The following is a 122,618-nucleotide window of genomic DNA, read 5'->3' on the forward strand; positions in this document are numbered from 1 at the left end:
TAACAGCTGGCTGAAAATCTTGGGCGCATCTTGTCTTAGACAGATATGTTGATATTCCACCGGGAGCTCTGGATTTGCGCACAGGGCACCGATGTTCCTCTTCGGACGGGCATTAACGTTGGTGTCCAGACTCCAAAATGCCTTCAGCTGCTTCACATCCTCCAGTGGGAGGGAGAAATTCCCTATCTGTATAGAGAGAATCAAAGCAATGCATCAGGAAACGGGTTGTTATCACTTCGCCACAACCCAGGGGTGGCACCTGCGTGCCAAATCTTCCATATTAGCAGAAAAAGAGCATAGGAAAGGAGGGCTGGAAGGGACCTCAGGAGGTCAACAAGGATCATCCCTATCTAAACCATCCTGGACAGGTATTTGTCGAACCTGCTCTTAATACTGCACACGCACTCTTGCAAAATTGCTATCCCCAATTTCCTCAAACATAAAAAACCTCTCATTTTCCATAGGTAAAGCAGGAGAAGGAGGGCACTCTCAAAGCCGGGAAGTTTGTTACTGAACATGCCTGAGAGGTCTGAGGAGGGGGTTTGTGTCCCCTGCTACAGAGGAAGGCAAAGCCCCCCGGTCCATGCCAGTCTGACCGCTGGGTCAAATTCCTTCCTGACCTCCCCAGTGCTGAATTGCCTGATCCAGAGCACGTGGCCAGAAACCTGCAGGTGTACGTGCCGATGAGGGCACCAGCTCACCCCAGTCACAATCCTCAGCCTTTGCTGCAGTGAACCCACAAGGCTTCAGAAGAAGGTGGAAAAATCTGGGAAGGGGAAAAAAATTCCTTCCTGGCCCCATGTGGCAATGAGCAAAAGCCAGAGGCCTCTGGAAACGAAACACCTTCCTCTCTGCATTGCAACCCCAGACTGCCAACGCAGCCCCACTCATCACACGAACTGGGGAGCCCCTTTTCTGCCATCCCATGCCCTGCATAAACTGCTCCCAGCTCTTTAATCTTGTTTCACAATGAAGCAGTAAAGTCCTGCTTTATTCTGCTGCAGAGCAATGTTCATAATCTCCAAGCGGCGTGTCCCAGGATCTCTCCTGCACTCTTAGCACCTGGAGATGCAGACTATCAAACCAGCCAAGACACCCATCATCCATCAAGATTGCCAAGAAAGATTTGAAGAGAAATGGATTTGAAGTTTGATGTTAACACTTGAACCTTGAAGAGTGCTAATATGATCAGGCTGGTCAATCAGACAGAGAGAGGCCTTTCTGTGCACCCCATTAAACAGCAGTGGCTGTACAGACAGGATAGTCTTCCCTCCCAGATGCTCCAGCTAATAGTTTTATCAGCACTGCACCAGTCATGACGCATTAGGAGTGTTAACTACATCATAGAAAATGCAGGAAGCCTTTCCTTCCCTTTGCTGTGGTCCTAAAAGAGTAGAAGGGCTTGGAGACAGCACCAAGAAGATGCTACAGCCCTTCGATCCCAGTGGGAGAGGAACGGGTGTTTAGGAGAGGGGCAGCGACAGGAACCTGAGCTGGCCACCCCACAGAGACGTGCCAACTGGAGGACCATTTATAGGACATCAGGTGCCAGAACCAACAGCCTTGCTTTCTTTCCCCACAACCTCCTGCTCCAAAAGACGCTGAAACACCGGGAACAACAGGAACCGTGCCGTGAACTCAGATTTTACTGATGACGGTCATTCCACCCAAAGAAAAAAGAGAGACAGTGCTGCAGTCTGCACGTGCCCCAGATCCCAAGAGCGGAGATGGCGTTTGGTTAGGATTGCATCCAGCTCATCCTGGACCAAGGAGGAAGACATACAGAGATGACGGAGAGGGAACGTCACAATAACTGCAATCACCACCCCTCCTCCTCATCTGTGTCCATTTATGACAATTACTGTCAAAACTGGAAGCCTATAATGAGAACTTGAATTGGAGTTCAGGCACCTAAAAGGCAGCTGAATGTGCTTTGAGCACCCACAAATCTTACCTGCAGTTAGCAGGAGTTATGAAGCTCCTACAAGCTGCACTCTTCATTAGGGCTTTTGGTAGCTAATGTAAAGCACCCAAGCTTGAAAGCAAGTCACCCAGTGACCAGACCCTAACGCCGACATAAGTATTTTCAGACTGACTTTGTTCTTGCTGGTGCATTAGATACTGTAGTGTGCAAGCAGCAGCAGCAGCTCCACTTCACTTAATAACACCAAGTGCTGGGGGCTCTAGTTAGCTGAATCCTTCAAGAAAGCTGAATCCTTCAAAAAAACATTTGTTTCATGGATGCAACTGTTGGATGCAGCCTTTGAGATTCATTTCCCTTGAAATGCCACGGAGCGAAGGGGCCTAGAGCCTTTGGGCCCGGCCTTCCTGGGCGAGTGCTCTCACTGCTCAGCTCCCAGGCTTTCTTCCCCCAGTGTCAGCACTTTCCAAGACTTGTCCACATCCCCACCTAGTCTACATGCATAGGACTGCACAGCTAATTGTGTCCTGTTTCCCCGTGGTTTGGTCTAAGACCCACTGCTACTCTTCTGTAACCCTACCTAACCATTGCTTTCTTCATTCTACCTCTGGGGTGATCTTTGCGCACACAACCCAGCAGGTTATTTTCGGGGGTATGCTCCTCTGAAGTTAGGCTAATTAGTGAGGCCACATGTCCCCTTGTGCCAAAAATAAATTCAGCTTCTTTTATAAAACTGGAAAAGCCTGTAATTAATGTGATGCATGACAGCGGACCAGTAAACACTTTGCACAAATACTGTGTCTTTCATTGGAGGATTCAGAGCACTTGTGTAAGAAACGTGCGTCTCAGCGATCCCCAGTGCTCACCTATCAACAAGCACATGCTCCACTGTAAAGAGCGATCCGCCGAGGTCCAGAGACGCACGTTTCTTGCACAAAGTGTATTTGTGCAAAGTGTTTAAGCAAGGATTTGAGTCCATGAGTGTGGGGTGTGTGCGGTTTTTAATTTTATTCTAACCCTGCGCTCTGCTATCACATTACATTGTGCTGACCTTGTAGTAATAAAAAAGAAATGTCTGAGAGCCAGTGATCTCACCTGGACGTAGACAGGCTGGACGCTGTGCATAAACAACACGAGCACAAGAATCGCCAGGAAAGTGAAACCTTTCATGGCACCGCCAGGCCCCCGCGTTTTTCTTCTCAAAATATCTTATTTTTTCACTCTTGGTTTTAGTCTCTTGCTTTTCTTCTGTGTCCCTCTGGCTCTTTTTCTTTTGGCTTCTGAGCCTCGGATCTTCACGCCTCCAGGGCCATATCTTCCCAAAGCAAAGGAAGACCTTATAAAGCTTCCAGACAACATTTACTTGGTAATTCATTAATCCAGGTAAATTTATTGCCATCTGATAATCACCCTTTGAACTAACAGTTAGCTACTTATTGACAAGGGTAGATCAGCCACACCCAAGCCAATCTCAGCATTTATGAGCCTCTGGTAGCTTGGGAAAGTAGTATGAAGAGCCATACAAGTCTGGCAAAAAGTACAAGGTTTGCCCGTCTAACCCACCCCCTGAGAACGGGACATAACCATGTGTCCAGGTAGCGTGGGCCCGGGCAGAAAAGGCTTGGGAAAAGATAAGGCGTGTTTGGTCCTTGCCCCAAATGACGTTCATTTTAGAGTCTCGCTGACCTTTAGTGATGGAGATAGGGAGGGCGAGGAGTTCCTCTAGCTGCTGTTCACAAGAGGCGCACGAACGTGCCCACATGCGCTCTGCAGCTCGGGGCTGCAGAATAGCCATCGGACAGACGCCTTTCACCGGGAAGGGTCGCTGCGTTACCATCACATTTATGAACCGAGGCACGTGGAATCGGAACAGGCGTCGATGTATTTTACAGTGAGGTTCTCATTTGTTTTCTGAGCAAAGCCATCCAAATTGCTTAAACATTATGAAACAACCTGGGAACTGCCAACACAGGAGGAAGTAATGGGCAGAATATTGTTACCCAGTTGTTCATCGTTTAGGCCTAATTTCTGTCACACCCGCTTTGTCCATTAATTGCTGTTCTCCTTTCTCCCGTTGTTCACTAGCTACCATGATCTTAACACAGTCCTCAGATGCTGCGATACTGGTAGAGCTGTTCGTTGGGACTAATCTCTACAATGGTTGAGGTCATTTATAAATCCATTGCCCTCAGATGGTTACAGGGACCCGCTTTTCTTAGGTGCCTGATGGTACAGGTGCATCTTGGTTGCCATTTTGGGACTCCCAGAAGATTATCAAAGCCAGGTTGTGGCATCTGGCTGAGAAAAATGAATCCTTAAAGACCCCATGGCCATGTCCACATGAGCAGGGGCATGCCTTTGCAGCAACACAAATAGGAGCGGCACACATGTGTGCCGCTACTTTGTGCTGCGGTGCATGCCCCGCACGTGCAGTTTGGGGCTGGCTGGGGCACAAGGCGCCTCAGCGCGTGGAAACGAGGCAGCGGGCAGCCCTGGGCTGGCTGCTTCCCCATCTCCACGTTTGTCCTGGCTTGTGGCACTTTGGTGTGCTTTGCGTTGCTTTTTTTTTCTGGTTATTTTTGTTGCTGCTGGGAAATCCCAGTAGCAAATTTTGCCCCAGGGCTGCAAATTAGCAGCAGGGGACACAGTTTTAACATGCAACATGTGCAGCTTGTGGTGCTGCAAAGAGGTCTGCGGTGCCACAAACCACATGTGCCTGCACAGTTAGATCTGGCTGTGGAGTGCAATCTTAACTCAGAAAGGACTTACAGATCCAAACTGGCATTGCAGTGTGAGAGAGGACTCAGTCCAGTGAGAAAGTCCTATACTATTGAGGCAGCTGAGGTTAAACATCAACACCAAATTCTACTCAGGAGATAACAGGCCAGTGCTCCTCGACTTTTTTAGACTCCAGGCACCTCATGCTAGACACAAGGTGCCCCATGCTGGGCTCGGGGACCCCTCACTTGTTTTTTGCCTACAGAAAAACACTAGAGCAATTCCTGTGTTGCAAAAAGCTCAGAAAGACCCCAGCAGGGCAGAATGCTTGTAGCGATATGGACCCCGGTTTGAAATCTCTGGGTGTATCCTGTCTGCACCCTTAGCGGAGCTGACAAGACATAACACCCTTGAAAGGATCTCAAGGCACCCCGGTTGAGAATTGCTGTAATAAGTGAGTGAGTGGAGACCTGGCCAAATTCATGCTCTGGCTGTTGAGCTCTGTGGTGAGCAAGCATGGCATCAAACACAGATGCACGGCCTCATCATGCTACCCCACCACATGTCCGGACTCCCCGCAGTCCTGCATATAATATAGCTTTGGCAGATCAATATTTGTGAAGAACAAGGTGCCTCTTTCCCCTTCCCTCTTGCTTATTACCCACATGGGATCACTAGAGGGCAGCAATTGCTGGAAGAAATGGTTTGATCATTGCGCACTTCAGCTCAGTGTGGCCCAGACTTCTGATACTTGGGGCACACTTTTCTTCTGGATTAAAACTGGTGGCACACATCACCCTTATACCTGGGAAGGGGAGCAGGGAAGAGGCAGTGGCGGTGCAAAAGCTATTTGCAGGTTCCTGGTCCCAGCTCAACTGGAAGCAGCTGGCACCATGCAGCCAAGGCATGGGGGTGGGAGAAGTGGTGGCATCATTTGGAAAGCCCTCTTTGGAGGGAGGCCTTGTCGGGGTGAGGCAGTGAGGTGCAGCAGAGCCTGCCAACCTAACCACTGCATTGCATGCATCCTTTGCTAAAGACAAACCACAAGCGCGTTTGGCCACGCATGTCACAAAGCTTCCCCGGAAACACAAAGACTGCTCACATCGGCTAGGGACTGAGGCATCCTCACACGGCGCTGGGGCTCTTCTGTCACACGCCCTTCTCGCTGGCATGGCCTGGCCTGGCCCATAGCATTTGCACTGCCATCACTTGCAGCTGCAGAGGAGAACACTGCATAAATAGTCTGGTTGGGGCACAGGGGAGAAATTTAAGCCATACTTATATGGGGCAAAGCAAGGCTCCGGTGGTCACAGATCACCGCCACGCAGCATCACTTCTACAGGCTCCTTTCCTAGGATGCAGAACAAGTGCAGCACATACGCAACGGTGGGGGCTCTTTTTAGTGGGTGATACCCCTGACACTGAGTGTAAGTCCTAACAGAAGGTCAAAAAGTATTGGTACAGCTGTCCTGGGAAGTTGGCCCAGGAAGTGCAGGGTGGGGGGAATCATATCATTTGACACTGCAACGCTGCGAGCACGCTGCGAGCCACGAGATGGACTGCCGAGTGCCGTACAGATGCAGCTGGGTCCCTGCCCGTTGTTCTGCTTTGCAGCTTAGTGGGACCCTGTTGTGTCACGCCAGAAAGCAGCCAAGCGGACCTGCTCGTCTCAGCCCTGCTGAAGAACCTGCACCGGATGAGCGGACAGCAGTGTTCGAGGGCGCAGCAGATGCTACCCAGGAAGGAAACAGAAATGTGAACCCCACACAGTCGTCCGCACAGCACATCCTCAGTGAAGTGGTCAAGGCGATCCCCTTCCCAGTGCCACGCTGCCTCGGCTTCTCACTCGGAAAGTGGCTGCTGGAAGGTGGCTTCGGGATACACAGAAGACAGTTGAGGGGCTACTGAGAAGGACGGAGCTCCATTTATTTTACCTGAAAAGGAACCCAAGACAGCAGCTGCCTCTCCACGGCAGAGAACAAGGGGCAGGGAAATAATAGGTATGTGCTTAGGGTGTTTCCCCTACTTTGTGGGCGCATCTACATGAGATGCTTACTGTGCATTAGCCTAATAACACTGTCCAGTAGCGTAATGGTTATTAATTGTGCTAATAGCCTGCTGTGCAGTGTTGTTAGGCTAATGCACAGTAAACAGCACAAAAAAGCGTGTGCTGGCACTACTGCACATTCAGTTACTACCTCTTATTAGAGGTACTAAACTAAATGCACAGTAATTAAAGTGCATTAGCGAACGTGTAGACGCGCCCCGTGTTCAGCCCTTTGCCTACAGCTGTTTTGCTCCATTCTTTTTTATTCGGAAAGAAACCTCTAAAGGCAGCTACTTGCCAACAACGGCTGTCAGGGCCACAGATGTCTGTTGCAAAAGTGACAGCATTCGCTCCTTGGGTATCTTCAGTGTTGTGCACCCAAACCCGCTGACACCTTCAGGGACAGGGATGTCATCAGGGCATCTGCTCCACCTATGCTCCCCGGGTTCCCAATAGTAAATGGTTTTGTAGCAGTGCGTGGTATCTTCCCCGCCTAAGACATAAATCCTCGTTCCCCAGCTGACTACCCCAGCGTAGGCAATGCCTTTCGGCAGCTTGGGAACGGCAATCTCATGATTGACGCTACCGTCCTCCGCGAGGAAGAAACACTTCCTGCTGCAGTAGCGGTTCTCGGGCATGAGGCCCCCCTCATAGATCCTTTCTCCTGCTCTTTTCTCCGTGTAACCTCCAACCACATATATTCCATTATTCATGGCCACCGCTCCCGCGGAGAAGAACGCCGCGTCCAGGAGCACCTGCGTCCACGCGTCTGTGCTGATGTCGTAGATCAGAAGCCCTTTGTGGAATTGCCAATAGCTCGTCAGGCCGGTGACTCCTCCAAGCAGGTACAGTTTCTTCCTAAAGGCTGCAGCGGCACAGCGGCTCAAAACGTACGGCATTCTTGAGATGGGAGTCCACGTGCCCTCTGCTATGTCAAAGCACTCGGCAGAGCTGAGAAATTCATGAAACCTGCACCACCCTCCCATAGCATAGAGCCTCTGGTCGCAGACCAGGAACCCGTGGGTGGCACGTGGCACTAACATAGAAGGAAGCTGGGCCCAGCTGCCCTTAAGGGAGCTGAACTCATACAGAGCGTCCGAATAAGAGTTTCTGCAGATGCCTCCAGACACAAAGAGCCTGTCTCCCAGTGCCACGCAGGCTGGGTGGGTCAAGGATTTCAGGCCTGGTAGTTTTCTCCAGGTCCTGGTGCAAGGATCATAACAATCCATAAAGGAGTCTTCAGTGTCCGGCGCCTGGGTCTCCAATATCTGTGTGTTGATGCACATGATGCACTCGTCGTACATGCCTGCTCTGAGTCCTCCACTTGCACGCAGCCTTTCTTCACCATCCAGCTGTTTGCACTGAAGCTGAACATCCCCGACCTGTCCCAAATAGGCCTGAACCTCGGCAAGTTCGCCGTCAGTCAGGAGCGGCAGCCGGACGTGGCTCATCAGAGCATTGACGAGGAAATGGTAGGTACCGGGATGGGCCCGTACCCAACGCTGCGCAGCCCGGAAGACGTCTAATTCCGAAGCGGCGGCCAGGTCCCCTGAAGACAGGATGATGATTAAGCTCGTCAGGTCCAGGTACAAGAAGTCGTCGCCCTCGCAGAACCGGCTGAAGTTGAGGATTACAAACCGCACGGCGGCCTGAAGAAGAGCTTCGTCGCTGTGAGCCTGAGCCAGTCTGTAAAGCACAAAGCAGTTCTGCGGGGAGATGTTCTTCCTAAAAAACCTGAGGAACATCAAAGGCCATAATCATTAGGGGTGCATCTACACGTACATTAATGCACATTAAATCTAGTACCTCCATTGTGAAGTACTAGGAAAATGAGCATTAGCCTATCTTAATGCTCACGGTTTTTAGTGACACTTTAATGTGCATTAGCTTATTTCAATGCACATTAACTAAACAGCACGTTTTTTTTTCCAGTGATGCTTTAATGCACATTAAAATAGGCTAATGCACATTGAAGCACGCATGTAGACGTGCCCTAGGTGACTGGCACAACCCCACCACAGGTCATCCGCGTGACCAGTAACTCAGGACCAAGGAATAGACTTCTACTGCTTGAGTTAAAACAGTGTTTCTCAACCTATGGGTCGTGACCCAAAAGTGGGTTGCAAGAATATATGAAAGGGTCATGCACAAACTTTAAAAATGGATTCTCCTTTAAAGGAGAAAACCTGTGGCTTTTGCCTTGTAGGAGCCCTGCAAGGGGCTGCTTGGGGCCTCCCTTGCCCCACACACCCACCCCCTGCCCCACATGCTGGGGGTCTGGGGCCTGGGGATGGGGGCATTGGGTCGGGAGTGAGGGGCACTGGGTCAGGATTGGCCATTGTTGTTCACAAATAGGTCCTGATACAAAAAAGGCTGCAAACCACTGTGCTAAAGGACTAGTTCCAGTAGCTGGCAGTAGTAGCTTGAGCGCCGGAGTGAATGAGGGGTCAGGAGGCACGGTGTGCAGGGAACCTGCATGAACAGATCTTCCCTTCCTGGTGTTGTGAAACCTGTTGCTTCCACGCCAGGGTGGCAGCTGTGTTTTCACATGGATTCAGTTCCAGCCATGCAAGTGAATTATTCCAGGTGAATGCCAGCCGTGGCGACAGAGGCCTGGTGTATTTTCTCCAGGTTAGATACAAATATTAAACTGGAACCAAGCAGAACTCCTGAAAACTCTGGCTAGAAATCCCCTCCCTCCTTGGTGAATCCTAGCTAGCAATTACACGCTGAGATCCATCAGGTAGCCAACTCCTAACCCTTTTATGTGACCCAGGGAATTTAGGTAGTGCTGTTTCTTAATCAAACTGCTGTTTGACTCCAATTAGGGACTACAAAAACCAATCACAAACATGTCTGTTAATTCACTTTTTTTAATCTTTATCTTTTTTTATTAATGATTTGCCCTAAAGAGATATCAGGCTAAATGGCCTATCTTTATGCAGGTCATCTTTTCCATGCAAGCCATCTCCTCCAAAGCAACTGGAGAAGATGGCCTGGTAGCTATCGGTATTATTTTCATCAGTAATTCTCAGAGTTATCAGTAGCTCTGAGTCTGTGAGCTGATAACTCTGAGAGCTACTGATGAAAATAATAATGGTCTTCTCCAGCATCCATCTGCACTAGGCTGCAGAGCTCTTCTCATTAAGATGCTCCAAAACCATCCAGAGTAGTGCGAGCTTTTGCAACGTGCTGAATTTCGATGAACTATTACTGATGCTTGCCTTGACTTGCCTCTGGTTATGCCGCTGATATTCCCAGGCAACAAGTGTCTTTTGTCTTGAAGCACAGACACCGTGCTATCCATTCTTTCACGTTACCTGTAACAAATGTCCACGAGCGGAAGGATCTTTAGCTTATCAGCTGCTTCAAACAGATCCTGGGCCGTCTCTTCTGTCAGTGATACCTCTTCTGTGTAGATATATTTCAAAATGCTTTGGAAAAGAGAAGGAGCGATGTCCTGCAGCAGGACCTCGCCACTCGGGGATTCCTTCTGGGAGCTGGTGAACACATCGTGGAAGTAAGGGCTAACTGCGGCTAGCACGGCTCTGCGGGGAGTGGAGAAAGAATATGACTGGATCACATCTGTTACTGGTAGGCATGCAACCCTCGTGAGGAGAGAGATCCCGGGAGTTTTGTAACTCATGGAAGAGGTGCTATCTTTTATTAGACCAACTAGATATTTGCAAACAAATTATACATTTGTTTGCAAGCATTTGGGCCCAAAAGCTTGCAAATAAATAAAATAATTTGTTTGCAAATATCTAGTTGGTCTAATAAAAGATACCTCCGCATCCACAAGTTTTGATTCCTTTTGCCTCTAGACCAATACGGCTACAACCTGGACGCCTGGGAGTTTCAGACATGTATGCACCGCTTGTGAATCAGCTCTTGGCATGGAAGCGTGTGCATCCCCACTGAGCCTGCTCAGTCGCGCCGTGCTCTGGCTCGGCATCGACACAGCGCTGTGCTCTCATGTCCCACAAGTCCTGAAACTGTAGCTGGCAAAAACCTATGAGAGACGGGATGCTGAATTAAACCTAGCTGTGATTTATCCCACTAGCCTACTGGGCAGGTCACTTTAATCCAGTGAGCGAAAGACTCAGATCCTCGTCCTCCCTCTGTCTTCCTGGGTGGTTGCACTAACCACTCCATATTATGAAGCCGTCCTCCGTGTCGTCTGTCTAGAGTATGCACACGTGGCCATATACATGCCCTGCCAGCATGTACCTTATACACACGCACCCTGCCAGGGAAGTACAATCACTGCCTGTGCACGAATGCCCCAAATGCCACTTTGGCAGCTAGAAATCTGCCACTTAGCAGCGCTGGGGGAAGCAGTTCCACCATTAGAGATAAGGCCACCAGCCCAGTCTGCAATCCCATGAACCAGCTACTCAGAGCCCATCTCACCTGCCTGCGGAGGCGCCATCCGTAGCGCCACACAACAGCGAAGCTGAATCATGTCAGCTCTCACTTTGCTTGATCTCCCCAGCACACTGCAGCAGCCTGTGCTGCACCCTTGATCATACCAAATATAGGTCCCTGCTGTCTAGCTCTTGCTAATGGGCTAAGTGCTGATGATAAATAAGCAAAAACCCACCGATGACAGGAGAACCTCTTTCCTTCGCACACTACGGTGCTGTCACAGAGCAACTGGTGCTGGTACAGCTGCTTTAGACCTGTGGGATTTGGGGAAGGAAAAGTCAAAGCTGCAATGGTACATGGCATACAAATATCTCAAGGGAAAGAAGTGATCCCTTGTGCTGAGAACATGAAAAGGAGTTCCTCCGTGCCCCTTAATTACAACTGCATGGCACACCGCAGAAGCGGCAGGAGCCCCAGAGCTCTGCCCATCACAACCACTTTCTGGATGGCCGGCACCCACCAACCCAAGCTTGACCAGAAGATTACCGATCCGTGAAGATCAGCCAACCTACCTTTGCTCAGTCCCAGTGGCTTTGACTTCTGTTTGCCCCCTTTCTGGCTGAGGGTCATGACGAACCAAATGAAAGCACCCTGGAGAGGAGACGACGTATGAAACCACCGTGCTAATTGTCGGGAGGTTTCTGCAGCAGTGTCAGCAGGAGGGCACAATGTTTTTTAGACTCGAGGCACCACTCCACAAGACAGGGGAGGCTGAACAAATAAGCTTCCATTACTAGACTTCCAGGTTTCTTTATGGCATTTTCTTCCAGATGTTTCCATTTACACCGATTCAAATAAAACCCTAATAAAGCTGTTTGCTTACATGCATCTTCTGATAGAGTTTTGAGCCTGGAAAAGAGGAGACTGAGGAGAGGAGATTTCAAATACCAGAGCAGTCTGTCCCTTTAAGAAGGACCAGGCAGCCCTGTGGGGAGAGCCCGGCTGCATGGTATTTGGATCGGCAGGGAGGGTCCTGCTAGGAGCTAAAAAATGTTGTGTTGGGAGCCAGCCAACCCCCACCTCCTGCCTCCCCCCGCGCCCTAGTTGGAAGAACAGTCAAGCTCACGATACCTGGATGAAATTCTGTCTCTGTGATATTCTGGCATTCAAATGCATGATGTAATTATCCTTCGTGACCTTAAAATGACTTGTGCTATGGCATACCTGAGCCTGTTACGGTGCTACCCAAGCCAGGGCACGTACTTCCCCTACTGCCTCGGCCCCATCTCGGTGGAACTTGACGACGTATTATGCAAATGCCAACTGCTGCCGGAGCGCAGCATTGTGATATCATCGTCTCCGGCTTCATTTGCATCCCCTGCACAGGGTGACCCCGAAGGGAAGAATCGGACTGGCTTGTAATTTGTTCCGATCCATTAAACCGACGTGAGGGCCTGGAGTGGGGAAGGAGGAAAGGCATGGCGATATGCTGAGGACGGCCCTGGCAGGAGCAGCCACAATCCCTTGCCAGGGAAAGGACAAATGAGTCACACAAGTTGAGGTTGTCAGAGTTCCTTGTATGCCAGAAACCATCCTTTGGTGAAGGTCTGGGGAGAGCCGGCCACTGCGGAGGGTCTCCTGTGGAGCCTGACTGCGTAAGGAGAAGTGGAAATCCCAACGGGGTGCCAAGTGTGAGATACAATCAGTGAGACCTCTCAGGTCTGCGCCTGGCCTCCTGGGATGAGCAGCCCCGTCAGTCCTCCAGGCATCCCACAATGCACTGCTGTTGCCCCGATCCCAGCCCCCTTCAACTTGGGGTGGCTGCTCTGGCCCTGATGGCAGAACTCTACTGCCCAGCGGTGACAGGCCACAGTGATTTGGGATGTGCCAAAGCGAGCCAGGCATGTCCCACGCCACCCGGGAGAGCGATGCAGACTCCAGCGCCGCCGTGACTGGGGACGCACAGCCCGTGCAGGTCGCCACAGCAGTAGCCCAGGAGATGAGCCAGGTCTGGGACTCCCAGGCACTGCCCCTGGCTGCAAGCCCAGAATTTAAGACAAGTCACTAATTTCTTGCGGCTACCCAGCTTCTCAGTGCTTGGTCATTGCTACCAAGACAACTGAGGGTGTACCACCCCCCATCATGGCACACTGGGCATTTTCCAATGGACTACCACTGGCAAAACCCACCCAACCTTGACCTCTTCCCAACCATCTCTGAAAAAGTAGCTCCAACGGTCCTCGCTCCTATGCAAACAGCTCATTAGGAATAAAGGCATGCATTGCAAACGTAAGCAAGGGAAGGAAAAAAGCAAGTCGCTTTTAAATCATTGGGGCACTTGCTCAGTCACTGCAAATCTGTGTGGTAGAACATGTTCCCTGGCACACGTGGGCTATGTAACAAAACATAGGACTAATACCCACAGCAAAATGTTTACATGCATCATGAACACTTGTATTCAGGCTACAGGAAGGGGAAATACATTATCCCAGGTTGCTTTTCTCCTAAATCAAAGTTCAGCCAAGACAAGGACTTGGGGTTGAAATCTTTTGAAGGAAAATGTGATGCTACAATGGATAATGTGTGCATGCAGTTCTTTCACTAAGCTTGTTATTTGTGCTGGGTCCAAAACAAGCATTAGAGTTGTTGTACTTGGGAATCAAACGCCAGACATCTGCTAAGGTCAAATAAAGAAACTATCACTGGAACTAAAGCGAGTCTGTCTGAATCCACCGTGTCCCTGTGCAACTAAATGAACCTTAGGATGTTGCGGGAACATGCTCAAGCAGTCCTAAAGCTAATCAGTGGGAGATTGTATCCGACCATTCACCTTAATCAAGAACTTTTAAATACTTGGACAAGCATTTTTACATGTAACAAGCATAATATTGTACATGTGTTTTAAAGGGTTTAGGCAATAACTAGGTAACGTTTGTAAAATTGATTTTAAATATTATTAAAAGTTTCTTAATTAACATGAGCTAGCTATGGAAGATCACAGGATGACTGAAACAGCACCTAAAGCACTTGGGGCACTTGTACATATGATGATTTGACCGTGTACACGTGAGGAAGCACTTTTTTTTTCCCTTTTACTTATTTTTTCCACACTAGCTCTAGATATTCTGACTATCCATTCAAGTACCCCATACTATACCAAACCTTGCTGACCTTTTGGTTTCAATAGTAAGGCCAAGGGCGTGTCTAGGAGAAATGGCTGTAGACACAGTTCATAACATTTCCAGATGCTCCTAAGTGACTTAGGTGCCTGGGAGCCCAACATCCCAGCTACCCTCAGAATAGCTGTCTGGGCTTTTGGTCAAGTAAAGCAGGCCACAAGCAGTTGGAGGCTAACTCCACAACTGAGATATGATTTAATATGATCTTCAACTCTCCCTCCCACACCAAGAAGTGTGTTGTTAGGTGGTTTTAATATATTCAATATATTTTAATAGATAAAATTTGGTGGGGGAGTTTGGATCTGACAGTAATGTAGGCGCACAATGAGTAAGGGCAAAACATCGCTCCAGCAGAAGGCATCCTTCCCTTCAGCAACAGGCTGCTTGTTTTCAATGCAACACCTCCGAATTCCACGTAAATACACAGTAAAATAACGGCCCAACGATTTTCACGCAAGCAGTTTTAAGTATGGGATATGCTACGCATGAGGCAGTTGGTCGACGGGCTAAAACGCAGCTAACTCTCTGCTAACTCGACTGCTGTCAGGGCAATGGATGTCTTTCGGAAAAGAGACAGAATAGGTCTTTTAGGTACCTTCAGCGTTGAACACCCAAACCCACTGAGACCCCAGTTGGTAAAAGGGAGCCTTTCTGGGCACTGAGTCCATCGGGCTTCTTCAGGTTCCCAATAGTAAATTGTGTTATAATATTCCTCTCTGTTTTTATGATCCCAGTTTGTATATAGATTTGTTTTCTCACCGCCTAGCACGTAGATCCTCTTCTTCCAGCGTACCACACCAGCACCAGCAATCTCAACGGGCAGCTTTGGGATGGCAATATCTTTGTTCACTCGGCCATCTTCGCCCAGGAAGAAACACTTCCTCGTGCAGTAAAGGCTTCCTGAATCAGGCCATCCCTCATTGTAATGTCTTGCTCTGCTCCTGAAATACCCACCGACCACGTAGATCCCGTTGTTCATGGAGACGGCTCCAGACCAGCAGCACTCAAAGTCCAGGAGCACCTGCACCCACACATCAGAGCTCACCTTGTAGATCAAAACTTTCCTAGAAGCGGTCCAAGAGCCCCGGGCGCCTGTCACCCCGCCGACTATATACAGCTTGTTCCTGAGCACGGTGGAAGCAAAATGGCTCAGTGTGAATGGCAGCCGAGAGATGGGCGTCCAGACCTTTTTCGCTAGGTCAAAGCACTCTGCCGAGTCAAGGTAGCCCTCGTAACAGCACCAACCTCCGATGGCATAGAGCTTCTGGTTGCAACTGAGAAAGCCGTGCGAAGCGCGGGGCGTGGACATGGAAGGCAGCCGTATCCACTGGCCTCGGAAAGAGCTGTACTCGTGGAGAGTGTCTGAATAAGAGTAGTCCCTGTGGACGCCTCCCGTGACGTAGAGCTTGTCTCTCACCGCCAAGCACCGCGCGCAATACAAGCATTTCAGGGGGGGCAGCTTTTCCCACGCCCCTGACTGAGGGTTGTAGCAGCCTATCTGAGAGTCCTTGATCTTCAGCTCCGGGCCCTCCTTGTTGAACAGGTCCACGCATACAATGCACTTGTTGTACATCCCCTGCCTGAGACCGCCACACTCCTGTAGCCGCTCTTGCCGGTTGAGACGCTTCCACTGCAGCCGAATATCTCGGTAGTGCTCCGATTCGAGCTGCACTTCCCGCAGCTCTTCGTGGGTGAGGAGAGGAAGGCGGACGTGCTTCATTAGCTCGCCCAGGAACGGATGGCGTTTGGAGGGTTGAAACCTCACCCAGCGTCGGACGACCCAGTACACGACTAGTTCAGAGGAGACCAGGAGGCTGTCGGAGGAGATGATGCTGATTAGAGAGCTGAGCTGCAGCTGTCGGAAGCTGTTGGCCTTCACGAAAAGGCGCCTGAAGTTCAGGCTGATATGCCTCATGGCTGCTTGAAGCAGAGCTTGTTCATTGTGGGCATAGCCCAACTCATAAAGTTTCACGCAGTTCTTCAAGGAAACTTCCTTCAGAAGAAAACTGGGAGAAAAATTGGAATATGTGTTAACAGGAAGGTCACGAGAATGAACTGTTGTACAAGCCCTTCATCCTGACATGTTAGAATAACAGTATTACGAGACCCCAGAATTCCAAATCCCAGTCAAGAAGACGGAGGTGCCTCCGTACCAGGTACGTAGAGCTAGGATGCATCACTCCTCTTGTTGAGTCCCACGTTTGGGCCACTCGACTTCAGTCAGTGACACAACCGTCGGAGAGCTGCGCCGGGGGAGCCCTGGGACTGGCTCCAGGCAGCAGCAGACGGGTGTTGAAGTGCTTTGTTTGGCTTGACGACATCAAGACAATATATATTCAGCCTTGCTCCCATGGCTTGGCTGAGTGTCTTGGTGCTGGTGCTTGGCTGTCATGGTCGGCTCCTGCTTGGTTGATGCTCAGGTCTGCATTGCTCCTGGCTTCCCTGGCCCCTGCCTCGGTCTAGACCATGACCCCTCCTGGACTAGCATGACCCCTGCAAAGCTTTCTGCTCCTGACCTGGTCTTGTTTCCCAGCCCTGGGAGACTCTAAGTTGCCCAAGGCGTTAGCCATACCACTAGACTGAAGTGCCCATCTTCCAGTTCCTTTAGAGGTGACGGGGAACACGTCACTCGCTCAGCACAGCTCTCCCACCAGCCAAAACCATACATACGTCCAGAGTAACATAGCATGTGCATCACTATTACCTGGTGCAGATCTCCAGGAGTGGGAGGATCTGGAGCCTGCTGGCTGCTACAAACACAGCCTGGGCTGACTCCGCCGTGATGGAGACCTCCTCGGTGTACAGGTAGTTCAGGACGGTTTGCACGGTGGAGGGGTCCATGTCATGCATCAGAATTTCTCCGTCGTGGGACTCTCTGAAGGAGTTGACGAACATGGCTCGGAAGTAGGGATTGACTGCAGCCAGCAGCATCCTGCACGGAGAGGGAAGACGCTATCAATGGGCCCAGTGCTCTCTTGAGAGGAATAGAAGAATCAGGGGAAATCTTGGCTGCACGTGCACAGGCATCAGCAGGAGCAGAATTGCACCCCGAGTCATGGATGATGTAAGGAACGTGTGGAGTTTGATAAATAAATGAAAGGAAAAAATGCAGCCAAACTGGCAGGCACTGAATATTGGAGTTTCTGTCGTGCCACGTCCTTTCCCTTTCGGTTTCAAGATTGCTAAACAGAGCTGTGGTTCTTCTCCTCCCTGCCTCCACCTGTTCAGTAATCTCTCTCTTGCTACTGGCACAAAGTAAAACTCGTCTCTCTCTGAGGCCATTACCTGGTTTCTGATTTTAGGCTGGTTAAAAGGAATGAGGTGAAAAGAGGCTGAAATGCCATGCCTAATTAAAGGGATGTAGGTTAATGCCTAACTAACATATCCATTCCACCATATATAACCATTGGCATCCATAACCTTTGCTTTTCTGCAAAGAAATGGTATGGGGAAATGAAGAAACAGCCCTGACTAGACTGCTGTGAATGCACCTGCCAGAATCATAGCTCAGTGATGCCCAGAGTTGAAAGACAGGCCAAGGAATGAAATAATTTAATCAAAATGCAGATTGCAAAACCTAAAGACAAGGATTTGTTTATGCTCCTCTCAGATCAGGTCTGCTCTGGTGTAGCTCACTGATCTCTGTGGAGCTATTCTTCCCAAGCTAGCGGGCGTGAATCAGCCTTGTGAAACACCACGGGTTCGGGTGAAACAACACATTCGGAACAAGGCCATTACTCCACTGAATTGTGTGCTATTACAGCTAGTCTAAAAGAAAGCGCATATGGTAACAGCAGAAGACTCTTGGAGGAAGGTAGCTAGAAATTAATTTTAATTTCAAAAGAATTCTTGATTCTGGGATCAAGTCAAACAGAAATCTGAAATTGGGGCACGGCCTACAAAAAAATAAAAGGCCTGCAGAAAAAAAAGTCAGAGACAAAACCAGAGAATTGCCTTTGCTAAGAGACATACTAAAAAGATTTCTCAGATGATTCAAACTTCACTTTCTGGGAGAACATGAGACAAATTAAAGCAACTAGAAACCCGACTGAAGATAAGTGAGATTTGTAAAGTTATCCTGTGATGAGAGGTCAGTGTATTATTGTCTTTATAGACAAATCTTCCATTGAAGCACCATGAGAGGTGAAGACGTACACCCAGCCGAAACCATCCTACCTGTGACACGGGAACCGCTGTCCCTCGGTCACGATGGTGGCATCACAGAGCTGCTGGTTTTGGTACAACTTCTTGAAACCTGCCAAGACAAAGATACGGCGAGGCTTCAAATGTGAATTATCCAGGGGGAGAGAAGAAACCTCCAGGGCAGTGACTGATCTCAGGGAAAGTTGTACCTAAACCATGTTAAATAGTTGGCAGCTCAGCAATATGGTTTGGTGACCCGCCCTTTCCATGGGACATCGCCCGAAGGGACCCGTTCTTAGGGACCCTCATGCCAAAAGCAGCCCGCCTACCCTCACGGATGCAGTGGTCCAGTGGTTGAAGTGCCGCTCTCTCTTCTCCCCTGTCCATTTGGGAGTTGATCCTGCTGGCCCGGAGATAGGGCTGGAATCTCTGACCGGGAAGTCAGACTTCGAGGGTGCCCATATTACACGGCAGGCCTGCTGGAAGAAAGGAAATCAAGCTAGCGACACTTGATTGCCATCAGAGGGACGCAGTCCTTTTGATGTCTCACCTCTGGAGTGAAATCTCAGCAGATGTCCTGTCTTCCCCCAGTATCTTACCTGTGGGTCAAGATTGTCCCTCATTTCCCGCATTGTTTTCAGACAGGTATCTGTACAAGGTTCAAAGATAACTGTTTAAACACACCTGTGCACCCTGAAGCTGTTGGCTGCTTCATTTTTCCTCCTTTTTGCTTTATCCCCTTCCACTGCAGCCATGTACTCCTTGCTGTTCTTTACCTTCAGAAGCAGAGACACGGTCTTAGTCCCTAGTTTTATGTACAAGGCACTAGGAGAACATCCCCAAAGCCACAGCCGGTCTTTGGTGAAATGACAGATGCTCACATGCTCGAGGGCTACGACGGGCAGGAGAAAGGAAACCCAGAAATGCTCTGGTGTGGCCTTAAGGGTATGACATCCCCACAAAAGCCACGTAAGCCCAATTCAAGGTGAGAGCTTGTTCACTATTCCCTTTGCACCCCACAAGCCTCTTGCTTCTGCATAGAAAGGTTCCCTTCAAGATGCTGAGAGAGATTAAGTCAAGGAGAAATGAGTACTTAAGGGACAGACTTTCAGAAGGGCAGAACATCTGTAACTGGGGTCAGACTTTGGAAAGCTCCCGTGCCCCATTTAAACCTCTCTGCAAGACGGATAGATCTTCTCAAAGGGATATTCTGGGGACTTGGACGTTTTTAAAATGCAAGCCTAGGAGCAATGTCTTCTGCAGGTGGGAAGCCAGGCAGGTATCTACCAGGTACCAACTGGGGCTTCATTGTATAACTGGTAGGCAATTTTCTCGGTTACAGAAGGGCAGCATTTGGGGAAAATAAAATAAATGTTCCCTTGAAAGGGAAGTAATAGCCCTGGCTAGAGACTAACCTGAGACACTGCCACAAGCTGTTTAGATGAATCATGCCACGCAAGATCCTTCCAGCCCAGGGAAATCCAGATTATCCTACACAACACCTCCCAACTCCTCTCAGACCCACTTCCTCCCTAAACTCGGTGGGCTTCCCTAATCCCTCCAGTTTATAGGATCATTGAAAAATCAGGCTGGAAAGGACCTCACGAGGCAGGATCATCTCCAACCAAACCGTCCCAGCCACGGGCCTGCCTGACCTGCTTTTGAAAGTGTCCTAGCCTGGAAGCTGTGCACGGGTAGCTCTGCACAGACCTTACAGCCTGCAACACCGGAGACACGAGTGACGAGAGTCCAGGAGTAATGATATTGCCCCGATCTATATATTGTCTCCTAATTGGTGGAGCTGGGACTTGTGTCACAGTTTGTTTTACATATTGTGTTGTGACCCATGGGCCTGGGCTTTGGCAATGCTGCAGTGAAACAAAGTACCGGTACCGGTGTAGATGCAGCAGCAAGGAGATCCGCACAGGCCAGCCGCCTGGATATCTATTCACGCATCGTTTTGGGAGGGAGCTGCTATGGCTGCACTGCTGACAATACCTGAGCTAGCCCGGGCCCATCTCGCCGGGGGTCGGCTACTTGGGAAGAGGGAATGAAGGTGTGCTGCCACAAGTGCCTCCTCCCCACCTCTGTCTCATCTGGTGCCCCAGACTTCCTACCACTGAGGCCAGCAGATGCAGGGGAGGGGGCTACAGAGGGTCCCCCGACCCCGGAGCCTCAGTGGAGAGCTTCGTGCAGGGCGCTGAGGCCCGCTCCTGCTCAGAGACAAGGTGCCGCTGCTCCGCTCTGGCTGTCCTCAACGCTTGCATCCGGTCCCTTTACGACAACGCCTCAAGTTGAAGAATCAAGCTCGGGGTTTCTTCAGCTTTGATGGACAGCTCGGTTGGTTTATTTTACTGATTTTGCAGGCGAGGATTGTTAGCTTTTCTTACGGATTGTCCATAGATTTACCAATAGTTGGAAACCCTCCACTTCGGCCAGGAGGCAGCTGGAGTAGAGGCCATGTGCCGAGAGGCTAGTCTGGGGCCGGGGACCCGTGGAGCACCCTGGCTCAGCAGCCGTGGGTCTGGGTGGGCTGCATGCCACTAACATGGATCCAGCTCGTAGCCCCCCTGGTTTCCCAAGGCGCAGAGCACCGAAGAGCGGGGACGATGCAGCAGTCCCTGCCCTTCCCCTTCCCCTGCACCGGCACCGGCACCGGGCCTCAACCAGCCCTGGAAGGGGCCGTGACTGAGTGTTTTTCCACAGAGCTGTATTTGTTCCCCATTATCTCCCTGCACAACGCCCAGGGCTGGGGCCCCTGTCTGCACGGAGACAGGGGAGGGAGCGGAAGCCTGGGGCCCGTTCCCGCGAGGCAGGCCAGGCACTGCCTCACCTCCAGCGCTGTCTGGGAAAGCCGGATGGAGCGGTGGAGTCAGCAGAGGAACAAACAAGCCTGGGCTATTCCTGACACTTGCCCAAACATTTCCTGTTACTCAGCTCCAGGCCCGCTCCCACATCGAGCACGGGAACTTGCAGCCCCAGCCCTGCAAGCGCGGGGCCCCTGGAGCCCCCACACCGCCCAGGGGCAACAGGCAGGTAAGCAAGCACCCCTCCATCCTCAGCAGGGAGGGAGCCAGCGGCACTGAGGGACCCTTGCAGGTTGTGCTACGGGTGGAGCTCCACTAGCCACGCGCTTCACTAGAGCGCCGCGTGGGCTTGGAAGGGCCCGGCCCCAGCTGATCCACGTCCCTCCACGTCGATGCTCCCTGTTCAGCGTGCACCCCGCACAGCATGCAGCGCGTTCCCGGGAGCACGCACAGGCCGGTGGTGCAGGTACCGGGATCCTGCCTCCCAGCCCATCTGCCCGCTCCCAGCTGTGGGATCACAGCCGCCTGGGACCTCGTTGTCTGCAGCTCGGGATGCTGGGCCTTCGCTCTCATTGCTTCCTCCTGTGCCGAGAAACCCCCTTCACTGCACCCCACCAAAAACCCGGCTTTGGATGCCTCCCCAGGGGCACCAACTTCTGGTCAGCCCCCTTCCTGGAGCACGCCCGCAAGCCTGGGGTACCGCTGCCACCCCCCGGACTCAGGCCTTTGCCTGGGCCCTGTGCCACCCAGGATGCACAGGCCCTGTAGACCACTGATTCCCAGCCTCGGGGTGTGACCCAAGTCAGGGTCCTCCTGAGGGGCACGGCAGTTAATGGTGCAGTGTTTAGGGTCACAGCAAAAAAACGTTGGGACCCTGAAGTGCTTCTATTAACCTGAAGCACAGGAAGTCGCCTCCCTTAGTCAGCCGAGCCAAGGGGATAGAAAACTTGTGCCCAATCCCTCTCACGCAGGTACCGCCGAGCTCGTTATAGCGGATAGCTTTATTGGGTAGAGAGGGCAGGCATGGGGAGGGATGCAAGTCGGGGAAGTATTCAAGACTGACCCAGAGCCACTGTGCGGCCTGGTCGCCTTCTGGCATGCTTCTACGTTACGCTAAGCTATATTTCTAGTTTCAGGTGGGTCACAAGCATCGTCCAGAGGCCGACCGAGCTTGCCCTGGAGGCGGGCAGTTCACGGTGCGTCCGAGAGTATCAAGATGCCTCTCTTCCCACCCCCGAGATGGAGGGGCCCTTAAATAACCTCGCTGACCTCACCTTCCGGACCCGATCGGGGCAAGTGTCGGAGGCCGACCAACCGATTTAAAAAGCGTCCCGGTCACCTAAGGGTGTGACGCGGCTCAAGCCCCCCGCCCCCATGCCAAGAGGTCAGGGCTTGAAGCGATGGAGCGGGTGATCCCCGCCATCTTACCTGCGGTCAGACAGGTAGGCCGCGAGCTGGTTGCTTAGCAACCAGAGGGCTGGACACATGGGGGGGCGGAGCAGGATTCCTTCACACCTGGGCCTGTCGGGGCTGCAACCCCCGCTTGCGAGAGGAGAGCGGTGCAGAGGACCCGCACTCCTCCCTGTGCAATGCAGATCCCGCCCCTGCGTTAATCAGGGCTCCTCGCGCCCAGGTCCCTGCCCTTTCCAGGGCGGGCTCTTCATTCCTGAGTCTCAGAGGCTGGGGCCTTCCCGCGTGCTACATCCAGCCCTCGCTGCCCGCCAAGACCAGGCACGACCCTTCCTGCCAGCTCGCCTCGCCCTGCCGCGGCCCCTCTTACCAGAGCCGCAGCGCTGCTCTCGGGCGGCGCCGAGCGCCGGTAAGTGCCACTTGAAGCTGAGCGCTCAGGCCTGGAGCAGTGCTGCGGGGATCCTGCCTGCCCCGTGTTTGCTCAGGAGGGGCCCGTGTGTGTCCGCTCGCCTCCCACTGGCCTCCAGATGCCCCGGAGGCCCGGCTCCAAAAGAAAACCAAGAAAAAGGCAAGAAAGGATCTTGCAGAGAGAAGCCAAGTGGCTGTTCCAGGCTGCAGGAAACGTCTTCCTAGTTTCAGGCAAAACCCCCCAGCCCTGCAGACTTTGTTTGTCCCGGCCCTCTGTTAGCAAGCCGGAGCCTGCCAGTGCCCAGCGAGGAGCTGGACCGGGCATAGCTGCCCATCTATGCCCCTTCAGGGCAGCCTGGGTGACCCTAGCCAGTCTCTAGCTGCAAGGTACAGGGGTCAAAGGTTGCCTGTGTGTCCTTCGGGGTGCTTGTACCAGGGACATTTCATGCCACCCTAACCTGCAAAGCCAGGGGGGACTGGTCGCAGCTGCCGGTCTGTCCTTCCACCCGGTGCAGGACAAAGCCCTGAGCCGTGGACGGAAACCGGGTCCCTCGTGGGTGGGTGCAAGCAGCTCCCGTAGGCACCCACTCTCGAAGGCTGATTCCCCATGGCACCGGGCGGCCAGCTGTCACCATGGCTCAGTACCCACGCTGAGGCAGCTCCCTTCCAGCTCCCGGGACCTTTTGGAGGGTGAGGAAACATTTTATCCTGGGTTATGCACTTCAGAGAAATCCCCCATCTGCTATGTCACCATGCCAAGGAGCCCTGGTCACAGGCCAGGACCCCAGGGTGCCAGGCACTGGTCAAACCCAGGACAAGGAAAGCCATCCCTGCCCTGCACAAAGGAGCAAACAATCCCTCCCGTGTCCAGGGGACGTTCGCTGCAACGTGCCCAGGCAGAGCCAGAGGCAAGTGCCATGCTCTGGACTCACAATACAAGGGGCAGCAGGGATGGCAAAGCTGGCTGGCAGCTTATTCACTACCAAGGAGCAATATCATGTATATATTATGGTTGGAAAGTTTTCCAGCTCTTTGTTGCTCACAGGAAAAAGATGAACTTGGACATATTTTTTATGCACTATTATTCACTGAAGACCATGTAATGTTAAGTAGCCTACACGAGGTGCAGAGGGATGGATGGATGTGCAGATACATGACAGACAGACAGAGAGAGAGAGGTGATGTGCTCTTGGTACTGCAGAGCCCTCACGGTGGCACTGGCCTGGAGAGAGCCGCAGGGCTGGATGGTTTTAGCTGCCCCTTGAGTTGACAGCAGTGATTTCTTCCCGGTTAAAACAACGTGCTTTCCCTCTTTGGGAGTGATGACTCTGAAACTCCAGCTAAGCTTGGGCCTACTCACAAAAATTAAAATACAGAATAATACTGTTAACTGCATATTGCAAGAGGATACGAGTTCATGGCTAGGCCAGCTGAGAAGGAAGAATGAAGTATCTCTTCCACCTTATTTTGCTATATTCAGAATGATTTCAAGCAGACTCTTAGTTGTCTGGTGTGTAACGGTATGAAATGTCTATCCTGGGTTAATTAGCCTAGTAAATATTTCTTTTGCGATTAACTCGTGTTTATGTTCAGGAAGAGACATTCTCCACATGTGCTAGATGTCTCCTCCTGATTTACTGCGTTTGTCCTGGCTGTTAATCAGTCTCTTGATATGTCCCAAACTGGATCACCTCTTGTCACTGAAGAAGGTAACTCATTCAAATGAGAAATTTCTGATAACCAGTGATGAGCAGGTTTTTCCCATCAAGTACTGCTTGGGACTCTCTCTTGATTTACACAACTACAAGAATGCTTTGAAGATGCTAAACTAAAGGTATAAAAAGGCAGTAAAACAGCAAACAGCACATGCTTCAAGAGTGAGAAATCTCTCTGACACCAGTTGCTGATGCACCCGACTTACTCGAGAAGTTGAAGAGAAACAGATTGCCTCTTCATCACCTGTTTGGTAAGAAATCATCACCTTATAGCTAATTGCTGGACTTTGATTGGGTCTGGGCTTACTTGACTTCATTTTAAATACTTGTAGTACATAAAGCCTTTCTGTCAGTCATCGAATGAGGTGTCGTGTCAATCCCTGGGCTATTTGCTAGGAGGAAGCAATAGGCGCCGCAGAGGCAGGGCCCCTGGGGACCCAGGCTTGCAGGCAGTCTCAGCGGGCAGCTCGGTGCTGGCTGCAGCCTAGGAGCAGCACGGTGGCAGGAGGGCTGCGGGCACAGTCACAGCCGGCTGGGCCATGCTGCCCAGTGTAGATGTCCCGAGAAACAGCCCCTCAGTAGCAGCAGGGCACAGACCCTTGCAGATCTGGATGCATCTCCTTGGCCAGTCCTGGACACCCTGTGTCTGTTGAGCCAGGCAGGGAGGGGAACAGCCTCCCGGGCACACGTGTGGGTCACTGCAGGACAAAGCCGCACAGGCACTGTGCTGTCATCACGGGGAGACTCTGCAATCTCACCGTAACCCTCAATCACCCTGCCTGGACCTGTGTTTACCTCCTGCCTGCTGGCTCGCAGCCTGGGATCACTGCAGCGATCACAGATCATTAAACACCAGGCTGTCCCGGCTGGTGCCTCTGCCCGGAGCCGGCCCTGCTGCCCACCCCCACGCTGGAGAGCAGCTCATGATGGTCCCCGGGACCCCCTGCTTCCACCCGCTATCTGGGCCGGTGGCACCCTCCCTCCCCGCATGCACATGAACCGGCCTTGAAGCCCATCTGCCAGGCTGCTTTTCTTGCAAGCCGGGAAGGAACAACTGACTCACCCACTTGGCATCCTCTGGAGCAGTCAACCCAGTGCTATTTAAAACCCCGGGATATAGCCTGCTTTCCTGTCCCTAGCTGTCATCCCAGGGCTGCCCTCCCCTCCCCTCCCCTCCACAGACAGGCACAGGGGCAACGATGCAGGCTGGGCTGGAGACCCCACGGACACGCCAGCCGGGTGCACGGCACCTGGCAGCTGGTGCTGCATGGCAGGCAACTCAGCTCAGGCTTGCCCTGAGGGACTAAGGCAGCACCAGAGGAGCGACACAACGGGCAGCATATCAGCTTATAGCAATAAACCGGCAGTGGGCATCCTCTCTTCCCCGTTGCTGCAGCCTCTGACTGGGGCCACCACCTTAACAGGCTCCATCTGCTTGGAGCTCGGTGCATGAGGTCCCAACGACGCGACTGGGAGCTGGGGGCTCAGCACCTCTGGAGGCTTCCCGGGGGCTGTCACGAGGCTCCAGCAGGGGCTTGGGCTGCCCAGAAGCCAGATCGGGGCTCTCTATCCCCCCTGTTCCCGCTCGTCCTGGTCCCTGCAGCTCCTGTGGGCACGACCTGGGGACAGGACTCCCGGGTTCTGCTCCTGCTTCTGCCTCCATGGAGCCGTGGTGGGGAACCCCTGCCCTCCTCCTCCCCGGGGGGCTTGGGAAAGGCTTGGGATGAGCCACCGTGCTTGGGCAGCCGGCCAAGAGGGACATCCCTTCCCCTCCCAGCGCAGGGAGCCGAAGCAAGGGATGCTTCTGCCCGAAGGCCACTTGCTCTCCATTCCCAGCCAGGCTGCCCTCCCCATGACAGGCCTGGAGAGAGGGGCTTTGTGTGCTGCTGAAAGCAGGGAGGGAGCTGGCACGAGCGGCCCTATTGATCCCCAGCATCAGAGCCGGGAGTGCCGGACATCAAAGCAGCGCGGAGGGGCGAAGGGGCCTCCTCTGCAGCTTCTCTCTCGGGCCCAGGATGCACCGCAGCTGCCCACGTCTTGGGGACAAACCGCTCCCTTCACAGCTGGGCGTGGGATAGCAGGGGCCTGGGCGAGGCCTCCTCCTCTTCCTCCCGGGTGCCAGGGGACCTGCAGCAGGAGGGCACGGGGGGCTGCATCCGCGCTGGCCTGCCTCGACACCACGCTGAGCTGTTCCCACCACGGCTGGGTGTGGGCGTGGGCGTGGGTGCAGCTCGGTGCTCCTGGCCATCACCAGATCCCCCGGAGACCCTGCGGCCTGGGGTCAGAGCGGCCAAAGGGTCAAGCACAGCTCGAGGCTTCCTCGGTTGCAATGAAGAGCCCCGAACATCACAGCCTGGTCCCGTCTCCCTGGGAATGGCAAAGGAGCGGAGGAGAATGGCAGCCCAGTTCAGCAGGAAGCGACTGACCCGACCTCTGTGTTTTTCAACAATTACAAACACGGCAGCAGAACAAAAAGCAACAGCTCCCCCGGGACCGCCCCAGCTGGGTCCCTTCTCCCCGGGGACATGGGCAGAGAGCAGGCTCTGCACAGCTCTGCAGCCAGACCTGCAGTCCTAGGGCCAGCAGAGACCCCAGCCCCAGTTATCCAGCCCCCCCAGGGAGCCTCACGAGAGTAGGTGGGCTCAATGCATGGAAACAGGCCTCTAAACCTGCAGCTCATCCTCCTGGGCCCTAGTTAGGTGCATTGGCTTTTATCTCCAGGTCACCGGCTTAGACCAGGCCTGGGAGAGCAGCACCTTTGCACAGGGGCAGGGCGGTCCCTGCAGCGCACGCCAGCAGCAGGGCACCCCTGGGCAGGCTGCCCCCAGCGATGGGGGTCTCCCTGCCGGGTGGGTGTTCCTGGGTGGCCTGTGTCAGACAGCGCCCGCATGACCGAGCCGCTGGGTGCCTGGGCTGGGGCTCCAGCCACTCTGCATTAGCTGGGATCGAGGAGCTGCTCATCCATGGGGGGATGTGGTCTAGAGAGGCCTCCCAAGAACAGGTTTGAGGCCCAGGCTGCAGGAAATGGGTTAATTATTAATGGCACCTGGAGCCCTGTGGCTGGGAAGCTGTTTGCAGAGCAGGAGGGGGAGACTCCTCCGCGCCCCCACGGAGATGCCGGAGGGCTGGAGCGCAACGGGCACTTCCCTGGGCTGCACCTGCTCGGAGCTGGCTCGCTGTCCACCTTGCGCCCATCACCGCCCCGTCTGGTCCTTTCGTGCATCCGGTGCATAAGGGGCACCGCCTATGACTTGGCAGTGGTTAGGAGCAGAGCCGTGGCACCGTGCTGTAGCAGAGGAGGTGCTGGCTGGGCTCTTTGGGGCATGCTGCATGGTGTAAATCCAGCTGGGCTCTCCGGATTTTCTTCCCCATTTTTCTTCCAAGGCAGCGATGACCGGGCCCTGGGAATCCAGGCCGAGTTTTCTGCAGAGCCCAGCCCGTGCCTGCCTGGGATTTTGGGAATCTGATCAGGGCTGGGAATGCTCCTGCCCTGCAGATGTGCTCAGTGCATCTCGCTGCTGGGCCTCACCGCCCTGGGGCACGCCAGGGTCTCGCTTCTCCTCCGCAGCTGGTATGGGGGAGCAGCCTGGCAAAGCTGGGCTCCTCTGCAAACCCGCTTGGGACCACTCTGAGGCAGCACAGAGGGCAGGAAAAGCCCCTCTGATGTCTGTGGGCAAGCCTGGTGGGCTTTAGCAAGTCACAGGGTGCAGCAGCATCCATGATCTCCTCCAGCAATTGGGCTGCCAGCTCTGGGAGCCCATCACACACTGAGACTCAAGGTGTAAAGTGTGACAAACCAGGGTGGCGAATTCTGGCCCTGGCATGAATTGCAAGAGACCCTCTGCCCACACAAGGAGGTGTTTGGTCTGCAAAAGGCAGGGACGTAGTTGCATGTAGTCAGCAGTTAAGAGCTTGCCAGGTTGGGAGCCCAGGGATCAGTGCCTGAGGGTGGAGGGCAAGGGGCAGAGAAGAGAGGAGGCCAGTGGGCTGAGGGAGAAGCCCAGAGCCTGGGTGCCCTCTCGAGGCCTGAAGAACGAGCACGGGGCTTAGCTCGGTCCGGGAGTTGCTTATTTTATTGTTTGCTTTGCTTGGCACAGGGACGAGCTTGCCCCAGGCACGGTAAACTGGTTGGCACCTGAACTCAGAGCTGCCTGGCCTTGATGAGGAAGCAGGGGAGTGGCCTGCCTACGCTTGGCCAGGGAGCTGAAAACTGGGGGTGAAGGCGAGTTTATCATGGTCGGCCACGGCTGTCACATGGGGTTGGCTTCAGCCACAGATAGGTGGCTGTGAACTATCTGCTCATCACTGAGCAAGAAGGCCAAAAGCTTTAATTAAAGGCGGTCATTAAAGACAGCTGGTGGGGCAGGGAAGGGATGTCCCAGGCCTCCGCTGGAATGCAGCCACTTCTGGGGAGAGATGCAGCAGCCTGTTAACAGCAGCCAGAGACCCGGGTGGCCACAGCCCTGGAGCTGCCTGTGCTGCTCCCTGCACCAGCCTGGGGGCCCCAGCCCCACACAGCTTCCCCTGGGCCGTGGTGGGGTGCTGGAGGGGAGATTTGCCTTGCTGACGGGCAGATCCAGTGGGATTTCCCTCTCCTCCAGGGTGGGGGGAATCGGCGGCAGGCAGGAGACTGAACCCCCATGGCATGGCCTGGCATGTGGGAGGCACTGGGTTGTGCAGGGCTGGGCTGGGCTGGGCTGTGCTGCCTGGTGGGGAGGGGACATGGTCTCACCCCTTCCCTCCTCCTCTGCCCCAGGGCCTGGAAGTGCCCTATAAGCGCTGCAAGAGCCATGTTGTAGCTGTGAAATGAAGCAAGCCGCGAGGAATTGCCTGTGGGTGGTGGATCCTCTCTCTCTACGGGCAAACCCAGCCTCCACCTTGCCACGGTGCTGTCTGATGGGCAGGGATTCAACCAGGGACCCCCTGGCTCTGCCCCACGGATGGTGGCAGGCACGAAGGGACGGGAGGGCATATCTCCCCGTTGCGTGCTGCCTCTGCCTCCTGCGTGGCCTGTGGCAGTGGCTCTGCATCGACGAGCACCACCGGTCCACGGGGTCAGTGACCCGGCGCGGTCACCGGGCCCTTATTCAAAGGCAGCCTGGGGTGGGGTAGGGGGACAGGGCTGCCCTGGACCTCGTGTGCTCAGGTGCATGGGCCGGAAGCCAAGGACCTGCCTGCTCTCTGGCCTCCCTGGCCGCTCGCTCCCGGGACAAAGGTCCCGAGCCGCGCTCTCGGCACACTGCCTGAGTGTGCACGACCCATTCACTGAGTCCTTGCCTGCTGGATGCCATCACGTGGCTGCTCTCACGCACCTGCTGTGTCACCGGGTCAGCGCTGGGCAGTGGAGGGCCAGGTACGCCCAGGCACACTGCCCAGATCCAGGGATTTCCCCTGGCAAGATCCTGTGCCACCCGCCAGTGATGATGGGTGGCTCAGCGCTGGGACCCGGCAAGGGTGGCAGTGGGTGCTCGGGGTGTGAGCAAAGGTTGCTCAGTGGCCGCTTGCTTGTGTGCATCAGCTGCAAGCTGGCTGCGCGCCTGCACGGCCTGTGCGAGGGACCCCAGGAACCGAGCTGCTGGCCACCACGAGGGCTCCCTTCTGCCCTGCCCTAGCCCCACGGCAGCCCAGCTTCACGTGGCCCCGCAAGGCAGCGCAGTGCCAGGTGTGCTGTGCAGCAGGGCTGGGGGCTCGTGCACCCGCGGGGGAGCTGTGCACTGTAGCACCCGTGTCACCCGGGGAGGGACACGGCGCTTGGCCCCCACTGCCAGTGCTTACCCAGGCTGCTGCAGAAGAGCAGGGAAGCTGGCCATGAGCCCCAGGAGAGCAGAGCAGCAGCCACCGTGGCCCAGGCTGCTCGCCCTGCTCCGCCGGCCAGGGCAAACCGGGACCAGGGAGCGGCACTGCTCCCAGCTCCTGGGGCAGATCCAGGCCTGGCACGGGAGCCTGCCTGCGGCGGCCCGGGCCCGAGCCCGGGGGCGGGCGCGCTGGCGCTTCCCGGGGCGCTTCGGGCCGCGGGCCGGGGCCGTCGCTTTCCTCTCCCTCCCGAGGCGGGCTGGCCCGGCCGAGAACCGGGGGCTTTCGCTTTCGCTCCGGGCGCACGTGCTGCCGCCGCGGCGGTGCCCGCTCCGCTCCGCGCTCCAGGCCGGGATGGCGGCGGGGGGCGGGGCGGGGCGGGGCGGGGCGCCCGGCGCCGGGGCCGGGAAAGTTAGTTAGTTGCGGGCTGGATCCGGAGCCGCCCGGGGCCGGACAAAAGGAGGAGGAGGAGGAGGAGGAGGAGGAGGAGGAGGGGGCGGCGGCCCGGACAGCCCCAGCCCCAGCCCCAGCCCCGGGACGCCGCGAGGCTCCGGCTCCGGCTCCCTGCGAGGATGCGGCCCCGGCTGCTGCTGCTGCTGCTGCTGCTGCTCGGCGTGAGTGCGGGGGGCGCGACGCGGGGCGGGCGCGGGGGGCGCTGCCCGCGCGGCCCCGGGGTGACAGCCGCGGGGACGGGCGCGCCGGGGCGGAGGAGCGGGGCCGGGGGAGCCGTGCCCGGCCGGCCCCGGGGCCGCGGCGGGGTGGCCCGAGCCTCTCCCCGCCCCCGCGGCCTGCGCCGGTAACAATGGGCGGCTTTGTAGCGCGTCCCTCGGGCCCCGCAGGAGCGCAGGCTGCCGGGCGGCTCCTGGCCCGCGGCGTGGGGCGCCCGCCGCTGGCTCCGAGCAGGGCAGCGGCGCGGAGCTCCTGGGCCGTGGCGGGCGCTGAGAGCCGGAGAGATGGGCAGCGCTTGCCTCCCTTGAGCTGTGGCAGGCTGGGTCCCCGCTGCCCCCGGCCCGGCTGGCTGTCTCCCTGCCCCGTGGCATGCACCCTCTCCTGGCCGCACGCGCCCAGTTTGTGGGGAGTCACCCCTGCCACCCCCCAGTGCTATCGGGAGAGCCTGGTCCCTTGCTGGTGCCCTGCTCTGCCCCTCCATCCGCTCGTAGAGCCCAGGTCTGCGGCCCTGCCTGCGGCTGCCGGGCGCTCGGGACCGTTGGCACGGAGCTCGCTGCTTCCCTGCCTGCGGCTCCGCGGGGAGCATGGGGTGGTACGAGGTGGGGGTGGTAGCGGGGTATGTATGCACCGGGATTGCACCTGTGGCGCACGCAGCCACCTCCAACCCCTTCGAGCTCCCTTCCTAGGCTTTCCCTCCAGGCTCGCCGACCTGCCCGGACAGGGCCTGCCCAGCGCTGCCTGGACCTGTTCTGCGGCCGCGGCCAGAGGCCCACGTAGCCGGCGGTGGCCACGTCCATCCGTCTGACTGTGGCGCGAGGGGCTGGGCATAGAGGTGCGGCTTGGGCGGACAGGGCAGAGGAAATGAGGTGGGGGAGGCCGCATTGTAAACACGGCTCTAAATATACCGCAGGATCGAGTGACTCCGCTGTAGTATTTATACAATATAGGAATCTCCTTGCAGCTGGCTGGGCCGGGGCAGGGCAGGGCCTGTGCAAGGCTGTGCGGGCGGGTTGCAGTGCCGCACACATGCCCAGCGCCTCTCTGCTCCCACCGGCGCCGCCGAGTCCCCGCGACGAGGAGGGGCTCTGGATGTGGGGGCTTCTGGGTGCCTGGCCCAGCTCAGACCAGCCCACCCCTCTGCCCTGGGCCCGGGCCATCCCCTGGGGCAGGCACCAGTTCCTCCAAAGCCACCCCTGGCTTTGCTAGCTGTGTCCCCCTCCAGGCAGCCGTTTGCCAAGGGCCAGGGCTGTGCAGCCGGGCAGCTCCAAGCCTGCGTCCCCCCCCATGTTGCCTCCCATCCCGGGTCTCTTGTGGAGGTCCCGTCAGTGTGGGCCTCTCTGCCCCGCTGGTGTTGCTCCATCTGCAGCTGAGATCAGAGCCCACGAGTCCTTCCTGCCATGCCAGGCAGCCTCGGGAGACCAGGGCAGCCCCATCCACACCTCCGGCATTGCAGCAAGGGGGTTGAGGCTCAGGCCTCTTATCCTTTGGGGACAGCCCCTCCCCAGAGGCACCTTCATCCCTGAGCCCTGCCCCTCGCGCTCATCGATGACCCATCAGAGGGGAACCATGCACGGCGCGGCCCCAGCGACCTGGTCACCTGGTGCCTCCCCGGGCGGGAAGGGGGGGGGGCAAGTTCTGCACTGGTGGCTGTCGGGGACTGGCAGTCCCGGCTGTAGCTCTGAGTGACTTTTTGTGAGCCACCGCCCAGGGCAATGCTGAGGGTGGGCGTTCTCCACCTCATTAGACCCGAAGCCCCCATGGGAAGATGCCAGCTCTCTGCTTTCACTTGTTTCATGGCTACCGAAAAGCAACAGCAATTCTCCTGTTGCAAAGAGCTCCGCAAGACCCCAGCGGCCCAGGCTGTCTTGGACCCTCTGGATCCCTACGTGGGGTTTATCTTGCGGTTTGCGCGCCTAACTGCAAATCCTCGTGCAGTCAGGCTGGAAGGGACCTCCACAGGTCCTCTTGTCCAGCCCCTGGTATGGCGTGGCACCCTGAAAAGCATCTCGTACCACCCTGGTTGAGAAACTCTGGTCTAAGGGTCCCACGGCCGGGAGTCAGCACTGGTGAGCCTTGGCTTCGGTGCCAGCCGGTCCCGGTTCAGGAAAGAAGCAGGGGAGCGAGGGCATCTGCCGGTGGCTGCAGCTCTTTGCTAAGTGCCAAGGTCAGGATCGTGGCACTCGCTCTTGCATGTGCTTTTGCCCTGGGTCTGCGATCTGCAGGAGGGCACGGAGCTGAGCCACCGACGGTGGTGATGTCACTGCGGGGACTGTGTGACACGGTGATGTCATGGCTGCAGCTGATGTCACGCTGGGTGAGCAGAGGGGCTGTTGCCTGGGGAGCGATCGTAGCGCTGTTCGGACGAGAGCTGTGTTACGCTGCCCCTGGGACGTCCCGCTGGGATGTCCTGACACAGTCCAGGGTCTGCACGGCTCCAGCCTCTTTGCCTTGCTTTGGTCGCTCCTTCGCCCCATCCAGCCCCGATCCCAACCTTTTTCCATGCTGCTGTTCCCTGGATGCGGTGCCTGGGAGCCTCCCACTGGGCCCTTGGCCCAGACCCGCACCAAAGCAGAGCGCTCCCTGCCTGGAGCTGGCCTGCGGCTTTTCCATGGGCCTGGGATGTGGTCACGGGTCCTGCTCTGTCCGGGTAGCTGTACCCTGTGCCTGCCCCGTGATATCCCCTGGCACGGCAGTCGGGCCTGGTACAAAGCAGTCCAAGGCTTCCCTGCCTGCTTGGGAAAGGAGCGGAGCAGCCGTCTGGAGGTTGCTTTTCCCCTGGCCGTGACAGCAGGGGCCAGCGGGTGCTCCTCTCCACCAGCCGTTCCCATCGCTCAGCCCCCGGGATCCCAGCTCCATCCCTGACCAAACTCTTCCACGCAGCCTTCGAGCCCCTTCCCAGGGAAAAGAGTAGCAGAAAATGCTAATCCTGCCATAAAAGCAAGGTAAAAGGTGAGCCGAGCAAACAAATGAAGGTAGCATTTTGGAAGGCTGGCGGGGACCTGCATAAACACAGGTGCTATTCCCAAACCCTCCCGGAGAGATGCCCGTCCACCCGCCTCTGGAAAACCTCCAGAGAAGGAGAGTCCGCAGCTTCCCTAGGCAGCTTGTCCTGTCGTCACCTGCTCTGGCAGCCGGGACGTTTTTCCTGAAGCTCAGTCTAAATCATCTCTGCTGCAGTGCAAGTCCAGTGCTTTGTGCCCTGGGCTCTGTGGAAAGGAGAGCCGGGTCCTCCTCATCCTTGATGTGAATTGTACTGGCAATGCAAAGGATGGGGGAAACAGTTTTGAAGTGAACAAGGTGTTTTAGGGGCAGGCTGATGGGGTTTGTTTTTAGGGTGTGTTGGTTGGCTCCTGACCTTGAAAGTGGGAATGGGGATAAATTTCTACGTGCAGAATCACTGCAGAAGGGACACGGGAGACGTTACCTTGCAACATGTTCAGTGCAAATTCCCAATTTGCTGCAGCGACCCGAAGGGATGTTTGTCGGGATAGAAGTTTAGCCTGAAAATGCTGCCGCCATCCTGCCGCGTGGGCGCGGTGGTGCAAACAGGTGAATTTTGCAGCCTCTGCTGAGACCGATGGGGCGTTGAATCCGAGAGTCCTAGAAAATGCTGGTGGGAAGGGACCTCAGGAGGTCGCATCTAGTCCAACCCCCTGCTCCAAGCAGGGCCAGCCCCAACTCCAGCATCCCAGCCAGGGCTTTGTCTACCCGGGTCTTCAAAACCTCCAAGGATGAAGACTGCACCACTTCGGAGAGCAAAGGAGAGGAGCAGAGCCGTTGTCCCCAGCTGCTGCCACACAGGGCTGGTCCTTGCTGACAACTACCCTGAGCTCGTGGAAGAAAGGCATGCTTTGTGGTGGGGCCACGAGTGCTTTGGGATGTAGCATGAGCTTAGACCTGTGTCCGGGCCCCTGTGTTTCGAGAGCTGCTGCTTCGTGCCTCTCTCGCGTCTCGCAGCGATAGGGCCAGGTGCTGGAGCAGCAGGGATGGAGCGTGAAGAACCTGATCTGGATTGTGGTGTTAGCGTGAACCAGAGCAACTCCTCTGAAGTCTCCCCGTGCCTCTGCCCCGGGTCATCCCCGCGGACGCTGAGCACTTTGGAAGCACGGCCCGGCTTGGGCCCTTGGCACGGCGCTGCTAGGACCCCAGAGGCAGAAGGCCCATTACCCAGCTTCCCCGTGGAGAAGCGATTAGTACAATTAATACATTAATCCCCTTGAACAGCTGCTTCACATTGCACAGGAGCTCGCGCCCGGATTCTGCCACCTGCCGCCTCCATTGGGTGTAAACGCGCTGCGGCCTGCAGGGGAGTCACTCCGGACTTGACACCCGTGCCGGGGGGAGCAGCATCTGCCCTGAATGGGCAGTAAAGCCTCGTATCTGCGGGCCGGTGCCAGGAGCTTGCAGGGTTCAGCTGTAGCGGCCCCGGTGCTGGGGGGATGCGTGGGAGCTGGCCCGGCAACCACCGGCCTGCTCTCGCATTGCGTTTCCTCTTGCCTTCCGACCCCCGCTCTTCCCTGCATGGCCCCCGATGGCTTGCGCTGGAAAGGGTTAAGCGGCCAAGCCCGGCGCGCCTTCCTTCCTGGCTGGTGGGGCCGGGGAAGGGTCCTGAAGAGGAATGCCTGATAAGGTGGTTGGGATGTGGGGCCTGAGCGCGGGGCCGGGAATCGGGTCAAGCCGCAGGACTGCGGGAGCCGGCGGGGCTGGCTTTCCTGGCTAGGATCTGCACCGTGACTGGAGGCGTCCGTCGCTCCTGCTGACGGCGCCTGAGCGTGGGCCGAGGCCCCCGACGCCCCGTGAATCCCGACTGCGCTGCTGCAGGGGATTTTGTGCCCGGGCCACAAATCCTTGATCCCACCAGTGACCACTTGGCACTGACCACCCCGCCCCTCCTCTGCCCGCAGCCCCAGCGCCCCTCGCACGTGCGGGCCAGGTGTGTGGTGCCCAGAGCTTGTCTTCAGCGTCTCCCTGGTGTAAAGCAGGGCTGCCACAGGGTACCAGCGAGCACGTCTCGCTTCCTGCCTTTTCCGTGGCCTGTCGGGCGCTTTCGTGTCTTCCCGGCTGCAGACGGCGGGGCGTCCTTGCTTGGTCTGTGGGTCCCTCTCTCTGCTGAGGGAAGGCGGAGCTGACTTAGGCTCTTGCTGACTGCCGGTCTTTGACCACTACCCCCAAAGCACACCTGTGTGGCCTTACGAGGACCGATGCTCTGATGACAGCCCCCTAATGCTAATGAGCATGGCATCCTGCTAATGAGCTTCCTCCGCACTCTTCTTTGGACGGGAAGGAGGTCCGTGTATAGCCACAGACTCCAGGGGACCAGTGACAGACAGCGCTCAATGGAAAAAAATAGGCAAAGGTACTTCCCCCAGCTCCGGAGCCCGTTCTGATTTCAAAGGAATTGGTTTTGGCCATCCCAGCGGTTTAAGATGGACTGTAGCACGTTTATGATGCTGCACAGATATATGAATTTAAGGAGCTTTAATGTTAGCAATATTAGTACTTCTGAGCTTACACTTTATTGGCTCTAGCTGTGTCTGTAGTGGCACTTTATATGTGTGGCCTGTATATTCACGTGAACATTTTTCTGCCCAGGCAGTCAGGATGGATGCCCTCCCGCAGCAAGGATAGTGGAGTGGCGGGGGCAGGATGGGGCTGGGGTGGCACGAGGCAGAGACTTGCCCTCACGAGTGAGTAGCAATGTAGGGAGACAGCCCGGGCGCCAGGGCTCTGGGGCTCCCGTTTGGGCCCGACCCCAAGTGCTGCCGGGGACCCTGGCTGGCTTTTCCGGGGACAGTCTGACAGGTCAGAGCACCGGGAATGGTGCTGGGCAGGGCAGGAGGTCCTGGGCAGGACAAGCTGTGACCTGAGCAGTGTTCAGGGTTGCTGCTGAGTCCTGCCACCCTCCAACCTCCCCTTCAGAGCCAGCACACGGTCACAGTCATGGTCACGGTCACGGTCACGCTGTCCGTGGGGCGTGCATCTGGACTGCAAGCAACCAAGCAGCAGGGCCTGGTCCTTTTCGAGCTCCCCTGGCTGGATCCAACCTTATGAGCACCTTCTTCCACCGGGATCCTGTTGTCCCGGATGTTGCCTAAACCTTCCCATTGCTGAGGGTAGGTCAAGTCGAGGCCTGGGCATGTGGGCTCCGGGGTCCTGGTCCCAGCTCTAGACTGGAAGTGTTATCTAGTGGTGAGAGCAGGTGGGCTGGGAGTCGGGGCATCCTACTCCTGCTGCTGAAGAGAAACGTTTGCAGAAGTGGGAGGGTTGGCCCTGCCAGGTGTCATGCAGCCTCCCTCGAGCGTCCCTCCCACGGCCCCACTTTGCATCTCCCTCCGAGCCTGGGCACAGTGTGAGCCCCTTTCCTGTCGCCGGAGCGCCCGGGGAGCGCAGGCTGTTTATTTTGATCGCATTGGAGGTTTTTTCCCTTCTCCGAGCTTGCTCAAAATAGCGGAGAGAGAAGGGAGCCATGGATAAATTAGGTAATGTTGCTCCGGGAGGAATGCACTCAGCTTTGGGCCAAAGCCTGAGGCAGAGAATAGCCGTGGTGACGGGCTGAGGAAACCGCCCTGGAGCAGTGGGGAGCATGGCTGGGGGTGGCCTGGGGCCGCGGGCAGGTCCCATCCTGCTCGCTGCAGCCCGGCAGAGCCTGCGTGGAGGTCGCGGGTCCCGCCACCAGGCTGCCGTGAGTGGCTCGAGGGTTGAGGTCTGCTCCCAGCCTCCAGCTCAGCCCAGGCCATTAGGAGCTTGCTTCAAATGTGTGAGGAGTCGGGTGTGAGGCCGTGCTGCTGGGAGAAGGGTTAGGGTTAGGCCTTTTTCCATGTCAGTCTCCTGCTGGATGGAGCCCGGGGGCCGTCTGTGCAGGGCCTGTTCCTGCCCAGCGAGGCCGAGTCACCTTGAAATCATCTCCCACTTACATGCCCCCAGCTGCACGGGCAGCCCGGGAAATGTTGCACGGGCACCATCAGCCCACAGGACTGCCCTCCATGCCAGGGTGGCTCACGTTGCCCTTTCACACCTGTTTTGCCCGTGTGGGTGCATTGTACAGATGCTTTCTCCAGGCGCCAGGCAGGGTTCGTTCCACTCGGCGGGTGAGTGCATGCCAAGCTGCACCTGTCCTGGTCAGCGGCTCCCGGCCCAGGCCTCGTGTCCAGAGCCGCTGAGTCACGCCGCGCCGAAAAACATCCCTTTCAGCTGCAAAGCAGTTTCCAGGTCAGAGGCTTCTGCCTTTCTCGCCCTATTGTTTCTCTGCCACTAAGGAGACTGGGCTGACACGAGCAGCACGGTCCCGTGGCACTCCGGGCTCGCAGGGCTGAATGAAACCCCAGGAGCGGCTCGGGCACCGCGCACATACATGCTAGGTAACCTCCGGAGTGGATGGCAGCTGGTTACCAGCTACTGCAGGATTGGGGCCCCGGTCAGCACAGATGCTGTGAAGGGATGTAGCACCGGGGACCTCAGCGGAGTCGCTAACCTTGCGCTGCCAATGGCTCTTGGGGGATTTGTTTGCTGAATGCAACTTTCGCAGCTCCCGGGAGCCCGGGTTATGTGCTGAGGGCAGTGTCACTTGGCCGATGGCTCGTGATCGATAAGAAGGGGCCGTTTCCCTTTTCCGGCGTTTCTCAGTGAGTTGGGTATCGTAGCCAACATGCAGCCGGCATGAGCGGCGCGCTCCGTTCCTCCACGTGGCTTCTTGTTTTCAGTAATGAAGTTGTTCGTTTCTGCGTGCGCTGGGACATGCGATGGAAACACCTGGCTTGTTGCACTGGGTAAATCTCTGCTCATTAGCTAAACCCTCTGGCTGGATGGTGGGGCAGGGTAGGACGGGACCAAGGCAGTGCGATCTGCTGGCGCTGTGGGCTGTATGGCCCGGGTTGATTTCCCATCTGCAGTGGGCCCTTGGCTTTCGTTGTCTGCTCGTTAGCATTTCAAGCCAGCGCCGTGGCACTTTCTCTGTGGTTCTTTGCCTGCGTAGGGTGAGCTTCCCATCAGCATCTACAAGGCTACTTCATTGTAAACCTTGGTTTCAAACTCCCCTTGAGACCCACCGGGGTCTGTCCTGGGGTGGAGACCACTGCCCATCACTTTGGGCAGGGAGATCTGTTGGATGGCGGTGGGGAGACCGTGACACTGCCAAGTTTCTCCCATGTGCCAAGGGATTGCTAACATGCTATAAATATTGACATGCTATATATAAGGCCGTGGCAGCATGAACCACGCAGACAATGCCAGACGGACCTCGCCCTGCTGATGTTAAGTGCCGTTTTGAGATTATAAGGGCTGAGCAAACACTGCAAAGCCCATTTCGGCCAAGCACTGAAGCGCACTGAAATCCAGCCCTGCCCAGCAAAGCTTCAAAGTGCTTGCTCAAGGCCTCTCCCAAATAGGGGCCGAGTGCTGCATGGGACCTGCACGGTGGCTGTTCCTGGCAAAATAAACCGCGCGGCTGCTTGGCTTGGGAGGCAGCCGAGAGCTCGCAGGGCAGAGCCGTGGCTGGTGCCGGGAGATGAGACCGAGCGCCTCGGACAGGGTGCCATGCACAAACACGATTCAGAAGCTGTACCCGGAGATTTTAAATCAAAACCCATAGCTGTGGTCTTCCTGAGCTCTTTGCAACAGAAAACCGGCCGTATTATTTTTCTATCAGCATGAAAAGAGTGCAAGCTCAAGAGCTGGGATTTTCCAAGGGGTGCCGTGGGTCTGAAAGGATGGAGAGCCACCAGGAAAAGCAGGGTGCCCGTGCAGCTTTCGGCATATGCATTTTGCTTTGCTCGGGGGCCCTTAGGCAGTGCCTCGGGCCTGTCTTTTGAACAGTCTTTCTGTCGCGTTGACCTCGGGGCCATTCAATAGCCATGGGTCTGTATCGCGGCACTGACACTTGAGCTGGGAATTGGGTTGTCTAGACGTATCTACTCATGCCAGGGTTGCTAACCCCTTCCTTTGTATTGCGAGCCTCCCAACAGTTGGCTTTCTTCATGAAGCCCCAACTGCTGGAGTCACGTGAAGAAGTCCCGTTTGCTGGCACCTCCCAAGCACTGCGGTGCAGGAGGCAAGTCTGCTCCAGACCCCAGCCTGCCACACTGAACGTCCCTAAATCATCCGCAGAGCAAGTGCACGCTTTGGGGTGGATGAGGCAAGGACTTGGCAGGAAGAGCCGGGTAAAAATGGTCTGTGATCCTATGAGACCAGGCCGTAGTGCATATGCACGAGGGACCCAATTAAGGTGGCATTTCTGACCTCTGAGATCATAACCTGCCTATTCTTCCCCAGTTGCTTTTCTTTCTTTGGACGCAATGAATCTATAGAGTTTGCTTAATAAATAGGGAGTTTTTCAGGAGCATGGAAATGACCTAGATTAAGCCCTGCACAGCCGTTGGAGGCCTGTTGTTTCCTCCCTAGCCAGTCATTTGGTACAGGAAAAATAAATACTTTTAATGAAAAACAAGAACAACAGAAAATCTGCAAACTGGAGGATTTTTGAGTCTGTTCCAAAGTGAGCTTTAAAGTGCAGATGTTTCCCCCTCCCTTCCCCCCTCCCAACTCCCAGCCCTACAAAGTCACCCTGGAATGAGATTATCAAGCAGGACTTTTTCCAGCTCATTCATCACCAGAACGGTGATGGGGCCAAAGTCGAGTTAGCGGCTCTGGTGCCAGAGCGCAGTGTAGCTTCCTTGAGCCTTCCCGGAGCTGGACCGGCTCCGCGGGCTGCGGAGGCCAAGAGCGGTTGAAAGCCTCGGTGCTGCAGAGTCGGCGCAGAGGGGAGGCCCGCGCCACGAGCAGCTCCGCTGGCTGCAGCAGGGCACGTTTCGCCACGTCCCAGCGCCCGGCCGGAGCTAGACTGACCCGAGGATGCCCCAGCTGGCGGCAGCTGCGCAAGGGGGCTGGGGGCCGTGCGGGGGCCGGATGAAGTCATCTTTTCCCCCAGAACCGCGGTTACGGATGTCAGTCCCTTGCCTCCCACTACAGCGCAGCAGTTGCCCGTTCCCACCCGTGGGCTAGATCCTGTTGGCAGGAGCAGGCCAGAGTTGTGGCAGTCCTGGGGGCACCGGTGCCATCCTTGGTGCCCGCTGCGTCCCGGGCATGGCTTCCCCTTTGCTTGGGTTTTCCAGTGCTCGCCCACCCGCTTGGGGTGCTGCTTGCTATGGGGCTGCAGAGGGCTGAGCTGGAGGTCTTTTACCAGGGCCAAGTAGTTTTCCTCTCCGGGCACTCCTGGGTGCCATTCCCACACCCGTGGCATCAGAGCAGCCTGCTTTCTTTTTCCTTGTTTTCTTCGGTGAAAGGCAGATTAGTGGTTGTTGTGACTGGGGTCAGTGGGCGCTCTGCCATGCTCTGGGAGCTGGTATCTGGGTGTCAAGCATTTTGCTGTCTGCACTTGGCTACACCCGTGGCCCTGGCACCCTGCCTGACAGCCCAGGCCATGTCTGGCAGCCCCTGATAACAAAGGAGATGATATCGCACCTTCGCCGCCTGTCGCGGCTGTGCTAAGTGCTTGGTGGGGACCCAATCCTGATGCCTCTTGTTGGATGCTCAGCCCCACTGCCAGGATGGGGCCTGCTGCACAGCACTGTATCAGCGTGTGCGAAGGGTCCTTTCCATTCTTGCTACTGTAGGAAACACCTTTCGTGCAATGGAAATCCGCTGGCCTTGGAGGACAATGCTGCAGCTGGGGGCGGTTGGCTCACGGGTGGGGACACTATTAATAACCCGGGATATTATTTCTGGCTGATCGGGCTGGCGGCAATGGAGAGGTGCCGCTGGTTTTTTTCCCGTGCATTGAATAGTGTCAGCATCTTCTAGTCCCTGCAGAGACGCTCTTCCTTCCTCCTGGGAAATAACCTTAAAGGGCTTGGAAAGGTTCAGTCTCTGATGGATGGGGTGGGTTTTCTGTGCAGGTTTACCGCAAATGCTTAGTAAGGCAGTGGACTGAAGGAAACCGATCCCCTGTGTCATAGCCCATAGCATACCTTGGAGGCTCCCCCTCACCATTTCCGCATGGCAAGGAGAGCAGATCTTCACTAGGCACAAATCCAGAAGGGCGTTGTCTGAGTGCGCTGGGTTTCCCCAGAACCGGGATGCACCGGGCACGCACGTGCTCGGTGGAGGGACCGACTCTCTCGGGGCCGCGCTTCCCCCATGTCATTGGCAGCTATTGAAAAAAGCCTTCCTCGAAACGAAGGCTGGCAAGACCAGCGCAGCGGCGCTCGGGTGTCGCCTTGTCCCACGTGGGATAATACCCCCTGGGTGAAGGGGAGCGTGCCGCGTCTCGCGTAAACCGCCACCACGGTGCCAGCGGCAGAGAGACGCGAGTGCCGGTCATCTTGAGCAAATTTGAGACGAAGATCGTGTCATTAGGAGCTTGAGCAATAGGAGGCTGCTTCCTTGGCCAAGCGAGGAGAGGTCGCGGCTCTGGGGACTGCCGTTATGCTGCCAGCGGTCAGCCTCGCCAAGCACGCAGCCCTGCCTAACCGCCCCGCGCCCTTTCCTCCCAGGCTGGGATTTCTGGGGTCAGCCCAGACGCCTGGGGGTCCGGTCCCGGCAACACGCACAGGGCTAGGGGCTAGCCTCTGCGACCACAGGCCTTCCTCAGGCTCTGGCGCGTCGGAAGGGGCCGGGTCGGCAGATGGAAAGAGCTGAAAGCGGCGGAGAGCAACAGAAGCAAAGCCCAGCCCCTTCTCCGCGCTCTCTGCAATTGCTTGCAGCTTCGTTTCCGCACGTAGCAGCAACTTTCTTCCGATGCCTCGATGCTGCCCGTCCTTGAGAGGGGGGTTAGAGCTTTCACGGGCAGACGTGAAAAATAAATACAGATCTGGGCCACAAACAGACAGGGCTGGGACTTCCTGCTTGCACCATGCAAGGATGGGCCCTAGCATGAAGGGAGCAATCCAAACCTGGGGGAAGGCGAAGGGACGGGGTGAGCTCAGAGGGCCGCAGGGGGATGCAGCTGCAGCCCCCCGGATCCGTCCGTGCCCAGCGGTGCCCACCCGAGCTGGTCTGCCAGCCCCTGTGCCCACTGTCGCTGCCCCATGTCCGGTTTGGGGATGCAGGGCTTGCTCTGCCCCAGGTGCTTTGGTGCGGTGCTGGCCCCGAAAACCCCCTAGTGCCAGCTCCTTTGCAACCCGCCTTTGTCTGAGCCCGAAGTCAGCGGTGCAGACGCCATTCTGGAGAGGGGGCTGGGATGGGGTCAGCCCCAGACCCCTGCAAGGGGCAGTAGGATCTGGCCCTCCAGAGGCAGGCAGGCCAGAAATGCAGAGGGGGCTGCCACTTGTGTCTCCGAGCCCCGCAGCCCCTTCCCAGGGTTGGCATCCTCCTGCGGGCTGCGCTGACGGCTGGGTCGGGTGCCCGAGGCCGCAGCTGTGAAGGCGGAGGGCAGGCCGGGTTCTCGGGGTCGACAAGCCCTGCCTGAGCGGCCCCGGCCCCGGCCCCGGCGAGGCCCTGCGGCCGCAGCCGGGGCGCAGCCAGCCTGGAGCGGACAGGATGTCCCGGGTCCGGATTCCGCGGTGACCGGTGCAATGCACCGCTTCCGGTAACCTGAGTCCGCATGAGGCAGCTATTTTCCCTCGGTGCCTGTCCCTTCGGCTGTGCCGGCTCTGCCCGGGCCGGCTCCTTCCCACCCCCACCCCCACCCCCGGTGACAGGTGTGCAAGCGCTGTACGAAGCCGGCAGCTCGTGACGCCCACGGCGCCGGCCTCCGCGGCCCGCCATGCATGCTGCAGATTCCTGGCAGAGGGCAGATGGATTCCCCGTTGAGGCCCGAGGGCTTCGGTCCTGGGAGGCACTGTTCCCAGTGGCCTGAGGGCCAGCAGCTGTGGTCTCGGTAGCAGCTGCCGGGCACCCGGCAGGGTCAGGCCCGGTTGCATCTTCTCTCGTGCTAGGGAGAGGCGTGAGCAGGCCTGGTGGCCGACACGCGGGGTGCAGCCGGAGGCCTTGCCTGGAGCGGAGAGGTCCCGCAACTCGGAGGCGAGCATCCTGTCCGCGTCCTACCCCTTCCGCGCCGGGGGTGACGCAGCAGGCAGGGCGCTTCAGGGGTTAACCCCCATGCTGCCAGAGCAGGGACTGAGACCCCAGGGTGTTGCACAGCCGCCCAGACCTGCTTGCAAGTGTGGGAGCGTGTGGGGCGAGCCAAGGGTCCCCCCTGCTGCATGACCTCTTTGGCCGAGGCTGATGGGGGAGCCCCTTCGCGGGGGGGGGGATCTCTGGGGGCGCCTAAGGACACGGCTCCTGGAGAGCTGCGCTCGCCCTGGCCCGGGCTTTGGCACGGGGCATGGTGTGGCGATCCGGTGTGCCAAGCAGCGTGGCACAGGGACGGGGGGGAGCGTCTCCGTCTCACGCCGGTCTCGTCGTGCACGCACACCGGAGCCCCGCACACGCCTCCCCCCCCCGCCCCCGCGCCTCCGGGGAAGCGGTGACTCACCCGCACAAAGAGGCGTGTGTGTGTCTGCAGCCAGGCCTCGCCAGGGCTTCCCCCAGCCCGGGGGGATGGGAGCGGGCAGGCCCCGGGACCACCCCCGCCTTCACATGCCCCCCCGGACCCCGGCCCAGCTGGCCACACGCGTGGATTTGGCTGCGAGGTCTGGCTGGGGGGGCGAGAGCGCCGTGGGTTCAGCCCCTTCCCCTAGCCCCGGGGAGGAGCCGCGACCCCCGTGCGTTGTGTGGGGGTACTTGGGGGGCATCGTGCGGCAGGGAGTGGTGCACGGGCTTTCCCGGGAGTCGGGGCCGCCCCCCAGTATTGCCCCTGGGGGCAACGGGGTGGGGAGAGGCAGGAGCTGCTGTTCCCGGAGTGACAGATGAGCCGTGAAACTGAGCCCTGACAGAAATGGAAGCAGGTCGTCCTCCCGGCCCAGGCGGGGACGGCTAAATGGGGAACGGCTCCGCTGTCCCTGCGGATGGCACCGCGGGACACAGCAGGCCCACGCCTGCCCTCTCCTCCCCAGGCTGGTGCTGCGTGGGCAAGGGTCTCCCTGCCCCGCGGGGCACGGACCCCGCTGCCGGAGGGTCACAGCCTCCAGGTGCTGCCTGCTAGCAATGCTGTCCCGGAGCAGGGGCCCCTGCGCGCTGGAGGGCCGTCTTTCCCGTGGCAGCGGGGCTCTGGCCTCACGGCTGGCTTGTAATGTCTGGTGCAGGGAGGCAGAGACCTGGCTTTCTGTCTGTGCCCCTAGCCGGCACGGTGACTTGAGGGGCGGATCCTGCTCTGTGCCTCAGTTGGCCCCTCTGTGTATGGGGCTGGTGGACTCGCACCCGAGGCACGGGGAACCGCCTGCGTGTATGCAAATGGATCCTGCTTGCTTCGGTACGGGGCGCCCCCGCCAAGCCTGGGAGCCGCACAGCCCCGTGGCCCAGATCCTCCGAGCCCCGGGCAGGGGGCAGGGCTGGGACCTGGGGGCCTGGGCTTCTCGCAGCAGTGCCAGGGCTCGAGAGCTGGAGGCTGGGCAGCCCAGCCCAGTCCCTTTCCCCACCGCACTGGGTGAGCCTGGCCCCAGCAGGCAGGCAGGGATCTGCAGCGCAGGGCTGCTACCCTGGCAGGCAGGCAGGCAGGCGTGCTGGGAGGGAGAGGCAGCGGGTTTCGGAGGCTGGGTTTACCCCAAAGCCTGGATCTGGACGCACTCAGGCTCCGGGATCTGGATGCAGCAAAGCCGCAGCTCCAAGCACAGGCACAGTCCCTGCCCTCCCGACCCGGGGAAGGGGAATCGCCTCCAAATCGGCCCTACCATCGTCTCCAAATTTGCCCTATCATTGCCTGCTTTCAGCTGCCCACAATGTGGGGGCAGGAACTTTCCTCCCCTTCGCCCCGTTGCTCGTGGCTAGCCTGGCCCGGCAGGCTGGAGGGGTCCGGGAGGCGCCCGCCACATGCTGGCTGGGTATTTTTGGCCGGGGCCAGCAGGGAGCCGAGTTATTTTGAGGAAAGCTCGGGCCGATCCGTTTTCATCGGCGCTGACCTGTGACCCCAACCCCCCGCTCCCAAAACGGCAGCGTGCGTGACTCAGAGGAGCAGAATAGGCCCGTGCCGAATACCCCCCCATATGGGCAGAGCTGTGCCGCCTGGCGTGCCCGCCCTCGTGGGCCTCTCCCGCCCAGCGGCTGGCACGGACCAGAGCCCACCGTGAAGGTGGCCGTGCCCATGGCACAGGGTCTGGAGCATCATCTCCTGGCAGGATAGCAGCATCCCCATCCCGTTCCCCTTCCCCCCGGGCAGTTGATCCCATCGGTCCAGGCTGGATTAGCAAAGGGCTGTTGGGCAGGAGAGAGGCTGGGGGCAGACCCCAGGTCTGCAGCTTGAGGAGTCATGTCCCTTGGCACAGCTAGTATCAATAACCCAGAGCACATCCTGCATGGGGGTCTTCCGTGACCCCCTCCCCCCCAGATGAGCCTAAACATCCCAGGAACAACAGCTAATGAAACACGTGGACGATGCTGGCACCGAGGCAAGCGTGCAGAAGCGCGTGGCAAGTGCATTGAAGCCAGAAATTACAAGAAGGTCCCTGCAGCAGTGGGCGGGGGAGGTCCTGGAACAGCCTCCCAGCGTCTGACTGGGTTTGGGATGGAGCGGGAGGACTCTGAATAGGGGCTTGTGCACGGGGCTGGGCACCGTGAATGGACTGCCAGAATCCCCCGTCTCCTGGCCCCGTGGCTGGATTTACGTGGTGGAGCCAATCCTCCCGTTTCCGTCTGTCCAGGCCTCGTTGCTGCCTGAATTGCTGTAGCCCCTAAGTGCATCAGTCCTGGCCTGGACCCTATGGTGCCAGTGCTGTTGCAAGGGGATGCCCTCCCTTCAGCAAGTCGGGTTCGCGGGGGACAGGCATGTGCCCCAGCCTGGCAGCTGGTCTCCCAGCTCTGGGGAAGCTGGTGAGAGAGAGCCCATTGAGGCAGGGGACACGAGTCACGGGGGCACGAGAAGGCCACCCGTGGTGGTAAAGCGGTCTGATGCGCCAGCAGAGCTTGGGGTGCAGGGGGCAGGTGCAGCGTGGCACGCAGCTGCAGGCCCGGACTGAGGGGCACTGTCGGGCCGTGCCTAGGCCACCTCAGCCTGGAGCTGCAGGCAGGGAACGAGTCCCTCCAGCGAAGCTAGGGCATGGGCATCCCAGGTCTGGAGTATCAGGGACGGGCTGCAGACCGAGACCGGGGCACCGGCAGAGATGGGCAGCCCAGGACTGCATTAGTAAGAGTGGGTTGCAGATTGGCACTGGTGGAGATAGCACGGGGTGGCCTGTCGCTGCGCGGGGGAGCTCTGTAACAGCAGCCCTCGGCGCTTGGCTGGGACGTGCGTTTGGGCTGATGGATGGTGGGAGCGAAGGGCGGGCGTCCTGGGCCCGCACAGGCTGGAGGAGAGTGTGAGCTGCAGGCTGTTAACGTGAAGTCGTTTGTAGCTGGCTGCCTGTTGTCGGCTGTTGCTCCCAGGGAGAGGTAGTTGGGTGCGTTAGCTCAAGTCAGTCAGAAGACGGGGTAGAGATGCACCTTACAGACTAACTGAATCAGATATAAAGAGAGCGCAAGCTTTGGTGGCCCCGAGCTCACTTCAGCAGGTGCTGTCCGGCAGCATTAGTCGTGGTCTTCATTGGGGAATGTTTGCAATCTGCTCCACCATTGCCAAGGAGGAGCGGTGCCACAGACTTCGGTTCAAGCCAGCTGGGACAGTCGTGCATGAAACACACCCTGCTCACGGCTTGGGGAGCACAGAAAGATCCTTCTCAAAGGGCAGCTTGGATGGGCTTAAGAGCTGGGGGTACAGAGCTGTTGCATGGCTGCCTCCAGTGCGGGAATCTCCTCCAAGCTAAAGGGACAGGCGGGGCTGAAATACACCTTGTTTCTGCTCCATAAGAATCGCGTGTTGCATGGACAGCACGAGATTTATGGTGCCCCAAGCAATGCATTTCCCTGCTTTCCTGCGCTCCGGGTGTGTGCAGGGCAGATAAGGAGGCTCGCTGCCACGCGGCAGCAGTAACGAGGCTCCGCTCGAGTCTCTGGAGCGGTCGGGCAGCGGGACGCTCTCCCAGCCGATGGGCGGCTTGGCCAGAGCGGGCTGCCCTTGCAAGGCAGAGGCATCGCAGGGTTGGCGTGTGCCGCCACGCGTGGCCAGGAAGGATAGAGGTGGACCGTGGGCTGCTGTGTCTGCTGATCCTTGCTGGTCCTGTGCAAAAGTGCAAGGTGGCTGAACTGCCAGTGCAAATCGAGCCCCAGCCCCGTAGGGTGACGGCATCCTCCCCTGGCCTGTGAGGAGGTGCCAGGGGGCGACCGCAGGGCAGGGGGCCTGGCTGACCAGCTGGGCACAGGGGCTGAGGTCCCACTGACCGGGGAGACCCTCTGGGAATCCTGCCCAGGCTCAGGTCACAGCTGAGGGTAGCACATAGGGGTGCTGAGCCTCACGCCCAGGTACGGGGCCTTCTGGGGTGAGGGGAAGGGGGCATTTTGCAGAAGAAATGTGTGTGATGAGGGATGGGTCTGATCTGGGGACGTGTGCACGGTGGGGGTGTGCTCTGGGCCTGCGTGTACTAGGGGGTGTGCATCGGTGTGCCTAGCAGGGTGTTCTCCGGGGCTGCACGTACCGGGGTCTGTGCATGTAGCCGCACGTAGCGGGGCGTGCTCCAAGGCTGTGTGCCCGTGCGAGGCTGTGCCTGGGCTGCCTCTGGGGCAGTCTGGAGCCAATGTCTCGTTCTTGCCCCGGCTGGGAGCTCCCAGGGGCCTGGCCCTGCCCTGAGCTCTGAATAGCCCCAGCAGCCTCCTTGGGTTGGGAGGAGCTGCCGCTGTTCCCCCTGATTGCTGGGGGGGTCTCCCCAGGGAGCAGCCCATCCTCTCTACCCCACCGCAGGGAGGTCAGGCTGGAAGGCGCTTGCATAGGTCATCCAGCAATACTCTGCCCTGGGCTGACCCAGCGGCCTGGCTACCTCTGCTCCAGTCTCGCCCCAGGCTGGGGCTCCAGAGCCGGCTCTTTCATCCGCCCCCCACCAGCCGGTTAAACACAGCCCAGGAATGTCCCGTGCCGTAAATATTTCCTGGCTGCAGGGCAGGACCGAGCCGCACACTGGGGCGTGTGTGTGCACGCGCGCCGCCAGCAACGTGGGCTCCCGCGGGCGTGCTGTACCTGTGCGTGTCTGCCCGTGGCTGCGGGCCAGCCCACGCCCCAGCCCGTACAGCTCCTTTGGCTGCTGCTGCCCGGGGAGCGGCGTAGCGCCGGGGCAGGAGGGTCCAGCTCGTGCTGGGAGGCGTTTTGCAGCCATGAGCTGCCTGCGTTTAGGCCCTTCTGTGGGCTCCGTATCGCTATTAGCTGTCCCTTCTGCAGGGCCCTGTTGCTATCAACCCTCTTGCCCCCCGCTGCATCTCGGCCCCGTGGCACGCCAGGCTCCGCACCGGGGCTCCCTGGCCATCAGTACCATCGCTCCCATCAGCCCTGACGTACCAGATCCCCCCAGCCCAAACCGCAGCAGGAGAAGCAAGAGGCCTCTGTTATTTTGCTGCTCTTTGAAGCCTGGGAGGAATGACGTCCACCCAGCCAGGCCCTGCCGTGGTGGAGGGGGTGCTAGGCAGACGGCATCCCTGGTTGCAATCTCAGCCGGGCTCATTAGCGTGTGAGTCAGCGCCCGGTGCAGACAGGGGAAGGAGCCGGGACTGATAGGGCCCCTGGGGTGGGAGCGCGGCCCGGCCCAGCCCGGCTGGCTGGTACCTCCGGACGGCTCGAGCGGAGCTGTATTTTCCGGCCGCCGGCGGCTGCATGATCTCACTCTTTGTCTCGAGCAGCTCCTGGTTTTTCCCCCACGCAGGTGCAAGGCGCTGTGGGGAGAGGGGCCGCCGGCTGCCCATGCGGGGCCAGGAGATGGAGCCCCTTCCCTCCGCCCCACATCTCCTCGCTGTCGGGGGCCTGACCCTAGTTGCATCCCAGCCGGGCTGCGCGGCGCCTCGGCTCCTAACCGTCTGGGAAAGGGCAGGCGGGGGCACGGGCAGACGAGGCGTGCTGCCACCCCGGGCGCTGCACGGTGCCTGAGAGGCCGCGGCCCCAGCCCACAGCACGGCATCTTGCATCTCACCGTGCTCTGGGGGCCTTGCCCAAGCCAGTAACACTAAGGGGGTATCCAGCCCGTGGCACCCAAGGGGCCTTCACCGACCGCAGCGTGCAGGGGACCCACAACCCCAACCAATAGCACCCAAGAGTTTGTAACCGACCAATAACATTTGAGGGACCTATACCCCCAACCAATAGCACCCTAGAGGTTGTCCCAGCCAATAGCATCTAAGGAACCTGCACCACCAACCAATAGCACCGTAGAGGTAACAGCACCAACCAATAGTGTCTGAGGGACCCACACCCCCAGCCCATGGCACCTCAAACACCCCTCTCCCAGCCACCAGCTCCTCGGGGGCTACTCCGAGACGAAGCCAGACCCCAGCCCGCAGTGTCAGAGGGGTCACAGTGTCCCCGCTGATCATGCCCGAAGACCCGAGCCGGCCCGGGGTAGCTACTTAGCCCTCTCCTTCCTGTGCCCTCGCTGCTCATCAGCTTGACGGGTTATGTCAGTGGTGAGCTGCCGTAGCCAAGCTGCGTCGCTCGCCCTGGGCCTGCGGTGGAGCAGGATTCGAATCCAGCTCTCCCGGGCCCCGAGTAGCGCCCGACCCCTGGGACCCATACCCGAGCCCCTAGGAAGCGTGGGGTGACCAGGCGGGGCCAGGTGCCAGCACTGGGATCTCTCTACTGGGGGTCACTGCTGCTGCCAGCCTCTTACCTGGGGCCTGCTGCAATGGGGCGGATGCCCCGTTCGGTGGGAGGTGTGGCTGGACCCGACCCCTTGCCTCACCCTTGCCTCATCGCTTGAAATGCCAGGCCTCGCTGGGCACGTGTTGGGCTGGCCGGGGTCAAATGCCTCAAAGCGCCGGGCGGTGACATAGCCGGCAGGGCAGGGCCGCTATTCAGATGCTCCCCCTCGGGGCAGCGGGCCGGGGTCTCCAGAGCAGGCTGTGCCAGGGCTCGGGGCTCCAGCTGCTTTCCCACAGATCGCACGAGGGGGAGGAGAGGCCGGGGCTGGAGGCGCTGCTGGCTGCAGCTGGCGGGGAAGGCTCCGCGGCCCCGGGAGGAAGCCGAAGCCTTGGACGCGTTCCCTCCGTGCGGCTCCGTCACCTCCGGCGGGCGAGGTCACGAGGACTTTTGCTCTTTCTGCTCTTCGGGGATGAATGCGCCTGTGTCTGGCGCCAGCGGGGGGCTGGGAGCGAGGTCTCGTGTCACAAGCCCTCTGTCCCGCGTGGACCAGCTCAAGCGCATCCCTGCCACCCAGCCAAACAGGGGCCCTTGGGGAGGGGTGTGGAGCAACCCAGCTCGGGGAAACCTGGTCTCGTGGGGGTTATTGGTGGCTGGCTCTGGACAGCCAGCCCGTACGACCATCCTGCTCGGCTCTGGGGCTTGGTGGTGCCTCGTGGCAGAGCTGTGTCCCTGACTGCCCCCTCAATGACCAGGCTGCGAGTATGGCCGGCGTGAGCCGTGCGGCCCTCCACTTCATGCTGCGCTTAGCTCTGGAGGTGTGAAACATGCTCTTGGCCCTCGCAGCCGTGACGCCTGCTTGATGCAGAGGGCAGCATTATGCCTGTGGCTGATTCAAGGCCACAGCCTTCACCCTGGACCAGTCTGCAGGAGGGAGCGGGGTGTCCTGGCTGGGCAGTGCCGGGCAGCCCTGCCTAGCTGAGGACATTCGGCCTGCACCCAGCAGAGCTGGCTGTGCCCAGACCCCGCAGGGATGCTGCGGTGCTCAGGACTACTCGGGTGTGAGGCACCCTAGCACAGACTTGGGGACTCTGGCAGCCCCCGATAGACGTTTAACTAGAGAGGAGCTGCCAGTGCCCTGCAGCACAGTTGCTTTGGCACGGTCAGGGCTGTGGTCCCTCGCGAACTACCGTACAGGTATCATACCGCATGCCCACTGCCTGGTTGGGGTCCACGAGCCCTATCCTGACCTGCCTGGGGACTGTGAGCCCCAGAGCTTTGGCTGGGGCCCTGGAGCCTGGGCCAGGCCCAGGCAGAGCATCCCCCTCGCTCCGATGCTGTCTCCAGACCAGCTCCCTGGCCGTGGCTGCGCTTGTGCCTGCGTGCTATCTGCGGCAGGCTGGTGGCTGGGCTCGCCGGTGCCTTTCCATGGGCAGCATCGTTTCGCCCCAGGAGCGGTGCCCAGCTGACGGTGGGCAGCCTCAGGGGTGGATCTGGGCCCCTGGCTCCCGGCGTGTGCGCAGCGTAGCCGTGCCGGGGGCCGAGGGTGCGTGGAGCCTGGCACGGTGCCACGCTGGCATTTGCAGACTGCAAAGCTTGCCAGCTCCGGTTTCCCCTTGGGCTTTTCACGCCCATTCAGGCAGCCCGGGTTGATTAAATACCTTTTATGTTTCTGTCCTCTCCCTTTGTCCCGGCGCTGATCACCCTGCCATAATAAGCTCGATGTGTTTGCACAGGAAAGTGCTGCTCTGACGAATTCCTGCCTTGTCGCGGTCTGATGCACCAGCCCCTGCGCCGCCCGTGGGGACGGGGCGCGGGGCCAGCTCCCAGCCAGGGCCGGGAGGGGAGAACCACACGGGCCCCCAGGCGGCTGGGTGGGAATAGGGTGCAGGGAGGCTCTAACTGAGGGAAAGCAGGAAAGGAAGGGGGCCATGGGCCCTGGGGAGAGGACAGGAGGCACCCCTTCCTTGCCCCTCGGAGCAGAAGAGCCGGAGGGGCATGACCCTGTCTGTGCATGGGGGCCAGACCCCTTTGCCTTTCCCCACTAATACCTTCTGGATCTCCCCCGCAGCCAGAAAAGGGAGCAGCACTGAGGCTGTCCAGATCGGGCCATTGCCATCCGTCCCCCGGGGCCAGCGGAGATGCTCTGTGCATGGATGCACACCTGGAAATGCAGCCACCTCTGGGGTGGAGCTGGCACCCAGGGGCCACTTGGGAGCCCAGGCAGGCGCAGGAGCCTGGCTTGTTGCAGTGCAGGGAATGCAGAGTGTCAGGGCACACCTGGATGGCTGGGGGAAGCCCTGCTGGGGTCTGGATAGATGCAGATACCTTGGAGCTCGGGGCAAAGTTTATCTTGCGAAGTGGCCAGAGATGGGTACCCTGCGCAGACGGGGCTGGTCGCATGCCCTGGAGGCCAGAGGCCCGATGCACGATGCTCTCGGTGCATTGACACGGAAGGGTCCAAAGGGGGAAAAGTAGCTGACTCGCGCCCTTTCCCCCAGCCCGTGGCTGCCTGTGTGGCAGAGGGGCGTGGGCTCTTAACCCGACTGCGTAACTCCCGTGTCCAATGAACACTTGGGAGAAAAGCAGTCTCTGTGAAAGGCGGAGGCGCAAAGTAGCCCCTCCATCACTGGCCAGGGAAACAAGCGGGAAAGTGGACCAGCTCCGAGGCCTCCTGCATGCAACCCCCTGATGGGGTGGGAAGCGACTGGGTTTCCTCTGAGCTGGGGGTAGGGGTGGGAACGGAGAGAGCCCTGTGTCCTCTCCGAGCAGCTTGGGAGAGGGAGGCTGTGCCAGCACCAGGAACTGTGCAGCATGTCTGTGTGTTTGCATGCATGTGTGTATGTGTGCACATGTATGTGCACATGTATGTGCACGTGCATCCACGCCCAGCCACTCCCTCTGGGCTCAGTGCAGCCATCCGCATGGGTCGTCCGGCTCCCAAAGGGCTGGGAACAAACCCTGCATCGGGAAGGGATTTGCCCCCTGCTGCCCGCCTCAATGCCCAGCCCAGCAGCTGCCCCAGGCCGGGGAGCTCAGAGGCGCTGGGGCGCCCGCGGCTGGGGCTGAAGATGCTCCATTCCTGGGTATGACCAGCTGTGCATCGTCCAGCTGTGGCTGGGGGGGTTGGTCCCCTTGTCCTTGGCTTGCTCCACGAGCTGGCCCCGGTGCACGGGTCAGCTGCGAGCGTGCAGCTCCGGCCCCGGAGGATTGCAGGGAAGCTACCTCCTCCTTCCTGTCTGTGCTGGCGGCTCATGGCCGCACTGACCCCGTCTCCCCGGTTCCCAAGAATGCGAGGTGGGCGGCTGCGGGGAGATGAGCTCACTGCCGCTGCCCGTCTCCCCCAGGCCAGCCCAGCCAGGGATGACTTGACGGCTGAGTTATGCGGGGCAGGCCCTGGCCGGGAGCCGTGCTGCGAGCGCCAGGCTGTGCTGGCAGGAGGGAGGCAGGCCAGGGAGGGGACGGGACCAGCTCTGGTGTCGCCAGCCGGGCAGGCGGCACGCAGAGACCGATGCTAAGCACCATGGATGTGGTGGAGCTGGTCACATCGCAGCACCAAGGAAGCTCTGTTGTCCCCGGCTCTCCTCTTGCTCCATCCAGCCTGGCTGGAAGAGACCCCCGTCCCCATCCTCCCCTGCCATGAGTTGTTTCCCCCTCTCCTCTGTGGTGTCCCATTGCAGCCATGCCCTGTCCCAGCAGCTGGAGCTCCAGCCCTGGGGCAGGGGGCCGTGGGTGTGACGGCTGGGCCCAGTCCCCTAGCCAGCCTGCGCCCATGCAGCAAGCAGCGCACCCAGTGCCAGACCCCCAGGCTGGCGGGACAGTCTCAGCCGGGCTCGCACGCTCGCCCCCTGAGCCCAGCCACACAGCAGCTGTGCTTTTGTGCAACACCGGGCCCAGGCTAGCTGCCCCCAGCCCCATGCAACCACTCCTGTCTTTCTCTGGCTGCTTTCCCCACTGGATGCCTCTTAGCACCGGTGCCCCCATCACATGCAAGGAAGAGGTGGGCGATTCCTGCCGCCTCCTGCTTGCCATGCCCTGCTCCAAAGACATAGGGCCCAACGTCGGGGCTCTCCCCACACGGAGCCAGGCTATAAAAGGGCAGCTGCTGCCCTGGAGCCAGACACACGCATGCTTCATTGCAAGGGGCCACGCGTCCGCTGTGCTTCAGGGCTGAGACCAGCTTAGCAGCTGCTACCGCTGACCCTGGCCCCAACCTGCCCCTGCGCTGCAGGGTTATAGGGCCAGTGCAGCCGGTGCCCGGTGCAGAGGCACTGACCGGTGCAGGAAGGGGAGGCCTCACTGCGGCTTGAGGGAGGGTTTCCCTTGTCCGGACGTGCTGGGGTCACGGCGGCCGAGTTGCCCCTTGAGGCTGCTCTGACCTGGGTGGCGAGGAGAAAGGTTGACCCTCTCCGGACGTCTCTCCGGCAGGTGGCCCACACGGCCAGGACACCGGACGATGCCTCCTTCCCCGAGGACACAGAGTCCGACCACGCGGGCAGGCGCAGGTGGAGCTACACCGACCTCTCCGACGATGAGGACCTGCTGGCGGACGAGGCCTCGGGAGGTAATGTCTCCGTGGGGATGCTGGGCAGTGGAGAGCCATCTACACCAGGGCACCGCCTGCCCGGTTGCGGTTGCTGATGGAGATAGCAGCGGGAGCGTGGGATGCATTTGCCACCCAGCTCCGGGCAGAGACGTTCCCCGAGGCCTCCAGGAACCTGGGCCAGCCCGTCAGCAAGCGGGAACAGCAGCACACATCCCAGTCCCAGGAAGCATCATTGTGCCCCTTTATACATCCATGGCACATCCGCACCTTGAGCACCATGCCCAGCTCCGGTCCCCGCACGTCCCAAAGGGAGTAGGGGAACTAGAGACGATCCAGAGACAGGCACCAAGGCATGGGGGAGGCCTCCACGCGAGGAGACATGGAAGGGGCCTGTTCAGGAGGGACAGGATCAGGGTTTAGGATGTAGTAAATGGCAAAGAGAAGCCCCTCGGGGTTTATGATGAGCTCTCTGTCCCCAGACCAGGACAAGGGGTCAGTGTGTGGAACCAGCAGGCGGGCACTTTAAACTAAGCACAAGGAAATTCATTTGTCGCCCAGGAGGGAGTTGGATTCAAGGGTGGAGCTCGTGGGCACCAGGCGCGCAGGAAGCTGAGCGTGCCACCCGAATCACCAGGGGCTTGGACACGGGCTTGGAGGAAAGGGGCGTCGGGAGCCATGGAGTAGGGCAGTGAGGGGCACGGCCTCTGCATCAGACCTTGAATGCTCGAGGCTGCAAGGGAGAGAGGAAAAAACCCTGGTCGGACCCAGTCCCGCTCCCTCGCAGCCCCCACTGTGTGATACCAGAGACCGGTCTGTGCTTTGACCCACTCCACGGCGGCTCTCATACTCGCAAGGCACCCGGCTGGCCCCAGCCCCTGCTCACGCGGCCCATCTGCTTCCCTTTCAGACGGCAATGGTAGCGGGGAGAACGGCAGCGGGACTCCCTTGCTGGGCGTGCTGCCCCACGCCACCACGCAGCCCGAAGTCATGTTCTTCCCCACAGGTAAGGGGCCAGCTGTGAACGTGAGCCCAGAGGCACTTACGGAGGCAATGGGGCAGACGGTGAGAGTATGGGGGCTGGTTCTGACTTCCCAAAGCGTGCCCAGCCTGAGCCACGGCCTCCACCGAGTGTGCTGGGTCCTGGCGAGGCCAAGCCCCTCCGGTCTGGCCACGGCAAGAGGCAGCATTGCTGTGGCCAGCATTCCTGAGGCTCCCGGCGGGGCCCTGCCAGCCTGGGACCAGTGCCCGGTGCCTGCGGCCGTCTGCAGAAACCATCTCGGACTGGGCGGGAGCAGCCGGGTCCTCTGGAGAGCTGGCTGGGCGTGCACACCTGCCCGGGCACACACCAGCTTCGGGGAATGCCTCTTGTGCGCCGGGGCTGCGCCTAAGTAGCACTGCAGATGCTCGTGGCTGCACCCGGGGCCGGGCCATGGGGCGGGCGTCTCTGCCCTACTCAGCACCCAGCAGAGTAGGTCTTAGACGCCGGCTGCTGGGATGATGTCTGGAAGTGCATTGCCTGGCCTTGAACTTGAGCGTTCAGCATGTCCTAGCCCCGTCCATGGGAGCGAGCCAGGGCAGCAGTTTGGGAAAGGCGGTGGGTGAGGCTGTGCCAGGGACAGATTCCCATGCCAGCTGCCCCCACGCAGTGCAGGCAGCAGGAGCTGCTCCAGCCGCCAACGCTTCCTGCAAGCCATGGAGCTGGACCAGGGCAAGAGGCTGCACGCATTAGAGTCCCCAGCCGTGTCCGCGTCTTCTCCAGGGCCTGGGAGCAGCGGGGAGGTGGGGTCAGGGTGCAGCAGCAGCGGGGAGGTGGGGTGCAGGGGACGCTGTGGGCAGCGGGGCAGGTGTGTGAGACTCTGGGCGTGGGGTCAGGGGACCTTGCTGCACGCATCCCTGCACCAAGCCTGTCCCCAGGCTAGCTCTGTGCCCATGTTTCCGATGGCCGACATGCCGCCCCGTCCGGGGGGGCTCAGCTTTGTGCAGGGCAGTCAGGGCAGCTACTGCCGTGGTGTGGGGGGCGGTGTGGCACTGCCTGGGGGGTGCTTTTGTGGGGTCGGGACCCCTTTCCTCTTAGCTGTCTCCTCTCTTTCTGCATGCCGCCTTTGTGGGGCCGACAACTCCAGCTCTGAGCTCCCGTGGCCGTTGCTGCTGTTTCTCTCTTGGTAACTGCAAACCTTTCTCTTTCCTTTCCTGTCCTGTCCCTCTCTGTCCCCTCGTCTTCCTCCCCATCAGCGGCGGTCCCCCATCCCGCGGGGCTGCCCCGCCTAGCAGGGATAACCGTGTCTGAACCGGACGACGATGCCCCGCTCAGTAAGTGAAGGGAGAAGCTCTGCAGTGCCTGTGGCAGTGGTGTGGGCACGGAGGCTACGGGCAGGGGCAGAAGTGGGCTGTCCTGGAGCAGGTGGGGGTAGACGTGGGCTGTGCTGCAGCTGGGTGGAAGACGTGGTTCTTTTCCATGCAAAACTTCCACTTTTTGGACAAAAGTTTGCTTGCTAACATCACCCACTTGTCAAAGGCGCCGCATGGGTTCGGGGAGTCACCGTGTGGCGCCTCGTGCACCCCTTCTCCTCTCCTTCGCAATCCACTGCACAAAGCAACTGGTACACCGCGGGGGGCTGGCTGTGGTGCATCATGGGATATGCAGTCCTCCAGGGGAGCCCAGCCCCACAGAAGAGCAGGGCGGGAGGGACAAGGCGGGGAGCGTCCCTCGCTGCAACCCTGGTGCTGCACCGGTGCCATCGTGGCCCCGGGCAGCCCGGCTGGCGCGGGGGCTCCCTGAGCACGGGCGGGCTCCGCTCCGCTCCTCTCCTCTCTCCTTATAAGTCGATGCCTCCAGCGCCTTCCTCGGTTTTATGGCTCATCCCTGAACTCCCTCCAGCTCACTGATGTCAGCCCGGGCCCGGGGCCATGTGCAGAGGAGCCCTACACCCCCGTGCTGCTGCCTCAGTGCCCCCAGGGCGTCTTCGGGGGGTTGCAGCCCCTGTCATGATCCCCCATCCTGGCAGTGCCCTCCTCCCTGTCACAGGCTCCCTGCAGGTGCAGGGCAGGCAGCTCTGGAAGAGAGTCAGATTTGCAAGGTCTGGCACCACGCAGGGAAGGGGGGAGCGCTTGGCGGGCTCCGCGGATGCTGCGCGAGGCCCCAGGACGCGCTGAGACCTGACGCGGGCAGAGGCAGCGCCATCGCCCAGGGACGGCAGCCAAGCCAGGCCCATAAAAGTCCCCTTCTTAGGCTCGCGTCTTCCCGTGCTTGTCCAGGCAGGAAGGAAACGGGCGCTGGGCACCGGGCCGCAGCCACGTCTCGTGACTCGGAAAGGCACGCGTGGACCGCACGGGGCTGTCCCGCGGCTGCAGCACGGCTCGGGGTGGTCTCCTGCAGGGCTGCGAGGCAGCCAGACCCTCCCGCTCTCCGGCCCCTGGTGCTCCTCCTGGAAGAGCGGGTTTGGGAACCAGCTGGGGAAGGGACCTTTGAGTCCAGGGAGCTAGAGAGCTAGGCGCTCGCTGTTGTGCCTCGTGGGCCTTCGCGCCTCTGCTGTGAACCGGGCTGTCTCTGGAGCAGCCATCCTCACCCAGGGACTCATGAGGTGTGCAACGTTAGGCAATTTCCATGGGAAATGCAGGGATTTCAACCAGGCATCCAGAGCATCACCACCGCAGGGGCTCCCTGAGTCCTTTGCAACCAGAGCCATTGCAGAAGCCTTTATGCATAGTCCAAACGCGAGCGAAAGCCAAGCGCTGGCCCTTTCCGAGGAGGACGAGAGTCTAGCCGGGTCGAGCGCTGCTGAGCCTGTCGCGGCCCCGATCAGCGAGCAGGTCTGGAGCTGTGGCAGGTGTACTTTTGCTGAGGGGCCCGTGCTCAGGTGCTGCGTTCAGGGTGATTCCCAGGGGTGTTTGCCAGGTGACCGGGATCCAGGGGCTCTCTGGCCTGTCCTGCAGCGAGCGTGCCGGAGAGGTGACTCAGCTGGCCGGATGCGTGGCGGAAAGTCCAGCGCTCTGTGCAATTGTTCTGCAGCCTGGAGTGTTTTTCCATCTCCTTCCCCAGCCAGTTGCAAACAAAACAAGACCGAGCCCCAAGGGCTCCTTAAAAGGAGGCAGAGTGGCTGCTTGGGACGTCCTGGAACAGGCTGGGCTTCCTGCAGCCGGGCCCAGCTCTGAGCAGGGACGGAGCTCAGGGCCACGGCTTGCAACCATGGCAGGCACGGGACATTGCATGTGCAATGCGGGGAACGTGGCACGGGGCAGGCACAAGCTGTGTTGCATCATTACCTTGCACACGAATGCACACACCCACTTCGGCGCATGAACCCTCATCCCATGTGTGCACGTATGCACGGGGTGGGGGCCAGGCCGTGGCAGGTACAAGCAGCCTTCTGCAGGTCCCTTGGGCCTGCGTGCTGGTGAGCTGGGACGAGGGATGTGTGTGCGCAGAGGGCAAGGTCTGGGCGACCAGCTCCTGCTGGCACCCAAGCAGGGCAGAGTGTCCCAGTGCCCCGGTGCCACCTTCTCTCCATCCGCCAGCCCCGGGACCTGCAGGGGACTTGCTCCCCAGCGGGAGCGGTCATGCTGGCCCAAGTCCAGAGTGAGGGGCTGGAGGGCAGAGCTCTGGCTTGGGGGTCACCACTTCCAAGCGGCCACCCCCATCCGGGCGCACCGCAGCTCGGGCCCAAGAAAGAGGCTTTGTAGCAGGAGCTGGTGTCTAAAAGAGCCCGTTTCACGGGGCCGCATTCTTCGGGGGTGAGCCGCGCAGCCTGCCCCGAGGTCGCAGGGCCCAGCCCTGGGATGCTGCTCTCAAGGGGCCCTTTGTCCAGCCTCACAAGCGCCCCTGTGTTCCCCGGGCCCCCGGAGCGGGGGCGCCGCCAGGGCACCCCGGGACGCGAGCCTGGCACCGCCCCGGCCCCCTGCGAGCGGCTCGCTGCGCCCGCCCGGGAAGGGCCCGGCTGCGAGCGGGGAGGAATGCCGGGAATGCGCGAGGCGGGGGCCACGTGCCAGCGGCCGCGTGAGGCCCCGGGCATCCGTGCGGGCCGGCGGGGTCTGCTCCCAGCCCAGGTGCCGGCTCCGCCCGCCGGGAGACGGGGGGCGCGGAGCCAAGCGCTGTCCGCGCCGCTCCTCCCTCGCAGCGCAGCAGCTGCTGGAGGGGGCCGTCCTGGCACTGGGCGCGTGTGAAAGTCGGGGGCGGGGTCCGCCGGCTGCCCCCGGGCTGCTCCCAGCTGCGGGCTGCCCCTCCAGCCTGGTGAGACCTGAACTGGGCATTGCCTCCGGGGGCAGGGAACGGCCCCTCTCATCCCCTCGCATTGGCCGTGGGTGGGCAGCGGGCACGCCACGCCACCGCTGCTGGGCCTCACAGCCACGATCCCCGCGGGCGCTGATCTGTGGGGGATGCCCGCGAACACCCCGCATGTCCCTGGGTCGTTACAGACTATAATAGCGGCTGTTGTCTCAGCCGGCACTAACCAGCTTCCCATCGGCCCAGTGGGCTCCTGCCCCGAACGGCTGCAGTGGGGCAGCCACGCCGTGTCGGGGCTGGCGGGTGTGAGCCCCAGACATGGGCACCCGGTGCCCTGCGCTTGCACTGACGGCATCTCTCCCCCTCCTCGCCAGTCTACTACCGCGCGCTGGTGAACTTCACCCGCAGCATCGACTACAGCCCGGCGCTGGAGGATGCCAACTCAAGCACCTTCCGGGAGGTCTCGGAGGCGGTGGTGGACACGGTGAGCCCTGGCGCCCCACCGGGTTTGTCTGCCCTCTTGCTTGGGAGCCGCGGGGTGCCCGCCCCGGGCTGCCCTTGCTGGCGGGGCTTGTGGCCGCCTTTCCCGGAGCCCCCAGCCCTGCAGCGGGAGCCCGTCGGGGCGTGCAGGGCTCAGCTTTCTGTGGCCGGGTGGGACGGGGGGGGCCATGGCTGCACTTAATGGCCTTGGGGCCATCTGGGGCATGGTGGGCGCAGAGCCCTGACGCTGCCTCCCTCTCTCCCAGCTGGAGTCCGAGTACTACAAGATCTCCGGGGAGCAGGTGGTCAGCGTGGTGTTCATCAAGTGAGTCGGGGCTGGGGCTGGGGACTGGGGAAGCCCCCTGCTTCTCCCTGGATGGGGGGCATGCATCTCCGACAGCCTCTGGGTGCAGAGAAGCCCCCGCAACCCCTCCAGCAAGCCCCAGCACCAGTCATGGGCCCTGCCCCAGAGCTGGGACAGGCCCACTGCCCAGAGGGCATCCAGCCCCGGCAGGAATCGGGCGTTTGAGCTCCAGGATGGGGCAGGGCATGTACGTGGGTACGTGCACACCCCTTCACTCCCACCCTTCTCGGCCAGGGAGCTGGACGGCTACATCTTCGTGGAGCTGGACGTGGGCTCAGAGGGCAACATGGACGACGGGGAGATCCGCCAGGTGCTCTACTCGGTCATCCAGGCCGGCTCCATCGCCTCCTACGTCACCTCCACCGAGGGCTTCCAGTTTCGGCGCCTCGGGGCAGGTGAGCGGAGGGTGCCCAGGGTAGCGGCCCTGTCAGGATACCCGGAGGGCACCGAGCTGAGTCGGCTCCTGGCGGCGTGCGGGCCTGTCCCTAGCAGCTGCGTCGCAGCGTCAGGCTCTCAGCAGGGTGGAGATGCAGTGCAGGACGGCATCGCTGCAGCAGCCCGGCTGGTAGTCGGGCACAGAGCGAAGGGCACGTGTTGTTCTGGGGAGCTGCTTTCTGGGCTGAGCCAGGGAGTCCCGCTGGCCTGAGCCCCCTCTGTTCACTTGCAGCCGAAAGGCCTCCTCCCCCCCTCTCCGTGGAGCCCCCGGGTGAGTCGGGGTGAGAGCGGACCACGCGCGGGGGAAGCTGGAGCCTGGGCTTGGCCGGGACCCTGCTCCCTCCAGGCTGGCGCTCGGGGCGTGCCCCTGCCAGCCTGAGAGCGCCTCAGGCCCCGATCCTGGTACAAGCCGCCGGAGACAGCGGTGTCTGCAGAGTGACATTTCCCTGGGCCCTGCCCGTGCCAGCTGTGCTGCCAGCTGCTCTCGGCCAGCTCCAGATGTGCAGGCCAGCTCCCCTCTGTCCCGGCCCCCGCAGGCGAGCAGCAGGCTCCAGGTTCCCCCCGGTCCGCCTGTGCCATGCTGTGCCGTGAGCGTACGCGGGTGGTTGCCTTGCACCGTGAAGATCTTGGCCCTGCAGCCAGAGAGTGCTTGGCACCAGGGTCCTTTGTGCTGGACTCTGGCCGCGGCAGACGGACGGCCTCCCTGCCGCCTGGCATGTGTGCTGTGCATGTGCGCCCACACGCGTGTGCCTCATGCTGTCTGCTGCATGCCCCGGCAAGTCCCGTGGCATGCGTGTGGCCAGGCTGGCGTGCCGTGTCACATGTCCCTGCTGCCTGAGTGTGTGCAGTGTGCGTTTTCTGGCCGCGCTGTGACTTGGGACCGAGGGGCAGGGCACGGGGCACGCACAGCCCTGGGGGTGGGCTGCAGCCACAGGTGAGGGGTGTGCAGCAGGCTCCGGGAGCCGGGCAGGAAGGGCCAGGCCTGGCTCTGACTCGGGCCCTGTTGCAGTGATGCCGCCGGCCGTGCGAGCCTGCACGAGCGAGGAGTTCACCTGCCGCAGCGGGGAGTGTGTGGACCGCGACTTCCGCTGCGACCGCCGCCCCGACTGCCGCGACATGTCGGACGAGGAGGACTGCGGTGAGCGCCCTGGGGGTGCACCTTCCCGCCCCGAGACCACAGCTCCCACGGGAGCCACGGGTGGCTCCCGCACCCCACCGAGATGGGGAAACAGGCAGGGGGAGGCCCAGGCAATAGCTGGCGGCAGAACCCACCAAGGCCCATCTCTGGGAGGTCTTGGGGGCTCCCAGCTGGGCACATGCTGGACTGGGGGCTCCAGGGTGGGGGTCCCTGCGGGAACAGAGCGCATGCACCCTGGTGCTAGCAAAGTCCCCCAGATCCCTTTGCCAGGGCACCATGCCCCCAGGGCCCGGAGGCTGAGCTGGTGCCCTGTGTGCCCGAGCTCTTGGCATGCCCAGCGATGCTGCTTGGGTTTCCGGGGCTGGGCCGCGGCTCCTAATGCTCCTGGGGCCCGTCTGCCCACAGAGTGGGAGCCCGTGACGCTGCCCCTGCCGATCACCACCATGGCCCGGCCTGTCACCACTCGGATGCCAGCCACCACCGCCACCCCCACCACACCCACAGTCACCACGCGGCGGCCACTGACCCCCTTTCCTGCCCACTTGCGCCCCACCGCTCCCTCGGGGCAGCACCCCCCGGAGCAACGCCCCTGCCGCCGGGACGAGGCCATGTGCGCCAACAAGCAGTGCATCCCCCACGACTACCTGTGCGATGGCGAAAAGGATTGCGCCGACGGGAGCGACGAGCAGAAATGCGGTGAGGCCGCGTGGCACGGGGCGGGAAGCACAGACCACGGGGCAGGCGGGAATGGGGTCTGGGGGTCCTGGCAGGAGGGGCAGCTGGAAATAGCGGAGAGAAGCAGGGCTGGAAGGAGCTGCAGAGGGCACGTCTAGTGCAACCCCTGCCTGAAGCAGGATCAAACCCTAAAGCCATCATCGAAACTCTTTGTCAACCCCCTCGCGTCTCGTGCGCAGGCACCCCCAGCCCGTGCGAGCCCAACGAGTTCAAGTGCCGGAACGGGTACTGCGCCCTCCAGCTGTGGCTGTGCGATGGCGACAACGACTGCGGGGACGGCTCTGACGAGATGGGCTGCCGTGAGTGCGCCTGCCCATTGGCCCCGGGCAGCGGGGTGGGTCACGGGATGCCCAAGGGAGAGCCATGACCCGAGGGTGCCACCCTGCTGCAATGCAGAGCCCGTTCCACGCTGCAACCCACTGTACTACAGCCCTGCTGCAGAGCTGCTCCAGGACTGCAGCCCCGCTGCACTGCAACCACGGAGCCCCTTCCACACTGCAGCCCCGCTGCACAGCTGGTCTCAGACCTGTGCTGGCCAGACTGGCCTCTTTCCAGCCAACACTGGAGGAGGTGGCACTGTGCTGCTGCGTGCGCAAGGGCAGGGGGTGTTGGGGACCTGGGGGCAATGCTGCGTGGTGCCGCCCCTACCCGCTAACGCTTCTGTCCCTGCAGCCACCAAGGCCCCCGGTGACACCTGCGGCCCCAACCAGTTCACTTGCGTGTCCAACCGCACGTGCATCCCTGCCAGCTACCACTGCGACGAGGAGGTCGACTGCCCCGATCGCTCCGACGAGTTTGGCTGCAGTGAGTGGGGGTCCTGGCTGTGGGGTCTGTGTGGAGGGTGGCAGACCCTTGCCCTCCGTGAGGGGCTGGGGGAAGCCATGTCTGCTTCCCTGGTTTGGGGGTACCATAGGGGAGCCCTCCTCACCCCTCGGTCCACCCCCAGCACCCCCCCAGGTGATCACGCCCCCTGAGGAGTCCATCCAGGCCTTCCCCGGCCAGACGGTGCGCTTCACCTGCGTGGCCATCGGCGTCCCCACGCCCATCATCACCTGGAGGCTCAACTGGGGGCACATCCCCGCCGGCAGGAGGTGGGTCCAGTGCTCCCAGCCAGCGGGGTAGGATGGGAAGCTGTGCAGCATGCGGAGGTGGGGCACCTTCCCCGTCGCCGGCAGGGGCTCTGCAGTGACGTTTCCGTGCTAGGGAGTGTTGCAGTGCAGGAGGGGCTCTGTGGTGGGTTTGCAGTGTGGGAGCAGATCTGCAGCAGGCTTGCAGTGCGGTGGCCGGGCTGGGCCCATGCCCGGAGCCGTCGGCAGGACCCCCCGGCACTCAGACCGCCCTCCAACCTCCCCAGAGTGTCCATCTCGAGCGAGAAGGGGCGCGGGACACTGATCATCCGGGATGTGAAGGAGGCTGACCAGGGCGCCTACACCTGCGAGGCCATCAACGCCCGCGGCATGGTGTTCGGCATCCCTGACGGCGTGCTCAGCCTCACGCCCCAGCGCGGTGAGTCCGGCGCGGCTCCGAGCCCAAGGGTGGTGTTCCCAGCCCATGGCGGGTTCCCTGCTTGCGCCCACCCGGGCCACCCCCCTGCCCGGCTGGGACGGTCCGGCGCTGCCCACGGCTGACGTCTCCACTCCACCCGCAGGCCCCTGCTCCGAGGGCCACTTCCACATCGAGGGCACATCCAGGTGCCTGCCCTGCTTCTGCTTCGGCATCACCAAGGCGTGCCGGAGCACCGGGCGCTACCGCCACCAGATCCGCCTCCGCTTCGACAGGCCCGAGGACTTCAAGGGTGAGCGGGGATAGGTGGCATGGGGTCCAGCCCTGGCAGGTGGGGCTGGGCAGCTCCCCGAGCCCTGGGAGAGGCCGGCGTGCAAGGGCCAGGCAAGCCAGATGCAGCCGGGACGCACCTCCGGCTCCGCTCGGAGTCTGAACCCCTGGGGCAGGGCTGGAGGGAGGGGCAGGAGACCTGACGGGAGCTGAGCCTCTCCTCCCACACGGCTTCCCCGGCCAGGCGTGAACGTGACGACCCCGGCGCTGCCCGGGACGCTGCCCCTGTCCTCCACGCAGCTGCAGATCGACCCCGCGCTGCAGGAGTTCCAGCTGGTCGACCTGTCCCGCCGGTTCCTGGCGCACGAATCCTTCTGGGCGCTGCCTGCCCAGTTCCTGGGCAACAAGGTGATGGGCCAGGCGGGGCGGGGGGCCGCCGGCGTGGAGCCTGGGTTGGAACAGACAAGAATGGAAGAGCTGCCCTGGACTGGGTCAGACCCGGTCCGTCTTGTCCGGGCTCTGGTGTCATGCAGCACGTCTGGGTCTGGCCAGGGTTTTCCCTCCTGCTCCAGTATTTAAGGTCTGGGAAACCCTAATTCAGAAGCCATGCTTCTCTCTCCCGTGCTTAACAGCAGCCTTCCTCCACGCACGGCTCCGGTCCCTGGGTGGATCTGGCTGAGCTCCCAGCGTCTCTGGTGGCCACAGGTGCCAGCTTTTAATGACATGCTGCACCAGGCTGAGGAGCCTGGTTTCCAGAGTGCCCGGCAGCGAGGCGTGTGGGGGGGAAGGATGCCCCAGGCTGCGTGCGGTGCTCTGATCTCAGCCGGTGCCGTGGCAGGTGGACTCCTATGGTGGCTTCCTGACCTTCAAAGTGCGCTACGGGGTGTCACGCGGGCAGCCAGAGCCCGTGCAGAAACCCGACGTGATCATCGTGGGCAATGGGCAGAAGCTCATCTACCGGGCGCGAGTGCCCACCCAGCCATCCGCCATCAACCAGCGCCGCGTGCAGTTCACGGAGGTGGGTTCAGCAGTGCCCTGCGCCTGCGAAAGCCTGCCCAGGGGGGCATCATCTCCCCTTCCTCCCTGGGGCACCGGGGGGTTGGGGAGCGTGGGTGCCCTGCTGTTGCTCGCCCAACGCTGCTGTCGCCTCCCCTGCAGCTTGCTCTGCTGCTGGGGGTGAAAGTGCATCTGCCCTGATGAGCTCCTTAGCATGGCAGCTGCCCCCAGCACCCTTGCAGGACAGGCTGGCGCTGCCTCGGTGCTCTCTGCGCCATGCCGAGTGCCCGAGGGGAGCATCCCAGCCTGTGCCGGGGTCTGCAGAGCCGATGACCCCCGGCCCGGCCGGCCCTTTGCAGGAGAACTGGGTGCGTGAGTCGGGGGCACCGGTGAGCCGGGAAGAGCTGCTGCTCGTCCTGCAGCGCCTGGAGAGCGTGCTGCTGCAGACCGTCTACGACAACCGGATGGCCAGCGTGGGGCTGAGTGACATAGTCATGGACACCACCACGACCGAGGTCACCAGCCTGGGCCTGGCGCGCAGTGTCGAGGAGTGCAGGTGCCTCCCGGGATGGGAGCTGCATTGGGGGCACCAGGGAGGGTGCTCTGGGGGGATCCTATAGAGAGGAGCCCACTCCCCTGCCATTCACTGCTCCCATCCGGGGTGGATTTGTGCGGCACCTGGATGGCAGGATCAGGGCCAGCCGTGCGCTGACCCTGGAGCCGGCCCCGGTGCCCCCTGCACCGCTGTCAGCTGCCCATGCTCTCCCGCAGGTGCCCCACCGGCTACTTGGGCCTGTCCTGCGAGCGGTGCGATGCCCAGTTCAAGCGGGTGGCCGAGGGCCCCTACCTGGGCACCTGCTCTGGCTGCAGCTGCCACGGGCACTCCAGCTCCTGCGACCAGGTCTTCGGCTACTGCCTGGTAAGGACCCCGTGGCTTCGGACCCCAGTGGGGTTGGCGGGGGGCAGGGTGGTGCTGGGAGGAGCTGTACAAGAGCTCGGGCATTGCTTCGGCCTTCGGACTGGGCGGGTGCTGCACCCCAGCCTTGCTCTCCCCCCGCGCGGCACCTGCTGGGATGTCTTAATGCCCCATCCTGCTGGGCTGGGGCCGTGCCTCTCTGCCACGGCCATGCCAGTGCCTCTGCTCGTGCCCAGAACTGCCAGCACAACACGGAGGGGCCCCAGTGCAACAAGTGCAAACCTGGCTTCTTCGGAGATGCCACCCGGGGCACATCCACGGCCTGCCGGCCCTGCCCCTGCCCCTACACGGAGCCTGGACGCAGGTGAGCCCCTTCCCTGGCATCCTCTTGGCACCAGGCGTCCCCTTGGCACGGCTAGGGCTGGGGTGACCGTGTCCGCCACGTGCTCTGCAGGTTCTCGGACTCGTGCTTCCTGGACACGGACGGGCAAGCCACCTGCGACGCCTGCGCCCCCGGCTACACGGGGCGGCGCTGCGAGAGGTGAGTGCTGGGGGCGCCGGCCGTGGGTGGGTCAGTCCGGCGCCGGGCAGGGGAGCTCACGGGGGTGCATCTGACCCGTCTGCGCCTCGTCCGCTCCCCGCAGGTGCGCGCCGGGCTATGAAGGCAACCCCATCCGGCCAGGCGGGAAGTGCACCAGAGTCGGTGAGTGCCGCGGCGAGCGGGGGTGTCCGCCTGCCAGGCAAGGCAGGGGGTCCCCGCTGGGAGGGGCGTCCTCCCATCTGTCCAGCTGTGCACTGAGGCACGCCTCTCTCCTCCCCCCGCGCAGGCCAGGAGATCGTGAAGTGCGATGCGCGGGGCAGCAGCGACTCCTCCGGCGGCGCCTGCCTCTGCAAGGTACGGTCCTGTTGCCCCAGATGAACCCAGGATGGGCACAGCAAGGCCGGCACCGGTTGCTGCGGCCCCGGCTGGGGTGCTGGGCCATGCCCTGCCCTCCCCTCCCAAGCAGCGCAGAGGACCCCGGGGCCGGGGTAGCAGGGGTGCCAGTCCATGCTTTGCCCTATGAAACTCCCAAGCAGCGCGGAGGGCACTGGGGCCAGGGCTGGCAGCTGTCTGGGGGTCCCTGACTGGCCGCGGCCCGTGGGCATCTCTTCTGCAGCCCAACGTGAGGGGCCGTCTCTGTAACGAGTGCGCGGCGGGGGCCTTCCACCTGAGCAACACCAACCCCGACGGCTGCCTGAAGTGCTTCTGCATGGGCGTCTCGCGGCAGTGTGCCAGCTCCTCCTGGAGCAGGGACCAGGTCAGTGCCAGGCCTCGTGGCTCCCAGCACCCCGGGTCTGTCTCCGAGCGAGCTCGGAGCAGGGTGTGGGGCACCGCTGCAGGCTGACCGCCGGGTCTCTGTGCCAGGTGCGAGCCATGTACGAGGACAGCGAGCGGGCACCGCTCAGCCTCTCCAACCTGGCCACCACACGCACGGTCAGCGAGGGCCTGCGCTTCTCCAGCCCGTCCGAGCTGGCCTTCTCCGACTTCCACGCCCTGCCCCACGACGTCTACTACTGGGTCCTGCCCGAGCGCTTCAAGGGAGACAAGGTGCACCCCGTCCTGGGGCCTCTGGGGCGAGCACGGCCTTCTCCAGAGCCCCCTGCGCCGGGTGCATGGAGGAGACTCCGGCCGGGGGCACGGCAGGCATTGAGCAGTGCTGGGAGAGGGCTTCAGAGATCAGGGGAAGGGGCTAAACTGCCTTGGGAGGTGCAGTGGGTGCATTAGAGGTAGGTGGGTGCTGGGGTTGGGCTGTGGGAGAGGCTGGGCTGGGCCCTGAGCGTCCTTGTCCTGGCCGAGCTGTGTCCATCCATCCGTCCGCCCGCCTGAACCCCGCGCTGCGCCGGCAGGTGACCTCGTACGGTGGGGAGCTGCGCTACACGGTCACGCACAGCGTCTTCCCGGGCTCCCAGCCGCTGCCCCGCCAGCCCGACGTGCTCTTGCAAGGCAACGGCATCTTCCTGGAGCACTTCGCTGAGGCCAGCCCCGCGCCGGGCACCCCCACCACCATCACCGTGCCCTTCCGCGAGGTGAGAGCCCAGCTGCCCCTGTGCACCCCTGGGGCTGGAAATCGGCACAACCACTGCCAGCCGGGGGTGCAGTTGCTTCCAGCCCCCCGTGGCTCAGGCCTGGCCTGGGTGGGTGCAGATTTGGGGGGGCAAAGCTGACACAGGGGTCTGCCTGCCCTCCTGTAGCGAGCCTGGCAGCGGGCAGACGGGCAGGACGCCACGAGAGAACACTTACTGATGGCACTGGCCGACATCAACGTCTTCATGATCCGGGCATCGTACGCCGACCGGCCGTCGGACAGCAGGTACCGTGGGCACCCACGTGGCACTTGGCTCTGACCTGGGGCACTCGGGGGGTGTGGGAGCCAGGCCTGCTTCCACGGGCCAAGGGGTCCAGTCCACCTGGCTGAGAGTCGGTGTCCTGCGGCAGCCTCACAGTGCACACATGCACGCTGGTGGGGGCATGCACACAGCTGCACCCAGGCACATGCGTATACAGGCATGGGCAGGCACATGCACGCAGACGTGCCGGCTTGCAGGCGTGCACACGTACGCGTACACATTTGCATGCGTCCGCGGATGTGTGTCTGTGCACACACACCAGTGCATGCCTAGACGTGCTTCCCAGCCAGGCAGCCAGCCCCCCAGCCCCCTGCTCTCCTCGGGGTGGGATCTGAGAGCTTGAAAGCTACTAATGGCCCTTCTCTTTCCCCTGCACTTTGTTCTTTAGTCCTGCCGGAGCAGGTTGAGGGCTGTCCTGGGTGGTAGCTGGGGCCTAGATGCTGACAGGGCGAAGCGAAGCGATGATGGCTGGTGCTGTGGGCAAAACCAAGCTTGCATCTGGCACCGCCAGGGTCTGGGTCTGCCAGGCACTGGGCTTCTCGCGCCCCCCTGAGACCTGCCCACAGCTCCAGGGAACGGGGGTGCTCCCTTGCACTGTGCAGGCTGGTCTGAGCCCACTGGCCACGTGCAGGGGAGCGCGTTGCACCTGCCCAGACCCCCGTGGAGTCTGCAGGTGATGGGCCAGGCTTGGCTGCAACCAGGTGCAGGGGGTGCTGACCTGCCCCACCGTTTCCCCTCTCGCAGGATATCCAACATCCACATGGATGTGGCTGTACCTCACTCCACGGGCCTGGAGCAGGCGCTGGAGGTGGAGGAGTGCACCTGCCCCACTGGCTACCGGGGCCCATCCTGCCAGGTCAGTGGGCACCATCTCCCCTTTCGGCACCAAACATGCTGGGGCGGAGGGGCTGAGCTATCAGTCGCACTGGCATGGCTAGAGCTGCAGCTGACCTCTTCATCGGGGCCTGCCCTGAGCCCGTTCAGCCCCCGGTGCAATGGAGGTGCCCGAGCCCTGCTGGGTCAGTCTGCACCCAGGTGCTGGAGGGGATGCCTGTAGCTCTTACCCCCTTACCCTGGGAGTCACTGACCTGAGCCAGCGGAGGTCAAGCCCCATGGCCGCAAGGCATGGTCCGTGCTCAGCCCTGGCTGGAAGGATGTCCCCTACATACCCAGAAGCAGCACGCCCACGGCTGGCAGAGGCCAGGGGGCTCCCGCTCAGGGGCCACCGGGTCCCTGCCTGGCCCTGGGGGCGGCTGAGACCCTGCCTATCCGTGGGGCACGGGATGAGCCGTGTGCCGTTAACCCCAGGACTGCGACGTGGGCTACACGCGCACCACCAGTGGCCTCTACCTGGGTACCTGCGAGCCCTGCGACTGCAGCGGTCACTCAAGCGACTGCGACGCTGAGACCGGGGACTGCCAGGTGAGCTACGGGGGACGTCACCTGCACCTCGCCTGGACGTGCTGGGGGGGCACGGGAGCGTGGGGCCTGTCCCAGCACGGAGCCGGCCCTTGGGGGCACTGGGGACTCTGCAGAGGGTGGAGGGGGTCAGGGAACCTGTCTGTACCCGACGCCTCCTCTCTTCCCCCCAGAGCTGCCAGCACAACACCGAGGGGCCCAGCTGCGAGCGCTGCCAGCCGGGCTACTACGGCGATGCCCGTCGGGGGACGCCCAGAGACTGCCAGCCCTGCCCCTGCCACGGGCCCTATTCTGCCAGCCAGTATGTGCCCCCAGCAGCCTCTGTCCTCGTGGCATCCTCTGCCCTCTCTCCACCGGCTGTGGGGCAGCCGGGCACTGAATGACTCTCTTCTCCTTCCTCAGGGCCACGAAGATCTGCTTCCTGGACACGGACGGGCAGCCCACGTGCACCACGTGCGCCCCCGGCTACGTCGGGCGCCAGTGCGAGAGGTAACACGGGGGCTGGGTTCTGCGCCGGCCTTGCACCTGCCCGGGGGAGCCCCCGCTCGGCCATCCCCGTGCCCGGGGGCACTCGGGTCCCTGTTGCAAGGTCTCTGCTCTTTCACGGCGGCTCTGGGGTCTCTGGTGCGGCTGAACGGGGTGTCTCAGCAATAGCATTGGGGCTGCCTCTGTTGGTGTTGAAGGGTCTCCGTGGTCATGGGGTGGGGGGCAATGATGAGTACCTGGGGGTGACCCGATCCCCTTCCCCCGTGCCCAGCCCCTGGCGGGGTCTGGGAGGAAGAGCAGGAGAGCGGAGCACATGGGGGCAGGAGGGGCAGACGCCCGAGTGGGCAGCTCTGAGTATGACCCTTGCCCCCAGATGTGCTCCTGGCTATGTGGGGGACCCCAGCCGTGAACAGCCCTGCCGAGGTGAGTGGGGGCAGCGGGCGGTGGGCTGGGGGGGCCCGGCTCGGGGTCTGAGCCTGGCAAGTGTCGTGGGAGGCGGCGAGCGGACCCCTCTGTCTTGCCCACCCGGACGCCCTTCTGCCCCGTTGCTGCAGAGCCAGATGACCGCAACGGCGACTGCCACTGCGACCCGCGGGGCAGCGTGAGTGGGCAGTGCGATGCCAGAGGGCAGTGCCGGTGCAAGGTAAGGCGGGGAGGGGTGACATGCGCCGAGAGACCCCAAGCTCCCCACCCCTGCATCCTCTGTGCTGGGGGTGGAGAGGAGCCCTGCGTGGGGGGACCCCTCTGCAGCTCTCCCGGGAGCTCCCCTTGGCCCCGTCTGCCCACGCGCTCACCCCTGCTGTCCCCTTTCCCCGCAGCCCAACGCGGAGGGTCCGTCGTGCAGCAGCTGCCGGGCCGGCCACTTCCACCTGAGCGCCGAGAGCCACGAGGGCTGCCTGCCCTGCTTCTGCATGGGCGTCACGCAGCAATGCGCCAGCTCTTCCTCCTACAGAGACCTGGTAAGACGCCGCGTCCCGCCGCCCATCGGAGCCTGACAGCTGGGCCCCGAGCAGGACTCACGGCTGCTTGGGCATCTCTCCCCATAGGTCAGCACGCCCTTCGCCCCCGGGAACTTCCAGGGCTTCGCGCTGGTCAACCGCCAGCACAGCGCCCGCATCTCGACCGGCTTCACGGTGGAGGCATCCGGCGAGGGGGCCCGGCTCTCCTACGGGCGCTTCGGGGAGATGGGCCAGGAGGCCTACTACTGGCATCTGCCTGAGATCTACCAGGGGGACAAGGTATGGCCAGGAGCAGCCCTGGGCTGGGGGCCCCCCCGTCCCCCTGCCCCTCTCGGTGGCTTCTGGCAGCGCCCGGATGCAGCGTGGTGTCAGGCCACGTGCCGTGTGAGGACACCCAGCACGGGCAGCACGTGCACATCCCCTCTCACCTCCCCCTCCTCTCCAAGCCTGCGCCTGGGGCCCTCCTTGTGACCCTCTGGGGAAGGGAGTGGGGCTGCCCTCCTCCTCGCAGGGGACAGGGGCTGCCCTCTGCCCCCTCTGCTGCCCCTCCGGGAGCTGGTCTGGGGCTCCTGGGTTGGTCCAAGCCCTGCCCCAGTGTCCGTGGGGTGCAGTGACCCTTCCCTGGGAGAGGGCAAGGGGTCTTAGGACCTGCCCTCAGAGGGACGTGGGCAGCCAGCAGAGCTGAAGCCACCCAGGCCACCCCCCGCCAGCCTGGCGACTCCAAGCCAGCTAGGATGCAGCGCAGAGCACCTGGGCCGGGTGACCAGGGACCCCCGCCCCCATCCTCGGCCTCCCTTCACCCTGCGGTCCCTGAGTCTCCATCCAAGGGAGCCCCCACCCCAGACTGTGGTGAGACCCGGCTCTGCGTGCCCAGCCCCGTGTGCCCAGCTCCGACTCCTGGGTGTGCAGCGACGTCCCAGCCCCATGTTCAAATGAAAGCTGAATCAAAACCAGCTATAAAGTCATTACGCATTTTCAAGCACTAGCTTTGTAGCTGGTTGGCTCTTTTTATAGCTGGGGAGACCTTTTTATGGCACACTGTGTGGCTGGTCTACATTTATTGCACAATTCACCCATGAATTGTGTAACAATTACTTTGCACGTGTGGCCAGTCTACATTTATTGCATGACTGACCCGTGAATTGTGTACCAGTTACTAGGCGCGTGTGGCCAATCTGCATTTATTGTGCGATTGACCTGTGAACTGTGTGACAATTACCTGGCACGTGTGGCCGGTCTACGTTTGTTGCACAATTCACCCGGGAGCTGTGCAACAATAACTTTGCACGTGTGGCCGGTCTAAATTTATTGCACAATTCACCCAGGAATTGTGTGATAATTACTTTGCACGTGTGGGTGGTCTACATTTATTGCACGATTCACCGGTGCATTGCGTAATACATGTAACGGGTGGCAGAGGCCCGAATGCCCGGCCACAGGGACCTCCATGGGCTGCCTGGAGCTCCTCGGGGACTGGGTCCCGTCGGCTCCTGGGGGCCCATTTCATCCTCAACCGCCTGCTGCTCCGCGCCTCCCCCCGGAGCTGCCTCCGCCTTTAGCCCCTGAGCGTGGCAGCAGCCGGGGAGCGGGGACTGGGGGTCACGCAGGCCAGAGGGAGACGGGACGTGCAGAGGCAGCAGGTCGAGCACTGCAGGGCGCTCCGGGGAGCGCCGAGCACCGCGCAGGCGCCGGGGGAGGCTGTGTGACTTGGTCCCAGGGCTGGGGCTCTCTGCTGCAGCCCCTTCCCCTCCTCACTGCGCAGCGGGGCGGTGCGGCGCGTCTGGGGCATGGGCTCCCCGGGACCCGTCGGGCCGACATCTGCTGCGGGGGCGGGGGCGGGGGCTGCCTCGGCTCCAGCTGGAGGAGATTTCCTCCCTGTGCCGGCGGTTGCGCCGGGACGTGCCGGCCGCAGGTGGGCTCCTGGCTCTGCTCGCGTGTCCTCGCTAACCCCGTTCTCTCCTTCTCTGTCTTTCTCCTTCGCTCTCCCTTCCCCTCTAAGCAAAGGGAAACCTACTTTGCCCGGATGCGCCGTGCGCACAAGGTACCGAGCACGCTGTGTGCCGTGGTGTGATGTGCGTGAGCCGGGGCGGGACAGGGCTCTCGCCCGAGCCCGGGGCGCACGACCGTGGGAGCCCTGCTCTGGCCAGGGTGGTCTCGCGATGCTCACGTGGGACTCGGGGTGTGCCCAAGGTGGGGAGATGGGGCCGAGCCCCATCGCCTGGCGCCAGCCCGCCTGTAACGCAGGAGGGCTCCCGTGTCCGTGCCTGGCCGCGTGGTCACGATCGCCTCAAACAGCATTGCGGCTGCACGTCTCACCGCAGAGGGTGCGGCTCGGAGAAGACCCCCGTCCCCCCAGAGCCGTGCCGGGGGCCCTGAGCATGTTCCCTTGTGTGGCAGCCCCCGGGTCATGCCAGGGGAGTCGTTATCCCCACGCCCGAGTCACAGCCCTCTCGTGCCGCCCCCAGAACAGCACGTCCCTCACAGAGGAAGAGCTGAGGAAGGCCGTGGCCGCGGGCAGGATCCCGGGTGCTGTTGGTGGCAGCAGGGCCAGGCGTGCCGTGAAGGTACCAGGGTGCAGGGCTGGATTTGGCCTGGTGCTGGTGTGGCAGCGCGTGCCTGGGCTTATCCCTGCCGGGGCGGCTCTGGCTCAGCGTAGCGCGTGGGGTCGATGCTGACCGGTGCCGGTGCGCGGACTTGGCGCAGGCTCTGCCTGGGCCCCTCCTGGCATCACATGCGTGGGGCTGGGGGCTCTTGGCCTGGCTGGGCATGGGTCGTCTCTGGGAACGGGGGCAGCACGGTGTGTGGCATGGGCACGCTGGCGTATGACTCCGATGCCGTGCCGTCCTGGCCCGCGGTACGCGGGTGGGCGTCTGTGGGGCTGGTGCCTCCTGCCCGGGCGTGGGGTTGGCGTGGCAGCTTCCTGCGCTGCCCCTCGCCACGTCTCCCCTCTGCTCCCTCTCAGGCCGATGAAGCGCAGCGCCGACAGGATGCCGCCATCTGGGAGCTGCTGTCCAGTTTCGCCTCCCCACGCGGCACGCTCCCACCCCCTCCGCATGCCCGCCCTCGCGCCCTCCTAGCCGCTCTGCCTCGCTCCTCCTCTTCCTCGAGGGCTTCTTCGTTCCCTTTAGCGGCTCCACTCAGGTCTGGCCTGCAGGTACCGCTCCAGCTGTGGGCGCGACATCGCTGCTCCCCGCCGCCCGGCTCTCAGGGGACAGACCCCCTCCCCTGACTCCCCAGCCTTGCCCAGACCCCTCGTCTGGCTTTGGCACGCCCTCGGCATCCCTGGCCCTGGCTGCAGCGCAGCATCGGTGCCTGGGCATCTTGGTTGGCACCGGTGCCATCAGCCACTCGCTCCCAACATCCCACCCGTGCCCTTCCCAGGAGACAGGCTCCTAGAGCCCCCCAGCTCCCCGTCCCCTGCCCACGGGATCCGTGCTCCCCGACCTTGGATCGCCAGCACCTGCCCTCCTGCTTGTGGCTTTGATCTCCGGCCCTGCCCTGGCTGCTAAGCCCTCCCTTGCTGTCTTCTCTTGCCAAAGCCCCGGCGCAAAGGATCACCCAGACCTCACTCCTTGGAGTCCAGCAACCTCCTGTCCCCGCGAGACCATGGGGCTGGCGATGCCGGCAAGGTACAGAGCCTTGGCCTGCCTGCTGGGTGCATGCCTGCAGAGCAGGGAGGCGGCAGAGACCTTTTGGGGGGTGCTGAGGAGGCTCTGAGCCCTCCCACAGGGATGCTGTTGGCCCTGGGCTGTCCTGCACCCCATCTCCCAACCCCGACAGCTGCTGCTCCAGGGCCGTCTGTGCCCTGGGCTCAGAAAAGCAGGGCTTGCCTTCAAGGCTGCAGAGTGGGTCTCTTCCTAAACCCAGGCTTCTGGGCACGGGGTCAGCTCAGAGGCCCCGTCTGCAGGCAGCCCTGGGGCAGCACGGGCAGGCCTCCATCCACCTGAAGGCATTGGCTCAGTCAGGGCAGCGGGTAAGCACAGATGCTCTGTAGAGGCCGAGCCAGGATCATAGCAAAGGCAGGCTGGTAGGGCCCTCGGGTCACCTCCCAGCCCAGCCCAGCCCAGTTTGGACCATCCCAGCCACATACGTGAGTCCCCAAGCCTCGCTGGGCAGTACATCCCAGGGCTCCACCAGCCTCTTCCTAACGTCTAACCCAAATTGTGGACACGGAGACCAGTGGATCGTCCTCTTGCAGCAGCTCTGTTGGTCTTGGAAGACTGTTCTCAGATCACCCTGGGCTTTCTCTTTAAATGAACTAAAAGTAAAGCCCACGATGCTGAGGAACGTAGAGGTTGTAGGTGCCAACCTCTTCATCCCCATTGAACTGGGGTCACCTGGGGCGGTGACCCCCAGTATAAAAGCTGAAGGAAGTGGAAGCAAGACCTTCCTTGAAGAGAAGCAGGACTGCCGTAGTCCCTCTCCTCGACCCGTGCCGGGTTCTTGTGGTGCGTCAGGGGTGACGGTAGTTTTACAAAGAGGTTAAAGGATGAATCCAGAGACTGAACAGCTTTCATGTGAGATGTTTGCCTAGGATCCTGAAAATAAAGTGGGAAGGCAAAATGCCAAACCCAGAGGTACTTCAGCGTGCAGGACTGACGCACTTAGGAACCGCTGGCAGGAAGATGGGTCAGCTGTGCCGGGAGAATGGGAGCAGGCCGTATCGCCAAGAATATTTCGTGCAGGGAGATTGAAGGCAGCCCCAGAAGTAGAGTTGCCCTCCATGGTGGTGCCACAACATGGGCAAAAATGATGTGAAGTCGTTCACCATCAATGTAGGAAGAGCGCGCAGAATCCCGGCTGATCCGGAGGGAACATCTGGCCCTGGCAGCAGCTCAACACAAACTGGTTTTGATGCAGGGGATGGGAGTCAAGCAAGAAAAGGAAGCGGCGAGCTATAAACTTGGACTCCGGCTCAGACAACACCTGGATCTGAGACGTGTAACACACTGTGTCACACTCAGACTGGCCTTGTCAGCCACCAGCGGAGTCATCGGGCCTCTGACAAGGCCTCTCTCATGTATCCGGAGGACCGACGGCTGCCTCCAGATGATGGATGTGCCTGGGATGATTTGGACCGGGATAGAGGTTGCACTAGATGGAGGTCCCTTCCAGCCTGACTGCTCTGTGCTGCAAGGAAGCAGGGTGCAGGACGGCTGGCACTGCGTGGCCAGTGGTCACATATAAGCAGAAACCCTGCATGGGAGCATGCTGTGAGGTCCACAGGGGTGGCGGAGGGCCAAACAGGGAGCGGCCTGAGAGCATGCGAGCCTGCAGCAACCCAGCGCCCTTACTAACCCCCCAGCTGCCCGCCCCAGGGGGACCGGGGTTGCCTTGGCTCTGGGAGCTGAAGGAGCCATCTGGAGTGTGTCTGGTTTGCTGAAGTGCCTGGCTACGTGTGCACCCGGCGTGGTCCTTGGTTTCCCCTCCGCCTGGAGCAGCTCAGAGGTTTCCTTCGCGGTCTGGCCACAGAGGGACCCACAGGAGGAGAGGAGTTTCCCAGGCCGTGGCTCACTCTCTAGAAATGCACCTGATGTCCTGTGAATCACCCTGGCCAGAGAGCTCGCTGAGCTGTGCCAGCTAGCACATCTCTTGTGGTCAGACTAAGCCTCCCCCGGTCGGGTTGACGTGGAGCGTCTGACCCAGGCGGCTCCAGCTGGAGGCCCTCTCCCAAGGAGCAAGACGTGGTTAGCTCTGGGTTTCCCAGTCAAGACTTCCTTGTCTTCTGGGTCTTGCCGGAGTCACTCACGGACATCCCCCTGCACGGGTTGGCACGATGCTGGGCCTTGCCGTGGTCATTCGTGGCCGTCCCCCGGCATGGATTGACATGACTTGCTGTGGTCATTCGTGGCTGTCCCCCAGCATGGATTGACATGACTTGCTGTGGTCATTCGTGGCTGTCCCCCAGCATGGATTGACATGACTTGCTGTGGTCACTCGTGGACGTCCCCCTGCATGGGTTGGTGTGATGCTGTGACTTGCTGTGGTCACTCGCAGACGTCCCCCCGTGCGGGTTGGCGTGATGCTTAGCTCGTCACCAGCGAGGTGGGGCAGCTGCGGGCCAGGGGCAAACCTGCCCACGGCTCTCACTGCTTCCTCCCTGGAGAAAGGCACCCTTCTCCCGCACGTATCACCGTGCCAGCCCGGGAGCGAGGTGTCCAGGAGATGCCCAGCTGGGCTGTCCTCGGGTGCATGTAGAAGCCCCCGGGGCAGTGTCGCACAGCATGCACCTCCCTGCCGGGCCGGCGCTGTGCGCGTGTTGCTGGGTGCTGTCCCGCCGGCTCCCCAGGCTCGTCCGCGGGTGGGGAGAGGTGCTAAGCTCGGCTCCTTCCCCTTCTACCGGAGTGACCGAGTCTTCTCACCCCTTGGCTTTCTCTCCTTTTTGCCTCTCCTGTCTCAGTACTCTCTCATCTACAAGGGTTTCTCTCTGCTCCCTGAAAGCATTTTCTACTGGCAGCTTCCCAAGCCCTTCCTGGGGGATAAGGTAATGGCCCTTGGTGCTGGGGGGTGGGCTGGGTCGGGGTCAATCCCATATCCTCTGGAGCAAGAGCATCAGGGTCCAGGCTCCGAGGCCACGGATCTGCCTGTGCCCAATCTGGGGGGCACGATGGCCTCCGTTTGGGGTCTCTGTGGTGGCAGAGTCCTGGATCTCTGGCTGGGCAGCCTCCCTGTCGTGCCCCCTCTCCATCCCAGCCCCTCTTGCATTTCCCCTCGTGGGCACGGATGCACTGAAGGAGCACGGGAATCCAGAGCCACGGGTGGGTGCCCGGTGGCACAAAGCTGGTGGCCAGGTACCGGGCCAGCAGTGACAGGGCCCGGCACACCTGGCACATCTCACGGTGCTTCCCGTCGGGTTGCAGGTTGGCTCCTATGGCGGACGGCTGCGCTACACCCTCTCCTACAGCTCCGGGGGCAGGGGCACCCCGCTGCCCGATGCCGATGTCCAGATCACGGTAAGCCAGGCTGGGTACTAAAGCCGGAGTTCTCCAAACTCCTTTGACACCAAGTGTCTCAATAGCCCGTGTGCCTGGACCACTGCCGAAGCCATGCCCAGGGTCTCTGCTGCGACAGCTGGATGGCTTTAGTCCCTGGGGAGGGCGTTGGAGGGAGGGGTGGAGGGGCTGGCACCCGGGATGCAGGGGAAACCTGGGGGGGAGGAGAGGGGAGCCTGGGGTCCCCATCCCAGAGCAGGGGCTGAGCTCTGACTGCCCCTTCTCCCGGGGTGTGCGCAGGGCAATGACATCACGCTGGTGGCCTACCAGCCCGACCTGGCACCGCGGGACCAGAAGAGCTTTGAGATCGTCTTCCGGGAGGTAAGAGGCGAGCGCAGGGTGCAGCTTGGGGCCGGGTGCCCGCGGCTCCCAGCCTCCCCCGGACAGATCCCAGCAGGGCCCCTGGGTGCCTGGCACGGGCTCACGGCTCCCCATGCAGACCCTGTGCAGGGAGGGGGGCTGTGCCCCCTGCTTCCAGGGGCTCCTGCAGTCCGGGCAGGCACAGCACGGCTGCCCGCTGCCCTGTGGAGATCCCCGTTGCACCAATCGAGCCAGTCCCCGGCTTGCAGCCAGCATGAACCTGCCCCTCTCCCCACAGCAATACTGGAAGCGGCCCGACGGGCAGCCGGCCACGCGGGAGCACCTCATGATGGTGCTGGCCGACCTGGACGAAATCCTCATCCGCGCCACCTACTCCACGGACATGGTGTCGGCCAGCCTCTCCGGCGTCAGCATGGAGACCGCCGTGCCCACCTACACCGCCCTGCCGCGCGCGCCAGAGGTGGAGGAGTGCCGCTGCCCACCGGGGTACCAGGGCCTCTCCTGCCAGGTGAGACGGGGCCCCTCAGGGCCCACCACCGGGCGCGTCTACATGTTCATTAATGCCCTTTTGCTACTGTGCATTAAATGTAGTACCTCTAAGGTGAGGTACTAAATAAATGCACATTAGGCTGCCTTAATGCACAGTAGTGGAAGTGCACGCTTTTTCAGTGACGCTGAATGTGCAGTAGCCTATTTTTACTGCACATTAGTATGTTAGCACGTTTTTTGACCTGACGCTTTAATGCGCAGTAAAATAAGCTGCTGTACATTAGGCGCACGTGTAGACGCGCTCCCCTCGCTGGCAGCGCGAGGGGCTGATGCCACATCTCTCCCTCGCAGGACTGTGCCCCCGGCTACACCCGGACAGGAGCCGGCCTATACCTGGGGCACTGCGAGCTGTGCGAGTGCAACGGCCACTCCGACTCCTGCCACCCCGAGACTGGAGCCTGCTCGGTAAGTCACCCTGCGGCCTCGGGCCCCGAGGCCAGGGCTGAGAGCGGACACTGCCTGCCCCCTTGCTTCTCAAGGCGCTCGTGACCCTCCTCTCTGCCCACTGACGCTGGAGGAGGGTCCCCCTCCCCGTGTCCGGGGTGAGGCACGTGTCCTATGCCATGGCACGCTGCTCCCACGTGGGACCCGTGGCTAGCCCCGCGTGCCCTCTCTGCAGAGCTGCCTGCACAGCACGGCCGGGGAGTTCTGCGACCAGTGCGCCCCCGGCTTCTACGGCGACGCCACGGCCGGCACCCCCGAGGACTGCCAGCCCTGCGCCTGCCCGCTGCCCGACCCCGAGAACCAGTAGGTATCCGGCTGCTCAGAGGAGACCCCGTGGTGCACGTGGGGCTAACGGGGATGGGGCTCGTGCCCCTGAGCCCCAGACCGGCTCACAGGGCAGAGCAGGCAGAGGGCCCCTCAGTCCCCCCACACCCACTGGCTTCCCGTGCCAGCCCACCCCGGCGCCACAGAGAAGGGTTTTCAAGCAGCTGCAGGGGCTAGGAATCGGCGGCCCTGCCTCCAGCTGCCTCCCCCGAGCGCGGGAAGTGCCCGGGGTCCTGAGAAATGGGCTCTGTCGGCGTGCCCCTGCCCCCGTGCCGGCACTCGGAGGCCCCGGGGAGCTCCCGTTCTGCACAGCTCAGGGCAGAGCCAGTGCTGGGATGTGCTGGAGGCTTCCCCGCTCGGGGGGCCAGGGGCCAGGTCGCCTCTAAACCCTGCTGGGGGAGCTCGGCGGGCCCACAGTTCCCGGTGCCCTGGGGTGGGCGCGAGCGAGCCCGGGCGGCGTTTCCATCCAGCGCTCACGTCTCTCTGCCCGGCAGGTTCTCGCGGACGTGTGAGAGCCTGGGGGCCGGGGGCTACCGCTGCACGGCCTGTGAGCCCGGCTACGCCGGCCAGTACTGCGAGCAGTAAGTGCCTCCCTTGGCTCCCTCCCCCGGCCTGGCAGCCCCCAGGGGACATGGGCACACGCTCCCTGGAGAAACACGGCTTGCTGGGGCTCTTTTCCGTGTCCTGCCCTTACCCGTGCTTTGCTCCCCAATAGGTGCGCGCCAGGCTACGTGGGGAACCCCAACGTGCGCGGGCAGAAGTGCCTGCCTGTGGGTAAGTGCATGCCGCCGAGCTGGCCCAGGAGAGCCGGGGGCACCGGGGGCTACCTCAGGCCCCAGCCAGGAGCCACAAGTGAGGCCAGGAGGGAGGTCCAGGCCCCTGCTCCCCTCCTGCCCTGCCTGGGGACGAGAGGGCAGCCCCGCCAGGGACAGCGGTGGGCTCCAGCCCCCAGCAGGGCAGCCGGGCAGGTGGACTCGGGCATGGCGGTGCTCTCCCACAGCAGTGCCCCCCTCTCTCCCCGCAGCCCGAGCCCCTCTCGTGGTCCGTGTCCACCCCACCAAGACCACGGCAGCACAAGGCAGCGAGGTGATCCTGCGCTGCCAGGCCAGTGGGAACCCACCCTACAACTACTACTGGTCTCGTGAGGACGGGCAACCCCTTCCCAGCTCCGCCCAGAGCAGGCGGCAAGGTAATGGCTCAACACAGGCGGCACGACGGTCCCACGGGGCTCCACGGCCCCCACGCATCCTGCTTCCAGCGCCTGGCAGCTGCTCTGGGGCGGGGGCTGCCGGTGGTTGTGCCAGCGTTGCCCGCAGTGCCGGTCATGGGGCTGAGTGCGGATGTCCCCTGGCCTGGGGACATGCTGGAAAGGGGCATGTAGCAGCCATGGGGTTTGGCAAGGCCAGGAGCACCCAGCTGCAGCTTCTGACTGTGTCACCTGCACCACAGCAGCCCTGGGCACCCGGTCCTTCCCTGGGGGGGCCTCAGGGGTCCCTCTTTAGGCCCTGACCCAGGCTGAGCTGGCCTGACGTGACCCAGGGCCGTGCCCTTCATCCTCTTCCCAGGCACGGAGCTCCACTTCCCCAGCATCCAGCCCTCCGAGGCCGGCGTCTACCTCTGCACCTGCCGCAACTCGCAGCACAGCAACACCAGCCGGGCAGAGGTCATTGTCAAGGGTAAGCAGTCCGGGACCCTCAGAGCATGAGGACAGGTCCCAGTGCTGAGAATGGGCCAGTGCCCAGGGCTTGGGCTGGCAGTGCCCCCTCCTACCCTGGCAGACAGGAAGGAGCATCTGGGAGGGTCCCTGGAGCAGGACGGAGGGTCTCCAGACACAGAAGGAGCCGGTGGAGAGCAGTGACGGTGTTAGAGTCGAACCCCTTCCCCTTCACCCACCCTTCAGGTCCTGAGCCATGAGACGGGCTCCTGTGGGCATGGTCCAGAAAGCAGGCAGGGAAAAACCAAGCAGAAAGCTTTAATGTGTCCTTGTCCCCCCCACAAGAGGCCCTGAGCAAACCCATCACTGTGACCGTGGAGGAGAAGAGGGTCCAAAGGGTGAAGCCTGGAGCCGACGTCACCTTCATCTGCACGGCCAAGAGCAAGGTGAGGGCTGGGCCGCACCGGGGGAGCACGGGATTGCGGTGCAATGCAAGGGGATGATGGGGGGCCAAGTCTAGGATGGCATTAGCTGCCATCCTGAGGGTCCCCAGCTGCAAGCAGGGCCCCAGGAGAGCAGTCCCCCATGGCTGGGCATTGCCAGCTCCTCCGTGCCTTGGTTTGGGCTCACTACCCACTCACCAGCTGCACATCTGGGTGCCCGTCAAAGGCAGCCTCCCTGGCGTGCCGGCGATGGGCCGCCCGAGGGTGGGGTAGGCATGGCTGACCCCCTCACTGCGGTGCCTCTGCAGTCCCCGGCCTACACACTGGTGTGGACGCGCCAGAACAACGGCAAGCTGCCCAGCCGTGCCATGGACTTCAACGGCATCCTCACCATCCGCAACGTGCAGCCCGAGGACGCCGGCATCTACGTCTGCACCGGCTCCAACATGCTCGACATGGATGAGGGCACGGCCACCCTCTACGTGCAAGGTGCGTGCGGCGTCCATGGCCCCGGGGCCTCCGGGCACACGCGCCTTTGGGCACCACAGGGAGCTGGCTCTTGGGGTCCTGCTTCTGCCAGAGGGGTGCCCTTTTCTACACAGGAGATGTTGGAAGGCAGAAAAAGCTCTGCCGCTCACATCCTGAAATCCCTGCTCCCGTCCAGCTCCAGCCAGCCTCCCCTCTACCCTGCAGTAGCACAGGATGTTTAGTCTAGTTCCCAGGATGGGCAAGACATGACGTGCCAGCTCTGCCCTTGCTGGCTTGGCTTCTAACAGGAAAGCTGCAGGCCTGGCCGGGTCTGGGGGTGCCGTGTGGAGGAGGCAGCGGTCAGGGAGCTGCTCCTCGTGCCGCCTGAGACCCCCCTCCTCGTCCAGACGAGCCGAACCAGGCGGTGTTAGCCAGGGACGAGGTCTGACAAGGGTCCCGGACAAGTGCCCTTGGCAGTCGTGGCAGAGGGGCAGGGACTCAGCGGAGCTGGCTTCGACTGCTGGCTCTGCCACAGGCTGTGGGTAACCGTGGTCAAGTTGCTGCCCCGCGGTGCCTCCATTTCCCCATCAGGAGAACACTTCTTCCCACCCTCCGTGCACTCAGCGGTGCTTGTAAGCCGCCCAGGCCACGCAGGACAGTCCACGCTCAAACCCAGTCACCTCTCTGCTCCCCGAGCTGCTTTGCAAGAAAGGCACAAAAGGGGTGATGCCTTTCTCCTTTCTCGTGGCCCCGTGGTAGACGTGGATGCAGGCGTCCTCCAGCTTCTCCCGCCACAACACCTGGGCCCGGGCACCAGCTGCCTCCGCCGCGCACGCGGGTGGAGCAGAGGGGCTGGGCTGCAGCTGGCGTTCTCGCGCCCCCTTCTCGCTAGCAGGCAGGCAGGAAGGGCAGCCTCGGAGCAGGGAGGCACGGGGCCTGGGGGGAGGCCGAAGGCAGCGCCCACGCGGCCTGCCATTGAACACGACGACTTGTTCGCAGCCCCTTCTAAGACCCAGATGTTTTTTGGACCCGTCGAAGTTGTGGAAGGCCACAGACCCTGTAAGTTGGCATGCTGTGTGCCAGTCTCCATCTCCACTGCATGCATGCCAGCCCCCGGCCCGGAGCACTCTCACGGTCTCGCTCTTGCTCTCGGGTGCCTTCCAGCATGGCAGGGGGGCATCGCTGCTCTCGCGCCGCCAGGACAGCGTTGGAGGGCCTGAGCCCCTGGGCAGGGAGCAGGCGGGAGTGCTGAGGTGTCCTGGGCTCTGAGCGCTGGCACGGTCCTGCCTGGTGCTCTGAGCGGTGTCTTTGCTCTGTGTCTCTGCGTGCCACGTGGGAGCGATGCTGTGTCCTGTCCTTGCCTCTTGCCCTGTCTCTGGTGGGGTTTGTTCCTGCCCCGTGCCAGCCCCCCAGAGCAGTGGCTTCGTCACCAGCCACGGGGTCTGAGACCCTCCCTGCACCTCCTTCCCACCGGGCTCTGCCACGGGCAGAGAGCCATCGGGGTGTGGACTGTACCTCCGATCCTTCGCCTGCCAGCCACAGCCCTACAGATCGTGTGCGGTGTCTGCTCCTCTCCACCTCACCTGCTTCTAGCAAGAGGGATCCGCACAGGGCAAGCGTGCCCACCCCATGGCTAGCCCCATCAAGGGAGGGGTCATTGCCAGCACCCTGGTCTTCCCGCTGTAGCAGCCATCACCGTGCATGCTTGTGTACGCATGTCCGTGTGCCCCTTCCTGGGGCATGGGCGATATACGGGGACGTGGCCACACTCACGTCCACCCCAGGAGCAGCCAGGGCAGCACAGAGTGGGTATTTATGTGGGTCCCAAACATTTCTCTGCCCGCTGGAGGACTCTGGCCTTGCTTCTCACCCCAGCCAGTGCCAGGCCCATCTCTTCCACCTGGGAGCGGGAAGGCGGCTAGTGGCATCCCGCGTCCCTGTCCTGGGAGGGCCGTGACGCCCTCTCCCATCCCCGCTCCAAACCCCACTCGTGGGGATCCCTCCCACCCAAACAGGGGTCATCCCCGTGCCTGCCCAGGGCTCTTGGACCAGGCAGGGGGTCCTGCTGCCTTCAGGGGCTCCTCGGCCACCAGCCCCGGGTGAGGAGCATCCTGGTGAACGGGGTCTGAGGTTCCCCTGCCCTCCCTGCCGCTGCTCCAAGGCTCGGGGCCCATTTGGCTCTGGAGGGAAGTCGCTGCTGCAGAGGGCACCTCCTGACCCTGCTGCCCCGTGGCCTGACCTAACCGCTCTCCGTCCCGCCCTAGCCGCGCACGCCAGCGCGCCCACGGCCACCATCGAGCCGGCACAGCTCACGGTGCAGCCGGGCCAGCCGGCCGAGTTCCGCTGCGTGGCGACCGGGAGCCCCCCGCCCACCCTGGAGTGGATCGGTACGTGGCCGGCACCTGCTGGGGGGGATTGGGGCTGGGCTGGGGGGCGCCTCCCCAGTCCGCCCCAGTCCCTCCGGCTCCTCGGAGACCCTGGGGGTGGCACCGTGCCCGTGGCAGCGAGGCCCCCTGACCGCGGCGCTGTCCCTCCCTCCTGCAGGCGGGCAGAACGGGGTCCTGTCCCCCCGGGCCGTGGTGCAGGGCAGGGTGCTGCGCTTCCTGGCCGTGGAGCCCTCCGACGAGTCGCACTATCTGTGCCGCGTGCGCAACAGCGCCGGGCAGCACGTGGCCCGCGCCATCCTCCAAGTGCACAGTACGTCCCGGGCCGGCAGTGGGGGCAAGGCGGGGGTGGGCCAAGCCTGGTGCTGGAGGCACCACCTGACCTTAGAAGCCACAGCCGGATCCCAGGAGCATCCCCTGGGGATGAGCATCTAGCAGAGCCCGTGGCTCAGCCCAAAATGATGCTTGATCGCCTACAACAGGCCCCTCGTTTTGCAGGGGGGCAGAAACAGGGGTCTTCCTGCAGGGAAGGGGGCTGGCTCTTGGACAGTCTTGGGGGAGCAGAGGAGCTGTGAGCCCTGCACGGCCCCTCACCTCCTATCCCGCTTTGCGCCCCTGTCGGGGGCTGGGCCGAGCGGGACCTCGGCTCTGACCCGCCGGCCGCGGCTTTGGCAGGTGCCAGCGTCCCGCAGGTGCAGGTGAGCCCGGAGCGGATGGAGGTGCAGGAGGGCAGCACCGTGCGACTCTACTGCAGGGCTGCCGGCTCCCCCGCCGCCACCATCTCCTGGGAGAAGCAAGGGGGTAGCCTGCCACCCCAGGTAAGGCGCCGGGGTCTGCGTGCTGGGGCAGTCGCAGGGGTGGGTGTGGGAGAGGGGCTGGAAGTGCTCTCCGAGAGCCCGTGGGTGCTGCCCTGGGACCAAACAGTCTGACCCTGGAGTAAAATCTGGGATAAAGTTCCTCTTTCACAAGCAGTGGACACGGTTGGTACCTCCAAGCCTGGCTAATAGGGGCAGGGAGCTAGTTTCCCTTAAGCCAGTAGTTCCTCTCCGTGAAGCTGTGCATGTACATGATATCTGACTCCATCCCAGGGAAGGCTCGGGACAGCTACGGCAAGAGGGCTTGTAGGCGCTGCGTGTCCCGTGGCCGGTGCCCTGCAGGAAGGGGGCATGCCCACGCTCCACTCTCACCTGTGCTGTCCCAAGGCCTTGGCCAGGCGTGAGCTGGGGAGACCCCAGAGATGCACGTGTGCTCTCGGTCTGGACAGCTGTGGGGCTTGGGGGTATCGGGCCCAGAGGATGCCCTGCGAGCAGGGTCCCCAGGCCCAGGCTGGTGCCCTGACGGACACCTGTGGAGGGGGTCAGCTCAGCCCTCGCCAATCCAGAGCCCACGTCCCCCTGTGCATGGGCCAGCCCCAGCGGTGTGCAGGGGTCACTCCACCAGGACCTGGGCCCAGCTGCGCTGGGGCCGCTGCACCGGCACAGCCCAGGCTGGTTTGGTTCTCAGTCCGGGAGCGAGAGACCAGCGCGGTGCCCCGGGTGCCTTTTCCCCGGCCCGCGATCCCTAGGACGTGTCCCCCGGGGGAACGTGCAGGGGTACGCATGCACACGCACATGCACGCGCGCACGAACGCCGCCGTGCATGCACACGCACGATCGCTGTCCCTTCCTCTCTCTGACTGCTGTCCTTCTCGGTCCGTCTCTTCCTTCCCACACTCCTCCTCTCCTCTCCTGTCTCTCTGCCGGCCTCTCTCTGCTGCCAGGCTCTCTCTGCCTACGGTTTCCTCCACTTCAAAAGCTCCAGCCTGGAGGAAATCTACCAGCGGATCCTGGAGCTCCGGCAGGTAGCTCGCGTGCCCTACCTGCTGCTTCACCTGGCTGGGCTGGCACGGCAGCCCTGCTCCCTCCTGCTGTCTCTGTCTGGTGTCTCCATCCTGCTCGGCTCCGGGGCTCTGCGGGTCACGGTGCAGCCCCGTGCTGGGAGATCCGGGGGTGCAGCCGAGCTCTAGGATACAGCACAGGGCTCCCTAGCCAGGAGCTCGCGGGCACAGCCCTGGGCGTGTGCCGGCCCTCTCTGCGTGATCCCATCCAAATCTGTGCAACCCAGGTCCCAGGGGACCCGGCTGGGGTGCACGGCCTCTCTTCCCGGAGACTCTCAGCTCACACAGACTGGTCAGTAGTCACCAAGGCGGCACCCCAGCTCTCCTTCCTTCTCCTTCGTGGTGTCCCGTGCCCCTGTGTTGATGGCACCCCGCAGTGCCCCCCGCTTACTGTGTGTCTGCGTGTGCCTCGGGACCTCTGACCCTCACGGCCCTTTCCTGTGCCCGCAGTCGCGCTCGGAGAGGACCGACATCGCCACCCTGGTCATCCCCTCCATCACGGTCGCCGACGGCGGCGTGTACCTGTGTGTCGGGACCAGTGCGGCCGGCGTGGCCCGGGCCAGGATCGAGGTGGTCGTACGAGGTAAGGGGTGCAAGGAGGCCTTCCTTGCTAGCAGCCAGGCGGGTGCCCCCTGCAAGACACCCCCTCCAGACCCTGCCTAAATGGGGCTGTAGCAAGGCCTTGCCCCTGTCAGTGCCTGCAGCATTAGCCACCGTTCCCCCCATGCCCGAGCATCCTTGGCCGTGGCTGGTCCCCCTGCGCTGTCAGAGCACGGGATGCCCAGATGTTTCCTGTCACGGCTCCCCGAGCCCTGCTGACCTCAGCCCTGGATCGAGCAAAGCCCAAAAGTACCCATACAGCGGCTTTGCGGTGCCTCTGGATGGGTCTGCTGAGACCCAAGGCATGGGCTTTGGGGGCCCTGATGGGCTGAGCACAGCCCGGTCTGAAGGGGCTGCATACACACGTTCAGCAGGCGATCTGGGCATCTGCCCCTGCACGAGGAAAACCCAGCGGCACGAGAGGCACGTCCAGTCCGGCCACGCCTCGGACGGATGTCAGGGTCTGAACGCGCAGACCAGGCTGCTCCAGTCGTCAGCGTGCCACACGCCAGCCTGTAACCACGCTCGTCGGGGGCTGTTGGAGCGGCAGGGCACGCTGCACGCTGAGAAGACCCCTTGCTACAAAGCCACAAGCTGTTTGGGGCAGGGACTGCCTTTTGCAGCAGCTCACAAGCCTGGCTCCTTGCTGACCCTGGAGCTCCTCAGGAGCCCAGGGAGTGCCGGCTGCACCGTGCTCCCAACGCAGCCCGTGGCCAGGCTGTAAATGCCCTTGCGGGCGCTGGTTTGCACCCAGTCCCAGAGCCACGCCGTGCCATGCCCCGCTCTCTCGGCCCTTCCAGCCTCAGGGGCTGTGCCCCCCATCCGCATCGAGGCGTCGGCATCGCCGTCGTCCGTGGTCGTAGGACAGACCTTGGATCTGGACTGCGTCGTGGCTGGGCACTCGCAAGGCACGGTCCTCTGGTACAAGCGGGGAGGTGCCCTCCCAGCCAGGCACCAGGTACGGGGGCCCACAGGGCCGCGGGGATGTCGGGGAGCCAGCCCAGGGCGCTGGGGGGGTTGCCTCGGGGGCTCTAGGTCCCCAGGCTGCCCAGGGGAGGGTGAGGAGGCCACGTCCATCCCTGCAGGCCAGAGGGATCCTGCTGGTCAGCGGATCCCAGGTAGACGTCTCCGGGCCATGCAGCACAGGGGCCCAGCGGGCCTGTGGGGACCCATCCCCGGTTTCTCCCCATCCATCACGATCTCTCTCTCCCGGCTCACGGCCCCCCCAGCTCTTCGGCTCCCGCCTGCACATCCCCCAGATCTCGGCAGCTGACTCGGGCGAATACGTCTGCCGCGTCAGCAACGGCGCTGGGCCCAAGGAGGCCTCCATCGTCATCACCGTGCAAGGCGCTGGAGCCGTGCAGGGGGGTAAGCAGGAGCTCGGGACACCCCGGGAGCTGGGGGGCAGCTTTCCCCTCCACACCCTGAGCCGGCCACGAGCCAGCCCCGCTGGCGCTGCCCTCAGGGCAAGGCGTCGCCGCTGCTTTGCAAATGCCCCGAGAGGCCTCGCCGTTCGCTGGGCTCGTCGGGGTGGGCGTGCGCTGAGCCACGAACCGTCCCTCGGCCCTTCCAGCTTCTTCCATGAGCATTGAGTCTTCGTCGCCTGCCGTGGTGGAGGGACAGACCCTGGACCTGAACTGCCTCGTGGCAGGCCAGTCGCACCCCAGCGTCACGTGGCACAGGCGCGGGGGCTCTCTGCCCGCCCGACACCAGGTACGCGGGGCGCAGCTGCGGCCCGGGGGGAGCAGGGCGATAGTCCAGCACTCGGCTCCCCTGACCCTGGGTGAATGCAGCCCGAGCCACGCTCGGGTAGGCGCCTTGCGAGCCCCCTGCCCTCCCTCTGCGCTCGGGCCAGGTCGCCCCCTCACCTCACTGCGGGCCGTCACGCATGGGGCGAGCGAAGTGTCGGGGCGTAGAGTCCCGTCTGCCGTACCCGAGGGAGAAGCGAGGTGGGAGGCTCTTGCGCCAGGCTCTCTGCAGACTCAGGCAGCCAGCAATTCATCCCTGACACTCAGCTCGCTCTTTCAAGGGTTTCTTTGCCACTTGACCATGACAGCGATGCGGGAGAGCTGTCGAGAGGCCTGGCTGCGCCTCCCCGGCCTCCCCCTCTGGGTCTTTGCCCCATGCGCTGGGGACACGGCCTCCTGGCCTGGCTGAGTGCTGCCGGCCTCCCTCAGCCCCCTCGGGACATCGCTGAGGAGCTCCGCTGGGAAGTCCCGGCCTCCCCCTCACCCGTTCCTCCGGTCTCTCCCCCGTTTCCCACGCAGGTCTCCGGCTCTCGCCTGCGGCTAGTCCAGGTCTCTGCAGGTGACTCGGGCGAGTACGTCTGCAGCCTCAGGACTGGGGACACCATTCAAGAGGCCTCCATCTTGGTCACCGTGGCCCGTGCCACTGACAGCTCCCACCGTAAGTGCCAGCGCTGCCTGGGAAGGTCTGGCCCGGGACAGCACCAGACCCAAAGCCCTCCCTGGGTCAGCGCGGTCCTCACAGTCCAGGAGAGGCCCCCAGCTCTGAGCATCTTCCCCTGTCGTGTGTCCTAGCCTCCAGCATCACACCCCCCATTCGGATCGAGTCTTCCTCATCTCCCGTGACCGAAGGACAGACCTTGGACCTGAACTGTGTCATTGCACAGCACTCGCAAGCCCCGGTCAAGTGGTACAAGCGCGGGGGCTCCCTCCCAGCCAAGCACCAGGTACGAGGGGCCGTGGAGAGCATGCCTGGAGAGGGGACACGGGCTGCAGCGTGGCTGGTGCTTTCGCTCTCCCCTGGGTATCTGCAGCCGTTATCAGTGGGGAGTCGGTGCACAGCTGAGGGGGCCATGCCCAACTGCTCGCAGTGTTGCAGCGGTGCTGCCCATGCAGAAAAGTCACACCGGTCACCACTGCCGGCCCCAGCCAGCGCCGTGCTTCCCTTTGGGCCCTGGCGAGGCATCTTTCCCTTCGGCAGTGGTGGCCCCGTGGGGTAGGTCTGCCACCCCACCGGTGACAGGGCAGCTGGGGAGAGCAGCAGGTCCGAGCAGGGTGGCTGCATCGCGGAGCGGCAGCAGAGCCTGGCGTGGACGTGGTGGGACAGTCCTCGCCCGTAACCAGCCCCCGGCTCCTTTCCCGGCAGGTCTTCGGCTCCCGCCTGCTCATCCCACAGGTCACCGAGGCCGACTCGGGCGAGTACGTGTGCCGCAGCAGCACGGGCACCCAGGTCCTGGAGGCCTCCGTCATCGTCACTATACAGGCCATCACCAGCCCCTCTTGTACGTGCAGCGTGCAGAAACCAGCTGATGGGCTTCCAAGGTCCAGGGCTTTGGCTTGGGGCCACAGTGCACACAGGGTCCCATGTTTCCTACCCCCCACGGGGTATGCTGTCCCTTACCCCCGAGCTGCACCCACCTACCAGGGGCAGTGGGCTCTGGTGAGCAGCCTGGAGACACAGCCCCCCTCTTGTACGAGCAGCTGAGGCTCACGCTCCAGGGCAGACACGTGGACCCCGGAGCAAGGGCTTTCAGGCAGGTGGGAAGGCAAAGCGCATCTCCCCGGTCCTCCCCTGCTGCCAGTGGTGGCAGCTGCCCGTGACAGCTCCCCTTGCCTGCAGGCAGGGACGTGGTCCCTGGGATCTGGTCAGGGTGAGCTGCTGTGAGAGCCCCCCAGCAGCTTTCAGAGATGGATGGGGGTTGGAAATATCTCCTGACTGGGGCAGGCTCAGCCTGTGGAGAAAATCCTGCAGGACGTGGTGGAAAGCCCATTGCTTGGGAGGCTAAACACTAAGGCAACGCAGAGCTGAGGCAGGGCACAGTGGGATCTCGTGGGCCGTCTCCATCTCCTCCTGGCCTTGTGTGTGATGTGCACCGAGACCCGGCTGCGGCTGCAGCTGGCACCTGACTCCCCCTCGTTTCTCCCAGCCTCAGGCATCACGCACCCCATCAGGATCGAGTCTTCGTCCTCCCACGTCACCGAAGGACAGACCTTGGACCTGAACTGTGCTGTGGACGGCCAGTTGTCAGCCCAGGTCACGTGGTACAAGCGGGGGGGTCCCCTCCCAGCCAAGCACCAGGTACAGTAGCCCGAGCAGGCAGCGGGAGGTTTTCCACTTGCCGTGGGCTCGAAGGAAGCCTGGCCACGAGGTGCTGGTGTGAAGCCACCCCGTGGCGTGTGGGGAAGAGCCAGGGCCGAGGAGGGATCCCGGAGCCGCCGCGCCCTGCGCAGAGGGGACGCAGCGGGATGACACGCGCCAGCACTGCCCGGGCCATCTCCCCAACCACCGTACGCCCCCGCCCCCAGGTCTCCGGCTCCCGCCTGCGGCTGGTGCAGGTCACGCCGGCCGACTCGGGCGAGTACGTGTGCCGCGTCAGCGCCGGCGGCGCCACCAAGGAGACGTCCGTCCTCGTCACCATCCAGCACAGCGGTGCCGTGTCCCACCGTGAGTCGGGGCCACGCGGGGCTGCCGCGCTGTCCGGTGCTCGGGGGTCCGTGGTGGGACGCGACAGCCGTGTCGCGGCCTGGGGCTCCCGTCCCAGGGTGCGCGGAGCCCGTGGCGGGAGTTACTGGGTGGGATGTAAACACAAACCCTAGGAAGGCCTCTGGAGGGTGAGGGGCTCGGGGGGTATCCGAGACTGAACAAGCCACGGCCAAGGTCCCGGGAGTGGCCTGAAATGAGGGGTCTGCACTAGTCTCCAGGAGAGGGGTGGGTGGGCTGGCAGCTGGCACAACTGCCCTCCATAAAACGCCCGTGGTGCTGCGAAGCTGCAGCCTGGGCCACCCGCTGTAACCTGCCCCTTTGGGCTCCGCAGCCTCAAGCATCACGCCTCCCGTGAGGATCGAGTCGTCGTCGTCCTCCGTGGCCGAAGGGCAGAGCTTGGACCTGAACTGCGTGGTGGCCGGGCAGTCCCCGGCCCAGGTCACCTGGTACAAGCGCGGGGACTCCCTGCCCGCCCGGCACCAGGTAGGCAAGCCAGGGCAGGGCCCCGGGGGTGGCAAGAAGGGAAGGGGGAGGCTCTCCTTGCATGGCTTGGGCCCCGACAGCAGCTCAGACACATGCTTATACTCTGGAAACGGCTGCCGAGGGCCTGCTCCCATGGAGGTGAGCTGCTACCGCCACAGAAGTTGGGCGGCCTCCTTCGACTGGCGTGGCATGATGTGTGATGGAGAGTCCTCGTGGCAGGACCCACGGTGCAGGCGTGGGGCAGAAAGCTGATTCCCCTGCCCCTGGGAGGCAGCTGTGGTGGGTGGCAAGGGGCAGACAGGGCCAGCATGCCTGCTGGGGGCAGGCTGAGGCCAGAGCCAGGCATCCCCCAAGTCACCTCTGGGAGCGGTGTGGGTCAGACCCAGGTTAGACACTGAAACCACAGCCCCAGGCGGGAGCACTGGGCAGCTGTGGGTTGAGGGAGCCCGGAGCCGCCGCGCCCTGCGCAGAGGGGACGCAGCGAGATCACACGCGCCGGCACTGCCCGGGCCATCTCCCCAACCACCGTACGCCCCCGCCCCCAGGTCTCCGGCTCCCGCCTGCGGCTGGTGCAGGTCACGCCGGCCGACTCGGGCGAGTACGTGTGCCGCGTCAGCGCCGGCGGTGCCACCAAGGAGACGTCCGTCCTCGTCACCATCCAGCACAGCGGTGCCGTGTCCCACCGTGAGTCGGGGCCACGCGGGGCTGCCGCGCTGTCCGGTGCTCGGGGGTCCGTGGTGGGACGCGACAGCCGTGTCGCGGCCTAGGGCTCCCGTCCCAGGGTGCGCGGAGCCCGTGGCGGGAGCTACCGGGAGGGATGGGCGCGATGCGAGTGCGAACCCAGGGAAGGCTCCCGCAGAGTGAGGGGCTGAACAAGCCGCAGCCAAGGTCCTGGGAGCATCCCGAAATGATGGGTCTGTGCAAGTCTCTGGGAGAGGGGCAGGTTGACAGCCAGCAAAGCGCTGGCATTGCCCGTGATGCTGCAGACCCGCAGCCGGGGCCAGCTGCCGTAACCTGCCCCTCTGGGCTCCGCAGCCTCCAGCGTCACCCCTCCCGTGAGGATCGAGTCGTCGTCGTCCTCCGTGGCCGAAGGGCAGAGCTTGGACCTGAACTGCGTGGTGGCCGGGCAGTCCCCGGCCCAGGTCACCTGGTACAAGCGCGGGGACTCCCTGCCCGCCCGGCACCAGGTAGGCAAGCCAGGGCAGGGCTGGGGGGGTCTCCCTGCGTGGCCGTGGGGCCGGAGGGAGCTCTGCTATTCTGCTGGAGCGTGACTCCTGCTCTCCTGTTCTCACTCATTTCTGGGAGAGCTGGTGTGTGTCCAGCGCCAAGGCAGGCTCTGCTCTGGCGGGGGGGGGCCGGGCAGTGGGGCCGAGTCCCCGGGGCAGCATCCACAGTCAAAAAGCAGAGAGGGCCTTAGCTGTGTCATTCAGGAGCCAGGCACAAGGCACTAACCAAATCATCAGTGCACGAGCTTTGGGGAACCACAGCTTGTGCCTCTCTGCTTCAGTTAGTCTATAAGGTACAGCTCCCCTTTTCCAGTCCCAGAACAGTGCAGGGAGCTGGTTTCCCATCCTGCAAGAGGGCCAAGGAGCAGAAGAGTCTGGGGCTGGAGATAGCGAATGCGCTGGAGCGCGCGTCCTGCGGCGCTCAGGCCGCGGTGGGGTCCCGGGGAGCTGTGGACCCGAGCTGTGAGCGAGGGAGCTCGGGGGGCGCTGCGGGGTGGAGGACAGGAGGAATCCCCAGAGCCCGGGATGGTACAGGGGGTGTATCCAGCACTGTCCCGGCTTCCCGTCTCCCGCCTCCTGTCTCCCCGTGGCTCTCCCCAGGTCTCCGGCTCCCGCCTGCGGCTGGTGCAGGTCACGCCGGCCGACTCGGGCGAGTACGTGTGCCGCGTCAGCACCGGCAGCGCCACCAAGGAGACGTCCGTCCTCGTCACCATCCAGCCTAAGGACGCCTCCTCCTACCGTGAGTCTGGGGGCTGGCGTGCTTCCCCTCTGCAAGTTCAGAGCCCCTCCGGAGGGGCCTACAGCAGCTCTGCGCTGGGGCTCACGACGGGACACGCTGGCTCTTGGAGGGCTTGAAGCCTCTCCAGGTGCCTCTGCCCAAGGGGAGGTCAGCGCTCCTGGGACGGGGACCACTGAAAGGGAGCCTGTGGAGGGGGCGAGGAGCTCTCGGGGACTGGCTGAGGCTCTGAATGAGCTCAGGCAAAGCTCGTGGGAGGTACCTGGAGCTCTTGGCCTGGCCCCGACCCCAGCGGGACAAGCGGCTCCAGGGACAGCACTGCTCCATCCATCATGGTGCCGCAAAGCAGCAGAACATGCCCCTGTCGTAACCTCCTCTCTCGCAACATCCCCAGCCATGGCCGTCACGCCGCCTGTGAGGATCGAGTCGTCGTCGTCCTCCGTGGCCGAAGGGCAGAGCTTGGACCTGAACTGCGTGGTGGCCGGGCAGTCCCCGGCCCAGGTCACCTGGTACAAGCGCGGGGACTCCCTGCCCGCCAGGCACCAGGTAGGCAAGCCAGGGCAGGGCTGGGGGGGTCTCCCTGCGTGGCCGTGGGCATGAGGGGGTCGTGCTGTGCTCAGAGGCAGCGCGGGGGATTGCTCATTGCATGTGAGGTGTGGGGAATGGCAGCATCCAGGGCTGAGGGTCAGGAGCAGGACTCTGCCCATTGTACCATCACTCCTCTCTCCACCCCTCTCCCCCAGGTCTCCGGCTCCCGCCTGCGGCTGGTGCAGGTCACGCCGGCCGACTCGGGCGAGTACGTGTGCCGCGTCAGCGCCAGCGGCGCCACCAAGGAGACGTCCGTCCTCGTCACCATCCAGCACAGCGGTGCCGTGTCCCACCGTGAGTCGGGGCCACGCGGGGCTGCCGCGCTGTCCGGTGCTCGGGGGTCCGTGGTGGGACGCGACAGCCGTGTCGCGGCCTGGGGCTCCCGTCCCAGGGTGCGCGGAGCCCATGGCGGGAGTTACTGGGAGGGATGGGCGGGATGTGAGCGCAAACCCAGGGAAGGCTCCCGCAGAGTGAGGGGTTCGGGGGGTATCCGAGACTGAACAAGCCATGGCCGAGGTCCTGGGAGCGGCCTGAAACGATGGGTCTGTGCTAGACTCCGGGAGACAGCCAGCAAAGTGTGCAATGCCCACGGTGCTGCGAAGCTGCAGCCTGGGCCACCCGCTGTAACCTGCCCCTTTGGGCTCCGCAGCCTCAAGCATCACGCCTCCCGTGAGGATCGAGTCGTCGTCGTCCTCCGTGGCCGAAGGGCAGAGCTTGGACCTGAACTGCGTGGTGGCCGGGCAGTCCGCGGCCCAGGTCACCTGGTACAAGCGCGGGGACTCCCTGCCCGCCCGGCACCAGGTAGGCAAGCCAGGGCAGGTCTTGGCTTGCCTTGGCCTGAGGGTTGGGTTCCCATCCTGCAAGAGGTCCAAGGAGCAGAAGAGTCTGGAGCTGGAGATAGCAAATGCGCTGGAGAGCGCATCCTGCGGTGCTCAGGCCGCGGTGGGGTCCTGGGCAGCTGTGGAGCCCGAGCTGGGGGCCAGGATTTCCCTTGGGGGACCCATCAGGCGTCCTCGCTGTCAGACCTGGGGTAGACAGCAGCGCCAGGCCTGCGAGGGAGCCTAGGGAGAGCCGCAGGGTGGGGGGAGGAGGAATCCCCGGAGCCCGTCGCAGGGGGTGTATCCAGCACTGTCCCGGCTTCCCGTCTCCCACCTCCTGTCTCCCCGTGGCTCTCCCCAGGTCTCCGGCTCCCGCCTGCGGCTGGTGCAGGTCACGCCGGCCGACTCGGGCGAGTACGTGTGCCGCGTCAGCACCGGCGGCGCCACCAAGGAGACGTCCGTCCTCGTCACCATCCAGCGCAGCGGTGCCGTGTCCCACCGTGAGTCGGGGCCGTGCCGGGCTGCTGCGTGCAGAAGGCCCCGCGAGGAGCCCGTTGGGGTTTGGGGGGTCCATGCTGCCTGGCCTCTGCTTGCTGGGTCTCCAAGCCCCTTCTCTGAGGAGCGATCCCACCTCCTGGGGCACGAGAAAGGGTGGGCTGAATCTGAGTTTCGCGTCCTCTCTCTCTGTCTCCCACGGCGCTGCAAGGTAGCAGATGTGGTTCCCTGCCATAACCCTCCCCGCTCTCGCCCTCCCAGCTTCGGGTGTCACCCAGCCGGTGGTGATCGAGTCTTCATCGTCCTCCGTGGCCGAAGGGCAGACGCTGGAGCTGAACTGCATCGTGGCAGGGCCGTCGCCAGCCCAGGTTACGTGGTACAAGCGTGGGGGCTCCCTCCCGGCCAACCACCAGGTACGCGGGGCAGGGAGGCCTGGGAGGACTTTCTGGTGGTGGTCCGGCCTTGCGGAGGGTGGCTCTTCCTCGCCACCCCTTTGCTCTCCCCGCTCACGCGCCCGGCCTCCGTGCTCCCTCCTCTCCCTGCCTCAGGTCTCCGGCTCCCGGCTGCGCCTCCCCCAGGTATCCGCGGCCGACTCGGGCGAGTACGTGTGCCGCGTCGTCACCAGCGGCATCCCGCACGAGAGCTCTCTCATCGTCACCATCGAGGGCAGTGCCGGCTCCTATTGTGAGTACCGTGAATGTGGGCTGCACCAGCAGTGCCCTCTCCCGGGCTCAGAGGGGCGCATGCCCGGAGGATACGTGCAGGGGGCCCTGGCTGATTCCTTATCTTGGGGTCATAACATCCCGGAGAAGTGGGGCTGGAGGGGACCTCCAAAGGTCACATCTGGTCCAGCCCTGGCCTGAGGCAAGATCAGCCCTGTGCAAACCAGCCCAGACAAACCTGTATCTAACCTCTTAGCAAAAGCACAGTCACCCCTGGCGCAGCACCAGGCATCACACCCAGCCCTGCACCAGGGAAAGCAGAGGGACGATGGCAGTCAACATCCCACTGCTGTCCAAGGGGGTTAATAGATGCTCAAGAGACCCCAGCAGAGGAAGGCAAGCCCCCTCAGCCTGGACCAGTTTGTGCAGGGGGGAAATCCCTTCCTGCCCCACGGCAGTGTCGATCTGAGCCTGAGCGCAGGGGCAAAACCCTCCAGCCAGGACCGTGCAGGGTTGGTGCGAGCAGCAGCATTGCCACAGCCCCGTGCCCATCGCCGGCCTGGGCTGCAGCAGGACCCGGCGCCGTGGGGGAGGCTCAGAAACCCCCTGACACATGGAGCAAGTGATGGGAGAGGAGGGACGCTCCCTCCCAGCCCCACGAGGCCACCAGCAAGGCCCAGATACCTGGGAAACTCCTGTAGTAATGGATCGGGCCGGGGAGCCTTCCCGTGGCGGGATCCAGCCCAGAGCACGGCGCAGCGTGCTGAGACACCTCCGTCCCTCTCCTCCGTCCTCTTGCAGCTGTGGGCGTCACGCCGCCAGCGAGGATCGAGACCTCTTCCTCCTCCGTCATTGAGGGACAGACCCTGGACCTGAACTGCATGGTGGCCGGCCACTCGCACCCCAGAGTCGCGTGGCACAAGCGGGGGGGCTCCCTGCCAGCCGGCCACCAGGTACAGGGGCTCGGCGGGGCTGGGGGAGGTCCGGGCTCCATCAGCCCCTCCGCGGGCAGCGGGTGTGTTGAAGCCGGGCCGTGGCACGGAGACAGGGCGCCGGAGGCGGCGGTGCCGTGGGGCGGGGGGGACTTCCAGGAGCGGCCTGGGGCTCTGGGAATCCGAGGCCTGAGCGGACTCTCGCGCCAGGGCGGGCCCCGGGGCAGCGGCTGGAGGAGCTCTCCGGGGCTGCGCCCTGGCCCCGCGGGCGCCGGGCCCTCACCTCTCCTCTCCCTGGCAGGTGCTGGGCTCCCGGCTGCGGCTTCTGCAGGTCTCGCCGGCCGACTCGGGCGAGTACGTGTGCCGCGTCCTCAACGGTGCCGGCTCCCTGGAGGCCTCTGTCATCATCGCCGTCCCCAGCAGTGCCGGCTCCTACTACTGTGAGTGTGGGCAGCGTGCAGGCACGAGACCTGCCCGCGGGCACGGGATCCCCGGAGACGGGGTCCGTTGTGCTCCTCCGCTTGGGCAGTTAGGCCTAGTGGCTGCCTCCTTCCTTGAAGGCCAGGAGCCGGCGGGGATCTGACCAGCATATAATCACCCCTCTCTCCTCCCCCAGCCTCCAGCGGCACTCACCCCATCCGCATCGAGTCCTCCTCGTCCTCCCTCGCCGAGGGGCAGACCTTGGACCTCGACTGCGTGGTGGCCGGGCAGCCCCAGATCACGTGGCACAAGCGCGGGGGCTCCCTCCCGGACAACCACCAGGTACGGAGGCCAGGGCAGAGCTGAGGCGGGAGTCTCCAGCCCTGCCGGCCCCGGGGTGGGGGTCTCCGGGGCAGGCGGCGGATGGCAGCCAGCAGAAATCAGCCGGCTGGGGTCTCCGGAGCCGAGAGGTCCGCAGCCGCCGGCCCGGAGGGTGAACAGGACTCTCAGCTCCCGGTCCCCGGCTCTCTCCTGACCACCGCTGCTCCCCTCAGGTCTCCGGCTCCCACCTGCGCATCCCCCAGGTCTCCTCGGCCGATTCGGGCGAGTACGTGTGCCGCGCCAGTGCTGGCGGTGTCACGCGGGAGGCCGCTCTCGTCGTCACCATTGAGGACGACGCCAGCCCTTCCCGCCGTAAGCCAGCTCAGCGTGCGGTCCCGGTGGTAGGGAGGGAGATCCTCGGCCCGCCTCTGTCGCTCTGCTCCGCTACAGCCTCGGGGTGGGGCCTGGGGCGAGTCCCTTCCCCGGGAGTCGGTTGTGCTCCGTGGCAGGGCCCAGGGGTGCGTCCCTCCAGGACCGCCAGCTCCTCTGCAAGCAGCCCGGCAGAGACGGCGTCGGGGGCTCCCGGGGGCTCGCTGGGGGGTGGGTGCAACTGAGCCAAGGGGAACGTGCCTGCACCCAGCAAGACAGGGGCCATGCTCGCGGTGCTGAGGGACCCATCCCACTGTCTGGGTCATCTCAGGGGCCCTGTGGGGTCTGCATGGGTTGCACCTGCCCCTTCAGAAACCGCTTCCCCCCCCTTTCTCAGCTGCGTGCGCCAGGTCTAACCCTCCTGCTTCCGCCCCCAGCCTCAGGCTTCACGCCCCCCGTCCGGGTTGAGGCTTCGTCATCCTCCGTTGTCGAAGGGCAGACCGTGGACCTGAGCTGCGTGGTGGCCGGCCAGTCCCAGCCCCGCGTCACGTGGTACAAGCGCGATGGCTCCCTCCCGGCAAAACACCAGGTACGGGCCGCGCCGTCCACCCCTCCTTTTCCCACTGACAGGGTGCTCCCAGCACCGGCGTGTCCCTGGGCCTGAGCAGGGCAGGGCTCCTCGTGGCCGCCCAGACGCAGGAGCCACGGGCAGGGGGTCACGTCCGCAGCTCTGGTGTCGCAGGGGGAGGACTCCCTGCCGCGACTGTCCCCAGGCTGAGCCTTCACGGACTCCTGCAGGTCTCCGGCTCCTGGCTGCGGCTGGCCCAGGTCTCCGTGGCCGACTCGGGCGAATACGTCTGCCGGGTCAGCAGCGGTGCCGCTTCCCAGGAGGCCTCCATCACCATCTCCGTCTCCTCTGGTGATGGCTCTGGCTACCGTGAGTCCAGTGGGTGGTGGGCAGGAGAGTGGAGACGTGGGCTCCGGGGACTCCTGACCTGGCATCACCCCAGTGCCTCCCCCCCCGCAGGCCTGCAGAGCCCCATCATCTCCATCGACCCGCACAGCACCACCGTGCGCCAGGGCGAGGATGCGTCCTTCAAGTGCCGCATCCACAACGGCGCGCGGCCCATCAACATCACCTGGAGGATGGCCCCCGGCCTGCAGCTGCAAGGTACGGCATGCCCTGGGGCTGTCCCTGCCAGCCCCGCAGCCGCTCAGCGCCAGCACCCCAGGGGACAGGGGTGGCTTTGCACAAGGGACGCCTGCGGGGCATGTTGCAGGAGCACTGGCTGCCGGGGAGCTCCGAGTTACCCCAGCCCTGGCTCCCCCCTCCAGCCGGGCTGTTAGAAAAGTTTCTTCCCAGGGAAGGGGGGACCCTCCATCCCTGGGGGTGTTCAGGCCCTGCTCAGGGATGATCTAGGTGGAGCGATGCCTGTGCTCTGCTCCCGGGTTTCCCAGGTTTCTGGGCTCTGTTGGTTGCCCCCTGCCCTGCTTTCTGCTCCCTGTGTCAGGGGGTTTTAAGCCTCCCCCAGAGGCACTTTGTGGCCAGGGCAGGGGTTGGCTCAGCGGCGTCTCTGCCTCCCCAGACAACGTGAAGATCAGCCCCAACGGCTCGGTGATCACCATCTCCCAGGCTCGCGTCAGCAACCAGGGCACCTATCACTGCGTGGCCTCCAACCGCTTTGGGATAGCCAGCAGCGTGGTCAGTCTCGTGGTGCAAGGTGAGCAGTGGCTGAGGAAGCCCGGGGCCCAGCTCGCAGCCCCGGAGACGCCACAGCCGGTGCCGGCTGGCCCCGGCTGCTGCCTGCAGACTCCCTGACACCTCCCTCCCTGCAGAGTCCCCCACGGTTTCCGTGATGCCCGAGGGCCCCGTGACGGTGAAGGTGGGCAAGTCCCTCAGCCTGGAGTGCCTCGGCCGGGGCGACCCCCGCCCCCTGGTCCGCTGGAGCCGGCTGGGCGTGCAGCAGAAGATCGAGCACCAGATGCTGCTGCCCCTGGAGAGCCAAGCCGTGCTGCAGGTGAGCTGGGCCCCATGGACCTTCACCCCCCGCGCACCCACGGTCCGGGGGTCCCTGGGGCAGCAGGACATATGGCTGCAGCCACAGAGCACCCTTGTCCTGCCCTGCTCCCTGGGGGCATGGAGGGGCCAGCAGCAGAGGAGCCAGGGTGGCTAGCCCAGCTGCAGTCCTGGCTCCTGGGCCAGTGGCCCAGCGTGTATCAACCCTGCTGAGCAGGAAGGGGCTGAGCCATCACGCCCCCACATCTCTGCACCCCCAGATCTCGCCTGTGAAGCCTGAGGACGCCGGCACGTACGTGTGCGTGGCCCAGAACCCCGTGGGCTCTGCCCAGGTGGAGGTGGAGGTGACCGTGCAAGCTGCCCACAGGACCCCGGGTGCCCCTGAGGTCACGGTGGAGCCCACGTTGACGGTGGTGGCCGGAGAGACAGCCACGCTGCGCTGCTCTGCCACGGGTACGTGAGTGTGAGCCGGGCCAGATCCCAGCCCTTGATCCACCTCCGCGTGCCCCTCTGCAGTGGGTCTGTCTGTGCATTTGTCCCCGTCCCTGCCCCTCTGTCTATCCATGTCCATCCCTGCACCTTGCAGAGACCTGGTGTGTTGGAGACGTGCATGGCTGCCCATCTTGGGGGGTGCCGTGCCGTGGCATGCTGCCGGCCACCACAGCCTGGCTAGCGGGCGACTCCGACCTGCCTCTCTCCCTGCAGGTGAGCCAGCCCCCAGCATCCATTGGTCCAAGCTGCGGGCACCGCTGCCCTGGCAGCACAAAGTGATGAACAACACCCTGGTCATCCCACGAGCGGCGCAGCAGGACTCCGGGCAGTACATCTGCAACGCCAGCAATGCGGCCGGCTTCTCCGAGGCCTTCGTCGCGCTGGATGTGGAAAGTGAGTTGCGGCCAGGGTCTGCCAGGGAAAGACATGGGGGCTGAGTGCACTTGACCTTTAGCCTCATGCTGTCACCATGCCTGGTGGTGTAATGTAGGGGGAGGCAGGTCCCATACCCCAAAGGGATCCCTCATGGTGCCTGTCTTCCCCAGTGCCGCCCTACGCCACCAGCCTGCCCGACGAGAGCTCGGTGCGAGCGGGCGAGACGGTGCAGCTGAAGTGCCTGGCCCACGGCACGCCACCTCTGCGCTACCAGTGGGACAAAGTCAACGGCCTCCTCTCGGACCGTGCCACGCTGCGGGACAGCATCCTGCGCATCAGCCCGGCCCAGCCCGAGGACACGGGCACCTACCGCTGCGTCGTCAGCAACAGGGTGGGCTCCGCAGAGACCATCGCCAGGGTCAGCGTCCAGGGTGAGCACCTGAGCTGGGGCCTCCACCTGCTCCTCTGTCCTGGGGAAGGGGCTCGGACATGGTCAGGCCCCTGGGGAGGCTCTTGGGGTCCGAGCCTCAAGGAGAGGGCGGCTCCAGGCCTTGGTTCCGACAGTCTTGGAGAATGGGTGGGAAAGGTGTCAGGGGAGCAGGACCCCCAGAGTGGGGGTGAGCATACCGTGACAGCAGCCCCAGGCAGCAGCAGTGACGGCGTTCCCAAGCCCAGCCCCCACAAGACATGATCAGACCCCAGGGAAATGTCCTGCCCGCCCCAGGCATGAGGTGGGCTGGAAGGACACTATTGTTAAACCCGGTCAGTCGCGCGTGGGCTGGAAGGACACTGCTGCCTCCGGCTTTGTCTGGCTCGGTTTCCCCCTGTGGCCCCCTCACACACGCGCACATACCCACGTGCATGTAGATACAAGTGCACATATGCACTCACATCCATATGTGGGCACATGGTGCACACATATGCATTTATGCACACATGCAACCATGAATTCATGCGTGCGCACATGCACGCACACTCCTGTATGTGCAAAAACGTGCGTATGCATGCACACGCCTACACGCGCAAAGCAAGGCAGGGGTGGAGATGCAGGTCCTGGGGGGGTCACACTGCATGCTGGCAGTCAAGAGCTAAGAGCTACTTTCCAGGCCCTGGGGGAACAAGCCGGGCCCGGGGCTCCTGAGGGATGGCAGCAGCCCCAGAGCAGAAGCTCTGTGCTGCAGAAGTGTGCGTGGGGAGCACCTCCATGGCCAAGTGCAATGCACACCGGCCCTGGGGCCGATCTCCTCACCCGGGGGGGTGTCCATGGCTGGAGCTTTGGAGTCTCTACCCCACAGGAGGTGCCGCCCCACCAGTATCCAGGGGCCCCCCATCCGTGCACGTGACCCCACGCGTGGACACGAAGGGCGTGGGTGGCACGGCCGAGTTCACCTGCACCATCACCGGGGACCCACAGGCGCAGATCGAGTGGTTCAGGGAGGACGGGGAGCTGCCGGCCGGCCACAGTGTGACGAACGGGGTGCTACGGTAAGGAGCTGCGAGACTGCTGCCTCGGGGTGGGCTGTCCCATGGGCTTGTGTTCATGAGGGGGGCTGGCAGAGGCTTGGCAGGGGCACTGTGAGCAATGGGGGGTCACCGCTCCTTGCAACGCCAGTGATCTGGGAGCGTGGCATGGCCACGGGGTGAAGGGCTGGCAGCCAGGTGCACAGGACCCAGCCCGTTCCCTTGCTGGTTCTCTGCAGGATCCCGAATTTGGACCGCAGTTGCCAGGGTGTGTACACCTGCCGGGCCAGCAGCCCCTCCGGGGAGGCCCAGCACAGTGCCAAGCTGGTGATCCAGGGTAAGTGGAGGCCCGGCCCCGGGAGGCTGACCCGGCTCCCTGGGGCCGCGTGGAGATTCGGCCGCGCGCTCACCGCTCTGCCTTCTCCCCCGCAGCGCTGCCCAAGGTGATGATCAACATCCGCACCTTGGTGCAGACGGTGCTGATGGGCAGCACGGTGGAGTTCGAGTGCCTGGCCACCGGGGACCCCAAGCCACACGTCACCTGGAGCAAGGTGGGCGGCCGCCTGCGCCCCGACATCGCCGTCAGCGGCGGGACGGTGAAGATCGAGCGGGTGGAGCAGTCGGACGCAGGGCAGTACCGCTGCACTGCCACCAACGACGTGGGCACCGTGCAGTCTCACGTCATCCTCCACGTCCAGTGTAAGCAGAGAGGCCCTGGCGATGCGGTGAGGGGGTGCACGATTGCTTGCCCCACAAGGCCTGAAGAGCGCCATTCCCTCCCTGCAGCTGTCCCCCAGATTGCCGCCCAGCCGGAGATGAAGGAGGTGGCCGTGGGGTCCACAGTTGTGTTCCCCTGCCTGGCTACTGGCTTCCCCATCCCCGAGATCAAGTGGACCAAGGTAAGTGCACAGCCTCCCAGAGGAGGTGCCAGCAGGGTTTGTCCCCAGGCCAGATGGCACGGGCTGGGCACAGGGGCAGGGGGGTAGGGGAGAGATGGAGGGTAGAAGGAGTTGGGTTTGTAGAGACCCAGTGACAGCTTCGCCTTGTCCATGGGGACCGCCATCAGTGGTTCTGGGGTGGTGACAGTTTCCTGCTCCGGTGTTGGGTTTCAGCTGCAGGGAGACCTCCCCGAAGGCGTCCAGCTGGAGAACAATATCTTGACCATCCCCTCCGTCAAGCCGGAAGACGCGGGGGTCTACATCTGCACAGCCTCCAACCGGCAGGGGAAGGTGACGGCCATCTCCATGCTCAAGGTCCAAGGTGAGTGCGCTGGGGCGACGCGTGAGCCCCTGGAGCCGACTGGGACACGGCCCTTGCCCCCTCCTCCACACCCCTCCCCAGCCGTGCTCCCACACACGCAGCGGATGCGGCCCTCCCAGCCAAGGACAGCAAGGTCGCTGCCAAGCCAGCTGAGGCCCGTGGGGTGCAGCCACGGGAGCTACTCTGGGAGGTGCTGAGGACCCAGCGTGGTGCTGGCAGCTGTGGCCGTGCTCTCCCCGCTCCGCCGGCTGCAGCGTGGCTGTTCCCGAGGAACTGCTCACAGCCGGGTCCATCTCCATCCTGCCCCTGCTAGCGCGGCCGTGGCCAGGCCAGCGCATTGGTCTGCATGGCAGGGACAGGGGAGGTTGGCATGGAGGTAACGAGTCCTCGTGGTCCCCGGGCACAGAGCTGCCCTGTGCAACGGGGCCCCAAACCCGACGGGCACCAGCCCTAGCTGCAGCTCACTGTCTCCCCCCAATTGCAGAGCGGGTGGTGCCCTACTTCACGCAGAGCCCCCAGTCCTACCTGCCCCTGCCCACCATCAAGGACGCCTACAAGAAGTTTGAGATCCAAATCACCTTCCGGCCGGACATCGCCAATGGTAAGCGGAGACCCTCTGCCCAGCACGGGTCCAGGCCACCAGCCTGTGCCCCAGGAGGGAGGGAGAGCCCCCATCTCACAAGCTCCCCCCGCCCGTGGCAGCGTCCCCTCTCAGAGACAGGCGGATCAAGCCCGTGTTTCTCACTCACCCATTCTGATTTTCCTCCTTTCTCTCCGTCTTGGCCCCCCGCTCTGTCTCTCTCCGCCTGTCTGTCCTTCTCCATCTGTTCTGTCCATACCCCTCTCCCCTCCAGCTCTCATTCTGTACTCAGGTAAGCTCTGCCTGCCGCCTCTTCCCCGCTGCCCGGGGGGCTGGCTCGGGGAGGGGTGTGCCCACGCCCCGTGCACCCCATGGGGTCGCGTTAAATCCACCAGCCCAGCCCAGACTAACCAAGTGCCCAGGACCAGCGAGGCCTCAGCACGGGCCAGGATGCCTGTGTGCCTAACTCCTTGCAGCTGGGGCCATCCCTGTCTTGCTGTGCTTAACTCCATCCCGTGATGTCACAAGCAGTGACATCACGCCGAGGCACGGGGTGCCCGGGCCGTGCCATCGGGCTGCTGGCCTGGGGGTCGCCTCCTAATCAGCGCTGCCTGGGGGTGGGCAGAAGCAGCGGGCTGGGTCTGCTTGGGGAGACCTGGCTGAGTGTGGTGTGTGTCTGCCTGCGCTGGTAGAAGATAGAAGCCTACTACTGCTGTACGGGTGGAGCGGCTCCTCTGGCCCCGGCTGCAGAGACCCATGCGTGGGTCCCAGGCTGGCCCAGGAGCCAGGGCTCCTGCAGGTCCCAGGGACCAGGGTGCTTGTAGCTGCCACCTGCCCCCAGGCCCGTGCCTGGCCGTGGCACTGCCGCCAGGCTCACCCCTCTGCTCTTGCAGGGATGCTGCTGTACAACGGGCAGAAGAAGAGCACCGGTGCCGACTTCGTGTCCTTCGGCCTGGTGGGCGGCCGGCCAGAATTCAGGTGAGACCTGGCCGTGTCCCCGCACCACGGGCAAGGCCTGGGCCCGCGGAGCCCCCCGACTGGCACGGGGCTCCTCCAAACCCTGCTTCCTGGTGCTGTCTGGGGGGTCCCGGTGCACGCAGGGCTGGGCTCTGAGCGTGGGGGCGAGGCAAAGGAGGGAGAACGTCCCCGCTGGCCTCCGCAGCCCTGACGGGCTTGAAATTGCAGGTTCGATGCCGGCTCGGGCATGGCCACGATCCGGCACCCGACGCCGATCCGGCTGGGGGAGTTCCACACGGTGCGGCTGTACCGCAACCTCACCCAGGGCTCCCTCGTGCTGGACGACCACCCACCCGTCAACGGCACCTCGCAGGTGAGCAGGGGGCCTGGCACTGCCCCAAGATGCCCAGCAGGCCTGGAGCCGAGCCCCACAGGGAAGCGGGGACCCAGGGGCAGGCTGGCATTGCTGCTGCAACTCGAGTGGGACATGGAGGGTCCTCAGGCCACAGCCCCGACCCTCTTCGTATGCGCAGGGCAAGTTCCAGGGGCTGGATCTGAACGAGGAGCTGTACCTGGGCGGGTATCCCAGCTACGCCGCCATCGCCAAGACCGGCCTCAGCAGCGGTTTCATCGGTGAGTGTTCCCCGTGCAGCCCAGCCCTGGTGCCCACATGCTAGGGCCCAGCCGAGCCTGTGTGTGCCTGCATGCATGTGAGGGCAGCATGTCTCTGGGAGAGGTTGTGCATTGCCCTGCCGAGCACCACTCACATGTTCGTGGCCCCCGCACTCCCTGCCCCGCTACCTGCATGCATTTGAGGTGCCCCCGGGCCTCTCACCAGCCCCGTTTGCCCTCTTCGCAGGCTGCGTGCGCCAGCTGCTGATCCAGGGCGAAGAGGTGATCTTCAGGGACCTGGACCTGCCAGCTCACGGCGTCACCAGCTGCCCCACCTGCAGGGACCAGCCATGCCAGGTAACGTGCGCCGGCACGGGGGCGGTGGGGACCGTGCCCCCCAGGCAGACCCTCTAACCCTCTGCTCGGCCCTTCCCAGAACGGCGGTGTCTGCAGGGACTCGGAGAGCAGCAGCTACGTCTGCCACTGCCCGCAGGGCTTCACTGGCAGCAACTGCGAGCACTCGCAGGCCCTGCACTGCCACCCAGGTACCCCCGCCGGGCAACCCCTGCTCCACCGCTGTACCGAGCCCTGCCGGGGGCCAGGTCTCCAGCCTGGGCTTGGGGCTGGGTGGAGAATTGCCTCCAGCCTGGGCTGCAGGATCCCCTCCCATGGGACAGCCCAAAGTCAACCCCACGCCCAGAGCAGCAGCTTGATAATAAATGGCACCGTCTCCCCCCGCAGAGGCCTGCGGACCGGACGCCACCTGCATTAACCGAGCGGATGGGCAGGGCTACACCTGCCGCTGCCACCTGGGCAAGACAGGCGAGAAGTGCATGGAAGGTGCGTGCAGGGCCGGTGCGGGCAGCCGGGGCAGAGCGGGCCACTCAGGTAACCACCCTCCTTCCCCGTGCCCGCAGGGGTCATGGTGACCACCCCCTTCTTCAACGGGCGCGACGCCTTCATCTCGTACCCGCCCCTCACCAACATCCACTACGAGCTGCGGGTGGATGCCGAGTTCAAGCCGCTGTCGCCCGATGGCCTCATCTTCTTCAGCGCGGGCAAGGGCGGCCCCGTGGAAGACTTCGTCTCGCTCGCCATGGCTGCCGGGCGCCTGCAGTTTCTCTACGAGCTGGGCTCAGGTAGGGCTCAGCCCGCACAGCTGGGACGGTGCGTACCAGCCAACAAGAGCTTCGTGCCCCAGGTGCCCAGACCCAGCATGCCCATCACACCTGCTGTCTGGAGCGGGGAATGCTGTGTAGCTCGGCAGCACCCTCATAAAAACCGCCCCAGATGGGTCAGACCCCAGGTCCTTGAGGTCCAGTGTCCTGCTGCAGATTGGGGCAGAAGAGAGAAGGAGCTAGCCCTCCATCCCCCCTGGCATGGATCTGGCTCCATTTCTCCCTGGCACACAGTGCCCCTGGATGCCCGCTCACAGGTCCCTCCTTGGTGGCCACAGTGCAGGGAGCACATGGCCCTGAGCGTGCCAGCTGCCGTGAGGTGCCAGGGCTCTGGCAGGCCTGAGCAGGTGGTGGAACCGGAGCGTGCTCCATCCACTCCATGCATTGACCTGGTATTACTGCTTCCAGGACCGGTGCAAAAAAAAAACAAAAACGAAAACGAAAACGTCTCCCCGTGCGCTCTCTCTCATAGGCATGGCCGTGCTGCAGAGCACGGAGCCCCTCGCCCTGGGCCGCTGGCACCGGGTCTCGGCAGAGCGCAGCAGTAAGGATGGCACCCTCGTGGTGGACGGTGGCCGGCCGGTGAAGCGGTCGTCTCCGGGCAAGAGCCAAGGCCTCAACCTGCGCACGCCCATGTTCCTGGGTGGGGTGGACCCATCTGTGGTGCTGCCTGTGGCCGCCAATATCAGCGCCCACTTCCACGGCTGTGTGGGCGAGGTGAGGCTGGCCCCCTGCCCCCCGAGGGACGGGCGCTCTGCGGGGACAGCGGGGGCCCCAGACTCTTGGGGTCGGCACCGGCTCTGGGCGGGGAGTGGGGTGACTGTGGGGAACGCAGACTCCTGGGTTCCACTTCCAGCATGGACGTGGGCATTTGGTGCCCGATGGGGCAGGTCCCTCTCCTCCCGGCCAGGGCTGGGAGCCTGGTACATGGGTTCTTGCCCCAGTCCTGGGCCCTGGCCCTGGACAGGCCAAGGGACCTGCGGTCTGTCTGGCTCAGGCCCAGGTGTGGGTGACGTGGCACCCCTGCCCCACAGGTGTCCATCAACGGGAAGAGGGTGGACATCTCGTACAGCTTCCAGGAGAGCCGGAGTGTGGCGCAGTGCTACGACAGCTCGCCCTGCGACCGCCGGCCCTGCCTGCACGGCGCCAAGTGCCTGCCCACCGGCGAGTACGAGTTCCAGTGCCTGTGCCAGGACGGCTTTCACGGTGAGCGTGGGACCCGGGTGCGCGCGGCAGGCTGTGCCGGCATCACCAGAGCAGCTTGGGGCCCTCCCAGCTGCGGGGGCTGGGTTGGGGCCCCCCTTGTAGACCACTGCTCTGAGACCTGGTCAGGGTGTGACTGCCCCATGGCAGGGGCTTGGTGCCAGCAGGGCTGGATGCGCCCCAGGCTGGGGGCATGCTGCAGAGGCAGTGTGTGCCTGCATGTGTGTGTGTGTGTGTGTGTGTGTGTGTGTGCGTGCACGTTATGTGTATGTGTGCATGCATCTGTATGTGCCTGTGCACGCATGCATGTATGTATGTGTCCATGCCTGTATGCATATATTTGTGCATGGGTGTGTGCATGGGTGTGTGCTTGCCTGTATGCACAGACTTGTGCGTATGTGTGTCAGGGGGGATACATTTATGTATGTGGGTGTCTGCATACATACACTTGTGTGCGTGTGTGCGCATGGGTGTGCATGCATGTATGCAAATTTTGTTCATACGTGTATGTGTGTGGGTGTGTCTGTGCATGCCTGTATGCATACACTTGTGCATACATGTATGCATGCATGTGTGTCCAGTTGTGCATGTGCCTATATGTAGGTGCACATGCGTGGTTTGTGCATATACCTGTGCGTACATGTACACGTTTTGCGAGCCGGCACAGTGACCCGGGGCTCAGCCAGCCTCTCCTCACAGGTGACCGCTGCGAGCTGGCCGACGACCCGTGCCTGCTGGGCAACCCCTGCCTGAACGGTGGGACGTGCAAGGCGAGCCGATGCCTATGCCCAGACGGCTTCGTGGGGACGTACTGCGAGCAGAGTAGGCGCCAGGGCACAAGGGCTGTGGGCAGTGAGGTGGGGGGCAGTGCCCAGGGGTGTTCACTGGGGCGGACTCAGCCCCAGAGGACTGCAGGAGCTGGAGCAGGTGGGAGAGGGTGTCTGGGGCGTTGGGTGCAGTAGGCACCTGGGTAGGGGCTGTCAGGGGAGGTGTGGCTGAGGGGACCATGTCTTACAGGCTGGGGCTGGGGGGCGGCTCATCGGCTAGCAGTGAGCCCCATGAGGAAGGGCACCCACAGGCAAGGGCCCCTCTCCGCCACCCCACCCTGTGCCCAGGGGCCCCCCAGGATGACCATGCCATGCCCACACCATCCCTAACGCACGTCTCCGTCTCTTGCCCTTGCAGGCCTGGCGCTGCAGAAGCTGGACCGGGAGTGGCTCCCCGAGGGCAGTGGGGGCAACGGTACAGTACCCGTCTTCCCATGGCACAGAGCCTGGCCTCCCCCTTCTCTAAGCCCCATGGTCAAGCGCCTGGAGCTGGCATCCTGCGGATCCCACCCACGTGCCTGGCCCCAGCAGCAGCCCCCATCCCACTCCCCTGGATTCCCCTGGCCTGCCATCCCAAACCTACTGCTGTGCCCACCCACGCCGCCTGCCCTGCACCCCCTGACCACCTCCTCTCCTCCTGCAGATGCCCCAGGCCAGTATGGAGCCTATTTCTATGATGGTGGCTACCTTGCGCTTCCCAGACACCTGTTCCCCAGGAGGTGAGTGGGCACCAGGAGCCTGGGGAGGAGGAGAGGTGCTCCCTGCATTGTAGTCTGGCTTCCTTGGCCAGCCACGATGGGCGCGGGTGCAGGAAGGGTTCCCCCCGTCCAGCGAGCAGAGGCCAGGGAGCCCCAGGCAGAGCCGGGCTGCGGGGTCCCAGCCCAGGAGCGGGTGGCATCTGGGGAGGGTGAGGCTCTCTGCAGCAGGCGTGGGGAGCATGGCTCCGGGACCTGGGGTCTCTCCCACACCCGGCAACATCTAATCGCAGCCTTGTCTCGTTGCAGCCGCCCTGAGGCACCGGAGACCATTGAGCTGGAAGTGCGCACCACCTCTCCCAACGGCGTGGTCCTCTGGCAGGGTGTGGTGAGTCCATGGGGGCCTGACACGGCGCTGGGGCAGGCTCAGTGCCATGTGCTGGTGCCGGGAGCCAGCACCCTCTGCAGCGGGGCCGAGACAGGAGCCAGAAAGGCTTGGCCTGCCCCAGCAGCTGGGACTGGCTTTGCCAGCACAGGGGAGCTGAGGGAGAGCTGGGGCATGAGTCTGGCATTAGGAGCCAGTGAGCAGGGGGGCAAGGCAGGTTGGTGGATGCAGGCAAGGACTTCCCTGCTAAAACAGGGCTCTCAAGGGTGCAGAGCTGGCTTTGGAGGGGCTTAGGGGGTGGGGGTACTGCTTGCCTGGAGCCCGGCTGGCATAGAAAAGCAGCAGCATCGTGCACATGGAGCAGGCTATTGGTGTCTGCCGCAGCGAGGCTGGACCATGAGCAGGGCCCCTGCACACATGGGACTGCCTGCGCGGGCTGCTCCCTCCCGCATTGCATGGCCAGGCTGGGGCAGGAGAGCTGCCACGTGTCCCACTGGCCTCTGCCTGCATGAAGCCTACCTCTGCTGCCTGGCTCTGGCCTGGACTAACATGCCCCCCGCGCCGCTCCGTCCTCCCCACTCCAGCTTTGATGCTGTGGCTGCATAACTGCCCTGTGCCCGTTTCTTCTCCAGGTAGCCGGGGAGCCTGCTTTCGATCTGCATGCTACTAACGAGGTATTTACCGAGCCGTGCCAGGCTGGCTGGCTCAGGCTGCAGGCAAGGGGCAGCACAGGACTGCACCGGGGACCATGCCACGTGCCACTGTCCCGGCATGGTGCCCCACTCCTCTCTCAGCCCCCAGACCAGATGCCACAAGTACATCCAGTACCTGCTGCTGGCTGAGGGTGGCTCCTTCCCATGCGCGCTCGTGGGATCCGCTCCTGCATGCATGTGTGCATACACACGCACGTGCTCTGAGCCTGACTGTCATGGGCACGGGGCGGGGGGAGGTGGCACCAGGCCAGGGTCAGAGCAATCTCAGCATGCTTCTCTCACCGGCAGGAGGAAGGCGAGAGCGGCAAAGCCAAGGACTTCATCAGCCTTGGCCTCAAAGACGGGCACCTGGTGTTCAGGTGAGCAGTGCCCTGACCTCCACTCTGCGCCCATCTCCAGGGACCCACTCAGGCCCCAGCCCCCGAGGCTGCCCCAGCAAAGCCCCCAGCTTCACTCCATATCCTGACTCCCCTCCGCCCTGGCTCTGGCAGGAGCAGCCCCATGGGCCACGCTAACCCTCCTGGTGTCTCCCTGCAGCTACCAGCTGGGTAGCGGCGAGGCCAGCATCGTCTCTGATGACCCCATCAATGATGGCGAGTGGCACAAAGTGACGGCCATGCGGTAAGGGACTAGCACGGGACTCAGGCCGCCGGGATGTGCCAGGAGCTGGGTGCCCGGAGAGCTTGGTGCCAGACCTCAGCTGCCTGGCACAGGGTCAGGGGAAGGCACCACCTCTTCCCCCACTCTGCCCAGGGTCTCAGGGCTCCCCTTTCCCCCCTTGCAGGGAAGGGCGGCAGGGCTCGCTGCAGGTGGACGGAGAGGAGCCGGTGAGCGGAGAGTCTCCCGGCAACAACATCATGGTGAACACCAAGGGCAACGTATACATCGGTGAGGCCGGGGCGGCTGCATGGGGAGCAGGGCACACAACACCTGTTTGTGTGCATGTGTATGTGTGTGTGTGTGTACATATTTGTGTGCTTGTGTGCGTGTCTGTGCATGTGCGTGTATGTATGTGGGTGCCTATGTATGTATTTGTATGTGTGTGCATGAGCGTTTGTGTGAGCGTGTGTACATAGATTCACAGATTATAGAGTCGGAAGGGACCCAATGGATCAGCGTGTGTAGGCATGTGCGTATGCACACATTTGTGTATGTGCATGCATGTTTGTGTTTGTGTGAGTGTGTATGCTTGTGCATGTGCATGTGTGAGTGCGTGTCCCTATCCCTTCCCCTCGGGGTGCCTCAGTTTCCCCCCCTGTGCCCAGCCCTGCGGGCTGACTGCCCCCCATTGCCCGCAGGAGGTGCTCCGGCCGTGCAGACCCTCACCACGGGCAAGTTCACCTCGGGCATCACAGGCTGCATCAAGAACCTGGTGCTGATGAACGAGAGGCCGGGCCAGCAGCCACCACAGCCCATCGACTTGCAGCACCACGTGGAGGCTGGCACCAACACCCGGGAGTGCCCCTCGTAGGCCTGGCCTGCCACTCCCCCGGCCACGGCCCCCCACAGACGCCTGTTCTTATTATTTTGATGCTGATGAATTTTTTTTGTAAAGAAACAAAGAGGAAAATGGTGCTTTGCTGCTACCAAAAAAAAAAAACCAAATCCCCAGCAGGGGAGGGGGCCGTGTTCATCACCGCCGCCCTCGAGCACCCGGTGCCCCAGGCGCACTGGGCCCCGCAGAGCCTCCGGCCACCGACTCGGCCACGGCTGGGCCCCACGGATGGAGAAGCCTCCCCCTGCCCCCTCTTGCTCTGTGGCACGCAGGAGGGAGCAGGGGCCAGCTGGCTTTGCTGCATGCCATCACCGGGCTGCCACAGGAGCATAACGGGACCCCCTGGACTGTCCAGTGTCAGGGGACGAAGGCCAAATCCTGGCAGCTTGGACAGCTCCACGCCAACCTGGGGCAGGGGCAGCAGGCAGGGAAGGAGGCTTCTGCAGCACACCCCTCCCGGGGGCACAGGCGCTGGGCAGAGACATCCGACATCCCTCGGCCCCACTCCGGCCAGCACAGCCCAAAGACACGCCAGGCTCAGGGCACTGCACACTCACCTTCGTGCCTTCCTGGATCCAGGACAATCCCCACCACTCCTCCCCGGAGCCTCCTCTGGCTCCGGCCACCTCCAGACCTCCCCTTCGTTCGGAAGCACGTGCCGCGGGCTCAGCTTCCCAGCACAGCCCGGGCCCGGGAACCTCGTGCCCCCGGGAGGCTCCTTCGTGCCTCCAAGTGACTTGCAATGATGAGACATGGCCCAGCCGACAAAGCGGTGGGGAGACCCTGGCCCGTGGGCAGAAGAGATGTGATGCGGGGAAACCTGGAGACCAGACGCCAGCAACACAGCCTCGGCTTTGGGGTGCGCCAAGGGGCCGGGAAGGTGCTGGGCTCCCGCCCGTGCGAGCCGAGCCGAGCCATGCCTGGCAGAAACGGCCCCGCGGGGATGGGGGGCTGGGGGCCCGCTCTGCTCAGGTCGCACCCGGCCATGCTGTCTCGTTGGCTTCCTATTAAACGACAAGTAACAACCGAGCGTCGTCTCGCAGACCTGCACCGCCTCTGCTTCCACCATCAGCATTGGAGGCACCGGGACGGGGGACTGACTTCTGCCCCAGGTGTCGGCCTCATAGCTCCCACCCCCAGCTTTGGGGCTGCCCAGCACTCCACCCCCCGCAGTGCCCATCCCGTGGGCTCCTTGCACCCCGGCCCAGCTGGGGGCATCCAGCTAGGAGACAAGCCCCCCACGCCGCCTGCCCTTCAGCCCTTGCCCCAGTGCTGGCTGGGACCCCGTGGGGGTGCGGAGCTGCCACTACTCCTCGGGACCTCGCCCCTCCCTGGTGCTGCGTGACCCAGTCCAGGGGCCGCTCTGCCCCCAGGGCACGAAGCGAGGGTGCCCTGCTTGGCTGTCTCGGGACCCCCAGGCTTGGCCCCACGATTCGCGGACGCTGTCCCTGTCCCGGCATGCTGGAAACGTGGCTGCTGGGTGACGGCTTCCCTGCTGCACCGCGGGGTCTGCTTTGCAAACACACTTTGGACACAGCTGCTTTATTCACCACAGGCACCCAGCCCTGGTCATGTCCCCACTGCTGGCCAAGGATCCTGCTTGCTGAGGGAGACAGTCCGGGGTGGGGTCCGGCTCCCTCCTTCCCCAGGGCCCTGTGGCAGGAGGCAGCTCACCCGAGACCCCACACCGGAGCCCCTCATTGGCACCGCAGCCCTGCCAGCCCGGTGGTACAGCGGCCGGGGGGCAGTGTGGGATGGAGCAGGGAACCACGGGCTCTGGGAGTGTGATGGGAAGAGAGCACATGCCGGCCGGAGAGGGTGTGAGGCTGAGGGCGATGCCTGGTGTCCCCAGCCCCAGCAGGGCTCACGCCCTGCGGAGAGGGGCCGAAGGGCAGGGCCCGGCTGCAGAGGAGTCAGGCAGGCAGGTGGCGTGGGGCCACCTTGCCACGGCGGGCGCAGCTACGCGGGCAGAGCTGGCAGGCGGCGCAGGCTGAGTTGCATCCGGGCAGGAAGCGGCAGGCGCCGAGTCTCCAGATGAGCCAGCCGGGGCTGCAGCAGCACCAGAGCAGGAGACCAGAGCCCGCAGCAGCCCCCAGCAGCGCCGAGAGGGCCGGCAGAGCCAGCCGCCCACCTGCAGGGGAAGGGGGCACGGTCACCCGGAGGCCAGGGGTCTCCATCACCCCCAGCCCCAGGGAGCAGCCTCTGGGGCCTGGAGGAGATGCCTTGCAGAGAGGAAGGTGCCCACAGGCAGCCTTAGCAAGGGAAGGGGAGGAAAAAGCATCTTACAAGCCACAGCCTGACGCTAGGGCTCAGTTGGGCCAGACCCAGAAGGAAGGAGGGAGCACTGTGCAGGAAGCTCGGCGCTGGGTTTGTTTCGGCTTGGGTCTGTTTAACCTCAAGGTCGGGTTATTTGAAGGGGGGGAGCATGAAGTGCTGTCTGGAGGAGGACATTGTCCCAGAGGTGCCAGAGTGCATTTTGGGGCTGTGACCCAAGGAGGGCACCAGGGATACAGAGCAGAGGAGTGGCACAGGCTGGACGTGACTGAAACAAGGAGCAACGGCCTCCTGTCGCAGCAAGTTCAGGTCGGATATTAGGGTGGGTAGTAAAGCACAGGAACAGGGAGGTGCCCAGAGAGGCGGTGGCATCTCCTTCCTTGGAAGTTTTGGGGCTGGTCCTGCTTGGAGCAGGGGTTGGACTGGATGTGCCCTCCTGAGCTCCCTTCCCACCCTCATAATCTATGCTTCTACGATTAGCTGCTGGCAGGAAAAACCATCTGCTGAGCACCTGCATGGGTGCTGGGGGCTCTGCAGACCTCTACCCCCTGCTCTGCACCCGTGCGGCCTGGCACCGGGGGCAGGCTGCCCCCCACGAGAGGTACCTGCGGCAGCGTCCTCCTGGAGGTTGGCGTCCCGGGGTGGGGACTGGCTCTTCTCTGGCCTCCCACAGCTGGAAGCGGAGCTGGCTGCCAGGGCCCCGGCAGTCTGGAGAGGTGCTGCGGTGGGGGCAGGACCTGGGGCGGGCAGAGGGAGAAAGGTCGCAGCTGCACCCCTGCTTCACAGCCCATGTGCCCCCAGGCCGTGCTCACCCTCCCCTGGCTGAGCCAAGCCCTGCCCAGCATCAAGCCATTGCCTCATCCCCCCGCCTTTCGCACGCCCACAGGATCGGGCCCACACTTCAGCCCCTGCACCCTCCCACGGTGCCCGCAGTCTGCACAGACCTTTGCAGCTGGCCGGGGGGCGGGCAGCCTGGTCGGAGCCATCCCCGCAGTTGTCAACACCGGCGCTGTCGCACACCAGGCTCTGGGGGATGCACTTGCCATTGCGGCAGGGGAAATAGGGCTCCTGCCCGCACCCCGACATGTTGAAGCCTGCAACAGGCATGGCAGCAATGCACCCTGGCTGCCCTCGCCCGGGGCAGGACCCCACCTCCCATGGACACGTGAGGCTAGGAATGGGACCCAGGAGTCCTGACTGTTCTCCCCCACTACCTTTTCCCCCAGCCAAAAGCACATCCCAGGCATCTCAACTTCCAGCTTTCTGCTCTAACTGCTGGGACTCGTTCCTCTCCCAGGCTTGGAGGTAGAGCCCGTGTGTCCTGGCACCCGCCCCACGATAGACCCAGGTGTCCCGGCCTCCGCTCCCTCGTTGTGGACCCTCTTGGCCGAGATGAGGACAGAGCCCAGGAGTCCTGACTCGCAGCCTAACTACTAGCCCACGCTGCTGGTGGGGAGCTCTGCCCAGACACGGCCGAGGCCCCTTACCCAGCCGGAAGGACGTGAAGTCGCCCACAAAGTCCACGCGTGGCTGCTGGCCCCGCGTCACCAGGCGCAGCGTCAGGAAGTTCCCGGTGGACAGGACAGGCCGAGGGATGCTCTTCCCGCACAGCGGGCGCCCCAGGGGCTCGGCCGCCCGTCCCCGGCCGTCGTAGAACTGCACGTAGGAGCCGGCATGGCAGGGGTCGGGCGGCTCCCGGTCGCCCCCCGGCGGGGTCTGCGGTGGCCTGGGGCTGCCCAGGGGTGGCAGGGTGGCGGTGGTGCTGGGTGCGGGGCCACCGGGCAGGGGCAGGCGCAGCAGGCTGTACACCAGGAAGAACCGGAACTGGAACTGCACCTTGTCGCGGGGGGCCGCGGCCTGCATGACCAGGTGGCAATCGGTGCCCATGGCCACGAAGTAATAGCGCCGCGAGTCCCGGTGAGAGGTGATAATCATGCCGTGGTCCTGGAGCGTCTGGCCACAGAAATCCACCAGGCTCACTGTGGAGGAAGAGCCCAGGGGGGTCACTATCCAGTGCTGGGTAGTCCAGGCCCAGCACCTCCACCGGCCGGGCCCTGCCTTCCGGCTTTGGCCAGGAACAAAGACTGGGGTCACTTGCCTTTTATTTCCCCCCATCCAGGCCACTGCAACAGCCTCAGCACGGGACCTGATGGACCAATGCCCCCCATGAGTCCCCCCACTGTCACACTCTCCCTGAGCCTTGGTTTCACTTGTATGCATTTGGGGGCAGAGAAGGCACAAGCAGAAAAGCATGGGCCTAAAGCGAATCCTGAGCTGGAAAACCACTGCTGGCACACAGCGAGGCCGGTACATGTGACCACTGCCACGCATAGCTATGTTGTCTCCTCTTTCCCCATGTGAAGCATGCTACCTTTTGGTGCAGCAAAGCAGTGACTTCTCCATTCAGTCCATATCCTATTCACCCCCTTTAGGCACCCATATGAATGAAGGGTGCTGGAAAAATACCCTAAAAGTACCCTCAACTTCCAGGAAGCTTCTGGTGGAAACAACCTACAGGTTTTGAACTCTGGCCGCGACGTGAGAGCAAAGGAAGCATCCTGGAAAGCCCGCAGTACCTGTCTCGATGGATGAGACCTCCACCACCACAAAGCTGAACAGCACCAGCCACCCGGACAGCAGGCGCAGGCAGTGCCTCGGGCTGCTCTTCGCCATCGCTTTCCACTGGTGCAAATCCCAAAGTCCGGAGTGAGAGCAAGTCGTGCCGTCTGGGATGGCAACAGCTGGGAGACTGAGGAGCGCGGCAGCCTCCCGGCTTTCTGTGAGCAAACCAGGCTGGGGGCTCCTTTAGTGTGGTCTGCCATGGGAACAGAGGGGACAGCAAAAGGCAGCAGCCCTGGGTGTTGATTAAAGGGAAGAGGCCTTTTTTTCTCTCGCTGCTGTCTGGGCACAAGGACTCCCAGAGCTTGCCCTTTGTCCTTGCTTCATCCTGCTTTTTTACGATCAGGATTTGTGTTAGGGGGTTGCCAAGGAAACTCCAGGAGTTTGATGGAAGAAGGGGGTGGGGGGGAAGGACAATGCAATGTGCTGCCCAGGACTTGCATCCACAAGGCTAAAAGGCTAGTGACAGCATCCCAGCACGGCCCAGATCCGTGCAGTGAGGAGGAGGTACGGAGGGCACAGCTGCAGGGCAGACAAGTGCCAGAGCTTTAACCAAGGGAGGCATGAGGCCAAGAGCTGTGAGCTCCAGGCCAACAACAAGAGGTTTGGGTTTGACTGGGAACGGATGAAAACCACTTCGGTCCCCCATTCAGCAAGCGCCTAAGGCACCTGGGCAGCACACGCCAAAGCACCCGGCTGAATACAAAGCAGAGGAAGGGAAGTCAAGAAACACAAGGGGGTTGTGTCCATCGGAGTGGCTGCCGAGACTGGGGAGAGACCACTTTGCAGCAAGCGGGCCATTTGCTGCTGTCACAGGTTTTGGCCCCTGCACATCTCTTAGCTGCGCTGCATTGGCAGAGCTGTTAAGGCATCTTGCCAAAGCTGCAGAGGCATGAGTTCAAACCCTGCTCCAAAAGGGTGCCAGAGGCTTCCCCTATGGATGCAGGATGGAGAGGGAACGGCAACTGTGATGCCAACCATGTGGGGTGCTGGCCACAGAACGGAGCACGTCTTAACCGCACTGGCCCAACAGGTTGTTCAGCCTGGGATGACCTTTCAGCATGACCGTGTCTTTGCTGCCTCATCCCACTTTCCCCTCCTCTTCTCCCCCCTCCATTGCTCGGGCCCATTCACCTCTCTTCTTCCAGTAGCAGTCTGCATAATAATTAGGGAACAAATTCCCCACCGGAGGATGACTTTGAAATAGCCTGTGAGTGCTCCAGACTGCCCACAGCTGAGTTCAAGCTCCCCTGAATTGGGATGATGGTTTACTAGAAAACAGCATGTATATGCTAGCATGGACCCTGCACCTGATAGGCACCAGATACTTGGCTCCAGTCATTTCTTTCCAATCTTGAATGCAACAAGTTGCTGTCTCTGGGACATCTGAGCTGTGTGTCCAGCTGGCATAATGGAGAATGGTTTTTATCTCCAAACACCTACCAAAAAGAGCAAAGATCTGGGTTGTTTTAACTGGGGGGGCACCGACTTTAATTTGAAAAACAACATACCTCGGCATGGAAAAACCAATTTAAATCAATGTGTGTTAAAAACCCAAATGGTTAAAAGTGGGTAAACATGAAACGGGTGACCTGGTGGATCACACACCCAGTGCCTCACATGAGATGATTATGTCCCTGGGCTAAATAGCTTGAATTTTCTCTGCATATTCCTTGCTAGTCATGTTTGGCTTTGGCTCAGCAGGTGACTAATATAGTCAGGCCTTCTAAGAATGACGTTTATGCATGCTACAGTCAATTTGCTGGCTTCCAATTTTTGTTGAAATAAGCTTTCCAGGCTGACATCTTCTTTGGACAAGTAATTGCTTCTTTCTTGCAAATCCAGACTTGGCAGCTTGCCTTTACCACCTCTGTTGTAAAAGCATCTGGTTCCAGAGCCTGCTGCCGTGGACAGGTTAAATAGCAATCCTTGCCTAGCACTCGCTCTCTCAAACTCTCTCCAAGGAATGTGTTGTGAAGCCCTTTGCTTCCTGGGCCAGAAGCAAAAGCCTTACCCTACCAACTCGGGCTAGACACCTGCATCTTTTCCTCAAACTCAGTCATTGCAAGACATTACCAATGTGTCACCCAGTGGAGTCTTCATATTCAGCAAACTGAGCCAGTTCAAACTGCCCTGAGATCCACTTCGATGATCTATGACAATTAAGCACAGAGCAGCACCAGAAAAGACCATTTTTAATGGGTAATTTTTATTTATTATGGCCTAATGCAGCTCCCTGAAGTCTTCTTGCAGAATGTGTCAAAGAAATAAATAACCGAACTGAAGGCAATTTTTTAAAAATATGGATCAATATCAGGGTGACTAAAAAGATGCCGCATTGCTGTGAGTACACAATGCAGAATGAACAGCAAATCCTGATACATGAAGGAGATCAGAAAGCTGTACGCTTAAGACTTGAAACAGCGCACTGATTTTAACACGACGGAAATTTTGCACATCCATAGCAAGCACACCTTAGTTTTAAAGCAGCCACCCTGTACAGACTCGTGTATGGTGTTATAGCACTGTCTGTATGCAGGTCAGATCATTCAACGGCAGTCCGAGATGTGCTCATAAAACACATCACACTGAAGTCTCTGGTGCAAATACAAAGAAGCTTCCAATGTGAAATGTCAGCTAGGTCATCTCCAAGTAATATGACAATATGTCACGGTCATCATCAAACAGCTGCTGCTTGAAGCATGGGCCCAGCAGCAAATCATCACTGCTCAGCTGAAATCGTAGAAGTGGGGTCGAAGGAACTGTGTAGATCTTCAAGTCCAACCCCCTGCCTGGGCAGGAGAAAAACTGGGCTCAAACGACTCCGGCCAGGTAGGCATCAAGCCTCTTCTTAAAGGCCCCCAGGGTAGGAGCCAGCACCACTTCCCTAGGAAGTTGGTTCCAGCTCCTAGCCGCCCTGACTGTGAAGTCGTTCTTACGGGTGCCTATTCTAAACCTCCTCTCTAACAACTTGTATCCATTATTCCTTGTTGTGCCAGGGGAAACAAGGTCTCTCCCAAACCCTTCTGGTCCCCCCTAGTGAGTTTATAGACAGTCACCAGGTCCCCCCTCAGCCTTCTCTTGTGAAGGCTGAACAGGTTCAGGTCCCGCAGTCTCTCATTGTAGGGTCTGCCCTGCTGTCCCCGGACCGTGCAGGTGGCCTCCTCCGGACCCTCTCCATGTTGTCCACATCGGCCCCCAAGACACGGGGGGGG

General features: G+C 62.3%; 5 protein-coding genes across 18 annotated transcripts in view; 1 reads left to right on the forward strand and 4 right to left on the reverse strand.

Annotated features, from left to right (window-relative positions):
* Window positions 1-3,261, reverse strand: part of LOC149854421 (guanylate cyclase activator 2B-like) — a 5,088-nt gene extending 1,827 nt beyond the window's left edge. Inside the window, exons 1-2 of the mRNA XM_090023384.1 lie at window positions 3,017-3,261; window positions 1-186 (exon numbers count right to left, since the gene is read on the reverse strand). The exon at window positions 1-186 is cut by the window's left edge and continues 1 nt beyond it. Of these exons, the coding sequence (XP_089879510.1) occupies window positions 1-186; window positions 3,017-3,091 (261 nt within the window). The 5' untranslated portion in view covers window positions 3,092-3,261. The remainder of the gene's footprint in view (window positions 187-3,016) is intronic.
* A 3,631-nt stretch (window positions 3,262-6,892) lies between these two features.
* Window positions 6,893-12,048, reverse strand: LOC149854422 (kelch-like protein 6). The gene is made up of 4 exons (XM_090023370.1): window positions 11,627-12,048; window positions 11,290-11,368; window positions 10,007-10,234; window positions 6,893-8,420 (listed from the first exon to the last, which is right to left on the reverse strand). The coding sequence occupies exons 1-4, from the start codon at window positions 11,682-11,684 to the stop codon at window positions 6,977-6,979; spliced, it is 1,809 nt and encodes a 602-aa protein (XP_089879496.1). The 5' UTR covers window positions 11,685-12,048; the 3' UTR covers window positions 6,893-6,976.
* A 2,579-nt stretch (window positions 12,049-14,627) lies between these two features.
* On the reverse strand, window positions 14,628-19,105 carry LOC149854423 (kelch repeat and BTB domain-containing protein 8-like). Its single transcript, XM_090023369.1, has 5 exons — window positions 19,061-19,105; window positions 18,706-18,852; window positions 18,410-18,488; window positions 16,938-17,165; window positions 14,628-16,239 (listed from the first exon to the last, which is right to left on the reverse strand). The coding sequence occupies exons 2-5, from the start codon at window positions 18,761-18,763 to the stop codon at window positions 14,751-14,753; spliced, it is 1,854 nt and encodes a 617-aa protein (XP_089879495.1). The 5' UTR covers window positions 18,764-18,852; window positions 19,061-19,105; the 3' UTR covers window positions 14,628-14,750.
* Window positions 19,106-30,968: 11,863 nt separating this feature from the next.
* HSPG2 (heparan sulfate proteoglycan 2) lies at window positions 30,969-115,540 on the forward strand. 14 transcript variants are annotated; one of them, XM_090023314.1, is made up of 111 exons: window positions 30,969-31,123; window positions 55,279-55,414; window positions 56,304-56,399; window positions 57,629-57,706; window positions 60,992-61,101; window positions 61,364-61,422; window positions 61,696-61,856; window positions 62,129-62,167; window positions 62,906-63,034; window positions 63,440-63,730; window positions 63,949-64,068; window positions 64,442-64,573; window positions 64,716-64,860; window positions 65,124-65,275; window positions 65,418-65,564; window positions 65,787-65,950; window positions 66,381-66,560; window positions 66,898-67,094; window positions 67,310-67,457; window positions 67,691-67,818; window positions 67,909-67,995; window positions 68,099-68,157; window positions 68,282-68,349; window positions 68,612-68,752; window positions 68,860-69,042; window positions 69,342-69,521; window positions 69,687-69,805; window positions 70,587-70,698; window positions 71,151-71,264; window positions 71,435-71,562; window positions 71,664-71,750; window positions 72,121-72,170; window positions 72,302-72,390; window positions 72,566-72,706; window positions 72,794-72,985; window positions 74,706-74,747; window positions 75,172-75,270; window positions 75,669-75,860; window positions 76,246-76,335; window positions 79,107-79,190; window positions 79,567-79,659; window positions 79,939-80,019; window positions 80,297-80,527; window positions 80,860-80,973; window positions 81,188-81,315; window positions 81,831-81,917; window positions 82,052-82,110; window positions 82,361-82,525; window positions 82,902-83,012; window positions 83,336-83,436; window positions 83,742-83,922; window positions 84,901-84,960; window positions 86,166-86,288; window positions 86,446-86,598; window positions 86,961-87,103; window positions 88,045-88,125; window positions 88,612-88,744; window positions 89,562-89,719; window positions 89,991-90,129; window positions 90,335-90,474; window positions 91,029-91,167; window positions 91,302-91,453; window positions 91,873-92,008; window positions 92,654-92,805; window positions 93,033-93,171; window positions 93,542-93,693; window positions 94,239-94,377; window positions 94,729-94,880; window positions 95,520-95,658; window positions 96,050-96,201; window positions 96,399-96,537; window positions 96,893-97,044; window positions 97,423-97,561; window positions 97,818-97,969; window positions 98,105-98,240; window positions 99,020-99,171; window positions 99,452-99,590; window positions 99,767-99,912; window positions 100,125-100,263; window positions 100,698-100,849; window positions 101,059-101,197; window positions 101,288-101,431; window positions 101,847-101,981; window positions 102,097-102,278; window positions 102,538-102,730; window positions 102,983-103,162; window positions 103,315-103,575; window positions 104,440-104,629; window positions 104,845-104,942; window positions 105,038-105,304; window positions 105,392-105,504; window positions 105,718-105,865; window positions 106,350-106,466; window positions 107,339-107,423; window positions 107,631-107,775; window positions 107,936-108,035; window positions 108,262-108,371; window positions 108,451-108,559; window positions 108,756-108,854; window positions 108,932-109,153; window positions 109,665-109,909; window positions 110,227-110,398; window positions 111,095-111,217; window positions 111,581-111,637; window positions 111,866-111,941; window positions 112,227-112,305; window positions 112,935-112,976; window positions 113,304-113,374; window positions 113,553-113,636; window positions 113,800-113,903; window positions 114,314-115,540. In XM_090023314.1, exons 1-111 carry the CDS (start codon window positions 31,082-31,084, stop codon window positions 114,484-114,486), a joined length of 14,553 nt encoding a protein of 4,850 aa, XP_089879440.1. In that variant the 5' UTR covers window positions 30,969-31,081; the 3' UTR covers window positions 114,487-115,540. The 14 variants fall into 14 exon arrangements, with proteins under 14 accessions (XP_089879440.1, XP_089879443.1, XP_089879446.1 ...); XM_090023317.1 differs by lacking the exon at window positions 112,935-112,976; XM_090023320.1 differs by lacking the exon at window positions 88,045-88,125.
* A 510-nt stretch (window positions 115,541-116,050) lies between these two features.
* LDLRAD2 (low density lipoprotein receptor class A domain containing 2) lies at window positions 116,051-119,665 on the reverse strand. The gene is made up of 5 exons (XM_090023385.1): window positions 119,361-119,665; window positions 118,272-118,763; window positions 117,729-117,878; window positions 117,390-117,521; window positions 116,051-116,641 (listed from the first exon to the last, which is right to left on the reverse strand). The coding sequence occupies exons 1-5, from the start codon at window positions 119,455-119,457 to the stop codon at window positions 116,424-116,426; spliced, it is 1,089 nt and encodes a 362-aa protein (XP_089879511.1). The 5' UTR covers window positions 119,458-119,665; the 3' UTR covers window positions 116,051-116,423.
* Window positions 119,666-122,618: the final 2,953 nt, after the last annotated feature.

The sequence above is a fragment of the Crocodylus siamensis genome, chromosome 12 (assembly GCF_052110815.1).
Source record: "Crocodylus siamensis isolate JL-2025a chromosome 12, ASM5211081v1, whole genome shotgun sequence".
In the NCBI taxonomy this organism is placed as follows: domain Eukaryota; kingdom Metazoa; phylum Chordata; order Crocodylia; family Crocodylidae; genus Crocodylus; species Crocodylus siamensis.

Coding starts and splice junctions, on each gene's coding strand:
- LOC149854422 (XM_090023370.1), bottom strand. CDS start 11,684: ATGACCCTCAGCCAGAAAGGGGGCAAACAGAAGTCAAAGCCACTGGGA. Junction 11,369..11,626: donor GCCACTGGGACTGAGCAAAG/GTAGGTTGGCTG, acceptor CAAATCCCACAG/GTCTAAAGCAGCTGTACCAG. Junction 8,421..10,006: donor CTCGTGGACATTTGTTACAG/GTAACGTGAAAG, acceptor GATGTTCCTCAG/GTTTTTTAGGAAGAACATCT.
- LOC149854423 (XM_090023369.1), bottom strand. CDS start 18,763: ATGGACAGGGGAGAAGAGAGAGCGGCACTTCAACCACTGGACCACTGC. Junction 18,489..18,705: donor GGACCACTGCATCCGTGAGG/GTAGGCGGGCTG, acceptor TTGTCTTGGCAG/GTTTCAAGAAGTTGTACCAA. Junction 17,166..18,409: donor CAGCGGTTCCCGTGTCACAG/GTAGGATGGTTT, acceptor CTCTCCGTGCAG/GATGCTGCTGGCTGCAGTCA.
- HSPG2 (XM_090023314.1), top strand. CDS start 31,082: ATGCGGCCCCGGCTGCTGCTGCTGCTGCTGCTGCTGCTCGGC. Junction 87,104..88,044: donor GGGGTAGCCTGCCACCCCAG/GTAAGGCGCCGG, acceptor CTCTGCTGCCAG/GCTCTCTCTGCCTACGGTTT. Junction 108,036..108,261: donor CCTCAGCAGCGGTTTCATCG/GTGAGTGTTCCC, acceptor CCCTCTTCGCAG/GCTGCGTGCGCCAGCTGCTG.
- LDLRAD2 (XM_090023385.1), bottom strand. CDS start 119,457: ATGGCGAAGAGCAGCCCGAGGCACTGCCTGCGCCTGCTGTCCGGGTGG. Junction 118,764..119,360: donor GGTCTCATCCATCGAGACAG/GTACTGCGGGCT, acceptor CTTCCTCCACAG/TGAGCCTGGTGGATTTCTGT. Junction 117,879..118,271: donor CTTCACGTCCTTCCGGCTGG/GTAAGGGGCCTC, acceptor TGCCTGTTGCAG/GCTTCAACATGTCGGGGTGC.